The 143,166-nt window shown below is 37.6% G+C and overlaps 10 protein-coding genes, 1 non-coding gene and 4 pseudogenes across 14 annotated transcripts; 10 read left to right on the forward strand and 5 right to left on the reverse strand.

Moving 5' to 3' along the window:
- Positions 1-1,620: 1,620 nt before the first annotated feature.
- On the forward strand, positions 1,621-4,550 carry LOC103326432 (GDSL esterase/lipase At5g55050-like). Its single transcript, XM_008228651.2, has 5 exons — positions 1,621-1,948; positions 2,845-2,981; positions 3,061-3,291; positions 3,381-3,630; positions 4,208-4,550. The coding sequence occupies exons 1-5, from the start codon at positions 1,690-1,692 to the stop codon at positions 4,426-4,428; spliced, it is 1,098 nt and encodes a 365-aa protein (XP_008226873.2). The 5' UTR covers positions 1,621-1,689; the 3' UTR covers positions 4,429-4,550.
- An 8,918-nt stretch (positions 4,551-13,468) lies between these two features.
- On the forward strand, positions 13,469-16,129 carry LOC103326431 (GDSL esterase/lipase At5g55050-like). The gene is made up of 5 exons (XM_008228650.3): positions 13,469-13,815; positions 14,001-14,140; positions 14,955-15,188; positions 15,300-15,543; positions 15,699-16,129. Exons 1-5 carry the CDS (start codon positions 13,557-13,559, stop codon positions 15,917-15,919), a joined length of 1,098 nt encoding a protein of 365 aa, XP_008226872.2. The 5' UTR covers positions 13,469-13,556; the 3' UTR covers positions 15,920-16,129.
- A 522-nt stretch (positions 16,130-16,651) lies between these two features.
- LOC107880691 (GDSL esterase/lipase At5g55050-like) lies at positions 16,652-31,809 on the forward strand (annotated as a pseudogene).
- Positions 31,810-31,970: 161 nt separating this feature from the next.
- On the reverse strand, positions 31,971-43,614 carry MSH5 (MUTS-homolog 5). 3 transcript variants are annotated; one of them, XM_089049164.1, is made up of 35 exons: positions 42,600-43,613; positions 42,009-42,040; positions 41,747-41,841; positions 41,465-41,545; positions 41,320-41,392; positions 40,552-40,615; positions 40,155-40,309; positions 39,940-40,041; positions 39,847-39,874; positions 39,737-39,768; positions 39,585-39,639; positions 39,251-39,337; positions 38,833-38,889; positions 37,884-37,985; positions 37,734-37,778; positions 37,164-37,241; positions 36,828-36,878; positions 36,654-36,735; positions 36,396-36,469; positions 36,223-36,322; positions 35,954-36,050; positions 35,721-35,810; positions 35,558-35,622; positions 35,382-35,440; positions 35,117-35,193; positions 34,929-35,015; positions 34,319-34,380; positions 34,137-34,198; positions 33,925-33,978; positions 33,748-33,830; positions 33,286-33,317; positions 33,013-33,036; positions 32,655-32,770; positions 32,394-32,493; positions 31,971-32,286 (listed from the first exon to the last, which is right to left on the reverse strand). In XM_089049164.1, the coding sequence occupies exons 1-34, from the start codon at positions 42,768-42,770 to the stop codon at positions 32,407-32,409; spliced, it is 2,559 nt and encodes an 852-aa protein (XP_088905290.1). In that variant the 5' UTR covers positions 42,771-43,613; the 3' UTR covers positions 31,971-32,286; positions 32,394-32,406. The 3 variants fall into 3 exon arrangements, with proteins under 3 accessions (XP_088905290.1, XP_088905289.1, XP_088905291.1); XM_089049163.1 differs by having other exon boundaries at positions 39,585-39,642; XM_089049165.1 differs by lacking the exon at positions 37,164-37,241 and having other exon boundaries at positions 39,585-39,642; positions 42,600-43,614.
- On the forward strand, positions 43,198-43,323 carry LOC148918913 (small nucleolar RNA snoR86). The gene has a single exon (XR_016125719.1). It is a non-coding gene; the product is annotated as a small nucleolar RNA snoR86 (small nucleolar RNA).
- A 5,862-nt stretch (positions 43,615-49,476) lies between the features above and the next one.
- LOC103326430 (Rab3 GTPase-activating protein catalytic subunit) lies at positions 49,477-55,339 on the forward strand. Of its 2 annotated transcripts, XM_089048201.1 has the most exons (14): positions 49,477-49,700; positions 49,899-49,975; positions 50,379-50,576; positions 51,135-51,229; positions 51,576-51,766; positions 51,888-52,066; positions 52,505-52,846; positions 52,936-53,000; positions 53,157-53,205; positions 53,293-53,443; positions 54,065-54,149; positions 54,247-54,316; positions 54,427-54,567; positions 54,823-55,339. In XM_089048201.1, the coding sequence occupies exons 1-14, from the start codon at positions 49,604-49,606 to the stop codon at positions 55,180-55,182; spliced, it is 2,100 nt and encodes a 699-aa protein (XP_088904327.1). In that variant the 5' UTR covers positions 49,477-49,603; the 3' UTR covers positions 55,183-55,339. The 2 variants fall into 2 exon arrangements, with proteins under 2 accessions (XP_088904327.1, XP_088904328.1); XM_089048202.1 differs by lacking the exons at positions 49,477-49,700; positions 49,899-49,975 and having other exon boundaries at positions 50,438-50,576; positions 51,142-51,229.
- A 171-nt stretch (positions 55,340-55,510) lies between these two features.
- LOC103326429 (uncharacterized) lies at positions 55,511-56,242 on the reverse strand. Its single transcript, XM_008228646.3, has 2 exons — positions 55,882-56,242; positions 55,511-55,795 (listed from the first exon to the last, which is right to left on the reverse strand). Exons 1-2 carry the CDS (start codon positions 56,130-56,132, stop codon positions 55,678-55,680), a joined length of 369 nt encoding a protein of 122 aa, XP_008226868.2. The 5' UTR covers positions 56,133-56,242; the 3' UTR covers positions 55,511-55,677.
- Positions 56,243-58,856: 2,614 nt separating this feature from the next.
- Positions 58,857-59,721, forward strand: GRP5 (glycine-rich protein 5). Its single transcript, XM_008228645.3, is given in 2 exon segments — positions 58,857-59,241; positions 59,244-59,721. Coding segments are annotated over 2 exon segments (471 nt in total). The 5' UTR covers positions 58,857-58,943; the 3' UTR covers positions 59,417-59,721.
- A 10,192-nt stretch (positions 59,722-69,913) lies between these two features.
- On the forward strand, positions 69,914-75,033 carry LOC103326427 (dihydrolipoyllysine-residue succinyltransferase component of 2-oxoglutarate dehydrogenase complex 1, mitochondrial-like). Its single transcript, XM_008228643.3, has 14 exons — positions 69,914-70,098; positions 70,226-70,273; positions 70,534-70,597; positions 70,686-70,713; positions 71,316-71,386; positions 71,937-72,011; positions 72,103-72,158; positions 72,287-72,331; positions 72,469-72,741; positions 72,862-72,956; positions 73,116-73,206; positions 73,306-73,416; positions 73,948-74,142; positions 74,481-75,033. The coding sequence occupies exons 1-14, from the start codon at positions 70,048-70,050 to the stop codon at positions 74,670-74,672; spliced, it is 1,395 nt and encodes a 464-aa protein (XP_008226865.2). The 5' UTR covers positions 69,914-70,047; the 3' UTR covers positions 74,673-75,033.
- Positions 75,034-75,914: 881 nt separating this feature from the next.
- LOC148918914 (uncharacterized) lies at positions 75,915-77,298 on the forward strand (annotated as a pseudogene).
- A 121-nt stretch (positions 77,299-77,419) lies between these two features.
- Positions 77,420-78,184, reverse strand: LOC103326495 (non-specific lipid-transfer protein AP10-like). The gene is made up of 2 exons (XM_008228728.3): positions 77,722-78,184; positions 77,420-77,586 (listed from the first exon to the last, which is right to left on the reverse strand). Exons 1-2 carry the CDS (start codon positions 78,072-78,074, stop codon positions 77,571-77,573), a joined length of 369 nt encoding a protein of 122 aa, XP_008226950.3. The 5' UTR covers positions 78,075-78,184; the 3' UTR covers positions 77,420-77,570.
- A 20,853-nt stretch (positions 78,185-99,037) lies between these two features.
- Positions 99,038-100,618, forward strand: LOC103326426 (putative F-box protein At4g22030 pseudogene; annotated as a pseudogene).
- A 513-nt stretch (positions 100,619-101,131) lies between these two features.
- AT-HF (HIS HF) lies at positions 101,132-108,329 on the reverse strand. Its single transcript, XM_008228641.2, has 19 exons — positions 108,071-108,329; positions 107,903-107,985; positions 107,392-107,486; positions 106,983-107,086; positions 106,261-106,430; positions 106,022-106,136; positions 105,482-105,537; positions 105,354-105,392; positions 105,068-105,166; positions 104,518-104,580; positions 104,363-104,425; positions 104,110-104,192; positions 103,825-103,933; positions 103,677-103,730; positions 102,883-102,970; positions 102,728-102,765; positions 102,033-102,138; positions 101,588-101,754; positions 101,132-101,494 (listed from the first exon to the last, which is right to left on the reverse strand). Exons 1-19 carry the CDS (start codon positions 108,216-108,218, stop codon positions 101,435-101,437), a joined length of 1,740 nt encoding a protein of 579 aa, XP_008226863.2. The 5' UTR covers positions 108,219-108,329; the 3' UTR covers positions 101,132-101,434.
- A 21,985-nt stretch (positions 108,330-130,314) lies between these two features.
- Positions 130,315-131,366, forward strand: LOC103326424 (uncharacterized). The gene is given in 3 exon segments (XM_008228640.2): positions 130,315-130,719; positions 130,721-130,886; positions 131,050-131,366. Coding segments are annotated over 3 exon segments (462 nt in total). The 5' UTR covers positions 130,315-130,602; the 3' UTR covers positions 131,229-131,366.
- An 8,829-nt stretch (positions 131,367-140,195) lies between these two features.
- LOC103326494 (mitogen-activated protein kinase kinase kinase 18 pseudogene) lies at positions 140,196-141,791 on the reverse strand (annotated as a pseudogene).
- Between the last annotated feature and the right edge of the window lie 1,375 nt (positions 141,792-143,166).

The raw sequence follows: 143,166 nt of genomic DNA on the forward strand, positions 1-143,166 counted from the left end.
GTTTGCATACACGCTTCTACAAGAAGATGCATCTTTTAAAATTTTAAGTTTTGCAAATTTGCAGACCAAATATGCTATGGTTTAGAAATCAAAGAATTGTGTCAAAAGCCAAACCCGATTTCCAAGTCAACAAAATGAGCTCTAGAGCTATACATCAAAAGGCTTCGGTTTGGTTCGCAAATTTCCATAATTTAGATTTTTTTTTAAAGGCTCATTTTATGCGACAGCTTTTATAAACTGTTGGGATGATCGCATTATTGCACCACCTCTTTAATAGAGATAGAATCGACATCTATTAGAGAGGAGGTAGTACACAATATAATACGTAAATTTGATCTCTCTCTAATATATTTCCCTACCCTTGTGCATACTATCCTACCCTTACATGGTTCATGGTTCTTCACAATACACATTTCCAATCAATGTGAAGAACCTGCTTCAAGTTTAATTACAAAATTAAAAATTATTTGTGGATATTTTTTCTGGGAGTTTTCAGTCAAATATGTCCTCCTGAAAATAATTGTCAAACAAATGTGCTTTGGGTTGCCCTAACCTGCCAACCATCCAGATGGCAATGCATTGTTCGTATAGTTTGGATAAGTATGGTTAGCTCCAATTATGCAGTTGGGATTGATAATGAAAGTAATTAAGTGTTGATTGCTTATACATCTATCATTATCTGAGATCGAATCATGTCGAAGCCTGATTGAAGTGCTAAATCTCTATGGCTGAAATGCTTCTTTTACCTAACAAAAAGAATATACTCTCTTGCCTCCAAAAAGAGGAAAAAAATTAACGTATTTTCTAAAATAACAAAGTACAATTAAAATTACGTTCCTTTCCGGATCAGAACTATATAGTTTAAAAACAATCGAGGAAGGAAAATTACAAAACCAAATACAAGAGTGGTCATAAGTTATGTACTAAATGTGCTAAATTATCTGATATCATATTAGCTTCTCGATAAATATGATATAAAGTGTAACAGATAATTGAGAAAGAAAATGTCAAATATCTCTTACATATGATAGAAATCATCTTCCAAGGAATACCGTTTTTCTTCTCTATCATTTGGATGAGTTGCTTATATAATCTCCTTCAATCTCCATATATGAGAAAGTTGAAGTCGAATACCCATTAAATAGCTTATCATAAATCAAATGCTTTACCAATACAGAAGGTATCATCAAGAATACCATAGGAATTAAATTACAATCGTCTAGTAGATATTTGGTAGTGATCTTATGTTCGAATTTCCATGGCACGTCGGTAGTGTGGGTGTGAGAAATCTCTCTCCCCTTGTAGTTTAGTCTAAATCGCTTGTATTATTCTTAAAAAAACCAACTTAAAAATGTTTTTAACCTAATAAAATTATATAAAGCAAAGCAATAACATCACAAATGGAAATATGGGATGCCATTTGATGAGTTGTTTAGACTCTAATTGAAAGAGACTTCAAAATCCCAACAACTTCATATGCAAGACTATTATGATGGAGTGCCTATATTTATCTCAGAGGACCCCATATGACAAGTCTAACATTAATGACATTGACTTTCCGTACACAAAACTTTACACCTCACTAACTCGTGCTCTTTAATTGTGTAAACCATCCTCACCGCCTCACTCATTTAAGTCTGTAAACTACACGGGAGTGGGAGCAGATAGCTCCTTCAAGTTGTAGCTACAATGGCTTGCAATTTCTTTCTTCATCTTCTGCGTTTGTTCTTCTTTTTCTCCACATTTAGAGGCTTGACACTGAGAGTTGCAGAGGCTCGGGTGGTTCCAGCCATGTATATTTTTGGAGACTCCTTAGTAGATGTGGGCAACAACAACTACCTCCAGTTTTCATTTGCCAAAGCAAATTTTCCTCACAATGGGATCGATTTTCCTACCAAAACACCAACTGGGAGATTTTGTAACGGCAAGAATGCTGCAGATCTTCTTGGTAAGTAACCATCTTTGTTGTGACTTGTGACTAGGTCTATCTGCCCTAATTAAATTTTGGTAAGTTTGTAGTAGGAAAATATAAGTTTTTATTGCCTTTTTACCTTGCCAAATCCCAAATATTCCAGCTTAACCAACCCTTTTTATACCTAACGGTTATTTGTTATCATACTATAAATTTGCATCATATACGCTTCATTTGATTCCGAGTCTGACAAAACATAACATGCTATATATATTTCTATATATCTTCCTTAATTATTGATGTTGTTGTGAGTTAGGTTACAAAGACATACCCCAAGTTTTAACCTCTCGCAATTTGAGACTTACTACTAGTCCATAGGAAGTTCAAAGACATACCCCAAGTTTTTTTTTTCTTCTTCTTTTTTGTCTTTTTGTCTTTCAATAGAAGAAACAGGAGGTCTTTCAAGTGCCAAAAACATAATGTGGTCCAACTAGTTAGTGATTCAATGAAAACTGGGGCCCAATATCCCAATCATATTTTGATCACAGCTCCTCCTCCCGTTCCTGATTGTGTGGACTCTTTAAGACCAGGTCACTGACTAATAAAATGGCACCCAAAAGTCCAGGAGGCCCTTCAAATTGGCAGTTGGGTCATAAATAAATGCTTCTGTGCACTCTTTCCTTGCTTAGGTGCAGCAGAAACAATTAGTCATTGATTGCTAATTAAGGTACAGTACAGAAGTTGGTGCAGAACTAATTAGCCTTCTAATTAGTTCTATAAAACCTTGTTATGAGTCATAACAAGATATTAAACATTTGCAGGATTTGGCTTATAAATTATGATCATCTAGTTAGTAATAAATTATTAAGTATGCTTGATTATCATAACATAACTAATTTTTTCTTTTCTTTTTCCTTTTGAGTTTTGGGCAGCTGAGAAAATGGGCTTACCAACCATACCACCATATCTCTCCATCGCATCTAAGTCCAACAACATTACCCTTTTCCTAAATGGTGTTAACTTTGCCTCTGGAGCTGCCAAAATCTTCAAGGACACAAATCAACAATATGTAAGTGAAACCTTTCATATCCACACCACATCTAGCTACATTAATGTTGATTTTTTCTCTGTTTATTTCTTTGTCTCAGCCCCAGTCAATATCTTTTGGAGAACAAGTAGACTACTATTTGGCAGTGCAGAAAGAGCTTGTGCAAAAGCTAGGAGCCTCAAAAGCACAAAATCATCTGTCAAAATCTCTCTTCCCCATTATCATTGGAAGCAATGACGTCTACACTTACTTTGGCTCCTCCATTAATAACAGGACCTCACCCCAGCAGTATGTCAACTCCATGGCTGCCACACTAAAACAACAAGTGAAGGTAACAAAATACAAAGTATTAATTAAATTTTTTTTTTGTCAACATTAAAATTTTAATTATATTTCTGAAAATTAATTATGTTTTGGCAGCGCTTATATGATTATGGCGGTCGAAAATTTGTGATTGTTGGTGTTGCGCTTGTGGGATGCACCCCATATGAAAGGAGTGAGCAAACAGATAAAGAATGCAATGCAGATGTGAATCAAATGGCTGCTAAGTACAATGGAGTTCTTGTGTCAATGTTGAAGAATTTGAAATCAGAGCTCAAAGGCATAAACTACTCCTACTTTGATGGCTACAGCGTCATGCACAACTTCATACAGAAACCAGCAGCTTATGGTAATACCATGCACAACTTCTTGCTAGACATGTAATATCTTTTTCTTTGCATACGATTAATTTGAATAATTTATATAGTCAAATAAGAATTCATCATACGATTAATGATTCAAATTGAAACTATGGATCTCAATTGAGGTAGCATAAATTTGTTTAGGTCAATTCAAAACTTCATTTATTTCTAACCAGTAAGATACTGTCACGTCACATGTCATGCACTAGCATAAGTTTGTCTCTCTTCTCAACTTTCTTGGAATCAATTTAGTAATGTACGTTTTTTCTTTTGGACAGATTTTATTCATGTTGGTGAATTCTTAAAATATATAGCACTATATTGATGCAACTTGATTAGAACTTTTGAAAATGCACCTGGTAGAATTTGCACTGTCTATAGCAATGTATATTGCTAAGTGGGTTTTTCTCATCTTTTTTTCTTTTTTGGATTTTGAAAGTTCTTTATGCTTTCCACATAGAATCTCCCTTTCAGTTTACTTTATTTAGTTTCCTTTTCCTTTAACACTTACTTCTCTTTTCAAAAAGAAATTATCTTAATGCAATCAATAATATTATAATTCAGGATTTGCTGAGGTTAAAGCTGCTTGCTGTGGCCTTGGGAAGCTCAATGCGGATGCTCCTTGCCTGCCATTTGCAACTTATTGCTCAAACAGAAGCGACCATCTCTTCTGGGATAGAACTCATCCTACTGAGGCAGCTCATCGCATCTTTGTGGATCATATTCTTTATGGTCCCTTACAATACACCTTCCCAATAAACGTGCAAAAGCTAGTTGCCGTTTAATCTCATTGACATGTATTAAGCATGACACTTATACATGCGACGTAATTATTTCGTATCACTCGTTGTTGTACGTATATTACAAATATGTGTCTATCTCTCTAATTATTTATTTGGTTCAGGGATGGATGGATGTATTTACTTTATCAACTAAATAGCAGTCAGAACTTAAAGAAATATATATACATTCCACCATCTAGCTAGAAGTTTCAAATCGATCAGGACTTATGTTAAAGACTTCCATTGTTCATATATGCAGTTGATATACTAAGTTCTCAACTTGAGTGCTAAACTTAGGACGAGTTGAATATAGAATCTCTATAGATAGGAGCCATTGTGGCTTTTATGAACATCATAGTTGAAAGGACTCCCTAATTCTTCTCGATGATGTGACCTACCTCTTATTGGTTGAACGTCGTCATCAACAAATTTAGATTTTCTGACTTCTTTTTTTCTTAATGTTGGAAGAGGTACCATGCAAGTTTGGATCCCCTCTCATCTTTAAAACAAAAGAAAAGAAAGATGAGAGAATGCCGACTTGATTAAAAGGGTCGTTTAACTTAAATTATTCCAAGAATTGATCATAGCTGGTGGAAATTAAATTCTATATTTGTTTTGATATTGTTTCTGACGCAGCGTGTGACAGAAATAATGATGAAAATTACAAAAGAAAACAATAAACCTTCAATCCTTATTGATTCTCTAGATGAGAATAACCAAGAACAAAGGGGTTCTCTGCCTTGTTGATTCCAAAGGATACCAAGTTGATAGGAAAATAGAGAGAATTCTCTAAGTTGAATATTTAACATAAAAAAACTCTCTTCTAATTAGCTATAAGATAGCTTTTATACTTAAGGAAAACAATCCAAACTAAAAACCCTAACTGAAATAGGAAAACAAACTTACTTCCTAAACCTAACTCCAAATTCTAATTGAAATAGGAAAACAAAAATATTTTCCTAAAACAAATTCCTAGAACATTAATTATGCATCTTTTCCTATCAAATTGAAACAGAAAATTATGAGCAATGTGTGCTTCATCATCCTCCCTGGGTTGAGAAGAATTCATCCTCGAATTCAAATCTTCCTCGTCAGAACTATCACCATGGTAAGGAAAGAGATGTTTGACATTGAACACATCGGCAGTACGCAAGCTTGACGTGTTAAGCATTTGGATTAATCTTAGCCACAATCTCCATTGGACCAATCTTTCTTGCAACCAACTTATTGTATTCCCCAGTCGGAAAACGATCTTTAGTCAAGATAGTCCAAACAAAGTCACCTACCTCAAATTCGACATGTCGGTGCCTCACATCAGCCACTTGCTTGTATTTAGCATTGGCATCCTCAAGCCATTGCTTTGTTATTGAGTGAATTTGCTGAAGTGTAGCCACAGATTCTTAACTCGCTTCAAATCTGAGAAATTATTTACTTTCCTTTTGCTTTAACAATTACTTCTTAATCTAACAAAAGTTAATACCAATTAATCTAACCAAAATCAATGCCAATTAATCTAACCAAAAGCACATGTGATTTGGAGGTCACGAGATAAAAGTACACGTGATTAAAAGTTTGGGGTAATTTTCGGTGAATTTTTCGGAACACATATGAGTTTTTAATGAATTTTTTAAGTTAGGCCAATTAGAAATAGACATATTTCAGCTTGCTATTGGACCATTTAAAATAAAAATAAAAATAGAGAAGCGCTGACGCGGAGTCTTCTTCTTCCTCGAACTGTGGCTCTGCAACTTAACTTCACATATTCTATAAAAACTTAGAAAATTCATAACCTTGGTTGTGAAGCTCCGATTGATGAACCGTTTTCTCCTACATGCTCGTGAGATCGAGCCCAACAATCTAAGGTAAATATTTAGGGTCTCACTTAGCAGCAAACAAAACAACGTCTTTGAGGCATTTAGTCGAACAATTGGTGGTCACTGGCAAAGGGGCAAATTCCGGCATCCCAAAGGAAGCTTTCGGCGAGGGGAGGTGCAGCTGCACCTCCTTGCGCCTCTGTGGATCCGCCAGTGCCGGCACGGTCCAAATATATAGACCGTGTCATGCTAGGCCTTACTTAAACGAATCATGTTCGTACTGTGTCAAACTGGCCCAGTCCATTTAACACCTCTAAATTTAAGTGATAGCCGATGGATGTAGTTACTTATGTTGTAGCCTAATTAAAATTGCCACTTTTCCAATTAAATAGCAGTCAGGACTTAAAAGAAATATATTTACATTCCACCCTCTAGCTAGAAGTTTCAAATCGATCAGGCCTTATGTTAAAGACTTCCATTGTTCATATATGCAGTTGATATACTAAGTTTACATTCCACCACTAGAAGTTTCAAATCGATGAGGCTATGTTAAAGACTTCCATTGTTCATATATGCAGTTGATATACTAAGTTCTCAACTTGAGTGCTAAACTTATTAGGACGAGTTGAGTCTAGAATCTCTATCGATAGGAGCCATTGTGGCTTTTACGAACATCATAGTTGAAAGGACTCCCTAATTCGTCTCGATGATGTGACCTACTCTTACTGGTTGAAAGTGGTCGTCAACAAATTTAGATTTTCCGACTTCTTTTTTTCTTAAAAAGAAAAAAATTATATGAAATGGACTTCAGGAACACACCCAAAGTTTATTTACAACATAGCAAAAAAGTTTTTAACTTCTTTTAAATTGCAAAACTGTCATTAATTTCTTAAAACAAACTCAATACCAAAACCTCATAAAAAAACCCAAAACACTAAATATGACATCAAAATAATTTAATAGTCAAAATTAAATTCAATAGGGCTAGCTCTCATTTTTTGGGTTAGTTTATAGAAATTATTAGTGCTATAAATAAATATATGATTAAATATCTCAAATAAAAAACGCAGTTGTAAACATAAGTACAGAATCATCGACGTCGAAAAGATCAACGGAAAATCTGAACACCTGCTTTCCCTTACGAGTGTAAGTTTTTGTAAGCATTGTAACTATTGCTGCTCTTCCAAAATGGGTTAGTGACCACTCTCCATCTCGTGCCTTTTTCTTCTTGTGCAGTCCAAAATTGTTGGACAGACGTGTCGACAAGACTTTAGTCCAATTTACGTAAGGGTATAATTGAACTTTAGAGCAGTTTTTTATTATTTTATTTTATTTTATAATAAAGATAATATTATTGTTTCTTTATAGAGATCTGGTTAGTATTCACTGTTGGATTAAATCTAACGGGAGGTGACCACGCTCTTTCTTAACATTTGGTGACCAGGTGAACGGGTTACGGGATTAGCTGTCATAATATTTGTCTCCATATAGTGTGTGTATGTTAAATACAACTACTCTTTGAGCTCAAAATTTACAAATATAGGAAATCTCAAGATATTATTGGAGATATTATGAGATAATCTTGATGTGGCCAAAATACGGCTAATATTAGCTTATTTGAAAGGAATTCTTGAAGATATTTTCTTGAGATACAAGATAGCATATTTTTTGGAAGAAAATTGATCTTCATACAATATCGCAATTCATGCAATATTGCGGGCCTTGAATAAATGCACAAGAGAGGAATTGAAGAGATAATTGATTCAAATACAAGGGGACTGCTGCAAGATGAAGTACATACCATGTGATCTCAATTTTAGCCAAATATATGGCTTATTCTTTAAGAAACAAAAGCTGGTTCAAATCAATTAAAATATTGACTTGGCCGACGTAGGCATGAAATTTTGCAACCTCGTGAGGATTTTTGTGTAGGTCAATTAGCCAAATTTATGGCTTATATCATTTAGCAATTAAAGGTGGCGCAAGACTCTCAAGAGATAATCGATATATTTTCAAGTAAAGTTAGCCGCCAAGGAAGCCAATCTCTATATAAAGAAGAACTCTACAAGCCAATGACAACTTTTCAACAAAATCTACACTAAAATCAAAGCTTTCAGTCAAAGACACTTGTCTCTTTACTATTTGCTTTGTCAAGTCTCCTTGGTATCGATTGTCAACTGACTTCTTCAGTTGAAGGCCATTCTCGTTGCACTCACACAGTTCTGATCCTTACTCGATTGTCACCCATTACTTAGTTCTGTTTTGAACTAAAATTGATACAAGGTGGTGGCAACTTGTAGTTCTGATTAGGGCTGGGCTCGGTTTGGATTGGTTCAGTCTTGGGCTCAACCCGAAATCGAACCGTAGGCTTCGATTTGGCTATTTTGAAAACCGCCTACTTCGGTTAACTAGACTTGGTGGTTTGGTTTTGTTCGGTTTTTTGGCTTTCTTAGAGAGAGAGAGAGAGAGAGAGAGAGAGAGAGAGAGAGAGAGAGAGAGAGAGAGAGAGAGAGGAAATAAAAGCAATGGAGAGGAGAAGAAGAAAAAAAGAGAGGGAGAGATGGAGAAGAAGAAGAAGAAGAAGAGGAGAAAAAGAAAGGAGAGAGAAGAAGAAGAGGGAGACGGGGAGAGGGCGTGAAGAAGACATATATAAGAAGAATGAGAAAATAAAAATAGAGAGAGAGGGACTGATGAAGATAAGACAAACAGAGAGATTGAGAGAGAATAAAAAGAAAAGATTGAAACTATGTATTATATATATATATATATTTCTTATAATAATATTATATATAATATTTTTTAATATTTTCGGTTTGGTTTGATTAAACCGTGGTTATAAATATTGCAAACCGACCATATATTTCGGTTTGGTTTGTGTTCAAACCGATAACCAAAAAAAAATTGAAAAAAAACCAAACCAACCCAACCCATCGGTTTGGTTTGGGTGGGTTGGCCGGGTTTCGGGTCCAAATGCCCAACCCTAGTTCTGATATAGCTGTTTTATCTACTTTCACTTGTTTTTTCATTATTTTATTTATCTTTATCGCCATTTACGTTGTATTAGAGAAATTATAAAGTTCTTATTTGTCTTAAGGCATAGAAAAGAATCTCAATTCAATAGTTTACCATTCAGTTCATAGTCTTTTGATTAGAATCGATTTACTTGGCTCATAAATTCTCTTACTTATTTATATTTCCGTCTATTAAAATTAATTCATTGCTAATAATAGTTGGTTCGCGAGTCGGACCTTCCCAATATACGCTGTATGACTTTGTTCAGGGTAAACAAAACAACTACAACAATTGTTTGAATAAATTTCGTGTGTAAATATTTTGATGTGACCTATCATTGACCATAGATATGTTCCCACAAACCAAAGATGGGTTGAAATTAAAATGGACCCAAAAAAAGGAAAACCATTTCAAACGGAACAAAGAGTTTGACACCGATACGGGACTAGTCCACATTTCACTCATTATTTTGTGAAGGTTGAATTGAACAACTCATTTTGTAGTGCAACCCATTTTGATTGGTAGGCAGCCCTCCACTACCATTCTAAAGCTTTGCGGTGGCGTCGCATTCCCATCTGAGAATTCTTTCTTGGGGGTTTTTCTTCTTCCATCTGGATCGATTCATAGAATTAGTAATGATATACCCTATTTACCTACCATACCTATAAATAATATGATAAAGAAAACTTGTCAACTGACGTATTCATTAATTCTTTTGTAGTCATATGACGAGAGAGATAAAGATAAATAGTGCGTACACTATGTCTTTAAGATTTAGTACTTTGGCATTACTTATTTAGGGTGATAAGTGATTTTTTAAAAAAATTGGGAAGCCTAGCCCGTTTGATAAACTATGAGAAAATCACTTATTGTTAAAAATTGCTGTGAAATAAAGCTTTAAGGGAAAGCAGCTAATGAGGTGCTTGCATTTTCTGATTATGCAGGAATCAATTTCGAAAAAGGGTTGGGTTTAATGATTATGCGGCAATCATTTTCTAATTATGCGGGAATCAGTACCAACAACATTTATAACAAAAAGTTAACCAAACACCAAATCGTCATTACAAATGATTTACACAAAGAAATCTGATAGGGATTATTTTCACAGCACAGTAATGCCAAACTGGCCCTTATTTTATATTATAGCATTGTTCATGTATATTAAGGATCTTATCCATATTTAAAAAGTTCATTCTTCATTAATATATGGTATGTAATTTTGTTAATAGAGGAGAAACATAAGTTGCAATAGGATAGGATGTATTGATGGTGGTGGAAGTAGAAATCAATTGTTGTTTTTCCTAATACAAGCTTTTAAAAGGGAGAATGAAAACATGACATTTAATGCATGGATAAATGCCCTAATGTAGGTAGTTGAAAATCTCTACGACAAATTAAAGGAAAAAGAACTACTTCCATTAATTACATGTTAACTCATACCTTCTTTGCAAACTCTGACAAATCTTAGCCCTCTTTTCAGAAAAACAAAAAAAACCTCTATAGTTGCACATACTTTGAGGGGGAGGAGATCACTATTCCTCCTTCTTCCCTCTCCTCTCTATTTTGACGCACAAATCCCTCTCTCTTTCCCTACTTTTCTCTTTTATGTCCTCTCATCAACTTCCTACCCAACCTCATAGAGGTGACATTTTAGACCGAAAAACTGAAAAACCGCAAAAACCAACCGACATTATACCGCATTGGAACCGCAATAGCTAAAAACCAACCGAAAATTGTTGTTTTAGAAACCTAACCGCAATTGCGGTATGTGATTTTGGCAACTCACGGTTACCGCAAACCGCAAATATATATATATATATTTTTTAAATTGCATTTTAGTAGTTAGATGTTGTGTTTGAATTTGGTTGAGTTTAAACTATTATTAATATGCTTTTATGTTGTTGCTTTTGTGTTGTGTTGTGTTATAGATGGAGTCTAGCCACTCTAACACACCTAATACCTCTAATCCCCCAAACACAAACCAATACACCCGAAACACAACCTCCACTCCAACTCATAAAGAATGGCTTCTTTTTTTAATAAAATCCACTCACCACCACCTACACTTGAGTTCTCCTTTTGATTTGTAACTTTAATTAAATTTGAATTGAATTTTTCTTTAGGTTGTGAATGCTTGAGAAGTTGAGGTTGTGAATTTACATTTTTTGGTTAAAGTATGCTTGAAATCAAAAAGCTTCAAAAGAAGCACCAAACCTAGGCTTAAAAGTGTGGAAGATTGAATTTTTACGACACAAAAAGACCATACTTAAAAATCTAAAATTGTCTAATTTAGGCCCAAAATATTCAAATCGGTTTAAACCGTTAATTCACAGTAACCGACCGATTTTTGCGGTTTACAATGCAGAAACCACAAAAAGCAATCTTGCTATTTCAAAATCATCTTACTGCAAATAGTCGGTCGGTTTGCAGCCACCCATCCCCTCACCTTCCATCTCCTTTCCCCCTTTTTTTTTGTTTTGTTTTGTTTTGTTTTTTTTTTAGTTTTTCCTTGCATATCTAGGGTTTGAGCTTTTGATATTCTTGAGGACCACGTGGTTGCCTTTGTAGGTTTTATTGGGTCGTTTTGTAAATTTCGGGTTCCAGCTTTTGATTTACTTGTGAAAGTTTAAACATTGTAGTTTGCAGTTGTAATTTTGTACGTTGTGGTTTTATATCGGAATTTCTTTTGGCCTTTAAGGCTATGTGTGGAGGTACACTTGTGCGTCCAATATCGACGATGGAGACCTCCGTATTTGTATAACTTTTGTAGTTACTGCGCTTCCGTATTTATAATAACATTGTGTGGTTAAATGAAATATATCGTCTTTATCACATATATATATATATATATATATATATGACATGAGACAAAAGTGAAAGGACTTAAAATCATCAACAACAAATAAGTAAATTGCAGCAAACTTATATTTTTAATTTTGAACTTATCCTAAATTTTCTATATTTTTTTTGTATGTACACATGTTTTATTGTAATATTTAATCAGGTGCACAGTCTCTATCTATCATAAAAGTCAACGGAAAACATAGAAAATTGCAGCATATAAAAATTGGGCAGCGTAGTCTTTTGGGTAATCAGACGGATAGAAAATACAAACAAACGTTCCAATAAGGGCGGCCGGAATGATGAAGAAGCAAAGCTTGGTGCGTGGAGTGTTGGGCGGTGATCAGACTGCTGCCAGCTGTAGAAAATCTTGTGGGGGCAGCTGCTTCTGTCACTTGATGTGGTGCCAATTAGTTCAACATTTCAATTAACTTGTATTAAAATCTACTAATAATAATTTGTATTTTCAAACTTATCTTAAACATTTTTTTTAACTAAATTATCTCCTAAGTTAACATTGGCACATGTGTCACTGACCTTCCGCAAACTTTTCAATGTTTAGATCATTGGCCTACTTTACTAACAGAAGAAGAATGGAAGGAACTCCACTTCAACTCGGCATGTCATTCTTCTATTCTCCTATTTATTTTTCAATTTTTTTCATATTATATTTTTCTTTTCCTTTTTGTGGGTTTCATACTGAAAGGGTTTTTTTTTTCTCCAGTACAAGTGATATAGTCTATAAATTATAAAGGAGAGAGTTTTTCACACACGCATATAATCACAGTATCATGAAAGTTCGAACTGAAACCACTAGTTTACAACTCAAGGCCTTTTTCCCAATACCCCGTTGATCCCAGAAAAGCATTTAAATTTAGAATTCGTGTACAAATTATTGGATATCATTAAGTCCCTTTTGGATGAAAAGGGTCTACTTATAGGCAAGTAATTCGGATTTGAGTTTTTAATGTAAATTTAAATTATATTTATTGAATCTTAGAAAATGTTCGATTCAATATATAAGCCATTCGCAATGCTATAATTAACATTAAAAAAAATTAGTTATCCAAAAATACTTTTGGTATGGGCAAAAGTTTATTTTGGGAATATATATATATATATATATAAAATATGTGATGACAAATAAGAGTTCAAAAACAAATTAATATATGTGATGACAATGACACAATGTAATATATGTGATGACAAATAAGAGTTCAAAAATAAATTAATATATGTGATGACAATAATACAATAAGAGCTTTCAGATGAGTGTTAGACTAGAGCTAGAGCCCACGCGGCTAAAATGTCTCCTTTTCATACACGAAAAAAACAATGTAGCCTTCCCTCATCAACTTATCTCTTCTTTATAAGAAGAGGACATCCTTGTTTCACTTCCCCTCAAACTATCACAGAACAAATCTATCACTCACCAAACTTAGAAGGAGCTTACACCATATAACCATGGCTCCTTCCAAGGTTTTTCCAATCACCTTCTTCTTCGTCTTCTTCTTCACCTTCTTCTCTGTCTTCATCACTCTCTCAAAAGCTCAGATGGTTCCGGCCATTTACGTGTTTGGTGACTCCTTAGCCGATGTGGGTAACAACAATTACCTAAAGATCTCTCTTCTCAAGGCTAATTTCCCTCACAATGGTGTTGATTTTCCCAACAAGAAAGCAACCGGCAGGTTTGGAAATGGCAAGAATTCTGCCGATTTTCTTGGTAAGTTCATTTCAATTACTTACATCATCACTCGTGGCTACAGACTGTCTATGCATGTTTTGAGAATGAGAGAGTACCTCCTGTGTATATATATATATAAGTGAGATAGATTTACGCTTCTTGTAGTAAGTGATATCTCTCATATATATTTTACAATGTGTATGCATCTCCTTTTCGTTTGGCAGCGGAGAAAGTTGGGTTGCCAACATCACCACCCTATCTCTCACTTGTATCCAAGTCCAACAAGCAAGATTTGTCCTTTGTCGCCGGAGTTAGCTTCGCCTCCGGAGGGGCTGGAATCTTCAATGGCTCAGACGAAAAATATGTAAGCACTAAGAATATATATATTGAAACAAATAAAGATACATAACGCACTCTTTCAACAAAATAAAAAAATAAAAAATTGAACAAATATCTCTTTTGCACGTGTAAAATATTCCACCAAATTGCTTTACAACCCAATTCATTCTTTTTACATGAGGTGGAATCGATACAGGATCCACTTATGAAAGTTGGTGAAAGATGTTATTAGAAAAGTTGGTTCCAATCCCAACTCAACTAAGTTATGCCTAATGTCTAAGAGTGATGTTATTTGTATCATATTTAATAATTATTTTGTTTATCATGATTTTAATATATACGGATCTCATATATATTTGTGATGTTCGTCTCTATTATAGAGATAAGCAAAATGATCAATAAATATGATACAAGTAATATTATTAAATTACATGAAAAATAGAAAGTATTATTGAATTTGTAATATCTAATGCAATGTCTATTTTACTTTTGATGTCACAGCGTCAGTCAATTCCTTTGTCATATCAAGTAAACTACTATTCTCAAGTGTATGAAGTCATCGCGCTAGAATTATTAGAAAAGTTGGTTCCAATCCCAACTAAGCTAAGTTGTGCGTAATGTCTAAAGAGTGATGTTATTTGTACCATATTTATTAATTATTTTATTTATCACGATTCACAATTCTAATATATACGGGTCCACATATATTTGTGAAGCCCACTTTTATTATAGGAATTAACAAAGTAATCAATAAATATGATAGAAATCACTTAAGAAAAGAAAGTATTATTGAATGGGTAATATCTAATGCATTGTCTATTTTACTTTTGTTTTCACAGCGGCAGTCAATTCCTTTGTCATATCAAGTAAACTACTATTCACAAGTGTATGAAGACATCGGGCTAGAATTGGGATCCAACGGTGCCCAGGACCATCTGTCAAAATCTCTGTTTGTCATTGTGATCGGAAGCAACGACATCTTCGCCTACTTCGACTCATCCAAGCTCCGCGAGGAATCAACACCCAACCAGTACGTAGATTCCATGGTCTCAAGTCTGAAACAGCAATTAGAGGTAACAAAACAGGCTTTAGCTTAGCTCCGTATTTGATTGATGTTATATTGAAATTTCAATTGCATTTCAATGCTCAACATTTTCCCTTTGGTTTTTGTTTTGTTTTGGCAGAGAATAAATTCTATGGGCGCTCGAAAATTTGTAGTTGTCGGGACTGCGCCAGTTGGATGCTGCCCAGCTCAAAGGGTTTCGAATGACGGAGAGTGCAACGATGATGCAAACTCCATGTCTATCCGCTACAACAACGGCCTTAAGTCGATGTTACAGCAGTCGGAAGCGGCATTGCACATTAAATTCACCTTCTTTGAGACGTACGGTGTCTTCTCGGACATCATTCAGAACGGAGCTTCTTACGGTACTCACATCTTACTTACCTACTCTATCAGTTTTTCTCGCATGTTATGTTATCAGACTGAAAAGCATGGCCGCGCATTCTTATTCGCCAACTTCCCCATACAACTTCTTTAGTTAACTTGACCGAGAAATTCCAAATTGTGTATGCTATTCCAGGATTTACAGAGACCGAAGCGGCATGCTGTGGTTTTGGAAAGCTTAACGCCGACTCTTTTTGCCTGCCGATTTCATCTTTGTGCCCCAACAGAACGGATCATGTCTTCTGGGACAAATTCCATCCTACAGAGGCAACTCATCGTATCTTGGTGGACAAACTTTTCGATGGTCCTTCACAATACACATTTCCAACGAATGTGAAGGAGTTAATTGCTCAATAACAGCTCAAGGAAAATTCATATGCAATAGAAAATTCCACATGTAACTTTAGCATGTTCATAGAATACATACAGATGTAGTTCTTAGGCTAAATGCATGTGCAGAAAAAGAACAGAGAATGAATGATGTTTTTCATTCAAACGAAACAATTATATGCCAGAATCAGAGGTTTCACTTCACATGATATAATTGAAAGGAAATTTAGGATTGAATTGTTTGTTCTCTGCGTTCTTCTTTCTTTGGAGGTGAATAGGGAGCGGATCCACTCTCGCTTCTATGTACAAGATGACTCACGCCAACGCATATAAGCCATTAGCAATGTTATAATAAAAATTTATTTTTAAAAAAAATAGTTATCCAAAAACACTTTTTGTATGGCCAAAAGTAAATCCAAGAAGTTACATTTGGGAACAGACAAGCAAGAGTTCAAAAACTGAAAAAATATACATTATTGCAGAGGACAATGACACAACAAGAGCTTTGAGATGAGTGCTAAAGCTTGGAGCCCGCACGGCTAAAATGTCTTTTTATCATACTCGAAAAAAAAATGTACCCCTTCCTCATCAACTTTTTTACTTTTATTTTTACTAACAAAAATATATCCCTCCTCTATAACATCCACTTGTTTCACTGCCCTCAAACTACAACATACCAAATTTAGGAGGAGCTTACACCACTTACTTCTCTATATACACCTTATTAGTCCCCCTACTGCTCTACCATATGATATGACCATGGCTCATTCCAATGTTTTTCTAGTCACTCTCTTCTTCTCTTATGTCTTCATCAGTCTCTCAAAAGCTCAGATAGTTCCAACCATTTACATGTTCGGCGACTTTAGCCGATGTTGGTAACAACAATTACCTAAAGATCTCCTTTGCCAAGGCTAATTTCCTTCACAATGGTGTTGATTTTCCCAACAAGAAGCAACGGGAAAGTTTGGGAATGGCAAGAATGCTACGGATTTTCTTGGTAAGTTAAATAATTCAATTACTTACATCATCACTCGTGGCTATAGACTGTCTATGCATGTTGTGAGAATGAGAGGGTATATCATGTTATATATATAGTCCCCTTCTATTGAGGAATTAGGGACGCCCTTTAGGATATCATACAATTTTTTTTTTCATGATCCAAACCATCTATTTTTTAGGTCTTCATTCATAGATCATTCTTACAAAAAATTAGACAAATCAGAAACCGTTTCAACATCCAATTGTGTCTTACAAAATCAATGAACATGGTGTTTCAAAAAAGTACTAAAATTTCAATAACTCAATTAAGTGGTCAAATGATATCGGATTCAAGTGATTTTTTGTAGAGATGATCTTTGAATGAGTATCTACAAAATAAACGGTTTGGATTAGTGAAATAAAATCCGGAGTAGGGCTTACAAGGGGTGTCCCTCAAATAAGCTTATTTGAGGGATCCTTAAACTGGGGCCGGTCTTGAGATTTGGAAGGCCCTGTGTGAACCTTAAACTGGGGCCTCACATAAGTTAACACAAATTTACACCATTACGTAATGCCATATAATAAAGTTTTTTTTTCTTCTTAAAGTGACCAAAATACCCCTACTCCCAAGGGCAAAATTGAAATTTCACAAAAGAATTAAATTGGATTAAATCGATTAAATTGAGTCAGGGATGTTACACATTTTGAATAATCACCATGATTGTGACGATGAGTCTTTGTCATCATAGATCATATTCAAATATTAAATATTTTTTAACACCTAATTTATTTTGTATCAATATTCCAAGAACATCATTAATTGGATGCAGTTTTTTTGGTTGAGTTAGTTGGATGCATTATTTTTGCAAAATTGAATATATGAGCATATATAAAAACAATCGTGTACCACTTTACTAACCACATTTTTAATTGAGGTGATCACTGTAATTGTGACGATGAGTCTTTGTCATCATTGATCATATTCAGATATTAAATATTTTTTAACACCTAATTTATTTTGTATCAATATTCCAAGAACATCATTAATTGGATGCAATTTTTTTGGTTGAGTTAGTTGGATGCATTATTTTTGCAAAATTGAATATCTGAGCATATGTAAAAACAATCGTGTACCACTTTACAAATCACATTTTTAATTGAGGTGATCACCATGATTGTGACGATGAGTCTTTGTCATCATAGATCATATTCAGATATTAAATATTTTTTAACACCTAATTTATTTTGTATCAATATTCCAATAACATCATTAATTGGATGCAATTTTTTTGGTTGAGTTAGTTGAATGCATTATTTTTGCAAAATTGAATATCTGAACATATATAAAAACAATCGTGTACCACTTTACTAACCACTTTTTTTTTTTTTTTTTTGTAACAAGTAGGGCTAAAAGCCCAGAACAAACAGACTAAGCACAAACAACACGGGACCTAGACACCCAAATAGCATCCTCGGCCAAACAAGTCAAAAGAAAAGCAGGCACCTCACTAAAATACTGCACCCGAGGGCCAAACTCAGAACTCTTAGAAGCCAAGACATCATCCGCTAATAAACCCAGAATCACTATTACGACTTCCAACTGTGTTAATCTTACAAACTCCATAGGTAGGGGCTATCCAATGAAGTTGAACAACAGATGGCATATAAGAAGGGGAAGTAGGTTTGGTAGCATTAAACCATTCTAAAGCATACTAAAGAATTAATTGTTGTGGTTCACCAGGCATAACAAACATTGATCAAAAATTCTTTTACATCTCTATTTCCAGATAAACCACAAATAAAGAGAAAAAACCAAAGGCCAAGGCAACCCATTATAAACCTTTCTTTTAGATTGAAGATTCCTTAATAGCCACTCTTTAAAATCCATCATATCAAGGCTAGAATTATCTCCAATTTGAAGACAATTCCAAATAGCCAAAGAGAAAAGACAATCCTTAAACAAGTGAGCAATAGTTTCCATAGGATAATCACATCTAGGACAAGTAGGAACCTGAGTGAGGCCTCTCTTCTGCCTTTGCACATTAGTAAGCAACTTTTGATGACAAACAATCCAAAGAAAAGTTTTAACCTTAGGAGGGAGCCGCAACCTCCAAAGAAACTCCCAGTCCCATTTAACTGAAGCCTCAGCAGGTAAAAAAGAACTATAAGCTGATTTACCGAGAAAGAACCATTAGGTGTGAACTGCCAAATGTATCTATCAGCCCCACTACCATTAAAACCAGCATGCACACTTAAAATTAACTGAATAATATGACGAGGAAGACATTCCCTTAAATAGTTAAAGTCCCAGACCCCCTCTTCCAAAAAATCACCAACATTCAACTAAAGCAGTTCCTCAGAGAGATCAATGAGAGCATATTTATACAAAGGACCACAACTCAACCACCTATTAGTCCAAAATAAAACATTATCCCCAGAACCTACTCTCCACTTAACACCTTTGGAAAGGGCAGAATTACCATATAAAACACCCCTCCAGACACTCGAGCTACAAGGAAAATAAGAGTCCTTCAAAGCTAAAATGTTCTGTTGTTTTAGATATTTAGCATAGAAGACCTAAGACCACAAACCTTGCTCATGTTGAAGAAGTCTCCATCCAGTCTTAGCCAAAAGAGCTTGGTTCATCCAAGCAAACCTTTTAATGCCTAATCCACCAGCTACCTTAGGTTTACACACTTACTCTCAATTGACAAGATGGATTTTAGATGTGTTACTGGTATGCCCGCAAAGAAAATTTCTGTTGAGCTTGTCCAATTTATCACAGGCAGACATAAGCAACTTGGCAATTTGCATAGTATAGATAAGAATTGCAACAGTAACAAATTGAAGCAAAGTAATTCTACCAGCCATAGATAACGTATGGCTCTTCCAAGAAGCTAATCTCTTCTGAACTTTAGAAATAACCTCTTGATACGTTTGTTTAGTAACTCTAGTATGAATAAGAGGGACACCAAGGTATTTACCAAGGCTAGTAGTGAGAGGAGAACCACTAATCACAGCAATTGAATTAGCCAACTTAGAGCATGTATTTGGGGAGACACATATCATAGACTTTTCAAAGCTAACTCGCTAACCGAACAACTGATAGAAATCATCCAAACATTGTTTCATCAACCAAGCTTGATTAGTAGTAGCTTCCCCAAAAAGAATTAAATCATTAGCAAAAAATAAATGGGAAATATGAGGACCTCCTTGACAAATCTGAACAGATTTCCATGCTCTATTCTAAATTTTTTGCTGAAGGAGATGAGAGAGTTTTTCCATACACAACACAAAGATATAAGGGGAGAGAGGGTCCCCCTGCCGAATACCATACTGAGGAGAGAACGAGTCAGTTAGCTCCCCATTAAGAATGGCCTTGAACTGCACAGATGTGATACACTGCATAAGCAACTCCAAAATGCTTCCTTTAATGCCTACTTCCCAAAGCACCTCCCAAATAAAATGCCATTGCATACGATCATAAGCTTTGGATAAATCAATTTTCCAAGTTATAAAAGCCTTCTTCCCTTTGGCAGATTTAAATTTGTGGAGCACTTCTTGAGCAACAATAATGTTATCTGTAATTTGTCTCCCTGGGTCAAAACTAACTTGACTAAGGCTAACAAGCTTAGTCATATATGGCCTAAGCCTAGCCACAAGGATTTTAGAGACCACTTTATAAAGAGTGTTGCAAAGACTAATAGGCCTAAGCTAATTCATAAACATATGCCTTTCCATTTTAGGCACCAAAGCAATCAGAGTCTCATTTAAATTGTCAGGAAGGGAGGCAGTATTAAAGCAATCCTGTACAAGGGAAATGATATCATCAGAGCAAACCCCCTAATAATCCTAGAAGAACAAAGCTGGGAAACCATCAGGTCCTGGGGTCTTTAATCTGCCAATAGCAAACACACTATTCTTGATCTCTTCAATAGAAACATGACAACTTAGACCTTCAAGATCAGCCTCTTCAAGGCTAGGAAACAACTTAGGAAGCAAAGCATAGTCACCAACCATATCAGAAGCACAAAATAACCCTTGAAAATAATTAACAATAATATGTTTCATGCTCTGTTTCTCAGTCATCCAATCCCCAAAATCATTATGTAACCCTTCCAACTTATTCCTTCTTCGTCTAACAATTGTAGACAGATGGAAGAACCTAGTATTCATGTCCCCTTATTTAAGCCAGGTATTCCTGGACTTTTGCAGCCAAAAAGTCTATTCTTGATCCAGCAATAAATTGTAATCTTTAGTAAGCTCAACCTCAAGCTCACTAAGGAAAGGATTATGCTCATGACAAAGCTTCTTTTGAATTCTTGCAAGTCTAGCTAACAGTCGCCTTTTCTTTGTAAGTAAACACCCAAAAACCTGTTGATTCTAAATACCAAGTTGAGCCACAAGACTAGCTGTTCTGTGCATAGCATGACCATCACCAGAGCTCCAAAGGTTCATAACAAATTCCTTAAAATCAAGAGGAGACATCCACATGGCTTGAAAACGAAAAGGCACATTTGCTCTATTAGAATAATGTTTGGAGTCAAGGCACACCAAAATAGGACAGTGATCCGAGTTCACCTTAGGAAGATGCAGGAGGTGAGCCTCAGGGAACAATAGACGCCAATCAATACTACAAAGACACCTATCAAGCCTCTTCAAAATAATTCCTTTAGCATTCCATTTATTACACCAAGTAAACTTTGCCCCAAAGAAACCCAGGTCAACCAAATGGTTACGATCAATCCACTCAACAAACCTTTTACCACCTTGATCTAAATTACCCCCACATTTCTCATCCACACTCACAATATCATTAAAATCACCTAGAACAAGCCAAGGTAGATTGGAAGCTTCAATAAGACCATTAAAGTACTTCCACAAAGCTTCTCGAATCCCAGGGCAAGGGTTTGCATAAACAACAATGAGGAGCCACCAATGATTCCTCAAGGTTACTATAGCAATGATAGATTGGCTAGAGTGCACAACAACTTGGAGAGAAATTGAATTCCCATTTTACAACAACCAAACACCCCCAGAAAAACCAGAAGCATCAACAATATGGTAATAAGAAAAACCCAAATTCTGGGCAATATTGAGAGCCCTAGGGCCACTTATTCGAGGCTCGAGAACAGCAAACACATCAATGGCATAAGGCTTTTTTCAATCCTTAATAGTACTAGCACACCTATCTTTACCAGTACCTCTAACATTCCAAGCAATAATATTCATCATAAAAAGATAATAATGAGGGATAATATTAGGCACAAACCTAAATCTGCACATGCTCAGCCTCAACAGCTTCAAAACCATCATGCTCAAAAGAGCTGTCAGCTTCCAATCCAATATCATACTCACAATTTTCAGCGAAATTACCCTGATAATCCATATCACTCGCATCAGAAGGCTCAGCCTCATTAATTCCCATCTCATTGATATCAGGAGGTTCATGACCAAAAAATAAGCCTCATTTACCCAAAGGCAACTTTGGAAAAAGAGAGCCACCCAAATTAAAAGAAAACTTCCCTCGAACATCATAGCCATTGACTTGTAGCCTAACAGGTTCAATATCATGACAAGAGAAAGGTTTAGCCCCAGCTCTGTTCTTCCAAGGCCTTCTTAAAACATAATCATTTTTAACACCACCACCACTAGAAGTAGCTGCCACGGAATTGGTAATGTCCTTAAAAGGTTTTTTAAACACCCATGTGCCAGAGTCACGAGAGGAAGAAGATTTCGCCCTAGCACTTTTTGCCTTAGCAGAATAACCTTGTCTTTTAGAAGTAGAACCACTATTCTTAACAGAGGTAGATCCCTTCATATCCTCTTCTCTGCCAACCTTCTCAGTCAACACATTAAAACGAGAGCCAAAGACATGACTAACAGCTTTAGTACCAGAATAATTTGTATTCCTCTTGCTAAGCACAACACCCTTCCCTATATCATTCATGCTCTTCTTCCTAAAATTCCTTGGCTTCAACAACATCCATTCCCCGTGCATTTTTGCTGGAACCTCAACCTCATTTACAGTAGTATCAGAATTCACATCAACTTGGACATCAGAAACATCCTTCATACAATCAACATTATCTGACTCTGGAACTTGTTGTTTGGCTTGCAAAATAATTGGGCAAGTATCTCGACCATGCCCATAACACCCACATTCAAAGCAAACCAAATTAATTCCCTCGTACACAACCCCATAAGTACGGCTTCAATCTCAATGAATGGGGTAAGAGGCTTAGCTAAATCAAGTTCTACACAAATTCGAGCAAACTTACCACGGGCTTGATTAAGAGTATGAGCATTCACCTTGACCATAGCACCAATAAGATTTCCAATTTTTTCCATAATATCATCACGAAAATATTCAACGTTCAGCTCATTAATTCGAACCCAAGCAGTCATAAGGGTGATCTTCTCCTCCTTCGCATTAAACCCAGGCTTCCATTTCTGTGTCACAATGTATTGGTCAATAATTTTCCAGGGACCACCAGTGAGCACGTATCTCATCTCTTCCTCATAAAGGAACTTCACAATGAAATAGTTATTCTCTAGATCAATTAAGCTCATCGGACCTTAAGTGCCCATCTCTGAAGAAGACGAGATCTGAGAAAGGTGTAAGCCAGAGGACGACCCATGAGCTTAATAATTACAATAGAACGCCAAGGCTAATGCATCGAGCTCTTTACTTTGTCTGAGAATTCGATTGAAGGAATTGCCCCTTGCTTAATTACAACATCATCATCACTAAGCACCATCTGATCCTCCGCCATACCAAAATCCCTAGAAACTTTATCCTTAAAACTCATCGGGATTGGAGGAAGAGGGGGAGACGGCTCGTCCGATTCTAGTCCATCAACATCCACCATCCCCTCGGTATGAGCTCTTTTCTCACCAGCAATAGGGCCATCTTTAAGGGAACCACCCACCCCAGCAATGAAAACAAACTCAGGCATCACAGCAACCGTCGTCGACAGCCGCTATAGTCACAACCCTTAGCACACGCAAAACTAGTGATGAAACATAGAAAAACTTCAAAGCGCGTGAAACACGTTCATTTTTCCTTTTTCTACTTTATATCATTTACTAACCACATTTTTAATCGAGGTGAACTGTCACACCCTAGATCGGCTCCGTTGTAGCACGATATTGTCTACTTTGGGTGACAGGACCCGTCCCAATTTCCCGGAACCCGAGATTTAACCTGCGGAGACCCCGGCATCACACCCACGCCGGGTTTACTCCTTAAATCTACGTCCTCGTTTACCTATAGAGGATTAAGGGCACGAGACTTTCACAAATTTCGCAGTAGTCTCCCTATAAATTGAACATTTCCCCAAAATTTCCACCTGCAAAGAACGCATTTTATAACCCAACCGGCAGCATGCACAATATAATCTCATGCAATTTACACAAATGGCCTCCGGCCTTCAAATGATTCTAGCAAAACTGCCTACAGAGTTTTTAAAATAACTTAATGCATCAAACATGCATATAACAAATTCAAAATCTAATTACGCACACCTTCACTTACTTAGTCCCCAGGACAAGCCTCAATTCAACCAAGTTTTAGGACCAACAGCAAGGTCCGAACCAATCTCAATAAGACCACCTAAGTGGGGTCTAATATGTGGCTGCACCTAGTAACTTCAGCGCCTACGCACTTCATCGAGGATCAAGCCACACGTAGCTCTTTCGTATCTATCCTGGCTCCTAATATCAAATAAACCATTACAGCCATACCAATACATACATTCTAATATTTATTCATCACAACTCACCCAACACAATCACAATATCACCCTTCATACGACGGGACGCACCCGGCCTCAGATGGGGCCCGTCAACACGCCGCTAATCCAAAGACGCGTGCGACTCACCATTGGGCCTGGCTACATTCTCACCAGCCCTCACACAATCACATCTCCTCATACGCCGGGACGCACCCGCCACGATGGGTCCGCAACACGCCGGCTAATCCAAAGACGCGGCGACTCACCATTGGGCCCGCTACATTCTCACCACCACACAATCACATCTCCTCATACGCCGGGACGCACCCGCCACGTATGGGGTCTAACACGCCGCTAATCCAAAGACGCGTGCGACTCACCATTGGGCCCGCTACATTCTCACCACCTCACACAATCACATCTCCTCATATGTCGGACGCACCCGCCACGATGGGTCTGTCAACACGCCGGCTAATCCAAAGACGCGTGCGACCTACCATTGGGCCTGGCTACATTCTTACCAGCCCTCACACAATCACATCTCCTCATATGTCGGGACGCACCCGCCACGATGGGGTCCGCCAATCACGCCGGCTAATCCAAAGACGCGTGCGACTCACCATTGGGCCCGACTACATTCTCACCACTCACACAATCACATCTCCTCATACGCCGGACGCACCCGCCATGTATGGGTCCGCCAACACGCCGCTAATCGAAGACGCGCGGCGACTCACCATTGGGCCTGGCTACATTCTCACCACCCTCACACAATCACATTTCCTCATATGTTGGGACGCACCCGCCACGATGGGTCCGCAACACGCCGGCTAATCCAAAGACGCGCGGCGACTCACCACCGGGCCTCGCTACATTCTCACCACCTCACACAATCACATCTCCTCATACATCGGGACGCCGCCACGATGGGGTCCGCCAACACGCCGGCTAATTCAAAGACGCGTGTGCGACTCACCACCGGGCTCGCTACATTCTCACCACTCACACAATCACATCTCCTCATATGTCGGGACGCACCCGCCACGTATGGGTCCGCCAACACGCCGCTAATCCAAAGACGCTGCGGCGACCTCACCATTGGGCCCGCTACATTCTCACCACCTCACACAATCACATCTCCTCATATGTCGGGACGCACCCGCCACGATGGGTCCGCCAACACTGGCTAATCCAAAGACGCGCGCGACTCACCATTGGGCCGCTACATTCTCACCACCTCACACAATCACATCTCCTCATACGCCGGACGCACCCGCCACGATGAGGTCCGCCAACACGCCGGCTAATCCAAAGACGCGCGGCGACTCACCACTAGGCCTCGCTACATTCTCACCACTCACATAATCACATCTCCTCATACGCCGGACGCACCCGCCACGATGGTCTCAACACGCCGGCTAATCCAAAGACGCGCGGCGACCTCACCACTAGGCTCGCTACATTCTCACCACCCTCACACAATCATATTATGGGGTATGTGGGGTAGTGCGTATAGCACTGTAAGCTAACATTCGATCGCTTTATTTACTTTTATACATCCACACAATTAAATATATAAAATATAATTTCTAATCTTATATAAACCTCAACAAATAAAGCATTCCATAAACTCCCCCATTTATTCACCAATTTATATCCTCTACCCACAATATCCATTTAACTCAACAACGCTCAAGACCTGTCACTAAGGTCATTCTAACCCTCCTGGGATGATAGAACTACAACAAAAGTCTAAAGGTCAACCCGGGGTAAACTACCCAAACTTGGTCCAACAGGCCCGCGGGGCCCACGACCTCCAAATTATGATCCGAAAGTTCCTATAGGTTCTACAAAGTCTAGGACACACATCCTGTAAGTTTGGTCCAGATCGGACGGTCGGATCGCTCACGATCGCACGATCGGACGGTCACTAAAATCCTAACCCTAGGGTTGGCATTTCTGGAGTATCCGGGACTCCATTTTACGATCCGTCAAATCCTACATGATCCTGGTAATACCTAGATCAACATATTATAACTTCAGGACCATCTAATGGTCCAAACCTAACGAACACGGAAAATACGCGATATGCGATATCCGTTCGGAACTCTAACGGTATCCAAAATGAGATCCGAGCACACCTACGCGCTCGTGACATCGAGAGGATCGCAATGGGACAAAAATGCCCCTCAGCTACAGTGCCCACGCGCCGCCACACGCGCCGGCAGCGCGTGGGTGTCTAAAGCGATATCGCATCGCCGGAAAACTTCCAAATCGTGAGCCAAGACTCCTACCCTAGGTAATACACCTAATTTGGAGTCACTTTTGTTCTTGGGCATACCCCAAAAATTGACCGGAAGTGGCCGGAATCGGAGGCCGAAAACCGGCCAAACTTCCCTCTCTTAATCGATCTCCAAAACGCATAAATCTCCCGAATCTAACCCAACAGGCAGTAAGAACAGCTCGAGAGGTTCAAGATCCATACTTGGATCGTCGGAAATGGTGGCCGGATGACGACGAACGGAGCCGGCGGTTTCTGTCAAAACCGCGCGATTCCGAAGCTTTTTCCGCGAATTTCAGCGTTGCCGCCGCCGGGATGGTCGGAAAGGTTGTCGGGTGACGGCGTTCGAACCCGACCGGTCTGGTGGCCGGTGGTGCATGGCGGCGGTGGCCAAAACAAGCCGTAGGTGAACAGTGCCGGGGTGTCGCGCAAGGAGAAGACCGAGAGAGAGAGAGAGAGAGAGACAGACGGGGGCGTTCCGTCTTTTAACCAAAAACCCACTTCAAAATATTTATGATTATGCCACTGAGCTTCATTTGATCATATCTCTCTCGTTACAACTCCGATTCGACCCCACTACGTGTCTACGGACTCATCTCACCGTGCTCTACGCAACGGTACAACTGGAATTCCCAAAGTCCTTCCGGATAAGAAAATGACTAAAATACCCCTATCCCACGGGTAATTTCTCAATTCCACTTAAATAAATTAAAACATGAGATAAATTTGGGGTCGGGGTGTTACATTGGGCCCCCTTTGCCCTCACGATTTTGTTTCTAGGAACTCACGAGCAGCTTTCCAGTAAGTCACCCATCTTATTGCTCTAGCCCAAACTTGCTTAACTTCGAAGTTCCCTTGACTCCGAAGCCAATGAGCTCCTAAAAAGCATTGTGCTAGATGAAGGTGGACATGCACATATAAGGCACATCATACATTTTTCTTTGGTCGATGTGAGATGTTACAATCCACCTCCCTTAAGGGCCCGACATCCTCGTTGCCACACTCGCACCATACAATAGAGTGGCTCTGATACCATTATGTCACATCCTGCAGATCGGCTCTGCCAGTAGCACGATATTGTCTGTTTTGGGCTCCCCTTTGGCCTTACAGTTTTATTTATGGGAACTCAAGAGCAACTTCCCAGTGGGTCACCCATTCTAGAATTGCTGTAGCCTAAACTCGCTTAACTTCGGAGTTCCCCTGACTTCGACGCCAGTGAGCTCCCAAAATAGTCTCGTGCTAGATGGAGGTGGGCATGCACATATAAGGCACATCACCCCCTTTCCCTTGGTCAATGTGGGATGTTACATGAGCCCTATATATGGAAGTCTTATCTCTATGGGCACTTGAAAAAAAAAATCTGCATGAGTAATTGAAGAGCTAGCGTCAAGTCTATGGTGGGGACGTACGCACATGACAAGCAGTGTTTGCACATAGGAACATATATATTATTGGGGCAATTAGAATATTCTTGCTGAAGTATAGATATATATATAGTGACATGCATGCAATTGAGAGATTCAGTGTCATCATTTGAGGAATGAGGTGCTCAGTCGTTGGATCTATTTCAATGAAATCATGTGGTTGAGATTGATTTAAGTGTTTAAACTTGTTTCTGTCTAATGACTTGCCAAAAACCCACATGCACGTACGCTTTACTGCATCCACGTGTTATAACATGGATGAGCGATATGGTTAATATTCCCACTTTTATGATATAATATCAATAAATATCCACTTATGTATTCTAACAAACGAGTTATACCATGTGACATACTCTCATACTATGTACAATATAATTACTAGCACTTAAAGCATCCACAGTGGGGTCCCTAAACCACCTCCTTAGACAAATTTTAGGGAGGAATTGAAAAAATACAACTTCAACCATGCTACCTATTCACCTCCTTAAATAAAAAGACCTCTAGGAACTCCTAAATCTAAGGAGAGAGAAATGACTCCTAATGGCTCATTATAATTTAATGTTGTTTCGTTTTATGCATCGTTTAAACTTTTAATTAATACAAACTATTTTTTTTCATAGAGATGATAACCAATCATATTGAATAAAAAATAACTATAGTATTTATGACTTTCTAACTTAGGGAGTATGATTGGAGTTCAAATTTTATAGGGTTCCTAAAATAACTTTTGTGTGTTTTTAGCTAAATTTTAACTATAGAATAGGGAGCATGACCTTTGCCTACATAGTTATTGACTAATTCCTTGTGATCGGATATTTATTATTTCAGGATGTGGTTGTGAAAGTAGCTGGGATATTGAATGTTGGTGTTGATATCGGACAAGCTGCTTTAAACAGTGGTTGCAACATTATGTGATGGACAGATAGTAGAGCAGTTTTCATCTTTCAACGAAAACAACTAGTTTCAAAAAAGCAAACCAAAATTTTAATTTGACCTTATTGTCATTATGGTGGTTTTGCTGCTAGCTAGGTCACATTTGCATATGACTATGTTCTTTAAAGAAATTTTACTGGTCATATACGTTTTCAACTATAATTTTTATACTACTTTTTGCAATTTGATCCTTTTTATTTTATAATTCGATAGGGAGTGAAATGAGGGAGTATTATATTGGGTTGCCTCTATATTGTCTTTTACGTGAATCGAACTAGGGTGCACTGTGCAAAAATCCTCAAGATTGCCTCAAGATTTTCTTAAAGTAAAAATCATCATCAATTAGCATACAAATTACAAATTAAATCATCTTTCATTATATAACCAATCAACATGATAATGAAGTAAGTCATTTAGTATATATAAATTAAAATTTAGATACATACTTGATTTGAATTTAGATTTAAATATGACTATTTGCTTTTGAGTGACATTTATGAAATTTTTTGGTCGATTTTTTGTGTTGAAATTCTTGAAATTGAAAAAAAAAATTATCAAAGGATTAAAAAGGAGAGCCAAAGAAAGATGATTATTACTTACAGAAAATAACGTGTTTGCCTTTTTTATTATTATTATGATTATTAATTGTTGTTAAAAAAAACCAAAAAAGAACTAAAACTATGATCTACACAAGCAGGTTTTGAAGTCGCGCCCTGAATAGAAGTTGAGGCCCTACAAACCAACACAACTAGAAATGTCTTTGTGTCAAAAATTTGCTCGCTCGGTATATATATATATAAATAACATTTGTTAATATATACATATATTATACACATAAAAAAAAATCGGGGGGCCTTCAAAAATTAGGAACCCTATGCGGTGGCACCACTTGCACACCCTCAAGGCCGCCTCTATATAATACATTAGTGAGAGATGGGCATAGGCTTCCTTGTAAGTGAGAGATCATATGTTGATGTATTTGTATCTCTTTTTCGTTTGGCAGCCGAGAAAGTTGGGTTACCAACATCACCACCCTATCTCTCACTTGTATCCAAGTCCAACAAGCAAAAACCGTCCTTCGTCACCGAGTTAGCTTCGCCTCCCGGGGGGTGGGGGCTGGAATCTTCAATGGCTCAGATGAACAATGCGTAAGCACTGAAACAAAAGATATTCTCAATAAGCAGTACTCATTCAAAAAATTTAAAAAAAAATTCTATGGCACGTGTAATATTATCCAACAAATTGCTTTACAACCCAATTCATTCTTTTTACATGAGGTGCGATCGATGTAAGACCCACTTATGCAGGTTGGTGAAAAATGTCAAGAGTGATGTTATTTGTACTATATTTATCTATTATATTAGTGATCATTTCTTTAATACATATTGGTTCTATATATATCAGTGAGACCCACATTTACTGATTATATTGTTTCTAATACCGATAGATCTCACGTATATGAGAGGTCAGCAAAATATCAATAAATATGGTACAAATAATATTATTGAATCGCATAAAAAAATAAAGTATTATTGAATGCGTAAAGTCTAATGGCTTGTCTATTTTACTTTCGTTGTCACAGCGTCAGTCGATTCCTTTGTCATATCAAGTAAACTACTATTCAAAGTGTATAAAACATCGGGCTAGAATTGGGATCCAACGGTGCCCAGGACCATCCACCATAATCTCTGTTTGTCATTGTGATTGGAAGCAATGACATCTTCAGCTACTTTACACCCAGGCTCCACAAGGAAATAACACCCGACCAGTACGTAGATTCCATGGTCTCAAATCTAAAACAACAATTTGAGGTAACAAAACAGACTTTAGCTTAGCTACATGTTATTTGATGTTATATGAAATTTCAATTGATTTTCCCTTTGGTTTTTGTTTTGTTTTGGCAGAGAATGCATTATTTTGGCGCTCGAAAATTTGTAGTTGTTGGGACTTGGCTAATTGGATGCTGCCCAGCTCAAAGGGCTTCAAATGACAGAGAGTGCAACGAAGATGCAAACTCACATGTCTGTCCACTACAATGACGGCCTTAAGTCGATGTCACAGGAATTGAAAGCGGCATTGCACGCAAACTACACCTTCTTCGAGACTTACAATGTCATCACTAACATCATTCAAAACACCTCTTCTTATGGTATTGATCTTATTTTCCTATTCTATTAGTCTCACCCGCATGTTATGTTATCAAACTGAAAAGTAAGCGCGTGCATTCTTATTCGCCAATTTCCCTAGATGCTAAGTGCGTGCATTCTTATACCCCAATTTCCCTATAAACTAATTTTTTTAGTTAACTTGACTTAGAAATTCCAAATTCCGTATGCCATTCCAGGATTTACAGAGACCGAAGCTGCATGCTGTGGTATTGGGAAGCTTAACACCATCGCTGCTTGCCTGCCGGTTTCATCTTTGTGCTCCAACAGAAGGGACTATTTCTTCTGGGACCGATTCCATCCTACAGAGGCAACTCATGGTAGCTTGGTGGACAAACTTTTCAGTGGTCCTTCAGAATACACATTCCCAACGAATGTGAAGGAGTTAATTGCTCTATAAAAGCTCAAAGAAGCAGACTCCTAATGAGAGACCCCCGCCCACCTTACCTTCTCAATGGGCCAATCGATTTTTCAGATGCGATAGAAAATTCAACGTGTAACTTTAGTTTGCTTATAGAATACAGATACGGTTCTTAGGAAGTTACTTAGGCTAAGTGCATGTGCAACAAAAACAGAGAATGAACGATGTGGTATATGTACCATCACAAAAGAGGGTACGGCCAGCTATATACACTTCTAACGTGCCACATTGTGCAAAACAAACGAAACAATTATATACCAGCATCGTGCTTCACACGATTGGGAAAAAAAAAAAAAAAACCCTTCAATTTTAATAATCTACTTAAGAGGAACAAATGATAGAAAAACTATCTGGCCTAATGAATCAACCTTTCTATTGAATGGAGAAGGGAAAGTATTGCTGGCCTGCCAGACGCAACTTTCAACCCTTCTGCATTCACAATGTTGGCGAAATTTTCTGCAAAGCAAAGTATAAAATTTCCTAAGATTAGAAGCAGCTGTAATTTAAATACTTAATTTCAGATTCATATTCTTACTTACAAGACGGGGCTTAAAAAAAGTTACCTTTAGTGCTTGTTTAGGACTCAGTTGAAAATAAGCCCTGAAAAAACAGACCTATATCACCTTTGTGAAAATCAAATGCCAACATCTTGTCCACCACATTCTGCATTTAAATTAAGAAAAAAGAAACAAATTAAAGAAAAATTCTACAATTATAGCTGAAGGATATCAACGGAAAATTTAATTCTGGCTTCTCATGAAGTTGTTACTCTATAAATGTCATGTTTCATATCTCAATCTGAGATTTCATTTTGGGATTGAAACCTGGTATTGCTGATCCTGAGCTGATACATTCTCATTGCACAATCGCTCAACGTGTTCATTGTTTCCAAGAGCTTCCAATATAAATGCTGCTCTCTTAATAACTTCCTCTGGGACACCTATGTAAACAATACAAACAGTTCAACTAGAAAACTGAAGCTGCCACCAAGATTCCTTAAGATTTTAGTCCAGGGAAGGAAATACATGTATGTGAACCCAAAGACTCATTTCATTCATCTCTGTGTGTGCATGCACGTTTCTGTGTGTGTGTGCATGCTTGTGTGTGTGACAAGAACTCAAAAAATCTTTTTCTCCCAATTCTGGAAATCAGGAACATGAGTTTTAAGCTCCAAAGAGGTACCAGCAAGTAGCGCACAATGCAGACCTGCAGGATGTAAACAGACTGTGATTCCAAGGCATCCCAAACTTACATAGATGCATATACATACGTTTATATACATATATACAAATGCTAAGACATTTTCCAGTTAGTAATTTAATAAGGCACTTATCATGTTTTAAGCCATTGAATCAAGCATGCGCTTTATTAAAAAGGCTGACCGGTGAGAACCTTAGTATCCCCATCCCCATCCCCATCCCCCCTCTTTCCATATATATGCACGTATTCACTCACCATAGCTTAGAAGGGCATGCCCAGGAACTAGCCTGCAAGAAATAAAAAGTAAAATTTTAATATCAAAGTTTCATCAACAGCAGTGAGAAAATTGAACATATGCATGAGGCTGGAAACAGAGAGGTTCCTACTGACTGTAACACTTCATAAAGCCATATCTGATTATTTGAGGCTAAGACATGGTTAAACTTTTTTGACCAAAAAATTATAATTGCCTACTGGGCCTGTAATTGAAGCAACTAGAATCATCCACTGATGCACATTATCTCACACAAGGAAACAAGTTGTCAAGATTTTGATCTATGCCTAGGGGTAAGAGGACACGGAAGTTCACAGTTATGTAGAGTAAATGTGCTAACAGATAAGGCATAAACCTGCCACAGAATGGCATCTTATTCATTCCTGACAAAGTGGCACATTTCCTTTGCAGGACTACAATGTATAAAGGCAATGAAAGTTTACCTATACAGAAATACAATATCCTCGATATCTGTAGAATTGTCAGGTCTCAGCACACTCATGGTGTAAAATTCGATCTTCTTGGACTATAATAAGAACAAAAGAATAATACCCATCAGTCACACAATTCAAGCATGGAAGTAGGGATTACTTGTATAGCAAGTCCACAAGATTGCTTACTTTAGGTAAACAACTCTCACTGAATAGCTCAGTCAAATGAGTGCACACCAGAACCTACAGAAGAATATTGCAAAACACATAGAAAATAACCTTCAATTGTCATAGGGACCGGGTGCCCACTTAATGTAAGAAATGTGTTGAAAAAACTAATTTGGAAGAACTAAATAGTACTGATAATGAAATTCTCATGGCGGGAAGAGAGAGCCTGAAACCTTTGGAGGGTCGTCATGTGAGACCAAGTAGTTTATGGTTCCACCAAGCAGACCGACGCCATCTGAAAGAATATCGAGAACATTTAGGTGATACAGCAACTGCTAAACTCATATCAATATTATAGATTTTGTTTTGTTTTGTTTTGTTTTGTTTTGTTTGAGAGGAAGCATGAAAAACTAACCTTCTGTAAGAGTGCCTTTACCAAATTCATCCAATAGGCACAAAGACCTTGAAGTTGCCTGCCTGTTAATTTATGAACACATACAAGTCAAATGGAATATATTTTTTTAATACAGTGATTGGTGCAGCATCATTAGTTCTGAGAAATAATAAATACTTTGAAGCCATATAATCATTAAGCAGGTTCAGAGACTGGATATTACCAGAAAGTAGACAACTAATAATTACTAGTTATCATAGCTAAATAATTGTCTGAGTCACTTGGTATTGAACAATATAAACTCATGTCCTTATTAATACAATCTACTGAAATCGTATGATTCATATTAGTTACGAACTAAGTAGTATTCTCAAACAGAGCAATTGATTTTCCCATGTTCTCTTGCAGTAATGTTTAGTATGCATTAAAGAAATGCTTTTACACATGCCAATAAGATAATCTTATTCTGGAGCACTATGAATTATGCCTCAAGTACTAAAAAGAAGCAAATTTAGGCTTATCACATACATAAAAAGAGTTAAAAACAACATGCTTCCAGAGAAATAAATGCTAAAAACTAAATCGGTAAAATTAGCACAGTGAGAATTTGAAGAGTGTAGTTTGAATATACCTTAGCATCATCCCTACTTGATGCAGATCAATCATAAATGTTGACTTTTCGGCATTCATGAGCTTGCTTCCCATTGCGCAGAATATTCTGTAAACATTAATAAAAATTATGGTCGTTATAATTACAACCAATTTCATACAAGCATAACATTGAATGTGAGAAAGATGTTGGTAATATTTAGATCAAACCTATCCGTCAAACCAATAGTTGCAGCATCTGCTGGTACAAAACTTCCAATGTGGGACAGGAAAACAATTAAAGCTACCTGGAAAACAAATTTTTCAATATGTATAGATCCACAATGAATTTCTACAGTAGAGGCATAATTAATGGCCAGCTATGTGAAAGAGACACCAAACAAAATCAGCAAAACGGTGACCTTAGAATAACTTTAAGTTCAATACAAACATCAATAACCCTCCCTTCCCTAGAACCAATAGAACAATTACTGACCTGCTTTATGTAGATGCTTTTCCCTGAATAGTTAGGACCAGTGATTATATTAATTCTTCCTGAAACGAAAGAACCATTAGAAATTATATTCAGTATGCAAAGACGGGATTTTTCATTTTCCTGAACTGAGTCAACTATAATTTAGTATTTCCACAATTAAATGTACAATCCATTACCCTCATTTTGAATCATTGTATCATTGGGAACAAAGGTGTCTACAGTCATTTCCTGCAAAACATGTCTGATAATTCAAAGAACTCTTGTTACTACCCCTAAGTAAATAATAACCTCTAGAAGTATTGCCAATAAATTAATGCAAATAAACTATACGTTTATCACCTTCCATTTTGTATATCCATCAAGCAATCCATAGTCAAAGTAGGCCTTACATAATTGTTTTGACGAGAAACCAGTGCCAATGACAAAAAGCTAAATGTCCACATGAAGATATATATTGCTTAGTAAGAATAATATACTTACAGGAAAGAAAATATATAGAGACTTATCAAAGAATGAGATGAGGGAAGGAAGGGAGCCAGGGCCAAAGCACTGATATTAAAAATGACTCTCACCAATCAAGTTCAGCAGCAAAATTTACAGCCTTAAGTAGGTGTTCTGAAAATAGAAGTATATGTGACACCAAATCTCGAGTAATCACCCTCTCCATATCTGTATCAATAAATTTTATTAATGAAAACATTTGTAGAAAAAGAAAACTTAAAGTTAGATCGGAATGAAACTCTGAATGTCTCATTTATTAAAAATTATTCACTTAAGTTTTTGGGCTTAGCTCTCACTAGGCTGCCACGACACACTAGTCATGGTTAAATTATATGCATACCTAGTATTTTATGATAGATATCTCCCAGTAAATTGTCCAACTCTCGTGTCTTTGCTGTATGATAAAAGAACCTTTTCATTTCTCCTTCTGCATCAGAGAACTAAGTTTGATAGCTATATTTTCTTATGCAAATGCATACCAGTTACAAGATACTCAACTGAATTTCAACTTACAGCAAATTCAAAATCTTGAACTTTCTCCAGAGTTGCTTCATCAAGTTTTTCTTCAAAAATGCACATCAAGTATCCTACAACTCAACAGTAAAGAAAAGGCATGGTGGAGATGTATCTAGATTAAAACAATAAGGTCCTTTAAATTTCAGCATGTACTGATTATCTGATAAATAAGAGGGATCTTTCTGAGGAACATCTAAATACAATTCATATCACCCAACAAAATTTCATTTAAGATCCTAGAGGATTAAAACCAACCTATCTGATGTATATAAACAATACAAGGAACAAAATTTTCTTTGTACAGCTGAGGCAGTCTTCCAAGTTCCATCTGTGACACCTGCGAGGCAATTTTACAATCAAAAGAAACTTGGTAAATCAGACTTCAATCTACTTTCTAATTAGACGTATAATGAATTGTATAACAGTTACCTCTTCCAGAAATTCAGGCAATTCCTCATATATTTGCCTTAGCTCATCTAACTATACAAGAAGATGAGGGAACCATTTGTCAATTTAACATTAGAAATAACTTAAATTCAGACAACAGGCAGCTGTACAGATCTATCAAGACGCATAAAAGTCACAAAATAAATTATACCATCTCAATATTGAACTAACAGAAACACCACACCACACTAGCCTCATAAACAAAATGTATAAAAGAAAATTATAAACAACAAGAACAACAATGATGAGATGATGTACAAGGCAAATATGCATTCTGATTCGACAATTAAGAATGGGAATTTGGGACTTATGCCAAACCTCATCACAGAAATCATCTTTTACAATCGTCTCATATCCCTTCTCCTTACTTCTACTTACATCTAGAACACCAATTACCTGCAGAAGACACTGGCGATATTATGATAGGAACGCATTGAAGGGAAACAATTTAGAAGATTGACAAAAGAAGAAATAAACACTGGTTATATTGACTTGATGCATATCTAAACAAAGAAAAAATTCTTCATTCTCCAATCATAAAGATCTCAATGCAGATAAACCCAGGCATAAGAGGAGATTAAAATCAATTCCATAACACCCATAGGCTACACCAGAAATTATACACATCCTCACCAACCCATGATGCAAAAGATTGGTGGAGAACTGAATAAAACGCTCAGAGACCAGTCCCAATTTATAAGGGAAGAGTCAAATGAATTTATCTCTGGAGTTGTTTTACCATGTTAGTGTGGACTGTAGAGTTTATTGACATGGTTTCATTCTATTAAACAGCAATCTCTTCCTCTTATGGGATTAACACTTAACAAATTTCTGTTTGTTATTGCAAGCACAGGCTGTAAAAAGTTGAAGGCTACTTCATAAACTAACCAATTCATATACATAAGCCAGTTCAGTTGTAATGCATGAAGCAGCCTGCATAAATTCAGACAACAGACCAAGAAACACATTAGTATATAAGAATAACAGAAGGAGAAGGTACAACTAACAGAAAATGCATCAAAAGAAGTGTTTTCATACCTTCTCAACAATGTCCAAATTCAAGTACTTTGCGTGCTCCTGAAGACTCTCAGAAACACCTACTTCAAATATCTTGTTCACATGCAAGAGTGAACAAACACTCTAAAAGAAAACAATATAAAAAATAATGAATCAAACGAGGAAAGCTTTCACTGACAATTGTGTAAAGTCAACGAAAAATGACAATAGTATCATCACTCTTTATGAAGATTCTGCTGGGACTCAACTAAAATTTTTTATATAAGAGACAAATTTATACAAGTAGGTGGGACAAGCACCCTAAAGCAAACAAAACAAATTACATTGAATTTACCCCAATCTTCCCCACCCACCGCCAAACAAAAATTGAGATACAAAGACACAGAAAAAGACACCTAAAGATTAGCTGCGAATCTAATTCTAAAAGTAATGTACGAGATTTATCTTCCTACAAAGGCAATGCAGGTTGTACTGTAGCTGTTAATTTGAAAAAAATCATCCCAGCAAAGGCAAAACAAGGATTTCTGCTCTATCACCTTACAAGTCCGTTAATAATGGAGAAGGAGCTTATGATTCTACACATGGTCTCAGAATCCAGGTAATATGATAGTTAAAGTTGACATGATATTATGGCAAGTTCCCTGAACAAAAATGCGTAACTCATTTTATTCTTCATAAAGATCTTCGTACTTGTCCAGCTAGGAGTCAGACATGATTGGTTGCAGCTGTTGCACACACAAGTGCCAAGAAGGAAACTAATCAACAAAGAGAATTATGGTATATAAAAGTGACCATGACATTAATGTTTGTACATATTTTAAGTTTTAACTAGGTTCTACGTACAATCACACATCCAGAGGTAAAAATGAATCAAAGTAACATCAATAAAGGACACCATCCACTAAATGAATGACAGACATTTAGTAATCAGGAAACAGGGTTAAAGCATAGCACATAGAAAAGAACCTACCTTCAAAAAAGCTGTCCAATCGCCACTGGTGCATATTGAGCTCGGGGAGTTAAATTTCTTCAACAAACAAAAGAAAAGATTCAAAATCTTAAAAAATGAATACAATAAGTGCAAAACAGATCGCCGTGATCTACAGTCACTCTTAGTAGAAGGATAACAAAGAGAGCAGATCAAATTATCATTAAGCTGTCAATATTTGTATAAAGCCCAAATACTATGTTTAGAAACAAGTCAGTAATAAACTAATTGAGCGAAAAAAGAACAACTAATATACTTTAGTTGTCCATGAAAAAGCTCTAATTTCAACAACAGACTCCAGTTGTAGCTACAGAATCTACAGACCATAAACTTTACTTTTGGAAAAGAAAGCCCTACAGAATGAGACAGAAGGAAAAGAAGGAAGAATAGAGAATGCTACCTTGAGTATGTGAGGAATGTCCTTCACAGATTTCAGGGTTCCACGTAAAGAATTTATCAGTTCTTCAGAAGAAAGAAAGAATGATATCTTAATTGTCAAAGAAAATAGCTTTGACAATGACCAAGTAGATCTAAAATCTCATGATTTTAAGAAGTCAATTCTATATTTTCAAATAAGTTCATTCAAACGCTGTGAGGTAATATTTATTCTTAATGTATTGATCTCAGTTTGCAAAACGGTAACTAAGACAATTCAAGATAGCATAAATCTTCTTTGGATAACTGATACAAGTCATATTTTAGTAGTACATATGTAGTTTAACAAGCAAGGATACGGCATTGAGACGACTGTTCAAAGTTTCAAGGTCAAGTATTGGCCTTAAGAACCAGCTTCTAGTATGAGAAAAATACCATTCGTCAAAGAGCCTATTGGTTAGAGTTAAAATCCAAAGCAGTGGCATCACAAAGTTATCTACCAGAATATTACCTCAAGAGACGTCTCCCCATGGGCGTTACACACTGAATTTAAGTACGAGTAAATTAGCTTGATATAAAGCTGAGCAAACCAAAAGAGCAAGATTTGAAAAATCTACTGACCTTATTCATCATGCCAAATACAGAGAACCTGCCATTAAAACATATCAGAACACTTTTCAAGGAAAATTATTTGGCAAAAAATTAAGAATTTACCCTTCTTTTGCTCTACCAATGCCCATATGGCTTGGATGCTTATCTGTTTGGAATATCTGCAATGCCTCATGAGCTGCTGCATCAAGTTTAAGGAAATTGTTTCTATTTTGGTTGTGAAGGGAGTACATTTTGTCTTGATAACCTTCCTGAATTATTAACCCCCATCCCCCACCCCCCAAAAAAATCTAAATGTTGAAGACAGCACAAAAAGATACAGTGAAACTTCTATAACAGAATCGATTGCAATTGATGCATTCCCGCTTTCCATTTGTTCAAGTGTATCTACCACCCTTTCATTCTCTAATATGGCAAGAAGACCTCCACTGGTACGAACTTGGATATCACTTCCCATGTCCATCATAGAACTCAACTACAGTTGACATACAAAAAAGGAAAGTTATTGGCAATAACAGGATAAAGACATTCATTGTTCTTCAAAAAACAAAAGGAAGAGGGATATTCACAGAACACAAAAAATTCATGTCATTAATCACATAATGAGATCAGTTTGAAGACAGAAATGCAACACACACAGAGCATATCCATGATTTATGAGGCATGAATAAACAAGTTGTAATATCCAGGGTTAATAATACCAATTGGGCGACTTACATAACAAATTCTCTCCTTGATGTTTAACCCATCATCCATTCCTGTGACTCGAAGGTATATCAGTCTGTAAATTTCAGAAACAGAAATAACAATAATGGTGATGATGACGAATAGTGACAATGGTAATAACTAATAAGAATGAAAATACTGCCTTACAATAATAATAATAATAACAATAATAACAACAACAATAGAGAGAGAGAGAGAGAGAGAGAGAGAGAGAGAGAGAGAGAGAGAATCAAATCAAAGAATAATAAGAGGCAATCTATCAAATTGATCACATACAATACTTTGCATGACACCACCAATAAGACTTATGATTGTAGCTTTATCAAAAACTTTCCCTAACAGGGAGAAAAGAGATGATGATATATGTCGGATACATGAGAGAACGGAGATGATGATCTACAATTTGATGGGAAGACATAAACAGAATGGCAAAGAGGGTTTCCCATCCAACAGTTGAGCACGTATTAAGTTTTAAATTTAGAATTTTGCAAGTGCAAACGTGTGAAGAAATTGCAACAACCTACTTACGAAACAATTGTTTCTTATCTGAACCTATCTGCAAAGCCTAAGCATCAGAGTGTAAATTTAAGGAGGCTCATCAAACATAACCTAAGAATAACAGGTACATAGAATACCGTAGTTAATTAACGATCTTTGAAACCTTCATTATACACTCATGAAAAATAATTCATTCAACCCACTATATTCAGCCAAGTTTACAAAAATCCAATTATTTTAACAAAATCATCAGAGTTATACCTGTGCCATGCTTGCTCATAGCTAAATATGGAACTTTTCACAAGCTTCACTGTAAAGGCCTCAGTCATTCCATCTGCAATACTTTAAAAAGTAAACAACTGCTCCCATGCTGAAATTCAGAACCTACCATTTGATAGCAACATACCACTTCGTTGTAAAGCAGACAAGAAGGATTCTTCACTTTTAGTGCTTGTGTAAATGATCAGGGGCCTAGCTTGATATTTTACTGCATACAGAAACAGATAAGCAAATTAAGATCTGCTCACTAAACAGTAACAGAAATATAATTGATGGTATCAGACACAAGGAGAGTGCAAGAGATAACTTGAGTGAGAAGAAAACGAATTATATATCAGCATCGGGAAGTACTGTACCAAAACAACAGAGTACAGGAAATAGGCTCCCTAAAGAGACATGAAACTCATACCCAAATCAATTAGGGGGAAGTCCGTGCTGCCATCTTCCCAAACTTCCAGCACGTGAAGTTGGCGAATACTGGAGTCGTAATAAGAAACTCCAACTCTGGAATGAAAGAGTTGCAAAGTCATCAATTTCGGATGCATTCTACTGTTTGATTAAGAATAAAGGTAAAGACTAATGCACTTTATACTATATACCATGACTAACGACATTAGCAATAGCAACGATGTGCTGTATATATGGATTGATAAATAACTAAGATTACTCACCTATGACCGTGTTGAATGCATGCCATGTACACCTGCATTTAAATGCCAAAACAACAAGAAAAACAAAAATCAATTCACTGGATGAACAACAAAAGTATAAATTTCTTCAATTACAAAAATGGAATTAGAAGTAATAAACATTGGTATATTTCTTTTTTTATGTTGATCAACACTGCTGGTCAAGCTTGCATAGCTATTACTAGATAGACAGTAATCAATGCAAAAACCGGTACGCTACAATTTCTCCATGCAACACCGCTTAGTTTATTTTGCAAATGAAAACTAGATAAGTATCTGTAACAAATTATTTTAAAAAAATTCAAAAATAGGTAAATAATTCGGATTTTCTCAATTTTCTCGGTAGCCAAACAAATGGAGCTCAAATGTTTGAGCCTTACAATCATAACTCAAATTAAACCTAACAGAACAAATTCTTTCGGTTTGCTTCAACTGAATAGCGTTTCCAGTAATATTCTTCTTTTCTTGAATACGAAATCAACAGAAATGCAAAATCAATCAAATAGCATTTTCTCGGCAACCAAACGGAAGGTGAGAAAAGAAATATGCGAGGAACAGTAATCGAAAATGGACCTGAGGTAGAGCTTCGGTTTCGTCCATTTCCTCCATGTCTTCCATTTTCGAATCGAACGGCGTACACAGTCCACAGAATGACAGAGAGAGCGAGTACGAGCTAGTGAGCGATCTCAGTCGGACTCGGACAGTCACCAAACAGTTAAGAGCGGGAGAAGTAGCGTGACTCATTTATTTACGCATCCATGGATGGGGAATCACTGAGCGACACGTGTCAGCTGTGTGACAGCATGCGGCCCAGCAAAACAGTCCCGTGGGCCCCACAAATATATCCGAAGAAAGTAGGAGTTCTACTTGGACCTAACCCAAACCAATTTCGAAGCCCACAAGCCCAAACATCCGATGGGCATATTCGTCATTTCCACGTCCTTACGAATGAAGGGGGCTAGGGTTTCACCTTCCAGGCCTATAAATACATCTCTAAACGCCCAATTCGAAAACAGTCCCACACGCTTCCTCCTCGTCTTTTCTTTTCGTAGGCTATGGTTCTATTTTTCTCATGGAAGATGTTTTTGTAGGGTTTTGGTTTCTTTTTAGATCTTCTTCTTCTTTTGAAGCTTTTTCTTTTTCGTTTGTGAAATTCAGAAGCCAATTTGCAGAGCAAAGGCGCTAAAACTTGAAAGAATAGCGCAATTTGCATTGAAGGTTGGCGATAACGAAAAGCGATTCTCCGTGCCTGTCAAATATTTGATATTGACTTTGGCCTCGAACAAGTCGCTACATTCGATTCACCCTCTTTCCTTTTATTTTCTGAAATTATTATGCACCTGCTTTTTTTTTTAAATTGCAATCGCGCGGGTTTTCAATCTGGTTTTTTTTTCTGATTATAAAAAAAACTGTTATTAGTTTTTTTTAATGAGCAATTTTAAATGACTCTCCGGTTGTGCAAATTTACCAAACAATAGTTAGGCCCGGAATCTCTGCGTGGATTTTCTCTGACGGGATATGCTTGAATTTTATTTTCACATGTCACCTAATTTATAAACCTTCTAGTCCTTGGATGTGATGTCAACTGTGTTTTCAAAATCAGGTGGAGTGCTGACAATGGAAGGAAGACATTTGACAATAACAAAGCAAAACCTAGAAATTTGAAAATCAACGTCATTTGATTTTGACGCTGTTTGAATTTAAGTATGTATAATGTGATAAAGTTAGGGCATTTTGGTTTGGCAAACAATTCGTGAATTGATTGACGAAAAATAACGAGATTTACTATTATACCTAATATGGGAGTTCAAATTTTTAAAAAAAAATCCATTTCAAAAATATATTTGAAGCTTATTTAAGACATAACAAAAAGGTTTTTAATTTTTTTTAAATTACAACATTGTCATTGATACCTTAAATAGGTATATGACTAAATATCTCAAGTAGTAATAATAATAATTCATCAATTATACCTGAAGTTAGACCCAAAAGGAGGAAACAGAATTTCATACCTTGATTAATGGCAGCAATTTTTGGAGAAAAAAGGGGAAGACACAAAAAGGGGTATTGGAATCATTCTAATTAATAAAAAATTATAAGAGTTTCATGCTAAAATAATCTGTAATTAAACACTCTCAAAGTTAGGAATCGGATGAACGAACGAAGAGAATAATTGATTTGATTCCAATTTCATACTTCCAAATTCTTATGTTCCTGATTAATGACTCATTCCATTGCTAATTCTGAAGTTCTAGTCTATATGATCAGAAGAAGCACTTGGGCAGTTTGGCTTGAAACTTTTTTCCTGCTATTTGAATCATGTTGGAACAGACATTACTGAATTTTTGCAAACTACCCAACATAACCTTACTTCCTTCTACAATTTCCACAAAATGCCCTCTTTTCTATTTTCTATTCCACCAGCTGTAATTCTTTCATTTATTTTCACCGTCCAATAGCTTGGCAATGTTAGATTGATTGCGTAAAGGTCCAATATTTGTTTTTAGAGGAAAAAAAAGTCCAATATTTGTTCTATTAAAAATTTAAAATTATGGAAATTTTCAAGTGCAGTCAAAATAGTTTTTCACACAATATTTATTTTATGATTAAAATAATTTTTAGGGTGTGATGGTTATTTAACACAAGAATTACATAAGTGAAAGTAAAATTGCTTTTTTTTTTTATACCAAACAATTGAATAGAAAAGTCATTTCAATATAATGTCCCTTTTAGTCATTATATACAACTCACAACACTTTTACACAAACATTTACTAAACAATGAGAAACTGATTATTATACCAAAATCACTTTTAACAAAAGGATTACTAAACGCCAAACTGCTTTTTATAACAGCTGATTTTTATCATAGCAAATCTTACAGTAATTATTTTCACAACACGGTAATGCCAAATTAGGCCGCCTCTTTGAATTTTGTGTGTTTCTTCTTTGGGATACAAGTGATATCGGGGGAGGGGAAAATAAAACATATAACTTTGGGTGCACTACATGGATAAACGCTTTTAACCACTTAGCTATGCCTTAATTATGAAATAAAATGTATTTGGTTTTTTTCATTAGGTTATATTCTTTTTTTTCTTTGACAAACATAAAATACCATGTATTTGAAATTACTAAATGCACTTTAATACTGTGCATGGTCGGTCTTGAGATTTTAAGGGCCTTGTACGAAACTTAAACTCGGGTCTCACATAAACTAACACAAACTTACACAATTAAGAAATGTCATACAACAAAATTTTTTTTTTTTTTAAAGGAAAAATCATCATCAATTATCATGAAAATCACAAATAAAATCATCTTTCATTATATAACTAATCAACATGATAATGAAGTAAATCATTTAGTATATATAGATTGAAATTTAGATACATACTTGAATTTGATTTGAGATTTAAATTTGACTATTTGATTTTGAGTGACATTTTTTTTAAAAAAATATTTACTATTGAAATGCTTTAAATTTAAAAAAAATTATCAAAGGATGGAAAAAGAGAGCCAAAGAGATATTGTTGATGATGATTACTTACAAAAAATAACATGTTTGGCTTTATTATTATTATTATTATTAATTGTTGGTTAAAAAAAAAAACTAAAACTACGATGTAACACAAGCAAATTTTGAAGCCACACCCTGAGAAGAAGTTGAAGCCCCGCAAAACCAACACAACTAGAAACGTTTTTGTGTCAACAATTTGCGCATTCATTATGTATACAACAATTAAAATATTAATATATATATATATACACACATTAAAAAAAAAAAATCGGAGGCCTTCAAAAATTTGTGGTCCTGTGCAGTGGCACCACTTACACACCTACATGGCCGCCCTTGCTAATGTGTCATGGGGGTTCGAACTTGAGACTACAAGTACATAAGTAAATGTCTTTTTCCACTAGACTAGACTCCATTGGCAATCTCATTTTTAAATAAGGGCATTTGTAACTAAAGTGGTGCACATCACTCACTCTTCACGCCTATGATTTCATGTCACATCCTGGATCGGCTTCGTCGTAGCACGATATTGTCCTCTTTGAGCCCCCTATCTACCATCATGGTTTTGTTTCTTGGAACTCAAGAGCAACTTTCTAGTGGGTCACCCATTCTGGGATTGCTCTAGCCCCAACTCGCTTAACTTCGAAATTCCCATAACTTTGAAGCCAGTGAGCTCCCAAATGGCCTCATGCTAGATGGAGGTAGACATGTACATATAAGACACATCACCCCATCTTTGTTGGTTGATGTGGAATGTTACAATTCACCCCCTTAAAGGCCCGACATCCTCATCGGCACACTCCCACCACACGGCAGAGTAACTGTGATACCAAATTCGAAGAAAATGGTTTCCGAAATCACCCGAACGAGCTTCGTGAAGTTATGGGTAAAATCGGTCGATTTTTCGTAATTTCTGTTGAATAATGGCGGTTCCAGCATTGGTGAAAGGTCTAGAAAGGAATAGGAAAGTGAGCTTGACGTTTTGGTACTAATATAATAGAATTTGGTGGCCGGTGGAGGAGATGGCGAAGGAAAGATGATGCGGATGAATAGTAACCATGGGGGGGCTGTGTTTGCTTGCAGGGAGAGAGAGAGAGAGATTCTGATTTTTTTTTTTTTAAACTGACTTCACAAAAATTATGATTGTGACACTGAACTTCTTTTGATAGTAACTTCTTCGTTATAACTCCGATTTGAGCCCACTACATGTCTACGGACTCATCTCGACGTGCTCTACACAACGATATAATTAAAATTCCCAAATTTATTCTCGAACAAAAATTCAACTTTTAACCGAATAAAATTTTTACAAATTTATAAATAAACCCAATCCTAGACATGTATTTATAAAAAAACCCAAGCACTATTTAAACATAGAAACACACCCAAAATCAACCCCAAAGTCAACTTTTTGGGTGTGTTTATACATGGGTTTTGAGTGTGTATAATGATGAGTTTTGGGTGTGTTTATATGTTTAAATAGTGCTTGGGTTTTTTTATAATTTCAACCCCCATTTTGGGTGTTTTAGTGAAACTCCCTAAAATTTTTCCGGGGTAAAATTGTCTTTTACTTGAATAAATTAATAATTAAATATTAATTTAAGATCGGGTTGTTACAATCTACCCCCTATAAAAATTTCGTCCTCGAAATTTCATAACTGCCTTGATACTTTCTGAATTGCTCTTCGACCCCTTAACCTTCGTAAAATTACATGACAACCCTACCTCTTTGAATTCCTCTGCCATTGCTCAGTTTCTTCCTATTAATTTTTACCAAATTGGACTAGCATGGAATCAAGGTTCACAACGATTCGAGGGCTTAGGTCCATCATTCGCAAATCTAGAGAAAGAACTTGAGCAAGATTCTATTCACTCTCTGTAGCCTATAATAAAAAATGGGGAACCTCTCTAGATCCATCATATGCGTATCTATATGTATAAATATTAAATATAGACATGTACTTAAGATATTTAACTAATTTATTATTCACGTCAAAATCCGATTACATAGTAACTCATAAACATTAAATCATCCAATAACACTTAGTCAGATACTTTTATAATAATCATAATATTAATAATAATATGTAAATAAATAAATAAGTCAATAACTCCTAAGATCCCATCACTTCCAATAATGCATGATTTTCAAATATAAAAAATAACATCCGGGAATATCATAAAATATTATAATAACTCAAAATCCATCCATAATCAAACAATCCATATTTAATGCATATATATACTCAGTGGTTTGAAAATGATAAATTATGGACACCAGTTCTCAACAGTATGGAGTATAAATTCAAAGGTAGTTAAGAACTAATTTTTGGAAAGTTGAGAAAAGATTTGAAATATGGATTTGCGGAGTATGAGAATTTTATGAAAAGTTTCGGTATATGGTTTTGAAACCCACCCTAGGGTACCCCCCCAGTTTCCTTGAAACAATTTCGTTATTTTTGTTAATGCCCTACGAGTTTCGGGGACGCCTGAACCGTGTGGTGCGAGGATTGCGACTCGGTCAACTTTGTGTTTTCGAGTCCTGTAAGGATTGCTGCTCTGTTGACATTGTGTCTTCGAGGCCTGCGAGGATTGCGGCTCGGGTGGATTTTGTGTTTTCGAAGCCTACGAGGATGTGTCACATTAGGTGACACAAGGAATTGACGGTACATTATTGGAATTGACTGAAAATTCATGGAATTGACGGAATATTATTAGAATTGATGGGAAACTGTTGGAATTGACGGTATATCAAAGGAATTGACGGGATATGAAAAGGGGGTACGCTTAGGTGTAGAATATTTGGATTTTTAAGAGGTTTAAACAAAAATTAAGGATTTTATCTTGACATTTTTGAGTAAAAGTTTTAATACCTATTTTTCTAATGTTATGAGGCAAGTAATGAATGATTTTGTTCTTCATTTGTGTACATGAGCTTTATGTGAGTTCTGAATGACGAATTAAAAGTGTTTTATGAGTTTGTTTGTTTTTACATATGATTTACGCAAGTAAATTATAAATTGATTCATGGATTTGAGGAAATTCTTTGAGTGGCCTATTTATGTGTAAATATATTAAGTGGAAGAACTACGTATGACTTAATCCCTTTGAAAGGATACGTAGGCAACCTAGAGCTACTAGGTGCAGCCACAAAATCAAGTGTCTTAAATTTTGTTCAGTTGAGTTTTATTGGAAATTGATTAACTATTCTCGTTATTCCAAAGGTTGATTTCATATTCAGTGTGTGGAATGTTTTATTTGATTTATGGAAGCTTGAGGCTATTCAAGGTTATTCGTCTAATGCATGCTGAACGATTGAGAATTGTTTTTCAATGTTAATGATACATTTACAGGTGGAAAGTTATTGGGAAACGAGCAATTTACAGGGGAAACTCCGCCGAATTTTCGGCAGAAGTCAAACTAGAAAAAGAACTTTTAGTTTTAATTAGAATGGCAGTTTGGTCAAATATGCTCAGCACCTGCCAGATGTCGAACACGCATGGGGTTCGGCTCGGATTCCAAAGTGGAATTTGGGTCGGGTCCTGTCATTTCATGTTATCAATACAAATATGGAATTTAAATTTGAGACATATCCTAAACATTAATGGGAGAAATATCACTAAATAAAGAGTTAGTTGGTGATCTTGAGGTTTTATATTCCACTTATAGAGCTTGTATAGAGAAAAATTAATAATCTTTAAGTGGGAGAAAAAAATTTAGTATGCAAGAAAAAAATAGTTAGATCAATGAGTATTAATATTATTATGTTTTTTTGGCTAACGTACTCTACAAAAAATACTGACCCCGTAGAAAACAGACGGTAATACCAATATCAATATCCATTATTTTTCTCTTTTGGGTCATATATCCTTAAATAGAAAAATTATAAATAAATTACCAAAAAAAAAAAAAAATTTAAAAGCTGTCCGACTGAATGACATGTCCCCAGCCTAAGTGCTCCCCAACAAATCTCTCTCTACAACTGCAAACATGGACTCCATTTTGGGCTATGGCGCAGTCATCTCACTGAGAGCTTAACGTGCGCAACCCCGGCGCAGGATATGGAGTCGCCCTCCTTTGTATCCAAAGCGAGGACCGCCTTCCATTCTGCGGCGGCTAAAGCGGAGCGAGTTTTCTCTGACTTAAAGCCCGATCGAGGTGCAGAAATTCTCTTTTTTATATCTTCAATTTTTAATCTCATTCACTAAATCCTGATTTTCGGTTTACATTTTTTTACTGCCCCAGACTTCAATTTGACTTTTCCTAATGCTATTTTTATTTTCCGGGATTTTAATTTCTTGTTCATGATTATAAATGTTGTTGATTTTTTGACAACTTGATGTTAAATCGGTGAAGATTCTGATAAGCAATCGCCCAAGAATTTGATTAATCAAGCAGATGATGAACCGCCAAGTAACGAGGGCGAGTCAAAGGTAGTAAGCTTTGTTTGTTTATTTGTTTATTGTCTATATATATATATATAATTCAATGGGGTTTGATTGAATGGTTGTTTGTTTTCTTCTGGGTGGAAATGCAGGATCAATCAGTTCAAGTTTTGCACGATTTTGATTTTTGTTGCTTGGTTTAGGAAGTGATCATTTTATTTGGTTCCCAAGCAGGGAAAAAAATGAATCCTAGTAGTTTTAAAATGAAATTAGCATGACTTCAATTAATCTAGATTGTTAAGTTAGGCTTAGTTGACTAAACGTTTTGGGTTGGTCTTTTACCCAACAGATCGTAGATGTTGGGTAACAGAATGCTTGCAATTTCAGATTCTGGTTATTCACAATTTGCTGAGTTGTTTCATTTCAATTTCTCGGAAATCAAATAATACAGGGTTCCAATGAATCAAAGCATTTGAGGTGGAGACCTCCAAACATAGGGACAAAGCAAGAATGGCAGGATAGACTTAGGAACATTGGAAAAGGAAAAAAAGGAGTTGAAGACGAGAAGGCCGAATATTCAACCATGGCGGTTCCGTTCTATGATGAGAATTTGTACCTGCTGAACATGAAAAATGATATTGAAGCAAAGGTAAGTTTCTTTTTTATATCTTTTACTTCTGTGTATGCACATTTAATGGTTTGTTTTCTAAGCTTTCCATTTTATGTTTAGATCTTCAATACATAATTACATTGTATTCTTTTTTGGTCAAAGAATTACATCATATTCATGAATGAAAAGGTAAATGTTTCAACCTTTCCCTGGGGTCCGCAGGCTGGTCTTGTTCTTGTCTTAGGAAGACAACTGAAGTTTAAATCAGGGGTTTATTCCTGTCCGTATTAATAAATTTAGTCACATACTCAGTTAAAAAAAAATGGTGATTCACATTCTTTGTGCCTTTTCCTTTTCAGTTAGAAGATATAGTTGTGATTGTGAATGAGAAAAAAGTAACCGGTAATGGTGGCCAAACACTTTGACTTGTGCTATGCTTTTAGATTAATCAGAAAAACAAACATGAGGTTATCCAATTTATGCCCTGCCTAACGTCCTGGAAGTTTGTGATTAATAACTAATTTTGCTGATTTATCTGTTATTTTGCTTCAATTAATTGTTTTCTTTGATGATAAATTGGGATTTGATATTTGCAAGGGGGCAGAGATGATTCCCTCAGTTGAAAGCTTTGTTGCAGACAACGTTGTGATTCCTCCATTGTCTGTTATGAGGCAATTGGCTACAGCTGTTGAGTAAGTCTTTGCATTCTGGAAATTCATTGCCTAATAGGTCTTCTTTCTCTGTTTCTCTTGCAATGAACTTATGAAATCTTTCCGACTTTTGGAGTCCAATTGGTCAATTGCAGTCTTTGAACATTTTGAATATGTATATATGTTAAACGAATATCAATAGTTTTGGATTGTTATCTTTGGAAGCGAATGTGTTTTCTATTGGAAAGCCTATTGCAGTGCAATGCAATTAATGTGGCACTAGATGTGTTCTAAGTTTTTCAAAATGGTTCTACATATCAATATGAGTTTTCAGTTTGTACATGATTTCCTAACTTTCTTCATTAAATATTTTGGAACCTTTATCCAGGGCTGGAAAGAAGTTAAAATCATTGAAAGATTTTTTGGCAACATCAGGAAGTTCCTCGCCTGTCAGGGAGAGAGCAAGCCTGAGTCTCTATGCAGTGAGGTCCTTAGTGCTTCGTGAAAAGGATGAAAGGCCATCGGATTTTGGTAATAATGAGAAGGTTCGAGCATTGATCCGCTCGCTGTTTGATGCAGGTATACGTTAGGTGACCTCATGACAGTTACTCTCTGTGTTGGTTTTCTTATTCCTAAATTTTTATTCACTATCCTGTTATGATCTTTCACTTCCGTTGTAATATTTGCAAGATATTCGCAGAGGGAAATTTTCTAAGACGGAAGATCGATTCTGGTTCAGAGGCAATTACAACAGCATCTTTGCCAAGAGATATTCACGGTGCTCCTCCTGAAAGCCTGGTTGTTAAGCTAGCTGAAGTTGCTGGGAGCTTCAGAACCCTCAAGAAAATGACACTGTTTTGGTGCAGAGTTGTTGAAGAGGTAAGTTTTGTATAAAATATGAGTTACTTGAGCTTTTGGCAATGGCTTGCAATGAAAAGAAAAAAGAGAAAATGTTCCAACACTTCTAACTGCTTGTTTTACAACCGTAGCACATTATATATTTTCTGGAAGTTACCCTTCTTTGAATAAGTGTTTGTGTCTAGGTTTGAATATTTTTGTGATCTCGAGTTGAAACTTATTATCTTAAACTGGAAAAGTAAATTTTAGGTTTAGTTTCAGGTATAGACAACTTTAATGTCATATTTTAGTGCAATATTATCCTTCCAAAGACAGTTGTACTCAGAAAATATCTCATCCTCTTAAAATTTTAGAGTTCTTTTATGTTTATTACTTTGCTCCACTTGAATTGAATGCATACTACGCTGGTTATCATTAATTATGTTGACAAAGTATGTTTTGAATGTACTTCACATGCAGCTGAGAAGACTTTGGTCTGAAGAAGAACATGTACCTAGCATCCCCATAGATGAGATTCCAGATCTGAATTCCTGTCTTTTGTATCAGCGGCTGCAAGTTATCAACTGTTGTATTTCCAGGAAAAGGCGGCGTGCTATTGCCACTGAAACATTAGACTTTGTAATAACGGAAGCCAGTCCAAAGGCAGAAGAATCTGCCATCTCCAACGACAATCCTGCAGGCCCTATGCTGTATGCTACACTAAGCACTGGGGAACTTGTCCTCCGACTAGGTGCTGATCGACCATTTGGTAATGTGACAATGTTGGAAACTGGGGAACCTGTGTACTGCCCTGTGACCCAGGTATGTTTAATAGCTTGTCCTAAAAGGATAACTATTTTACCTTGGTCCTGTAAATGAGATATATCATATATGTGCATTGTTACATGTAGGAAGGACCTTTGCTAACTGAAGATCTTATCAAAGAAACAGAGGAGTTTGTGCTTCGAACAGGAAGGTTTTTATTTGACTTAATTCTTAGTCCTTTTCGCATTTTTTATATATTTTCTAAGTTCTCTGAATATATACGTATACTTACGCACTCAAACCTGCATACTTTTTATTCTTATTTTTCCATACATTCTCTGACAAATTGCCTATCTTTTGTGGGCAGCGTTGGTGCTGGATGTTCTCAACTCCTGTCTGACATGCAGGCTTTCAAGGTTTCCACTAATGAAAGTTTATCTTACAGATGAATTCTATTTGTCGACTGTTCAAGTTGACTAAGTTCTGCTGATTATGATATGCAGGCTGCAAATCCTGGTTGTATTTTGGAAGATTTTGTGAGATGGCACTCCCCTCCTGACTGGTCGGAGACTGAACCAGAGGATAGAGACTCTTTTGATGGTAGTGATGCATTGTCCACAAGAGGATATCTAAGCAGTCGAATGCAAAAAGAAGGTGCCACGACATCCTGTCTTTCAATTTTTGTCTAAATTGTGACGAATGGCAGTTTGTATATCCAAGGTTAACAGTTATAGGAGAATGTCAAATACAGACTGAAAATTGGTTTGCTTTATAAGATAATAGTCGCAATATATAATATGTGATAGTAGAAATTAGATGTATTATTCGACAATGAGCTTGGGCATGTATGCTGTGCTATTAGTGTGCTTTGTTCCTGAGGTGCTCTGGCAATTGTATTAGACGTTTTTATACATGCATCTATTTGATAACCTAATCTAGTGAACATGTAAGTAACCATGAACAGGCAGGTAATCTGACTGTCATAAGCCTATCTCTTCTGATATTTAAGATCATTCTGGTCTTAATTTCTAATGGGTGTTCTTTCTTTCTCTGATCTTTCTAAGGCCAACCGTTGGGATAAAATAGTTGATGTCTTAACTATGGCAATATTGTATAGCATTTGTCTTGTCATATGGTGCTTAGCTAAGGGAAGCCAGCTATTTTATTTATTTATTAAAACAAACTTCATGATGCGTACAGGCATCCAGAAGTTGCAAATGCTGACGTGTATTTAAGTCTCATATGTAGTTTCCTATGGTTATGCTTTGATGTTAGGCAATTTGTGGCGTGAGTTTTGGGATACATCCAAGCCAGTTCCAGCAGTTAAACAAGTACCCCTCTTTGATGAGGATTTAGCAGTGTAAGTTGCAAAAATTTATGCTAATTTCTTATATCCGTTTTTGGTTTTAGTAAAAATTTCTGTCTGAAAAGAGTAGCATTGTGCATTGATCCTGTAGAGAAGGTATCCTGGATGGTTTTGATGACATATCACCTTCCGAGCTTTTTGAGCAGCTGTTTGTTTCTTTGGTAAGTTAATTTTCTATGTTGTTGTGTTTGCTTATTTTTAATATTTGTTTAGCATGTACTTTGCCCGTGCTCTGATCTTGTGCTAATGATGCCGGTTCTGCAATATTCAGCTTGGTTTAGGCTTTGTAATTGCTGAGGCTAAACTGTCCAGTAGTAGTGATTTTTCGAAGCTGTTCTATGAATGCAAGGAATATGTGGTTTCCACTTGTCAAAGCAGCACCCGGACTGAGAAGATTGATGAGCTTTGCCAGGTAGGATGGATCCATGATTAAACTTAAGGTTATAATATGACCAAGGTTGATAGTTATAATGTAAGTCAATTGGACTAGGATGATAAAGCCTTTGCAGGCCATTTAAAGTAAACTTTGACAAACTTTTTGTTTTACAAGCAGCTAGAAGGGTCGGATTTGGGTTCACGGCTGGGACATGGAGACTGTACATAAATTAGGGATATAAACTACCAAACTGATAATCTGCTGAAAATCTTTGTCAATTCTTTGGTACAGGTATATGAAACAGTGGAGACTATGTTCCAGAATCCAGAGGAAGTCCTAAAAATGATGAAGCAACCAGAAGAATCAACGACCCCTTCCGGTGAACCAAAACGGCGTTTTAAGAGGCTTGTCCTCAACTTCGGTGGCAAAGATAGACAGTTAAAAAAATCAGCTTCAAAGGATCAGAAGAACTCAACGAGCCCTAGTAGCCAACCATTTTCAAGTTTCTTTGACAACAAGTCATCACTATTTTCAAAAAAGCCTCCTAAGCCTGAAAATGCCTCCCCTGTTGAAACACCTCCAAAGCCTGAAAATACATCCCCTGCTGAAAAACCTTCGATTACAGACGAAAATGATTGGACGGTTGTTTAGTCGTAACTTCTTTTTTCTTTTTCCTTTCTTGCCCTTATTTTTTGGTTAAAAACAGGCTTGATTTTGCTGGTAATTGTAAATTGTTTTGAGCAAAACGAGCTAATGGGGGGTTACCATTAGCCACAATTTAAATGAACTTATTGCCTTGAATTATAAAGGATGGGTTTATTGTCTAATTACACCTGGAATGAAAAAAAAAAAAAAAAAAGACTTTTGGTCAACATGTCCAAACATCACGTTCTATGCTTTAAAATCACCAGGTCTTTGGCCAAGATTAGTATTAAGATTAAACTTACAAATTTTGGGTGTCAAAACTGGAACCAAGAACAACATAAAAAGGGATCCCATTTACCGTTTTAAATTAGCTCATCAAGAATCACATTTGTAAACTGTCACACTTTCCATTCCACCTCAAAACTAACTTTAAAAGTAAGAACCTCTTTTCTTCTAACATGTTCATCTTGTTTCCAGACTCAGTGCTCATGAAACCCCTTTTCACATCTTAAATAGGTCATCTTCATCTTCTTCACCCACCTTATCGAATCCGAAATATTTCGTAATGAGAATTGGCACAACGAAATTTGAGAACAAGTAAGCAGCAAAAAGTACCCCACTGCAACATAAAACAAACAAATAATTCCAACAACAACAAAAAAAAAGAAGAAGAAGAAAATTTAGGTGATTAGAAAAAAGAAATACCCAGTTTGAAGGAGGACTGAAATGTCTCCAGACTTGGCAGGGGAAGTGACAGCAAGAGCAATATCATTGTGCATGGCCTTGGTCCTCAGAGAAGGAAAGTGCTGCTGCCTCTGTGCAGCAAGTTTATAATTAGTAGCTTCAATGGTGGAAATCAAAAGCACTTTACAACTACTCCCCAGCAGCTGCTGTCTGTGCTTGAGCTGTGTTTGCATGGGAAGCAATGCAGCAGGGTGAAGTTGGATGCACCTCATTCTGAAATCACAAGTGCTTTGCAGAAACGCTGGTTTATCTTCGCAACTTTTTTGTTGTTCTTACTTCTTTTGCCTAATGGGAGGATGGAATTTGGATAAAGTTTTTGATTAATTATCTTCACCTCCTTTCAAGGAGAGTGGTTTTTCATGCGCCAGATGTGTGGACTCTGGATGCACCAGCTTAAGCTCTTGGGCTATACATTTGTAAATCTCCTATTTAGCCCAATGGAAGGCCTGGTTAAATGTATGTAGCCCAAACTTCTGCCCAGCGAAATTGTACCTCTTTCTATTAATTAAGAGTAATTCTATGGCCACCTATTCTTTAATTTTTGTTAAAAGATAATTAAATACCTTTTTGTAAAATTAACAAGATGGAAAGACAGTTATTTTTTAAATGCCTCTTTGTTTGATATATGAAGGTGGCTTGAAGATATTTACGGGTCTGCTTCGTAATCGTTTCCTTTTTAATTTTCAGTTTTCTACCATATATTTCGTCTCTATCTCTAACCGAAAATAAAAAAGGCTAAAACCAAAGAGTAACCACTACAAATAGTTCAAATTACTCACCACACTACAAATAGTGGTTTGGTTTAATTTTACAACTGGTAATAATTTTTTTGTGGGTTTTTGTCAATGGGCTCATCCTTGTTGGTGAATTCTTGATCTATATTTATGTTACCAACCAAATGAGCCAATCCAGTCCCCGGAACCAAATAAGTTTCTCAATTATCAACTTTAAAAATATTAATTGTTGAAACTCTACAATAAATCAAGCTAACATAGCATTCTCTTTTACTTTTCCCCCTTTTTCATTTATATGGAAACTTTGCTTAACAACCTTGCATATCTGTGCAAAGGCCTATTGGCTTGGTTGGCTTTCTAACTTTTATAGTTTGATTGTCTTCAAAACAACTCTAATTAGCGCCAACGGGGTCTAATCTAGTAGAAAATGACTTTGACTTGCATACTAGAGGTCTCAGGTTCGAACTCTCATAGCATCTTAGTTGTGTGTAAGTAAGAAACCCTCTACCCTATCCTGTCGTTTAAATTATTGCTTATACTAAAAAAAAAAAACTCTAAATTAGCTTAGGTTTGTCAAGCATTATTTGAACTTGATAGGACCTAGCATGCATAATGTAAGCCTATATACGCTAATAGGATTGAGATGATTACCACCAATTTATTCAATTATTAGTAGCCTTTTTCTAATTATTTATCCCTGCCTTTAATTTTACAGACAATAATGCAAATTAAAAAAATACATTTATTTTTGTGGGCTGAGTAGCTAGATAGCACGCTATCCCCTCTGTTCTGATTCTGAACATGGACCCAAAGGTTAAGGTAAATATTAGATGCATATTCTCTTTTTACGTACAACCGCCTAAATTTATTGTAATTTTCTTTGTTCGTTTAAGGTATGCCGTGATCTTTAGTGAATCCATAGATCTGCAAGATATCCATATTCAATCCTCCAATTACAGCCATAATCCATATTCCCAATTCAATGAATTCATCATGGAGTAATTTTTGTATGTTTCGGTACACTAATCAGTTGGTGTGCTCGAAACGTAAAAAAATTTCTTTTCTTCATCATGACCCAATTTTTCAGCAAGGCTATGGTTGCGATGAATTTATTTAAAACAAATAAATTCTGAAACCCAATAAAATATTTTGTTGTTGATGTTTATTTTACAGAAAAATACAATTTTAATCTTATATATATTTACGTGACTCTTGAGGTGATTCATGAGGGGCGCTTCTTGAGCGAATGGGAGGATATGTGGCTTATGGGACACCTATTTCTTATGTTCCACACAAATTTGCTCAAGTAAATAAGAATATTAATTCATTTTCTGACAGTTTCTTTAATGTTTTATAATTTCAAATCATTATCGATCTTTCTGATCTGGGGGGCGTTGAAATTGAAGGTGTGAAAATGAAGGGCAATGCTGTCTTCTAACTTGTCAGGCATTTATTATATACCTGCTTTAAAATGATAAAATATTATTTAGAGTGGAGAATGACAAATCGAATGTGCCCAGAAGAATTGGCCAAAACAAATATTGAAAAAGTATATTTTTTAACCCACGATAAGTGGAAGGGGGTTTACACAAATATTTATTGGATGTCTAGGAGTTTTGACCCTCTACCTGCATGGGTGGAGGTGAAAGTGTTCAGTGTAATAACATATAATTTTTTCGGTGAAGTTTTAACATATTTTTTCAACTTTGATACTACATATACATTAGTCCATGAGAAAATTTTTGTTGTTGTTGAAATTCACCCAATAAATGTTCTTGGTATATCTAGGTCAAATAATTTCGGGAATGATATTAAGGGGCACCAAATTTGGTACTGAAATGAGACACATGTGGTCATCATCAGAAACCCATGAGAGAGAGAGAGAGAGAGAGAGAGATCCAGATCCAGATGTGGCAGCTGAAAGCTCATGAAAATTGAAAAGAAGTTCCGCTGAAAATGAAGCTGGAAATTAATGGAATGGAATGGAAGTGATAATAAGAAGAGCTAAAGTGAGGATATCCACTAGGATTGGTCAGGGGTGGGGCATGCATGTTGAAAATAGTTGAGGCAGAGAGCTTCTTTTTTCAAAGGCAGTTGGTGTTCGCATTAACTCTCCCAACACGGTTTTGCAGATGAGAAGATGAGCAAAATTTAAGGCCAATTCTACCATCTCCCCATCTTAGCCCTTCACGTCCATGTCTATATATACTCCCCTCTCTCTATCCCCCGCTTCACAAACTAAGCTTTCATCTATAGTTCAGTACTTCCATCTCTATCCAACTATAAGAGATGACTTCTTCTTCTAGGCTTCTTCTTCTTGTGCTCTTTGGTGCTTTCGTTTTCACCACTGGTGCAAGGAAGCTTGGCAGTGAGAAGGCTTCCTTTGAGGATCAGAAAAACTTCTTTCACCACGGCGGTGGCGGGCTAGGGGGTGGAGGTGGTGGTGGTCTTGGAGGCGGTGGAGGGTTAGGCGGCGGTGCTGGTGCTGGAGGAGGAGCTGGTTTTGGTGGTGGTGCTGGAGCTGGAGCTGGTGGCGGACTTGGAGGAGGCGGCGGTGGAGGCTTTGGTGGTGGTGGCGGTGGAGGACTTGGGGTGGATCAGGTTTTGGCGGGGGAGCTGGTGGAGGGTTTGGGGCTGGCGGTGGTGCTGGTGGTGGAGGAGGGTTCGGAGGTGGTGGTGGTGGAGGACTTGGGGGTGGAGCAGGCGGAGGTTTCGGTGGTGGAGCAGGCGCTGGTGGCGGGCTTGGAGGTGGATTCCCTTGAAGACGTGCATGCATGAAGCTACATGCACTTCCAAAACAACCATTCATCTTAAGTAATTAATTAAGTAGTATTGTCTCCCTCTGTAAGCTTAAGCTCTTTATGAGTTTATGTTAGGGAGTGTTTGTTGTCGTTTGTTTTCATCCTGAATTAATTTGTTTAATTCTTGCGTCGAACAGTGATTGAAGACACAAAGCTGATCTTCAAATGAATGTTAGCCGAATGTGCTTTAATATGTCCATGCATGCTCGCTCTACTATATTATCTTGCCACCTTAATTAATTTAACATGCTTTTAGTTACTGCAAATAGTTCCTAAGGGCTTCATACTTTGGATCTGACTGGTGACAATTGCTCATATTTCTTGAGAAAATACTTCCCGCCTTGTCTAAGTAAATAGAAACTTATACATTTGTGTCGGTGGTAATATGAAATGCGTGTAGAAGTTTTTCTCTTTATATTTTGAATAAATTATTTTTTCACATATGTCAAACGTGATCCGCTAAAATGAGAGAAACAGTATCCTATTTATTGTAGTGGATATCTATGGCTAAGCTCTCTCTCAACCACGATGAATTTAGTGCCCATTTAACTATACTTTTGAATCAAACTTTTACCCTCTCGGTACGTAATAAGAATGACTTTTACTAGGCTACTCTCATTTTTGGTTCGAAGTCAAGTCTGCTTGGAAAAAATATAAAATTTTAACTAAAATGACAATACAAGTGTGATTGGAGAAAGGGTATATATATTATTTGTACGAATTAAGATCACAGACTTTAATCCAAAGGACATACATACAGAGTGTAATTCAAAGAGTAAGTGGCTGGTTGATCAATTCCTCTGTTATAAATTTTTAATGTTTTTATCATTTGAATGTGAAATGATGTTTGATCTGTTGGGCAGCCGCTATGCAAGCATGAATCAGGTTGTGATGGTTCAAATAAAAAAAATAAAATGTTGTGACTTTTGCATTTTAATTTGAAGATATGCAACTGTTGTCTCTTTAATAAAGAGTGCTGTTATTTCCAGTCCTGTTCTATTTCTGTACTCACATGATCTTCAAAATTTTAAAGACAAATTTACCTCTTTGTCTCTTTAAGGACTTAAGGAAAAAACCTCAACTCACGTAACTCACCTATTCTATTGTCATAACTAGAGAAACATTAGCATTTGATGATGATTGAACTTGGTCTTTTAAAGTTTTAGTTTGTTTAGGCTGAAGAAGAAGGCTTTCTTACTTTTTCTTATCTTTTTGGGTTTTTGGTGTTGGGGTGGGGGGGTTTCAAAGTAAAAAAAAAAAAAAGGCACCTCAAAGTAGGCTTCTTTTGATAACTTGGTTTTTTAAAGTCTTAATTTGTTTAGCCTGAAGCAGAAAGTAGGCTATAGCCTCCTCAATGAACCAAATTTTCTTGTTATGTACTTGTTGATCAACATGTTCCTGATGGAAACTAAGTTTTGATTATTACTGCTCTAGATTTTCTAAACTATACTATTTTATTTTTATTTTTCATTTCAGCCCTTTGAGATTCATTCTAACTGCTTAGGTTTGTATTGCAAGAAAAGTTCTAACTGTTTAGTTTGACTATGGAAATGTTGAGAAATATATTTTGAAAGATTTGGATATGTTTACCCAGTGGTTCTATATATGTGCTTCATTTGTCTGTCCATTGTTTGATTTTATTTCATGTTTAGCAGTTCAATTATTTTCCTTTTTTGTTTTTTTGGGTTTGCAAGGTGTTGTTTATATTCCTTTCACTTTTCTCTTTGAGTGTTGCTAAACGAATTCTAAAATTAACTAAGTACACCTTATGATCTAAGTATACCCTAATATTTTAATCAAAATATAAAATTAAATAAGTACACCATATTTAACCACAAAAAATGCTCATGGTACACCCTTACACACTCTATCACATACCTTAATACCAATCCTAAACAAGGTTTCTCTTTTTACATGAATTTGTGCCATCTTTTCAGATTTTGGGTTTGCATTAAAATCTTTAATTTTGTAAGTTGTTGTGGGAGTAGATTTGCTAGCTCCTTCAATTCAAAGCTTGATTCTTGTAAATTCTTATTATTATTTTTTTATTTATTTCTTATTTTTGGATTGAACTTGTCGCCCTCCAAATATGTTCAATCATCTTATGAAAGTTTTATGGGTCATTTCTTTTTTATGGGTAATGGATAATTATGACCTTCATAGAAGGGATTTGAAGTACAAAGGAAGGAACGTTGTTTGGTCACTTGCAATGGATAAGTGTTTAATTGATGCCCTTCTTGTTCAAGCTAGAAAAGGAAACAAAATTAACAAGTGCTTTAATGAAAATGCCTACACTGTTGCTTGTATGCTGTGAACTTTCCCTGCGTCTTCGCAAGTGCTTGATGCATTGTTCGCCGTGGGCACCAAGCAATACAAAAACTTCTCTACATTTGATTAAGGTTGAATATGGTGAGTAGGGTGTACTTATTAAAATTATATTTGTTTCATAATTCAATATATCATTTTTGGTCATTTTATATTAGGATAAATTAGTAATTCAATAAAAACTAAAAGAGTCATAAAATTAAAATATTAGACTAAAACATTTATCCAGTCTGTCAAACACAACTTGATCATCTCCATATCTCAACTACTGATGATTAGCAAAGAGAATTTGCTTGAATTAATAATTAAATGGTATTTTATGAATAATGGTGGGTGAAAAGATAGAATTGTGTTGTTTCAAATTTATATAGTGGGTGGGGAAATATGGGGTGGAATAGCAGCACTTTTAATCTTTCTTAATAGTTACTTCCTAATAATCTCCAATGAAAAACACAAACTTCTTATAATTGAAAATGGAGAAATTTTGAGGAAGAAATGACGTGATAGTTAGATTTAAATTTTTTTATTATTAATGTTAAATGACTGATATCAACTTCTGGATCCAACATATTAATAAAGGATAATGCTTCCCTCCTTGCCCATATGGAGGAACTCCTCCTTACCTACTAATGTGGCTCAACACCAAACTAACATTTGTCCTTTTTTATTTATTCTCAAAAGTGTATTTATTTTACTTTAATTATTCTTAACCAGAGAGATACGTGTCATATTGTGGGTAAGCCACATCAGTAGGCAAGGAAGGAAGCATTATCCATTATAACCAAATAAGATATTAAGTGTAAACAAATAATATACTATATATACACATAAAAGTTTTAGTCTCTGCCTCCTTTAGCAGAAAATCTTGTATGAAACAGGGATAACATTGTTTTACTATCCTCAGCCAATCACATCCTGTCACGTGAAAAAGTTATCACACATGACATATTGTAATTAGCTATTATCCCTGTTTCATGTAATTAGCTACTATCCTTGTCACCTACATCCTTTTCCTCCTCTCCTTTCTCTCTCCTCCTTACCTCCTAGACCTCATCCCCTCCATTTATGCTCACCCATCCTATGCAACACTTCAGTTTTGGTTGAGTTTGGTGGCTGCTTGGCTGTCTAAATGATGATGTGGAGGCAAAATGGCTATTATTTTCTTGTTTCGTGTTGTAGTTTTTTGAGTTGTATCACGTGGATCAACTTATTTGAGTTTGTTGCGTGTTTGTAGTATCTACTTTATTTTTTACATGTGAGAGTTAAAAAGTTGTAGTTTGGTGTACTAAGGTATATGCAAGGAAAAAAACCATGAATTTTTCAACGGGTGGGGTAGTAAAGTTATTGGCTTACATCTAATGATAATTTTTCTAGAAATAAAATATATATTAAAGCATATAAACCACACTAGTTCATAGCTCCATTGACTAATTTCCAATAAGCTTTTACATAAAATAAATATATGTGAAATGCACTAAAAAACACACAATATCACAAATGAAAATATGTTCAACAGATTGAAATTTTACATATTGAAGTTGTCCCCTATGATCCTTGAGAGAATTGAAATCTTTTGTTAGTGTTTATGAATCGATATTGTCAGCAAATTATTTTTCAATGTAGACAATTGTTGAGGCCCAAAAAATCCACGGATGGGCCCAAATAAATTCCTGGCCCAAAATGACGCATTATTCAGAAAAAGGCCCAATTTAGAGCACGCAAAGATTCACCATGCACGAATCACACTTCGCATGTCATGCCAAATAAATAATCTATCGTGCTAGGAATCGAGATTAAGATTGTAAAACGCGTTAGATCTACAAATCTGTGCTAATTATCCCGTCAAGCATCATAATTAAAAAACATGCCAAGCAACATCCCACGCCAAACGGAAAATTGTTATGTCGCATCCAACTACGCTACAAGCCTAAGTGGGCCCAAGCCACAAAATTACTTGGGGCTTGCTGAGAAGGTTGTGGTATGGATGGGAACAAGCGATTGCGGGGCCCATTGAGGGCTCGTTCCTAGAGCCCAAATACATGGGTTAGCATGAGAGAAAAAGGAAAAAATAGTCCAATGCCTTAGGAGGACACCTAGTAGCCTGCCATAACACTTAGACCAGCCCACATCAATAGAATGCCCAAAATTAATAAAGCCATTTCCAATAGCTTGACGAAAACCTATCAAACGCTGAAAATAATAGGACAATAACCGAATACCGTGCATACAAGCTCAGCCCAACAACTTATAAAAATCTAGCACCAAGTTCCACCCCTGTTAGAACTCCAAGGACTGTCAACAAAGGAGCAATGACAGAGACCGAAGGAAATCTATGAAGGTAGGAAGAATACCCATCGGACAAAAAGCTCTACCCATTTTCTTTTCCATTACAAGCTTAATTTGGAAAACCAAGAAGGAAAGCAAGTAGCACCTCACCGGGGAGGTCCAACTGCATCAAACCCTTGGAACCACAAAGGGCTCTTTACTCATACGCCTTGGATAGGAAAATTCACCAAATAGGATTGAATGGGAAGGGGCAAAGAAAAAGGGAAGAAGAAGGCTAGATAAAATTAGGGTTCTTTGTGCCTATAAAAGGGAGCTTCCTCTACCCAGCAAAGCCATCATCCAGAGCCTGACCAAGCTTTGTCAAGCAACCTGGAATTTACTCAAGCCACCCAATCCTCTTCCTCCGTTATTTTCCTCTTTTCCTCAGATAAAAATCTTCATAATTTTCCTCTGCCCCAGTTTAAATTTATATCATATGTAAGAAACTCATGCTTTTCTCTCTCTCAAATTGCTAAACTTGTGAAAGCTTAGCTCCCATGCCACAAGCTCCTCAAGCCAAGTCATTTATCGATTTGTTGTGTCTTTTGGCTATTAGTGAAGATGACCTGAAAGAGTTTTTCTAAAGTTTCATTAGACTCTTCAAAAACTCTTTTGGGAGCTTGGTTCTTGAACTCAGGCACTTGGGGAATTTTTGTTCGTTTCCTTCTTACGGCAGCCCAATCCCATTCGTAAGTCTGCTGGAACAAAAAGACCCCTAAATAAATTGGCGAATCTGCTGGGGACCAGGCTGCCATTTTCACTAATGCCTCCAAGGAAGAAGACCAGAAGCAACAACATGACTTCCCAAGATGAGCTGGACCACGATGACTCGGAGTCAAGGCAAAATACCTCACATAGAAAAGAAGAACATGCAAATGAGGGAGCTTTCACCCTCACAGACCTTGTTACAGCCAACCATGTTATGGGGGAAACCCAGAGGGAGATGGTGGACACAATCAAAGAGCTAAAAAGTTTAGTCTCCAAGCCAAGCGAAGAAAACGAAAGACCACCCCAAGAGGAATCTGCTGCTGCCGGAAAGGGTTCTGAATAAAGGGGACCATCTTTTGTCACTCACGAAGATGTCATTGTCATGCTAGAGAATAAACTAAGCCGAAGCCAGGAGGATTGGAAGTATGTCCTTCAGCCACCATATCCATCAAACCTACTCCAACAGCCATACCCCAATGACTATGAAGCACCAAGCTTTGTCCTTTTCGATGGAAGGAAAGGGAGCCTGAAGGAGCATGTCAACCGCTTCATCGATGCTTTGGGACCACATGCTGGTGATTATAATCTCCGACTTAGAGAATTTTCGAAGAGCCTTACCGATCGTGCTTACACATGGTATACGACATTGGCGCAGACTCTGTTCGCTATTGGGAGGATTTGGCAAGCAGGTTATGTAAGAAGTATTTCCAGTATAAAGAAAGAGTTACGACCACTCAACTCAACAACACTTGCCAAAAACATGGTGAGGATCCCGTGGACTTTGTCCACAGGTTCCAGGACCTAGCGTTAAATTGCTACGATGAGAAAGATGAGGAGGCGCTTGTCGAAATTTGCATCAGCAATATTGTGGCAGATTATAGAGTTTATTAACTTGGAAGAGTGAAGAGGAAGAGCGCCACTTAGGGGCTTCATTTGGTCAACAAGATTATTGAGAAACAGCTGTTGTAACCTCTTATAAGAGCCGCAAATCACTCTCTGATTAATTTGGTTATGAGCCATATGAGAGTAAAGCGGCAGCTGAGGCTCTGTTAAATATCTCTGCAGAGCATGGCAGCCTTATATAACACATGCCAAATACATGCCAACCTAAAGTAATATTTAACAAAATTGAAATCTTACCTTAAAGTAATCTTGCCATACTTCTTCAATAGTTGTGAATTTCTTTGAGACGGAGTCCCACCCAAATCCAGAACTATGACGCATAAGCTGAGTAAAATTGTGATATCTTGTCTTAAACCACTTCGGACAACTTTGATATTGATGATAAGTTTTTTGGCATCCAAGTTTTGCATTAAGAACAGGAAGTATCTTGCTTTCTACTATTTGCTTGCTTAGCAAACCATTAGAATCAAGCCATCCACGGTTGGCAGCATCAACCATTAGTTCTAACAGCATATTGCTTTCTTTCGATGTCCATGGGTTATAAGGTGTTTTTCCTTTTCCTTGTTGTGAATATCCCATTTATAATGTTACTAGATAATACATGCAATCTTTAATTAGTTCATAAGAAAAAATATTATATATGAAGATTATTTTTTCCTTTCTGTTTTGGCATGGACTAGATATTGTACCCAAAAAAAAAAAAAAAGAGATGACTATATAACGATGAAGAAGGCTATCATCTATATATGATATGATGCATAGAAACAAAAAAAACAATACAAATTTATAAATAAACCCAATCCTAGACATGTATTTATAAAAAAATCCGAGCACTATTTAAACATAGAAACATATCCAAAATCAACCCCAACGTCAACTTTTTGGGTGTGTTTATAAATGAGTTTTGAGTATGTGTAATGATGGGTTTTGAGTGTGTTTATATGTTTCAATAGTGCTTGGGTTTTTTTATAATTTCAACCCCCATTTTGGGTGTTTTAGTGAAACTCCCAAAAAACAAAAAAAACAAAAAAAATAACAGCAACTAAAAAAATAATAATAATAACAGCAACCAATAATAATAATAATAACAGCCCTTGACAAGCACACACTTTATATGATATATATGCTACTGTTCGATGACTATAGAATATGCTACTGTTCATATATGAAAGAGGAGATTTGTTCATATATGCTATGTTATATGATCCATCCATATATGAAAACGTGAAAAGAGGAGATTTTTTACCTTCACTTGACAAGCACACACGTTCGAGGATTGGAAAGCGTAGAGCACCTTCAAAGTTTTTAGGGTTGACATAAGATTTGTTAGGGCCTTTGTATTTATACTTACCACTTTAATTTCTAACGAAATCGGACAACTTATTAATTCCTTCAAAATAAATTACTTTTTGAATACACCTAAATTTTATTTGACTTTTAAAAAGTCATAATTGAATACACCTAGATTTCTACGTATTTTTTTTAATATCAATTGAAATCTGAATTGAATACACCCAAATTTTTACAAACTCTTTTAAAATCTAAATTGAATACACCCAAACTTTTAAACTCTTTTAAACTCTTTTAAAATCTTAATTGAATACACCCCCCTTAGTTCCGCTAGTGGGTATATGTCTGGCTTTTTCCAAGCTTGTAACTTTTTTGTCTGAATTTCTTAGGGCTTGTATGGCTATGAATAAATGTACACTTTTTATAATTGTTGTTGCTAGTGGACTTCTCCATATTTGAATTAATCCCTTCTAGTTATTGTGCTTATGTATTTGTATGAACTCTGTGATGATTTGTATTAACTCCATGTGATTATTTGTATTCACTTTGATTATTGTGACAGACCAACCTTCGCCTTTCTCTCAATAAAACAATATACGTTATTTGATTTGGTTTAGGCAGTTTTTATATAAGTCCCAAATTAAATTAAGAATGCTACTATTTCCACCCACATGTTCTATGAGGACAACTCTTTGATTTGGTAAAGATAAATTTACTTCTTTGTAAAATGAATTATGAGGACAACTCTCTCAATCTATCTCACATGCACCCACACCCATATTTTATTTTTATTTTTATTTTTTGTTCAAAATCCACACCCATCTTCATACCCAACCCACCAAACAAAACGAAATCAACATCTTTCTCTCCATACGTTCTTCAAAATTAGGAACCAGAAGAAAACCTAAACTTGCAAACTCATAACCCCAATTTTATTTTCAGTCACACATAATCCAATTGTTTTTCTTTCTTCTCTAACTCTAAAGCTTAAGTAGTCCCATAATTACATCGACTTTGAGCTTTTGGGCAACTCTAAAACTGACAAAAACACATGGCCATTTCCTTTTCTTCCTTTGTCTATTTCTTTCCTTTTAATTTCAAACTCAAATAACACCTCTATTGCAGTCTTTGAAATTAAAAATAAAATAAAGCAAATGTATTTTTATTTTCAGGAACAAATAGAGTAATCAATGTGAATTTTTTTTTTTTTTTGGTGGGTGATAAGAAGGTGAGTGTTTTTTTTTCATTGGCAGGAGAAGGAGAGTTTTTCTTTGGTTGAAGGAGAGTTAAATGTTTGTAAGGTCATGGTGTTGTTGACTATTGGGTTTTCGCCAGAGGAGAAGGTTGGGGTGGGGGACTGTGATTAAGGTGGGGATAGGCTAATTGAAGAATTTTTTTAATAGATTTTTTTTTTTATTGTAATAGCAAATATGGAAATACAATTAAAGGGTATTTTAGGAATAATGGTGGGTGAAAAGATAGGTTTGTGTTTATTCAAGTTTATAGGGTAGGTGAGAAAATAAGGTGGGTGGAGAAATAGGACAAGGGGGTGGAAAGAGTGCTGTTATTTCCACCCACCCTGTACTATTTCCTCACTCACTTTATCTTCCCATCCACCATGTAAATTTGAAAAAAATAAAATCCTATCTTTCCACCCATCATTATTCCTAAAATACCATTTAATTATTAATTCAAGAAAATTCTCTTTGCTAATCTATTAGGGATCCAGATCCTTTGCTTTGGTTTTTCTCATAATTAAAACATACAATATATTTTCCTTAAAACATAAATTAATTCCTTCTCTCATTCATTATTTGGCGTCTTTTTTTTTAATTTAGGAGTTTTTTTCCTTTTTAATTCTTATGAAATTGAGTTTTTATTTTAGGGTTGAGGTTTTTTCCTTAAGTCCTTAAAAGTCATTTTGCAAATGGGTAAATTTATATATAAAATTTTGAAGATAAGGTGGGTGAGAAAATAAGACAGGTGAATGGAAATAGCAGCACTCTTAAATTAATTGTGATTTGGTTCAATTTAATCCAAAAGTGCATGTGTGGGTTTTAGTGTAAAAATGGAACTAAACTTGTCAAATTTATTTAATTTAGGCGGTTTTAACGGTCAGGACGGTTGTTTGCCATCGTTGTCTCCTCCCTTAAAAAGCACCTTCCAGAAAGAATCCACATATTAATGTTACATAGAATAGAAATAAATATAGCAGGAGTAAAGAGCGAGACTAATAAATAAAGGGTAATGCTAGCAACCTTCTCTCTAAACTTCTCTTTTGGACCTTCTTCATTCTTCTCAAGACAAATGTCAATTTCCTTACACTTAAAACAATGTCATTAATGCATCATACAAACTAGTTTTTGTTTTCCAAATTTACTCTTATTGAATGTATTAATTTTTTTTTTAATAACAAGCTACTTTTTTTTTACAACTTTCTTACCACCTTGTTAACAAAATTAAATAAGAAAATAAAAACTAAAGTTTTTTTTCCCAAAGAGAATGTGTGTTTTGTTAAAATCAAAATAAAGATGATAACAACATCTTGAAACAAACTTTATTTTAAATATATATATATATGACGTTTTTCTTTTTTTATTTACTATTATTTAATTTTTAATAATGTGCTAAAGAAGTTGTAACAAAATTTGGATAAATTGAAGGAAATATAAAAGCCAATACATTTTAAAGTGGTAAACTTGGAAAACCAAAACTAACTTGTGTGATACATTAATGACATTGTTTTAAGTGTAAGGAAAATGACACTTGTCATGAGGAGAAGGGAGAAGGTTCAAAGAAGGTTAGAGAGAAGGTTCTAGCATACCTCGTAAATAAAAGAGGAAGTTTGAAAAAAATAAAAAAAAAGTGAGAACCAACCATGACGTGTTACTTAAACATCTTGGCGCCGTCTGTGTCTCCCTTGTGATAGTGATAGTTGTCGTGAAACCCTACGACGTTCTGAAAATCTTCACTTGCATTATTTATTAGTTAGCTTAAACCCTAAACCCACACAGAGATTCACAGAGTGATCCGAAACGACGATGTTGGGCGTTATAAGGCGAAGAGTCGTTTCTGGAGCCTCCTCTGCTTCGGTAATAAAATCCCATTACACATATTCCTATTTTTCTTTCTTCTTCTTCCTTTCTTGTTCTTTTTAAAATTTGAAAAATATTTCGTCAAAATATATTCTGCAAGCTTTATTTGTGAGATTTGTTTCAGATTCTGGGGCAGTCATTGCACTCAATCCGACCCATTGCAAGCTCTGAGGTCCCTTCTAAACTATTTTGGATTTCCCCCCTTTCATTATAATATAAAAATTATATATATATATATATATAAATAAAATATATTGTGTCCTTTTGTGATGTTACACGGTGTGCATGGCTCTGTTTATTATAAAATGAATTGGGTTTTGCTTGCTAGCTTATATCATCAATGTGGAATTTGGAAATATGGGTCTTGTTTTTTTAGTGTGCATTATGTCATATGTTTGTTGCAATTTTTGATTTCCATGTACATGGGAACAGATTCCTCTTCAACCCAGAGGAGGATTGGGTCGGGTCCGGAGCTTTTCTCACCTCATTTTTGCAGGTAAGTTTAATTAGCTCAATAATTGATCTTATGTACGTATGGTTTTGTTCGTTTAGTTCAATCAGTGTATCGGATTTTTGTATTTCAGGTTCCTCGCCTTGTATCAAGAAAACCAGGTTAGTGACGCCATTTTGTTGCTTCTCTTTATTCTGTTTTACTGGATAATTACCAACTAGTGTTTTGAGAATTGAGGGTAATGTTATACTGTTTACTACAGAATTACATTATGCTCTGCTTCAAATGAGACGGATTTCTTCTCAGTGCCAATCTGGTTCGATGTAGTGCGTAAATCAGCATGATTAGGAATTTGTATTTGTTTGCTGATATAGTCAAGTCAAATGTGTTGTGTGTTGATGTGCATAAATGATTGATAATGGTATGAAGCTAGTGAGCGCTCTTCAGGCAAGAACCTATAGTATGGGCTGCACCTATTTGAATTTACAGTTAGGGCAGGACCATTTGGGTGCCTATTGGCTTCTCCCATCTCTATATATATCTACAATCTCTGTTTGTCACCTTGGCCTGAATTGTAGACCAACATGTCAATTTCAATTCATTAACATGACACAATTTTAGTGAAGGAGTGAGCTAAAGTCATTTTCCTCTTTTTATTTGAGTTTTATTGTAAATTGATGTTTCCTTTACTCCAATTAACTTTTCTTTGTAAGGAAAAAAAAAAAAAAAGAATGATAATTCTCATGGCTTTACTGTTGTACAGGAATGTTGGCGTTGTTATTCAACCAGAGCCCATCAGGCAAATGTGGAGCAGGCCCTTTTCTTCAGAGACTGGTGTGATATCTTCTTCTCGCCCATCAATTTAACTGAATTATATTATAACCGTCTGTATGCCGTTTATTGTTGAAGTATACATGCCCTGTTCCTTAAGCACATTTTTGGAGCTTTCTTCATGTTTAAAGCAGTCTGTGTATTTAATAGTTTATCTTTGTCGAACACAAGCTCCCGCACATACACACTTTCACAAGCAAACAAGTTTAGAGCATTGATGAGCCTGAGGTTGAGATTTGTCTCAGGGTAGTTGTAGTTTTTTCACCATTTCACTAGTAGAAGTAGGGGTGGTTTCATTTGTAAGATTCATAATGGGGGAATAGTACAGAATCCTGGAGTGATTTATCTGAAACTGGTTATCTTCTAAATTTGTACAATTTATGGTACCTTGGAAAGTATTATGATTGATAATTTGTATTGGTGTCTTCCCGGTATATGTGTTGTGTTCTCAGAATATTTGAGTTCATATGGGGAAATTAATGTTTTTGGTGTCTGGTTTCTTTCTTTCACTCTCTCTGCTGACATTTAACTTTTGGTTGCTTGTGTGATGAAGGGGATTTCATTGATGCGGTTGTCCCTCATATGGGTGAATCTATTACTGATGGCACTTTGGCGAAATTTTTGAAGAGTAAGCTCTGGCAGATATTCTGTCAAATATTCATAATGTTCAATTGTTTATTTGGTCTGATTCTGACTGATTGTATCATATTTTTCTGCAGACCCTGGCGATCGTGTTGAAGTTGATGAACCAATTGCTCAAATTGAAACAGATAAGGTTCTAGCATAAAGCTCTATTTGATTTTTTTTTTTATGGAAGCTTTATGCAGTTGCAAACAGGATTGTTAACCCCCATTTGTCAGGAATCAGGAGTTGGATTTTAATTCTGTGTTAATTTTTCATCAGGTGACAATTGATGTTGCTAGTCCTCATTCCGGTGTGATCCAAAAGGTAATAGGTTTTGCAGTCCCCCCCTCTCCCATCCCCTTATAGATTAATGTGCCCCAGTAACTTTGGGGCTCTTTTCTAGTTATGGACTGGTTTCTGAATGTTTTAGTCTGCCTGCATGTTTACTTCAATTGTGGCAGTTTGTGGCCAATGAAGGGGATACTGTTGAACCAGGTACCAAGATTGCTGTTATCTCAAAATCTGTTGATGGTGTAGACCATGTTGGTCCATCTGAGAAGACATCTGACAGAGCTGCTGCTCAATCATCTCCCCGGGTTGAAAATATTGACAAGAAGAAAGAACCTAAAGTTGAAACTACACCTGTTACTGAGAAGCCTAAACCTCACTCTCCACCACCTTCTAAACCCTCTGCTAGAGAACCACAGCTTTCCCCCAAGGAAAGAGAAAGAAGAGTAAGTCTTCTATGATGTTTTAATACCTTTTTGGCCTTAATAATAAAAAATCTTTATAAGCAATTTGTATTGTAGTCTTTTATTATATTTTTTTAATAATTTGGAACCTCATGCTTGCAGATTCCTATGACAAGGCTCCGGAAACGGGTTGCTACGAGATTGAAAGATTCACAAAACACATTTGCAATGCTGACGACATTCAATGAAGTTGATATGTAAGTTCAAACCAATTATCCTTCAGCCTATGTCATGTTTCTGTTTTCACGTTTTTGGGATTAATTCATTTAGGTAACTCAAATTGTTCTTTTTAGTGTTATCCTATATATATATATATGAGATCTTTTCTTCCCTCACTGATTTGCTGCTTGTGATAGGACAAATTTGATGAAGCTTCGTTCTGACTACAAGGATGCATTTGTTGAGAAGCATGGAGTCAAGTTGGGGCTTATGTCTGGATTTATAAAAGTATGCAATACATAATACATGTAGAATGCTAATATGAAACAGACTAAAATGTTGCATGCATGTGTGTACTTATAAATCTTTATTTGTTTCTGTTAACAGGCTGCTGTCAGTGGACTCCAAAATCAGCCTATTATTAATGCAGTCATTGATGGGGATGATATCATATATAGAGATTACATAGATATAAGCATAGCCGTTGGTACTCCAAAGGTTTGGCCATGATTCTTTTGATTTATTTACCTAGTATGTTCATCTAGACGAATTGCAGACTTAGATGTCAAAAGCGCCGTTTGTATGTAAAAGGTTTTTTAATGTTTTGTTTTTTCCCTCTTTGATAATCGATATTTGCATTTGGAACATTGGTTTAACATTATTCTAATCTGTAAAGATCCCATCGAGAAATATAGTTTTGGATTTTTAAGAAAGAGTGAAAAATGCCATACTGTTGCTTTTAATATTCATATGAGCTCAATATGCTTGACCAGGATCTAGTTGTTTGTTTCATCCATTTGACCTTATACCTTAGTTGGCAGGGCCACATCATTATTGTTGAGGACCCATTTTAGTTTTTAGTTTTTAGTTTTTTATACCTCAGGAGTTGATAACTTTTTGCAAAGTACATATTTTTCATGGTTATTAAGTTCTGATATGAGTATTAACATAGTAGACTGAATAGTGATTGTAAAATAAAATGCATTTTCATTGCTACTGTAAATTTCCCTCAATTTAATTTCCTTGCAGGGCCTTGTTGTGCCAGTTATTCGCAATGCCGATAAGATGAATTTTGCTGAGATAGAGAAGGAGATGAACACCCTTGCAAAGAAGGCAAACAATGGATCTATATCAATTGATGAGATGGCTGGAGGTTCATTCACTATATCAAATGGTGGAGTTTATGGAAGCCTTATAAGTACCCCCATCATCAACCCCCCTCAGGTCTGGTGCTTTTCTGACACAATTAACTTGAACTTTTATCATCTTATTTCAACAAATGGAACTTCATTTTTTAGGTAGACAACAATATTGAAAACTCAATGTTTTAGAATGCTGGTTCATCCATTTTATTAGTCTGGGAAGCCGGAAATAGATACCTAAGATATTTGAAAGAGATTCATACATGACTATAGGCATTTAGGCCAAATGGCATCTCATTAGTAGGGCGTCGATGTTGAGGTTCAGGTTCAATACCTGCTCTGGGTTTGTGAGTTATTTTCTGAAACTACAAAATGTAAAAATGAAAAGAAATCTCACGCAAGTGATTTATTTTTTGGCAGTCGGCAATCTTGGGTATGCACTCAATAGTTACCCGTCCAATGGTTGTGGGAGGTGACATCGTTCCGCGGCCAATGATGTACATTGCTCTTACCTATGACCATAGGTTGATTGATGGAAGAGAGGCAGTTTTCTTCTTGCGTCGTATTAAAGATGTTGTTGAGGATCCTCGGAGGCTTCTCCTCGACATATGAAGCACCTCATCGGCAGTGGTACATGATTTCATTCGGGGGTTTTTCGAGAATCAAATATACTTAAGGAAAATAAATACGTAATAGGTCAATTTTGTAGGATCTGATTTGTTAGTTGAGACCCTATTGGCGGGGTTCTTCAATTGCGGCTGGTTGAGAGAGAGCTTGTCAGGTTGAGTCTTCCGATTTTTGTAGTTGATCGGCCTAGTTCTTGTTTTGTGCTACTGTGAATCATAGGGAATTGTTCCCGAGTGAAATACCTTCCAACTTTCACATCTTTGCGTGGAAAACATCTTATTCAAAAGTATCTGATGACATTAGATCATAATAAATTCTTAAATCTTATTTTGGCCGGCGATTCAAATCGGTTGTTTTGTTGGTCATGTCCATCTACTCATACTACTGCAATGCCGTAGCATATTGTAATTTATTGAATTGGGTTTGAGCTCTTTCCGAATGGCCGTAAGGTAAAACACAAGACTGCAGAAAAAGGGCAGGCTGGCCTAAGAGTATTCAGCTTCTTTTTAATATCGTGTGTGCAGTTTCTTTCTGAAATGGAAATTTTAATGCACCAATCGAATTGAGGCTAAAATATGAAAAGCCAACACCTTTTTTTAATTTTTTTTTATTGAAGAAAAATAGTTAAGCAATGTCATTATTTAATAACTGTTTAAAGAATAGTTCTGTTAATTTGTGCACCAAAATGTTAGGAACGATTTTTTGGATCAAAATTCCCGTTTTAGTTTAGAAGCTGATGTACAAATTTAAGGGCCACCTGCACGGGGAGGGGGTTTTTTCACATACGCACTATTAAAGTGTCATGGGGATTTGAACTTAAGTTCATTGGTTTGTAAGTCAATACTATTTTTCACTGAGCTAGATCCTATTGGCGACAAACTCATAATTGTATGCATGACAAGTGATGATTGCAAGTTTTCTCCAGCGGTAGACAGCAAACAATCCGAGCCACGAAGTTATTTTGCTTGCAATATATGCTTACCGACCAAAGAACAAGAAGCATGTGATACTGTATACATGTCACTGTAATTGCTGAGACTGCAGCTTCTTGCTGATTTTCTTTTTCCTTATTAAATTACACTTCACAACGCAAGGTTGAAGTTTGGTTACCTTGATGGATATCCTGTTATCCTTGTTCGGGAGGTGAGATTGGACTGAGCTGGATACTAGTTCGAAGTTCATGTTCGGTACCCTAAAACTAGTGTGATATGTAACAACTAAGTTGGAATGACAGCAACTGCTGCAATCATGGCTGGACTTGCAGCTGTGAGTGGATCTGGAGCACCCATTTTGGCTCTCAATCTCTCTTATAGTCTCCTATATATGGCTGTCACTTGGATTTTGTTGGTGATGAATAAGATCCAACCTTCTCAGCTAGCAGAGGAGTAGAGAAATGCTTCAAGGCATTTTAAGAGGCTTCATGAAGAGATCAAAACCACTCTGGCTTTAAATACCCCAACATTAAAGATTGTTTTTTCAGCATATAAAGTGGTAGCAAATAAACATACCTGGAAATCGATGGATGAGCAGAAATGGGATTGTAAGGAAGACGATTCTAAGAAAAAAAGGAGGAAGAAGCTGAATTCTTGAAGTTCCTTGCCTTGAGAGACGAAGAAGAGCAGACTGTTAAGATTGCAAACACCGTGGAAGACAATTGGTTTTTTCAGAGAACGAAATAAAATTCAAAGCCTGAAAATTTAAATCAAATTGGAATTGGTGTCAGTCGGTGTAAGGGAAAGTGTCAACTTTCGTCATGGATATAAACAGCAGTTTCAGGTATATATAAAATTTGTTCATTCAAAACAAAATCTTAGATAAAAATCTTGGAACTTTGAGCTTTTAATCTTTATGCTGATACGTATTCCAGAATTCAATGAAGCTCCTCCTCATGATCGTCTTCCCCTGTTTTGCAGCAGAGTGTCTCTACAAGATATGGTGGTATGTCTTGGGAGCAACCGAATTACCATAATATGGGAACATATATTTGAGCAACACCCTTTAGTGCACTTTGGAGCTGTGTTCATGGCAGTATCTCATTCAAATTAATATATTGTCATTTTTGTTTCCTGGTCATGGTGCAGTTATGTTCCATTAGCCTAGTTACTAGTCTCTTCATCCGCCTGCGAAGTGCAACCAAAAAAACACACGAAGCACAGTCAATAACGGGGCTTGTTGTAAAGTGGCATGTCTGCGCCACAATACAGTCTTTTGATTACACAGAAAGTGAGACTCCAATGGCTCTGATTTCTTCAGCTCAAGTGTTTCCTTTTGGTGCTGATATGGAATCAGAAGACGAAGAAGGGGTAGAAGATGACGATTAGGACAACACCAAGCTGGATCTACACTCACACAATCTCATTCCAGAAAAGACAAGCTCTAGGTTGTACTAGAAAGAGATCATCGTCTTCATTTTTGGACTTCTTTTTTTGGTACTGATAGTGTGTGGTCGCTGTTGCAGTGAAGAATCGGGAGAATAATAGAGCAGGGATCACATTGTTACAGTGGTTAGAATGTGGCTTCACTCTATTTTTGAAATTCAACTGGCCCTTCTGCTCTGGCTACGTAAGTCCTAATTTTTCCTTTTTTCTTTTAATTTTTCATTACAGGATAGTTATAATATCAAGCAATGTAGATTTTGGTGAGTGAAACTTGTAAGGAAAATGGATACGGCTTAACTGCTTCTTAGTTGGGAGCAGAGACTAAATCAAGTTTAAGAAAAAAAAAAAGGAAAATAAGGAGAAATGATAGCATTCTTTTACTATATAAATTTTGGATGCACAAAAGGAATCAAACACTAACTAATTTTCTGCACATCACAAAACATCTGTCTTGCAGCTAATCCTTCTCCCAAGTTTTATTTCATACCATCATCATGCACACCCTTCAGAACAGAGGAACTCTGCACATCACAATAGTAAAAAGAACACATTAGTCTAACTAAATCATAAATATCATATGAACCAAAATCTACATGATATTCTTACATACATAAAAAGAACACAGGGAGAGAGAGAGAGAGAGAGAGAGAAATTACTTGCTGCAGTCGACGCTGGGGTCAAGAGGTACAGGAACGGAGACCTTGCAGTATTCGGGGATGGCCTTTAGTCTGGCTGGGTCAATCTTCATGCCAGCTGCAGCTGTTTTCAAGCATTCACAGAGGCTCCTGCGGATTTCAGTGGAGGTAGCCTCAGAAGCAAGGGTTTGGACACCAGCACAACAAGGAACGGCAGGGCTGCCTGGGCCAGAACCCACCAAGTATGGCTCACAGGGCATCAAAGTCATCAGGGCCTCTTGGCATGTGATCCCATTTGCCGGAAATGCATTGTTCAAAACCATAACCACCAACCCAAAAACTATCAGAGACCAACCCATCAGCTTCATCTCCATACTCTCTCTTTCTCAACAAAGGGAAGAGAAAAACACAAAATTAAGCAATATAAAAACTGCTTGCTTGTAGGATATTGTAAAACCTCAACTCACTGTGGCTTATAGCATAAGATGCATGCCTCTCTTTATAGGGCAGGCACCACCACTTTTTTGGTAACTCATTAATTGTGCGGTCGAGATTTTTTTGATTCTTCCTAAGGGCCCCAACCTTCCTTAAACTAATATTTTTTATGCTTAATTACACAATTGCCCAAAAAAATTTCGGTCAAAACCATAGTATAAAATATCGATAATATCGACAAAATATCGAGGATATTATTGTTTTTTTGGATCACAGATATTTCAGAACGTATCCATACACATATTGTATAAATATCGATAATATCGACAATAATATCGAAAAATATTGATGTCGATAATTTCGCTCACACTTCAACAATATTTTGTCAAATATCGCCATAATATCGTTATAATATCGAAAATATCGATGTAATGAAAAAAAGGGAAAAAAAAATAAATATACAAGCAAAAGGGATTCAAACCCTTGCCATTTCACTCCTCCAGCACCTTAACCACCATGTTGTTTACGTTTTTGTGATAATGTGCTAATATGTATATTTATGTTGTTTTGTTTTTAACTGTTTTTGCAAGAATCATATTTTCACATAAGAATGTGAGTCTTTGACCTTTCCTTTTGGGATGGAATCGAGCGGCTCATGGAAAGAATCCGAGATCCAATCTTCAAATGATTTTGCTTATGTACAACGTCAATTAATCTCGGATCCATATAAACATCCTCCAAAGTTTCAATAAAAATTTCCAAGTTTTTCTTACAATTTCCGTGGTTTTTATTCAATTTTTATTGATATCGATAATATCCCGATTTTCCATCGAAATTTTCGTATTTTTAGACTACCGATATTTCCGATACTATCGATATTTTAGACCTTGGTCAAAACCCACTTTGCCCCCAGAAGCCAAATCTCAAAAAAGTAGGATACGTGGACACGACAATTAAAAAAATATTAATTTATAATAATACTTATAAATATATTTTAAAAAATAAAATATTGATGTTCATACTACAATTTCACAATACCCATATATTGTGAAATTCAAGCTTTACAATCCTTTCAACTGTAGTGTATTAATTTTATATCAATTATAATTGAATTAACACATTAGTTGACTCATATCCAGAGATTGTTGATCGTGTATAGGGAGTGTCTTGACGGTGGACACGACGTTGACCATTGGACACGGGTGTCCAATTAGTGTTCGACACTTGGGCTTAGTGGAGTGTCCGTGCAACTTAGCTTTCATCCATTGATTGAGGTTTGGTGACCCACTTTGCCTCCTGCCATCAACTCCATCCACAATTTTGTTAAATTTGATGACGTGGCATGGGCTTTATGGTAATTTTATCCATGTTGCCAAATAGGACCCACTGTTTTGTTGAAGTGGATGCCACATAAAAATCAATAAAATATTTTATTTTAAGAAAAATTAACAAATAGAAAATATATATATATATAATTACTTCTCTCTCCCTCTTTTTTTCTCTGTACCCAACGATCCCTTCCCTTACCAACCCTTGGGGTAGTGATTGTTGCTCCAACCCCACCTACCAACTACTCCCCTTCCTCTAAGAGCATCGCCAGCGCCATACCCAAATGGGGAAAGGCTCTGGCGAGCCTAAGACACCTCAGCAGATCCTGGTTTCATGGTGGGTGGCAAATTCAGCCCAATCCGTCATAATGACGCAACCCAAAAAATAATAATAAAATAATAATAAAAGAAAAAAATACCAAAAATTTGAATTTTTAAATAAATACAGGCATATTCTTTACTTCCTACACAAAAAACTATATACAAATTCATCTCCTCATATCTCATATGAATAGTATTTGCCTTAGACTTGCCCTAGACTTAGCTCTCATGGGTGGAACCATAAATGCAAAGGCTGACACTATTCACGTGAATAGTGACAGCCTTTGCTTGCCCTTGCCTTAGACTTAGCCCTTGTGGGTGGAAGTGCTCTAAACGACCCCTTCTTCATCAACAAATAGGTCCAAGCCAACATCTCCCACTACCACTCCCAAACCAAATTGAAGCCATCGCCGTCGGTAATGAAGTTGTTGTTGACCCAAACAACACCACCCAATTCCTCCTTGAACCTCCACGAAAGTGAAATCCAATGCAACTATATAGCCATCTCAACATCTCAACAAGACTCAATATAAATTTAGTGGAAAAGCCGAGTTGCTCGAGGTGCACTTGTAGGGAATGAGGTACACCTGTAGGGAATGAGGTACACCTGATCGATGACATTGTGCGAAACATCGTTGTTGGAGAGGTCATTGTTGTCTTAGAGGCAAAGATGCTGGGAATGGAAGTTGGGGCAGAAATCAAGGTTCAAGTAAGGGTCGTTTATGGCGAAGGAGGAGGAGGAGAAGAAGGCCCATTAAGGGTTTTTAAGTCTAGAGTCATTCTATAGTGAGGGCCTTATATATGGCCCTTAGGTGAGATCCTATCTCTTAACTTTTGAATCAGGCTAACCAATTTGATCCAATGACTAACTAATTTGATCAAACAATTAAGAGATAGGGCCACACCTAAGGCCCTCACTATAGAATTCTTGTTTAAGTCTAAATGGGTTTTGGGCTATTCATTTCATAAAATTAAAAACCCAAAGGATGAGGGCCTAAGGTCAAGCAGGCCCAATATTTCATACTTTCCAAAATAAAGCGTTGTTTGTATTTCAAAATTGCTTTTACCCGGTTAATGGCACGATTATCAAGGTTAGCACTTAGAGTTGGTTGTGATAGTTGGGGAAAGTTAAATGGCAAAGAGAAAGGCCAAGCAATCGCATTTGATGCTATTGGGACAAACTTGCCGAAGAAAAGCCATGTTGGGACAAGTGACCATCGACGTTGCAAAAATCAATGTACTAGTTCATCAGTTTCAATCGCAAAGAAAGGACTAACACAGACTCCACCATCTCGTCACCAAGTGTGCAAATTCAAGAACCAAGGAGTCTATAATTAGAGCCATAACCTAAAGCGTAGGGGACTGACAATTGGCACAACTTTTTTCTCAGAAAAAGACTTCAAACTCGATCAGTCCTTGATCTCGTTGAACTTAACAAACCTCTCTTGAACCAAGATATCTAGTTGACAACTCCTGAGTTATCTTTTTCGTTTATTGCTTTGTAAACACTTGGTATCAATTCCTAGTTACTAGGCTTTGGTCATTTTCAACACCAATACTTCAATTTATCACACTTAGTTATTGATTACATTTAAAGTTTATGAGTGCAATGAACTGAATCGAGAAATCTTCAGTTCTAAGTATTTTTCTGTCATTTTATAAAGCCAAGTTATTTGGGACTTAAATATGGAATTAGAAGATTAAGAAGGGGGAAAAGATGATGATTTAGACAACACCAAGCTGGTGCCAATTTACACTAACACAATCTCATTCCAAAAAAAAACAAAATATTGATGTTTATACTCCAATTTCACAATACCCATATATAGTGACATTCAAGCTTTCCAAGCCTTTCAAATGTAGTTTATTAATTTTATATGAATTATAATTGAATTAACACATTATTTGACCGTGAGTATGAGTTGACCCGTGTCCAGAAAGTGTTTTGACCGTGTTTGGGGAGTGTCTTGACCGTAAACACGACGTTGATTGTAGGACACGGGTGTTCGAGTGTCCCACACTCCGACAGTTGGTCTTAGTGGAGTGTGCGTGCAATATAGCTTTCATCTCTTGATTGAGGTTTGGTGATCCATTTTTCCCCATTTCGTCAACTCCATTCAAAATTCTGTTAAATCTGATGACGTGGCATGGGCTTTATGGTAATTTCATCCACGTGGCCAAATAAGACCCACTGTTTTGTTAGATTGGATGCCACGTCAGTGCCATGTAAAAATCAATAAAATATTTATTTTAAGAAAAATTAACAAATAGAAAAAATAATAATAACTTCTCTCTCTCCCTCATTTTTTTTCTTGATTTTTTCTATTTAAACCTCGCACTTCTCTTTGTTCACCCCCTATTCTAAGTTTACCCCAACTTCTAATTCACATTTTCACAATTTCTAAGAACACCCCACTATCTTCCCAAACTACCCCTAAATACACACCCGGCAGAAAAAATAAATAAATAAATAAAAACTCATCAAGCTCACACCCCACACCCCACTATATTGCCCATCATTGCTCTAAGTTCACGTCAACCTCACATTACTTAAAAGAGATCAAAACACTTTTGTCAAATGTGTAGCATCATTAATTTTTTTAATTTTTTTAATTTTCTTGTTGAACAAAGCAAACCTATGTGGCAATTTTCATATTGGGATTTTAGGTCTAATGGTCCCCGAATTTTGACCCGATTCGCATTTTGGTCTCTCAACTTCCAAAATCGTTCTCATGGTCCTTCAACTTCAGTTTTGTTAAGACAAATGGTTTTGCCGTTAATTTTGTTAACTTTTTATGTTAAATGCAGGGTCAAAATGATATTTTTGTATTTTAAAAAAAAACCAAATAAATAAAATTAAATCTCTCTCTCTCTCTCTCTCTCTCTCATCTTTCCTCTCCCTCTATCTCAATTTCTTCCACCACCCAGCGCCCCTCTTCAATTTTTGTACAAAGGTCAAGGAAGAATAGTAGAATTCAGGTTCTGAAATCCACAATGGGTTAAAGGAGAACTTCTACAACTCAATGCCAAGGTGAATAAAACTGGTTCAGGATGTCTACTTGCTTTACTTCTTTATAAAAGCCTGATTAACTAGCAAGCTCTCAAGAAGACTGTCTTGTATTTGTAACCTTTTCCTTTGTTTGGTTGATGTTTGTGTATACGGCATTGGACCATATGTCAAGGGTGCAGATATTGTACTGTTCACTCGCCTAAAACTACCAGAATGAGCCAATGGTATCACAATTTGTTTGAGCTCTTACATCCTTGTTATGGCAAGATATCACACGCTTTGATGCCAGAGAAGGGCCCTCAAAACAACAAAGGAAATTGAGGATGGGGGAGAAGGAGGGGTTTTGGGTTCGTTGGGGGTTTGAGGCTGGTGGTCATGAAGGAAAAGAAAATCGAAGGGGAGGGGGCACTAGGTGAAGGGTGGCTGTGGGTTGCCATTTTTGCTCTCTCTTCCTCTCATCCTGAATCTTGACACTACTACGTTTCACCATTTGCGCGACGAAAGATTGCGCGACGAAGACCAATTCGTCGCGCAAGCGATATCTGTGCGACGAAAGAAATTATTCGTCGCGCAATCCACTGAAAATTTACGCCACCAAAACTTTTCGTCGCACAAAATGTATATGCGCGACAAAACAATTTTTCGTCGTGCAAACAGAGTAAAAAGCGGGAATTTTTTGCGCTGAAACATTTGCGCGACGAGAAACATCGTCGCTAAAGGCAACATTGCGCGACGGAAAATTGGTTCGTCGCGCAAAAAGGACATACCAGTGGGTCCACTTATTTAGCGTGACGGGAAGATGTTTCGTCGCGTAAGAGAACGAGGATATTTTATTTTTGGCGCCAAAATGACCTGGTTGGGATATTTTTTTGCGCGATGTAAGTACTCTTCGTCGCGTAAAGTTCCACGTTTGCGCAACAAATATTTTTTTGCGCGACGGAATTTTGTTTTTGAGCGACAATTGTTGCGCGACGAAAGGTTGCGCGACGGAAAGTACCGATGTCGCGCAAAGTTAGATGTCGGCAGGTGTTTGCGACGAAAAAAACAGTTTGCGCGACGGACGATTTGGTTTTTTGCGACGGAAGTTTGCGCGACGAATGTGTGTGTTCGTCGCGCAAAGTCCTTCTTCTTCATATTAGAATTCTGCCATTGCAGAGGCGAATGCAAAAAAGCATTCGCCTCTGCCTCTCTCTCAACCTCTCTGCCGCTGCTGGGATTTCAATACATTGATTGGGTAAGTATTTTTCGTCATTAGTTTAAAAGTATTAATTTAAGTTCGTACTAAGGTTTTTTAATTTGTTTTCGTTACGGATATTTGTAATTAGCGATTGGTGGAGAACGATTGAGAAGGTATTTTATTCGTTTTATATATTAATAATGTTAATTTGTTATGTTTAAAATGTTCTTGTGAAGTTATATTTATATTATGTTGTTAAATTGTGTGTAACGTAGTACAATCTGTTGTGATGTACGAAGTTAATTGAAATTAACTTCGTGCTTTTATTTTTATGTTTAGTAACACTTAGTTTCCCGTTCGAGATTAGTTGGATTTCGTGCATGGATGCGTAATGCATGACTGCGGTCCAATTAATTCTTGAATTGTCCCATTATTTGGACAGTTTGGTAATGCATAGTATTGTCACGTAATCTATGGCTACAGGATTAGGTTTCGATTGTGGATATTTCGTTGTCATCTCGGTACGTTCTTCGGGTGGTACGTAGGTATTTATACCTATGGCCACCTCAAGAACTGTAGCGAGATCTTGTAAATTCATCCACGTTGAAATCTAATCGATGTAGTCGTAGGTTACGTGGCAGGAGTATGCATTCCCGAATGGGATAGGACCCTTACCGGAGGCATAAGGTGACATTATAACTTCGTATGAAGTTGTTGTGATTGTTGTGTTGTGATTCTGGTTTCAGGAATTATGGACAGAAGGTGGATACAGAACCCGAAGCAGATGCGCAGACGAATACTTGGATGGAATCGAGGATTTTATTGAGTTTGCACGTAGACACAACCCGGGTGCAACTAGAATCCGTTGTCCTTGTAGGAGGTGCAACAACACGTTATGGGAGACAATTGAAAATGTTGGATTTCATTTAGTAAGGAATGGAATGATTGAGACATATAGCATTTGGAACCTTCACGGGGAACAATTAGAGCATGCTTCGTCTTCAAATGCCACAAGAGTGGACAATGTTCAACCTATTGTGGATGCTAATGATCAAGTCATGGATATTATACAGGATGTTTTTCCATTTGCATCGACCAACATGAATCAAGAAGAGCAAGATGATGTGCCTACACCAATAGACAGTGCGGAGTTTGAACAATATGAGAAATTGTTAAAAAATGCCAACCAAGAGTTATACCCGGGGTGCGAGAGCTTTTCCGTTCTCACGGCCATTGTGGAGCTAATGCACGGAAAAATAAAGTATCGTATGTCGAACCTGTGTTTCGATTACTTTTTGGGGGTTTTCAAGAGAATACTTCCGACGGACAATTGTTTGCCGAAGGACCATAAACAGGCGCAGAAGGTGTTGAATGGTCTTGGATTGGGTTATGAAAAAATCCATGCTTGCAAAAACAATTGCATGTTATTCTACAAATAGCATGAATCGTTGGATACATGTCCTATATGCAATGAGTCGAGGTTCAAGATGACATCTCAGAATAGGACGACTAAGATCCCACAAAAAGTCATGCGTTATTTGCCCCTGAAACCTAGGTTGCAGCGATTGTATATGTCGACGAATACGCCACAGACATGAGATGGCATAAGGAAAAACGGGTAGACGATGATGTGATGCGGCATCCTGCAGATGGGGAGGCATGGAAAGAGTTCGATCGGATGTTCCCGAGTTTGCTGCTGATCCCCGAAATGTTAGATTGAGACTTGCCACTAACGGATTCAATCCGTATGGGGTTCTAAACCAACACCACAGCACTTGGCCGATTTTCGTATTCCCATATAATTTGCCGCTTGGAAATGCATGAAAAAAGAATACATGATGATGACTGTTTTAATAACTGAGGATCCTGGGAGGTCAATCGATGTTTACTTAAGGCCGCTGGTTGATGAGCTGAAGGATTTATGAACAAACGGTGTTCGCACGTACGATAAATCAACTGGGAAGATGTTTACTTTGCGGGCAGCAGTTATGTGGACTGTGAATGATTTCCCAGCATATGCAATGGTTTCTAGGTGGAGCACAAAAGGTTATATGGCATGTCCTGTATGCAAGGAAGATGTAACTTCTGGTTGGCATGCTGGAAAAGTTTGTTACCTTGGTCATCGGAGATGGTTGCCATGGGACCATGAGTGGAGGGAAAAAGATAAAGAGTTCGACGGGAACACAGAGCGTCGCCTTAGACCCAGAGAATGGTCCGGTGATGAGATATTGGACCAGCTTAACCGGTTGGATTTTGCTCCCTTCAGAAAACAGTTAGTCGTATCAGACCTTCTACACATATGAACTGGACGCACAAGCCTATGTTTTTTGAGCTCCCATATTGGTCGAAACTAAAATTGAGGCACAATCTAGATGTGATGCATGTTGAGAAAAATGTATTCGACACATTGGTGGGCACGATTCTAGATATCGAGGGGAAGACAAAGGACACGATCAAAGCTCGTCTTGATTTGGAAAGAATGGGCATACGAAGGGGTTTATGGATGAATAGGGACAATGATAAAGCTAGAAGGGATCTTGCATTCTTTTCTATGAAACCGAATGACAAGAAAGAGTTTCTAAAGTTTGTATCGTCAGTAAAGTTTCCCGATGGGTATGCTTCTAATATCGCACGTTGTGTGAATGTTGACGGGGGTAAATTTACTGGACTTAAAAGCCATGACTGCCATGTGTTTATGCAACGCCTACTTCCTGTTGGTATTCGACACCTATTGCCGGAAGATGTAGTGAAGCCAATCATTTTGTTGTCCAGATTTTTTTCCCAACTGACGGCAAAAACTTTGCGAAAAACGGACATGTTTCAGTTGCGCCATGACATTGTCCAAGTCCTATGCAAGTTTGAGATGATATTTCCTCCAGCTTTCTTCACAAGTATGATGCACGTGATGGTTCACTTGCCAGAAGAGGCATTACTTGCTGGTCCTGTCAACTATCGCTAGATGTATCCAATAGAAAGGTATATAATCCTTATCGTTTGTGTATGCATCATTATCACATGCTTGCTAATTTCAATCATATCGTTTTATTTTGGCAGGCTTCTCGGAGAGCTGAAAAAAAGTGTACGCAGTGAAGCCCGAAGGATCAATCGTAGAGGCTTGGGTTCAATATGAGTCGCTTACTTTCTGCGGAATGTATTTAAAAGATGTGGAGACGGTTTTCAATCGTCCTCAGCGCAATCATGATGGAGGTATGAGAAATGAAAAACTTTCTGTTTTTGCCCAAAGCGCACGACCCTTTGGAGATCCTGGACGCGGAGAGTCGTTTTCTAGAAATGACATGGAGGTAGCGCATTGGTTCGTACTGAACAATTGTGATGAGATCATGGGATACTTATATGAGCATGAAGAGATGATGAAGCGAGAACATCCATCACATTTGGTTGCCCAGAAACACCGTGAATTGTTTCCACAATGGTTTTTGGATTCTGTAAGTTATCAGTGTTTGTTATTTGAGAAATATAAATTGTAGTTTTTAATTTTGTCAGACTAACATATGAATGGTTTTGTATAATATTAGGTGAATAAGTTGAAATCATCGAATTCCCCAACTTACAGTAGATGAGTTATATAACTTGGCGTTCGGCCCGATTCGCGCTGAATTGTTCTCGGGTTGTAATGTCAACGGCGTCAAATTTTTGGCCGAAGCACGAGATGACAAGTTGTGTACGCAAAACAGCGGTGTCCATGTCCTAGGTGGTGGCGAAAGTACTGACATTGATTTCTATGGCAAACTCACAACTGTCGTGCAATTGCTTTACAAAGATCGATACCAAGTGATCATGTTTAAGTGTCGATGGTTTGACACCAACCCAAATAGGCCGGGAAGTATTAAAATCGATCATGACGACCCTTATATTTTGGCAAACATGGCAACACAAATTGTGTATCTAGATGACCCTAAAGCCGAAAGCGGTTGGAACGTTGTTCAAAAGATGGATCACAGGAACGTGTATGCTATACCAGAACTAGATCCAACTGACAACGACGTCAACAATGTGGCTGACTAACGTTTGGAATCTTCAATGGAAAATGATGCTGAAACACTTCGAGATACTAATGTTATACAAGAGCCATTTCAAATACAAGGAGTGTCTTCAATCGAAATACCGATTCAGTCAATTACAATTGACCTCGGTGATCTTCCGCGATATGATGTTGCAGTTGGCCCGAGCAACGACGATGATGTAGTTATAGAGGACGCGGAGGAGGAGGAGGAGGAAGAGGATTGGGAGACCGAAAGTGATGATAGCAACGATAACGAAAGTTATTATAGTTCAGATGATGAATGATTAATTTTTTTTGTAATTTTATTATGTTAGTGGACATATTTTGTGTAATGCAAATGTTTTCATATATGTACTTGTTATATCCAAACATTATATATGTGCAGAAATGAAACATTATTAAAATAAATGTAGTTATAAACCATTGGTAAATAAATATATCCAAGTAATTTGTATCATAAAGTTTAAATTTATTTTGACAAAAAACTTTTAACAAATGAAAACCATATAACCGAAAAAATGAATACAAAGAAAATAAGATTATCAACAATCCTTCCATTCTCAAATCAAAAGAAAATAAAATAAATCATACTTTCATACAATTAATTATATGTAATGATGAATAATTCAGATTAATAATATGTGAATGAAAATAACCTTGCGCGACGAATGCATAATTGTCGCGCAGATTTTGCGCGACGGAAAACGTACACGTCGCGCATAATCTATTATTTGCGACAAATATTTTCGTCGCGCAAGTGCCTTTTGCGCGACGACCAAGACCCCGTCGCGCAAACATATACACATATATATATTTCTGATATATACACACGTATATAGTTGACATTGACGATCGAAGTAGTTCACTGTATTCACATAGGGTTAAACAGTATAGCTGTAAAAAATCATCAAAATCAGAGTCAAAATAACCGTTAAATCATGACTTTTCGTTTATAACCGTCGAAACGTTTTATCCCGTTACTTGATCTCTGAATGTTTTTTTTTTCTCATTTTCGACGTATACGATCTCGAAGTATAAACAAACATATTTGACGGCTAGATTACTGAAACTAGTTTCCTAGAATGCGTATTCCATAAAAACACAATATTAAAAAAATGAATAATTTCTTTATACATTCATTCAGTCTAACATAAGATTATGTGATGTCCTGTACTGTAAATATCTGAAACTGAAGATCGAATTACATTTCTGTATTCATATAGGGTCAAGAACCGCAGCGGTAAAAATTTTCAAGATCAAAGTTAAAATCACCGTTGAATCGGGAAAATTTGTTTAGAACCGTCGAAAAGTTTTGTCCCGTTACTCAATCTCTGAATGTTCATTCATTATGATTTTTGACGTATACGATCTTGAACTATGAAAAAAGAAGATTGCCGGTTGGATCATTGAAACTAGTTCAGGAGTTCGGGTTTAGGGCTTAGGGTACAGGTTTTAGGGTTTAGGGTACAAGGGTATGGTTTTGCGCGACGAAATATCAACTTATACGTCGCGCAAAACCCTGAACAAAATTCGCTGCCCTTCTCCGCTCCAACACTTAGTGAAATTTTGTTTGGCAAAAGACAGATTGCGCGACGAACATGAGTACCTTCGTCGCGCAAAATCATTTAAAAAATTCGCTGCTCTACTCCGCTCCAACACTTGGTGAAATTTGTTTGGCAAAAGCCAGATTGCGCGACGAACATGCGTTCCTTCGTCGCGCAAAATCATTTACAAAATTCACTGCTCTTCTCCGCTCCAACACTTAGTGAAATTTGTTTGGCAAAAGCCAGATTGTGCGACGAACATGAGTCCCTTCGTCGCGCAAACTTAACAATTGCAGCCCTTTTCTATCCAACGCTTGGCGAAATTTTGTTTGGCAAAAGCTAGAATGCGCGACGAACTACGTTTATTCGTCGCGCAATATCATTGAATTTATCTTCCCCGCCTAAAATCAAATCCCAAAATTTTGGGCGGCTGGACAACTTTGTGCGACGACACAAGGTTTTTCGTCGCGCAAAGTTATATTTTCAGAACTTTGCGCGACGAAATCATTTTTTCATCGCGCAAAGGTCATATTTTTATAATATTGCGCGACAAAATTGCATTTTTTCGTCGCGCAAAAGTTATTTTAATGAATTTTGCGCGACGGATTTATGTATTCGTCGCGCAAAGTCGAATAAGTTTTTGAAAATCGCGATCTTCTCCTTCTTCCCCAGTTTTTCAAACGGAACCCTAAACCTCCATTTCTCTCCGCCGTGACCTCAGCCCCTACTCCGCCCCATTCATTCGGACCACTGCGCCACCACCGTCGAACCCTGGAGCTTCTCCGCCGTCGCCTTCCATCCTGCCGCCGTGATTTCCTCCGTTTAGGCCGAATCTTCGCCGCCGTTGTTCTCTCTCCTCCGGGCACCAACTCCGGCAATTGAGGTATGCTTTCTGGGCTATTTTTCATGCTCTAACTGATGGTTGTGTATGATTTGATTGATTGTGTGCATAGGGTAGTGAATTTGAAACCCTAGGTTTCGGCCGGTTTTGAAATTGAAATTCCGGCCACTTCCGTCCGTTTTTCGGGGTAGGTCCGAGAACAAAAGTGCCTCCAATTGATGTTTTCAACCTAGGGTAGGAACATTGGCCCTTAATTTTTAGGATTTCCCGGTGATTGTTATCGCTTAGGGCACCCACGTCTTGCCGCGTGTGGTGGCGCGTGGGGTATCTGTGGCATAGGGAATTTTGTCCCAGTGCAAACATTTCGTTGTCACGAGCGCGTAGGTGTGCTCGGATTGGAATTTGGTTATCGTTTGAGTCTCGAACGGTTCGAACCTATTGTGCGATTTTAGGGTTTGATATGTTCGGACCGTTGGATCGAGCTGAAACTCACGTATGTGGTACCATGTATTTATAGGATCGTTTAGGATTCGACGGATCGTGGATCGGAGTCCCGGATACTCCGAAATCGCAAACCCTAGGTCAAACTATGATTTTAATTAGTTAGTTCAATTTTTTAATGACATTGTATGTGCTACATTGGATTAATGAAATTGTGCAGATGTCAGACTTGATTAGACGTCGTAGGGCGGTGACGGCTACACCGAGTTCGAGCCCCGGCTCACCGGCATCACCGCCACTGCTCCAAAGCGATGGAGTAGGACCACGTGCTAGCTGGTCCTGGGGATCCCAGGCGGCTGCATCATCATCTTCTTCGGTGGTGCAGCCTCTTAGCGCTAGGTGGCGACACCGGCCCGCTACCACCACCGACACCACATCGATCGATCGTATCGGTGCCTCGGGGCACCTACAGGTAATATCCTTCCACTTGCATGTTTTTGTTTTTAACATTTTCTTAATTGAGAATTTTATGGTTCAATTTAATTGTATATGTAACAATATTGTTATATCCCTTTGCAGCCAAGAGGAACACCCGAGGGCCGTGTCGGCGGTGAAGACGCGAAGGTCACCGGGTGACGAACATCGTATCAGCATCGGATATGACGAGCGCCATCGGGCTGCACCGACGGCGGACTTGCATAGCTCCTTGGCCCACGACATTGGCACCGTTATTCGGACCCATTGCCCGATGCAATGGAAGTCTTGGAAGGTCATCCCTGACGAGATCAAGATGCAAGTTCGCGGCCAGTTGTCGGTATGTTTCCTATCTTTTGATTATTTTTCTTTCAAACTTTATATATTTCTATTACTTAATGTATGTAATCAATTTATTGCAGACGAACTACGACTTAGAGGACATCAACGAGGAGACCTTGGCGTACGTCAACAGACTCTTCGGTGAGAGGTACAAGCGATGGAAGAGCGACTTGCACCACCATTTTCAGGCGTTTGATGATCCGCAAGTCGCTCTTCGGAAGGTTGCCCGAAGGAGCTTGAGGGGCGGGAGGATAGTTGGGCGTGGCTCTGCGCTCATTTTCAGGCGCCCGATTATGTGGTATTTTTTTAATAATATTTGTTTAATGTTTATTTTATTTTTTATATCTCATTATTATTTTATTTATTTATAGTTCAATTATTACGTTTTATTTTTTGTATACAGAATAAAGCCCAAGTGAATAAGGGCAATAGGAAGAAGCTCTTCTTCACCATTCCGGCTCCAGGCCCTTCTCATATAGGATGGATGCACGGCGTCGGGTAAGAATAATATAATTTATATTTAATTTTTAATACGTCATTATTATTAATTTCTTTTGTTCATACTAATATTTTCCTTCTCTTGTTTAATTAAGGGGGGTCGAAATTCCCAGAGATCGACGTCTTTGGTGACGTTTATGTTCGACCTGGGAATGAGTTGGCCGAGTCCCTTCATGTAAGTATTATGTATTTTTAATTCTTATGTTACACTTTCAATTTATATGCATTTTTGAATTTATATTTTATGTAATGTTAAACAGACGACGATGGTGGAGAGGAGCCAGTTGGTTCTTCAAGAGTCCGCCTCTCTAACTTCCTCCCGAGACTCCGATCAGTCTGTGGATCCTCCGCATGATGCTGGATTTCAGATTTTGACGCAGACGTTGGATCGGACTCTCGGGAGGAGGCCGGGAACGTATTGTAGGGGATGGGAATGCCCGGAGGAAACCTCGACCCGGTCATCGCCGCGAGCAAGCGGTCGGTGACGGTTTTGACATCGCGGGTTGCCGAGCTTGAGGGTCGGATGTCGGTGATTCTGCAGCCTCACGCGGTCCGGATTCCAATCCCGAATTTTGTGCGTCGACCTTCGAGCCCGTCCACCCCAAGCATCCTCAAGACACCACGGCCCTGCAGACGCCCATACCTCCGAGCCGCATACTTCGAGCCTCATGTGGCAGATGACCAAGTAGATTTTGGAACATTATTTGATTAGTTTTTTATTTTTATAATTACTTTTACAATTTGTATACATTTCTTTTATTTTATATAATAGATGTTTTCTTTACGATTAATCTTTTTATTGTAATTTCATTTTAATTAAAAAAACAAACCAAATTTATTTTTTTACAAAATTAAAAATCAAATAATAATAATTTTTTTAAATAATATATATTGCTTTTGCGCGACGAAACGTAAATCGTCGCGCAAAAAATTTAAATAACACGTCGACAAATATATTTTAATCATGCGCGACGAATATGATTTCGCCGCGCAAAGTTCATGCAGCTCGTGACGGAAGAGTCCGTCACGCAGTTTTTTTGCGACGACCCTGTTTCGTCGCGCAAATATTTGTGCGACGGACAATGAGGTCGTCCCAAAATGTTTTTAAACGGTTGTTATACGTAGCGCAAACTGCGCGATGAATTGTCTTTATTAGTAGCGCAAATCCTTTCTTCACGAACTTTGCGCGACGAAACTTCGTCGCGCATAATTATGTGCGACTAAAATCATTTTTGAGCGACGAAGACCGCTTCGTCGCGCAAAGACTAAAATGTAGTAGTGTGAGTATGCAGATAAGCTTCCTTGTTCTTAATAGAAGGAGAGGAGAAATTTAGGTTGGGAGGTAAAAGAAATCTGGGGAAGAAATTGGGACAGAGGGAAATGAGAGAAAGATATATTTATTTTTAATACAAAAATACCATTTTGCCCCTGCATTTAACAAAAAATATAACAAAATTGACTACAAGACCATTTGTCCCAAATGAAACTGAAGTTGAAGGACCGGAACGATTTTGGAAAATGAGGGGCCAAAATGTGAATCAGTTCAAAGTTCGGGAACCATTAGACCTAAAAACTATACATCAATCACAGGCTTAGGCTGACATTATTTCTTTGCTTCGCAATCAAGTCTAGTTTTTTTTTTTTTTTTCCCTCCAGTTTTGTTTCTTTGATTATGATGATGATGATGATTATTTATTTTTTTGATTTGTTTGTTTGATTATAATTTGTCGTATTTAAGGTTTGTGAATAGAAGATGAGAGTGTAGTAGGTATTTTGGATTAAAAGAGAAGAGTAATATGGCACGTGGCATAGGATATCCAAAGTTAATCCAATGATTTTTGGACAATAAAATTTTGAAATTTTTTTTAAAAAAATACTAAAAAATCCTAAAAAATTCTGATTTTTTTTCCTATAAATACCTATAAATACCCTTCACTTTCAACACCAATTCTCATACATTTTATTCTACTTCTACAATTACTCAACATATTTTTCACTTTCACTCTAAATTTTTTCACTATTCACTCAACATTTTCATCTCTTTCACCTTGTAATTTTAGTTTTTATTTTTATGGCTTCTTCTATTGAAACCGGAGGGGCGTGGAGCACCATGAAGAGTGAGGCTTGGCTCCGAGTTTGGTGAAATTTTTCCATATGTGGAAAAAATTCATGTGGAAATGGCATTGTCGAGTAGGTGTGCATATGTGGCAAAAGCGATGCATGGGGAAAATCGTACTAGGGTTAAGTATTAATGTATATATATGTTGTTAATATTTATTGCATTTCAAATTTTGTCTTTTTTATTTTGTGCATTTGAAATATTTTGTTAATTTTTCTTGCATTTTCTTGCATTTCAAATATAATAACTTAATGATCTTAATGTATTTTAAGGTTAATTGGTTACTTGAAAAGATAAAGACGAGGTTTAGAAAAATTTAGCAAGATAAAGAACGTGGCTATTTTTGTGAAAATCTTATGAAATTTGAAATTCATCCGAAATTTGACAACCTCTCCGAAATTTGAATTTTGAAATTCTATTAACCCACTTGGGGCAGCAATCACTGCCCCCACCCCTGCTCACAAGCTCCTCCCATCCCTCTAAATGACCCCTCCTTCACCGACAAATAGGTCGAAGCCAACATCGCCCCTACCACCCCCAAACCAAAATCGAAGCAATTGTCGTTGGCAACAAAGTCTTCGCCGACCCAAACAACAACACCCAGTTCCTCCATGAACCTCCACGAAAATGAAATCCAATGCAATAATAGAGCCATCTCAACAAGACTCGAGAGCAATTCAGTTGAAAAGATGAGGAGCACCTGTAGGGAACGAGGTAAACCTTATCGAAGGCATTGTGAGAAACATCGTCATTGGAGTGGTCATATTGTCGTACTCGTTTTGGAGGAAAGGGCCTAGGATTGGAAATTGGGGCCAAAATCGGGGTCTAAGTAGGGGTCATCTATGGTGAAGGAGGAGGATAGGAAGAAGGCTAGGGTTTGAGGCAACCATCTTGTTTGAACTGAAAATGGAAAAAGGCCCATTGAGGGGTTTTTAAGTCTAAATGGGTTTTGGGGTGTTCATTTCATAAAAATAAAACCCAAAAGGATGAGACTAAGGTCAAGCATGCCCGATTAATGGTGCGATTATCCAGATTAGAACTTATAGTTGACTTCGACAGCTGGGGAAAGTCAGACGCCGAAGGGAAAGGCTGAGCTGCCGCATCAAATGTGATTGGAACCATGAAGCTATTCTACACCAACTTGCAGAAGAAAAGCCATGCTGGGACAAGCCACTATCGACTGTGCAGAAATCAATGTATTGGTTCACCAGTTTCAATCGCAAAGAAAGAACTTACACAGACTCATCCATCTCTTCACCAATTGTGCAAATTCAAAAACCAAAGAATCTATAAATAAAGCCAGAGCCCAAAGCTCAAGGGACTGACAATTGACACAACTTTTTTTCTCAGAAAAAGACTTCAAACTCGATCAGTCCTTGATCTCGTTGAACTCAACAAACCTCTCTTGAACCAAGATATCTAGTTGACAACTCCTAAGTTATCTTTTTAGTTTATTGCTCTGTTAACACTTGGTATCGATTCCTAGTTACTAGGCTCTGTTCATTTTTAACATCAATACTTAAATTTATCAGACTTACTTGTTGGTTACATTTAAAGTTTATGAGTGCAATGAACTGAATCGAGAAATCTTTAGTATATCTAGTTGACAACTCCTAAGTTATCTTTTGAGTTTATTGCTCTGTTAACACTTGGTATCGATTCCTAGTTACTAGGCTCTGTTCATTTTTAACATCAATACTTCAATTTATCAGACTTACTTGTTGGTTACATTTAAAGTTTATGAGTGCAATGAACTGGATCGAGAAATCTTTAGTTCTAAATTGTTTTCTGTCATTTTATAAAGCCAAGTTTTTGGGGACTTGAATATGGAATCAGAAGATGAAGAAGGGGGAGAAGATGACGATTTGGACAACACCATGCTGGTGCCAATTTACACTCACAGAATCTCATTCCAGAGAGAAAAAAAAAAATCTCTATAGGTTGTAGTAGGAACAGAGAGAATCAGGGATTGAGTTTTGTATTGACGCTAATCTTCTTTCCTTTTTCTTTTAATTTTTCATTACAGGGTAGTTATAATACCAAGCAATGTAGATTTTGGTGAGTGAAACTTGTAAGGAAAATGGATACGGCTTAACTGCTTCTTAGTTGGGAGCAGGGACTAAACCCAGTTAAGGAAAAGCCAAAAAGAAAAAAAAGGAGTAATGATAGCATTCTTTCACTAATATAATCTTTTTAATACATAAATTTTGGATGCACAAAGGGAATCAAACACTAATTAATTTTCTGCACATCACAAAACACATCTGTCTTGCATCTAATCCTCTCCAAGTTTTATTTCATACCATTATCATGCACACCCTTCAGAACAGAGGAACTCTGCAAATCACAATAGTAAAAAGAACACATTAGTCTAACTCAATCATAAATATCATAGGGAAATTTGCATAAATACCACCTATACTTTTAGGCATGTGCACTATTACCACATGAACTTTTAATTTTTATTTTTAACCACTTGAAATTTGTAAAGTATTGCAATTCACCATCTATGTCTAACTCCGTTAAAATTTCTGTTAAATTAAAGGGTATTTTCGTCTGTTCCTTATAACTTAAAATAAATGTAAAAAACAGATTTTTATATATATAAAGTTCACCTAATTATCACCTTCCCCAACCCCTACCCTACCGTACTCTATATTTCTTTGTCTCTTGGAATCTTGAGGTGGGTTGTTGAAATTGAATTGCAAATACAATTATAGACCAACCACACTCTAGCTTGCTAATGTGGAATCACGACCATTTCTTCTGTGACAACCCACACAACAAGGAAATTTAGGCTTAAGTCTCCAGCTAAGACAACAAAGATTTATAGATCATAAAGGGCTTAACTGCTTGGTGATTTTTATTTTTTATTTTAATTAACTTGCAATTTATTATAGGCATGTCCATTATAAGGAGTGCACTTGTTTTAGAACTTGTTTGCCAATGGCAGATGTTTATGAACTTTTTGGGATATTTAGAAGAACTAGTATGTAATAGGAAGAAAACTGATTCCTTCCCAAAACTGTGATGAAGTTATAAAATTCAAGTTCTAGTCTTTGATGTTAAATTTTGTGAATTCGCTAGATGTAGGGGAAGAGAGAGCAATTGCAATTTGATTTTTTTTTTTTTTTTTCAAAATGAAAACTTTCATACAATTGAACGACAAACCAAGAAATGCAAGGCAAAAGATTTAATGATAGGACCGTGGCAATTTGATATTAAGTGGAAGAGAAGTGTTTAAATTTTCTATCTTATAAATTCTTCATCATCATACATTGTTTAAGTATATTCCTATTATTTTGTGTAAAAAAAAAACATAGAAGAAGGTAGCGGCGGAGTCAGAAACTTTGTATGGGACACCTCAAATATTGAAATGAAATTTGAATTTTTTTACTTAATACAAAATCCCTAAATTTGAGTATTATACTCTATTATTTTACATATTACATTAACTATCGACTCATAATTAATACTAGCAAAATATATTGATTCAACTTTATTTTCCAATTTTAGTTTATTACTACAAAATTTAGAGTCAAAATAAGACAAAAAGAGATATAAAAAGGATAGTAATAAATAATAGTGAAAAGAGAGATAAGAAAAACATAAAAAGGGCCTCAATAAAATTTGATAAAAGATTGGTCATTGTGTTTAAAAAACAAAGGCCTCAATAAAATTGCGAGGGGGCATAGGAGCCCCTGGGCCTTAGCTCCCTCCGCCCCTGGAAGAAGGTATATTCCAATTATTATGCAAATAATAAAGGAGAATCATACATTATGGAATGGGAGGGGGTGGCTGCTGGTGATGTGTTCCAAAATAAATTTGCTTGAACACTGATGCATAGGGTGGATTAGCGGTAATGACATATGAACCAAAATCTACATGATATTCGTAGATACATAAATAAGAGAGAGAGAACCAAAATCTACATGATATTCGTAGATGCATATATAATAGAGAGAGAGAGAGAGAGAGAGAGAGAGTAGATTCCCAATTTTAGTTTAGAAGCTGATGTACATATTAGATTCAAAGGTCAACTGCAACCATCGTAAGTGATTACGTGAGCTTCTTGGTCCACTAGTCTGTTTCTCAGCATGCTGATTGCGAAAAGGTTATATACCACATTTTCAATAGAGGTGGAAAAAGTTATATACCACATTTTCAATAGAGGTGGAGTCCATCTCTATTAGAGAGGTTATACATAATGTGGTATAAAAATATGGTAAATCTAGCATTTTCTTTGCTAAAAATGCTCATGGCTGATGTGTACTAAATTCTATTGGTTGGTGATGACGTCAAAAAATTTCAAGTGTAACCGATTGGATCTAATTAATCTTAGGATAAATTCCTTATGATATATAATCACGTAACAGAAAAAAAAAAACTCGTAATCTTACACACACATACTACCAAAATGTCATAAAGGTAAATCCCGTTCGCGATAAACTCGTAAGTGTATAGACGAGGAGTGATGATTGCCAGTTTTCTCCAGCGGTAGACAACAGACAATCCGAGCCACGAAGTTATTTTGCTTGCAATGTATTATATGCTTACCTACCAAAGCGCCAAACGCATGTGATACTAACTAATGGAGTTCAAAATTGACTCTCTCCAACTTAATGGGTCAAAAGTACAATTTTTCTCTTCCGGTGTAAATGGTCAAAGGTATAATATTAAACAAAGACCTAGATGAATTACTCTACGTAAAACGTTGAAATAAAAAAACCAAGTCTCTCACACACGCCTATTTCGTGTCTCTCTCCTCCTATAGCTCCTTCTATATAAATCTGAATCAAATTCTCATTCATCTCACTCACTAAAACACCTTCAATCTGAAGTTTGAAACAATTTTGCAGCAGTTGTTCATGAACCATGGCTACTCTTCAAGCTTCATTTTGCTCTTCTTCTTTTTCTTCAGCTTCATTTAAAAAAACCAAAACCACTCTCCACACCCCAAAATTCCAAAAATCATCCCATCTTTCAGTTCCTAGGCTCCTTGTGGATGAACTGAGTCAACCCAATGGGTTACTAAATCTGACAGCAACTTCAACTCATATAGAAAGGAACCCAAATTTTAAAAACACTAGGAGATCAAAGGGTAGTGAAGCAATTTCAGATTCAAAGTTGGTGCAAGAGCTATATGCAATAATGGAAATTGTCTCTGACAGAGTAGAAATGCACAAGAACATTTGTGCCCAGAGGGACAATTGGAATGGCCTGCTTCTCAACTCTCTGAATGGAATGACAGCCACTGCTGCAATCATGGCTGGACTTGCAGCTGTGAGTGGATCTGGAGGAGCACCCATTTTGGCTCTCAAGCTCTCTTCCAGTCTCCTATACATGGCTGTCACTGGGATTTTGCTGGTGATGAATAAGATCCAGCCTTCTCAGCTAGCAGAGGAGCAGAGAAATGCTTCAAGGCTTTTTAAGAGGCTTCATGAAGAGATCAAAACCACTCTGGTTTTAAAAACCCCAACTTCAAATGATGTGAAGGTTGCAATGGAAAAGGTTTTGGCTTTAGATAAGGCCTACCCACTGCCCTTGCTTGGGACCATGATTGAGAAATTTCCTTCCCTTGTGAAGCCTGCTGTGTGGTGGCCAGAAGAATCCAAGCCTCAACATGAAAAGACGAGCGAGAAGGTTGAGAGGAATGGGTGGGATGAGAAGCTGGAAGAGGAAATGAAGGAGATTTTGGGTGTGGTGAGAGGAAAAGATGCTGCAGAATATGTGAGGCTAAGCAATGTGGTCTTGAAGGTTAACAAAATACTAGCATTCTGTGGCCCTTTGCTCACTGGTTTTGCTGCAGCTGGGGCAGGACTTGTTGGGTTGACTGGTTTTGGTTCATGGGGTGCAGTTTTGGCTGTGGTGTTTGGGGCTTTGGCCAGTGTGGTCAACACTTTGGAGCATGGTGGGCAAGTGGGAATGGTGTTTGAGATGTATAGGAGTTCTGCAGGGTTTTTTAAGCTCATGGAGGAGACCATAGAATCAACTCTCAAGGAAGGAGAGGTTGGGGAGAGAGAGAATGGGGAGCTGTTTGAAGTGAAAGTGGCTCTTCAGCTTGGCAGAAGCCTTGGAGAACTCAGAGACCTTGCAAGTTCTTCATCTTTGTCTTCAAGACTTAAACAGGCTAAAGAAGAATTTGCAAGCAAGCTTTTTTGATTTATTTCCCTTCGGTCTCGTGACTTTGTTAGATACATTCTTCTTCTTCTTCTTTTCTTTTTATTTTTTATTTTTTATTTTTTTAATTATTTTTTGTATATTTAAGTAGAAGAAATCTGGACAAGACACAAGTCTTTAGTCACTGAACCATTATTGGTAATCAAGCTGTGGTTGATTCTAAATCAAAACTGTGTTTACTTGACCTACTTTTTAATGACATCATCAATTTTTTGATGGAAAAGTAAATGAAGGGTTTGAAGTGATTAAAAAGGGGTAGTTTTCAAAATTTCCCTAATTCTGAAGCATGCATGATATGGATTTGCTTTCTTTACCAGTATTTCTACCACTTGTGCTGCAATAAATCACGAGTTACCTTACTTTTGAGTGTTCTGAACCTTAAATACGATGTAAGCAACAAGCCCAAACAGTACGACCGGTTGGCGCTAGAAAATGCTCAACCGAGGGCTACGGTTCGGTGTGCGGTTTAGGGTCAAACCCAAACCAAACGATACCAGGCCCACCCCTACCTCTAGGTATTTGTTAAGCATGGGAATATTTGCTACCAACTCCTTCCCAATATAGGCTCAAATGATTTGACACTAAGCAGCTTGATCATGATTCATTACAGATCTTAAAATGCTCAAAAGATAATCAATTACACAGGAAAGCTTTTGCCATCGGATATAATGGTATACGATGGAAAATTGGCAAGAAATTATTATCAAGGTTGAACCAACTAAATGTGAAAATCTCAGTTGCCAAGCAATATGTTACATCATACAGTCAAATACAGGAAAGCAAACAACTGCAATCTATAAGCTCTGCCTAGGGCCATAAATTTAAGGTTATCCTGTTTAAATAACTTGAAAGAATTTTAGAATCATTTTTTGCCACAAAATTCAATGCGATTCAGCAGTACTGAACTGATGAATTTAACGGCTCTCGCAACCTTTTCTTTTCGATATAAAAAAGTCTCTCTTGGCTACATGTTGGAAAGCTTTTGGAGCAACTGATGTGTTCAGATTCTGACTTCTATGCCTTCATTTAACAAATGCTCCTTTACAGATTGAATAGGCACCTGCAACCGTTATAATCAGAGTATTAATTAATATGATAGTGATAATCAGCACTGAGATGCTCACAAGTTATATAAAAGGTTCTCAAGTTGTACCTCCTTCCGATGGAAAATGCCCGCAGCAAGGGCAGCAGATGCATTTGTTTTCCTGAACACCTCTGAGAAGTGTTCAGCAGAACCAGCACCACTACTAGCAATCACGGGAATGCTCACAGCATCTGAGATCAGCTTTATTAAATCTATATCAAATCCCTTCTTTTGACCTGAAAAGCATCAAGGAGTCGGCATCAGCATGAGAAGCCAACAGAAACAACAAACTAGTTTGAGAATGAATTTTAAAAAAATGCAAATAGATAACTCCAAACATTCTTGCGTTTTTCTCACAATGCCATGTTAGTTTGAGAAACTAACACTTACAGGGGGAATAACTTAGCATTCATTGTAAATATCATTAACTTTATGTATTCTTTTCCCGAAAAAGAGTTATGCTCAAAAGAGAAATTGACTTGTAATGGGTGAGGAACACCAAAGTATTCTTTACCATCACAATCAATGCAGTTTAGCAGTATTTCTCCAGCTCCTAGCTCCTCAACTGCTTTTGCAAGCTCGTAAGCTCCAATTGGTCGGCCTTCTCGGCCACCGCTAACCTTCAGAACAAACAACAGACAGTTTCAAGATACAATAAAGGAAAATCTTCTTTCCTAAAAGAATGGGGGAAAATCTTCTAATGATGTAACTGATCAAAGAAAGGATCTCTAGTTGGTGCATCTGACAAACAAGTCGATCCCCTCGTCCTACAAATTATTTATTTCAACATACAATTGAAGCACAGAAATATCTTACAGGAGTATGATAAATTGATAATGAGTTAAATTTGAAAAATGAACGAATTCACAAACAAACACAGATATAGCTCTCTTTGTATGTGTGTGGGGTAAGATGACATAAGTCTCTCTAAGCTCCTTTCTCTCTTATGAAAAAATTGAAACTCTACCCACATGAATTGTTATCTTAAATAAACAATATATAATCCTAATTATGTCTTTAGATCTGATAGTTAATGCCAGGCTAACTACCCAGACATGGAGGTTCAGGGAATTCTTATTACTATTTTGTTTTCTGGGGGCAAATTAAATGAAGCAAATCCATGTCATATGCATACTTCAGAATATATATCATGTTTTAACTTTGAATGGTAGTGCACAGGTAAAGAAAGCAAAATAAAAGAATGCTTACTGTACACTGATACCACGCAAATTCCTCTCCGTTTGGACCTGAATTCAATAATAAACATTTTTTGACTTTTCTACATAATTTTAACATGAAATATGAAGATGAACGGATTATCCAAGCAAGAAAAAGAAGCAAAAACTGAAGTTATGCCCCCTTACCTGGGTTTGTTACCCTAATAGTCTTGAACCCTACATCCTCTGGATTTTTAAGGTACACTCTGCGAGGATCAATGCTTACAACCACAGCCTGCAACATATATATTAAATAAACTAAATAAGGAACTTGAAAAACTGAGACACAATGGCAGACTGGATTACAGCCGTCCAGGACTCCAGGCAGAAAAAGACCATGATCAATTAATCAGTCAAGACAATAGTCCTAAACCCTCAACAAATTCAGAACACGTAAAAGCAAAAACAACAGTTGTTTGCAAATTCAAACCCACAGTTAAGCAGGAGAAAAGCCTCTTTATTTAATTCTAGTTTCCAACTTTATGCTACTACAAGAACTATAATGAATTCTCGACAGTCAAACAAATTTATAAATAAACCCAATCCTAGACATGTATTTATAAAAAAACCTAAGCACTATTTAAACATAGAAACACACCCAAAATCAACCCCAAAGTCAACTTTTTGGGTGTGTTTATAAATGGGTTTTGAGTGTGTGTAATGATGGGTTTTGGGTGTGTTTATATGTTTCAATAGTGCTTGGGTTTTTTTATAATTTCAACCCCCATTTTGGGTGTTTTAGTGAAACTCCCAAATAAATACTACAGAAACTAGAAGCTGGGACAATAAAAAAAAAAAAAAAAAAAAAAGCACAAAAATGCAATGTCAACGATTAATTAGAACCACAAGAATGTATACTAAGACTTTGTATAATACGTCTTGAAATTGTGCAAATCAACTCAAAAGAATGTAATGGATGCACCTACTGGACAAGATATTACCTGATTTCCATAAACTCTAGATATCTGCTCTAAGCTACTATTTCCACTTTTTACCTAAAAGATCAGTAGAAGAACCATTAGAGAGGCATACACAAAGTCATGTGCTTTGCACAGATCTGAATTTGAAACATTGAAAATTATTGCATACTCCAGTTCTTAAATATTCTTCTGCAGCACAAACTGCATCACTCCCAATGGAAATCTTATCAGCCCCACATCTGAAATATTCTGAAGCAACTTCCAAACTAGAATACTTCCTGAAAAACAAAATGAACTTAAATCCATGTCCATACTCCTACATTTAACCGGCATGTATAATATGAGTGGAAGCTATTGAATTTAATTTCTATAGAGAAAAATATAAGAAGGAAAGTTGAAACATGTAAAGAAAAGACAATATTGGCTCATCAAAATAGAACACCCAGGAGTATACCTGCCATTAGCATCTGTAAAATCTCTAATGCCACCTCCAACTGTTAATGGTACAAAAACATTTTCTGATGTGTATCTCAGTACCTACAAAGCATGGAAAGTAAACAAGAATTAAGAAATTAGTTAAAAAATAACAACGCAAGTATTTTTTATTTTTTTTGGTCGAAACAACACAAATTCAAAATAGGAAAACTCACTATTTTGTCAAAATTGACAGATTTAAGTGTAACAGTTAAAAATTCTCTATCACAAACCTGTAACATGGGCAAGTCGCCCAAAGGGAAGTCGCGGAAACCGGTAATATTTAAAAAACTGACCTGAAAATTCAAGATCAAGACTTTAAGCAGATTATCACAGTTCTTTGATGATGCATAAGCAGTGAAATTTGTTCAAACTTAAGGAGGCATACCTCATCTGCCCCATCTTTGTAATACTGTCGAGCCAGCTCCACAGGCTTGCCAAGTTCTCTCACCTACCAAAGTTTCTGATTAGCAGACATAGAAGCAATTTTATGCCATAATTAAAAGAATTTGAACCATCATCAAGACTACAAAAATATGTCACACATTATTTAGAATAGGAATGATACATAGATACCACAATAAATAGCAAAAAGTAAACCTTTTCATTAAGTGACAACATTAATCCACCGAGGCAAAGATACACTTTCTCCTGGTGCTCTTATCCTTTTACAAGAAGGTCGCGTACTCAAATAGGGAAAAAAAGAGGGTATGAAACTAGATGTGCTTGAAACAAGCAAAGAATGCAAAGTAAGATCCATGAGTGGGGCTTATTGAACTAGATCTTACTAATTTTGACTATGATAAATTATGATGCACCAATGGCTGATGATGCCTAATATGATATATCGTTGGTAAGCATGAAAATTTGCATCAAGAAATTAGGTTGAAAAAATCACCAAAATCAGGAAAGGTAGGAGTCAAGAATTATTGAAATACCTCATTCTCTTTTGTATGCTCTCTTACATCGTATTGGTCGCCTTTGGTTACAACAAGATCTCCTTTGTCATTCGTCCTCACATCAAGACAAGCAATCACCTAAGTAATAGAAATTATGGTGAACCTTCGCAGTCAGCATATGAAAGACAATGAGATAAGTACTGATCAGACCTACGATATTGTAAGTTGGACTAATGTGTGTAGGCAGGTTAAAATTCAATCCCTCCCCTTCCACCCAAAAACACAAAAAAGAAGGTAAATATAAAAATAAGTGAATAGGAATTACCCTCTTTGCAAGTTTCAAAGCCTTCCTTTCAGTGGGCTTCTGTCTTCACAAGAACATCTCAGATTGTTAGATGGTTGAACAGAGTAGTCAACATATGAGAAGCACATTTCTCAGAGGTCAGAGGTTACCTTTGTCAACTGTGCCTTTGGATACAAAAATCTTCTCAATATTGAAAGACCAACATCTAAACATTCATTTTCAGATAATATTTTGTCAGTAATAGGGCTTTAATATAGAAAATAATAGAAAACGGAGAGCCAAAAATTACACACAAAAGCAGGTCAGAAAAGATCCACCACATAAACCTTAAACAAAATTTTTACCCTCTTCACTCTAGTAAATAATGGGGGAAAGGAGAGAAGAACTTTTAAAATGCTACAGAAAGGAAGCTCATTTCTGAAAATTTCAACAGTTAAATTTCATTCCTCCTTACTTTAGAGAGTTAAGTGATTTTGCATTTAATATTTGGTTTGCTGCTTCAGTTCCTTGCTATAGGGGTTTACAAATTCAAAATGTCAGAAGGAACTCCAAGGTCAAGTCATGTGAGATAAAATCTGCTTCCTTCTTACCAAAAGAAACAAGACATGGAAGTTTACTGCAATTCCTGTACACTTTCAGCTACCATTAAAAATCTACAAACAGACAGGAGAGAGCAAATGGTATCTTACCTCCACTCTTTTCCGGGTGAAATTGAACTGCATGAACATTTCCCCTTCTAACAGACGCAATAAAATTGTCACCATAGTTGCAAGTAGATGAAACCCATTCTTTGTTTTCATCTGACTGAAAATTGGATAGAAATATGTCAACCCCAAGAAACATACAGAATCACCATATTTTAGTGAAAGTAAACAGCAGATACAAGAACTTCAAATTACTTTCTGTAATAGAGGATAATAAGACATACGGGCATGGCTCTGTAAGAATGAACAAAATAGACATGATTGCTTCCAACATCATCCAAAATTAATGAGTCCTTTCTAATCTGCAAAGCATTCCATCCAATGTGTGGAACTCTGAAACCATTTGATGAATCAAAACGCCCAACCACTCCCGGTATCAAGCCAAGACCTTTCACTGAGACATAGATAACGTCAGAAATAACATAAATTTGTTTAAGCACACCGATACTATCTCCTTGAACCAGCTCTCTCGCTCTCTCTCTCTCTCATAATAATTATAATAACAACAACTTCACAAATGGATTGCTGCATCCTCAGTAGTTGCTAAAAGAAATACTATCATATGGGAAGAGTGATTTCTATTCTAGGGATTTTAGTTACTATTATATAATTAAATTTCTTAAACGTACTATTACAATACATAATACTTATATTTGCATGGGAAGAAAGAATAAACAAATGGATGTCAAATGAATCATTGTATATAGTCATTGCAAATCCATCTCAAATATATTGTATAAGTTATTTCAAATCCTTTTCAAAACGTGATATTTAGTAATTTTATGCTAATCTAGCCTTACTGTCAAATCCAATTCCTTTCTTTTCAATCATTCAATCCAAATTGTTACAGGTGAATACTCCATGACTGAGATCCATGCAGTTTACGATGAGTTACCAAATCTGAGAAAAAAATAACTAATGACAAAATGAGGCATCAAGCACTGACCCGGTCCTTTCTCTTCACTGGATTCAAAAAGGAGCTGAAGACCCAGACAAATGCCTAGAAATGGTCGGTCCTTCTCAATATATGAACAGAGTGCTTCAGCCATCCTGAAAAACATTAAAGGGCTGAAAATTCTCCACAATATAAAAAAGAAAATAATTGGAATTACATTGGTAATATTATAAGATTAGTTAACAAAAGAGAAATATTCAAAGCCATCTTATATTCGAATTTGATATTCAAGCCCGCTACCAATCATTGTTGCGATTAACTTTACTTAACCACATTTCGGCATTCTCTGAATAGGCACTCCTTATCACCAATATCCCTTCTTTGTCACTAATCCATTTTAATGGAACAAACAAGCAATTGATCCTTATAGAATCTGATATAAAAGAAAAGAGACACATACCCATTCTTATTCAGCACATCCATGGCCGCAGCAAAAGCCCCCACTCCAGGAAAAACTAGGCGGTTGGCGTTGAGAATGTCTTCTGGAGTTTGAACCTACATTTTGAATTTTTGTTAAAACTTTATTCATTGACTTACCTAATTTTATATGAATCGATTTTCTACATCTTTCTTTTCTTTTTTTCATAAAATCTGTAACATATAAAAATTAACATTAAACATTAAAAAAATTTAAATTAAATTTAAATTAAAAATAAAAACAAAAGACAAAATTTCCCCATCATTACAAAGAAACCACTTAGAAGTATAAAACTTTGGAACAAAGCACAAATGAGGCATAGCAGAATGGAAACAATTCAAAATATATTTGGAATTGTTCGTGAAGGAATTGAATGGTTAAGTATGAGAAGCTCAATGTAAGGAATTATGAGAATGCATTCAAATAAAAAGAAAGCAAAGCAAAGCAAAGATAGATAGATATTGAGAAAAGAAAAGAAAAGAAAAAGAATTACATCTTTAACGTCGAAGCCGAGGTGGCGAATGGCATTCCTCACACTACGAACATTGCCGGCACCGTAGTCAAGCAGAGTCACCACTGATTGAATATCAAAAACAAAATCATTTGAAATTTATCATTAAAAAAATAAATTTAACAGGAAAATAGAGAGAGAGAGAGATACCGGAGTCACCGGCAGAGGAGGCACGGACGCAGAAGTTTCTGGAAGGTCTGAAACTGAGGCGATTTTTGCGAAGAAAAAGAAGAGACGAGGGGGACGATGATCGAAACGACAGCGTTTTGGTAGAAGAAGCAAATGGCGGCGCCTCCATTGCAGGCTCTGGGAAGTGAGAAAAACAGCTTTCCCCGCCTCAGCCTCAGTGACTCCAAAGTCCAAACTGCAGCTGAGAGAGAGAGAGTCTTTTCAGTGTATACTTTACCTAGATGCTGAATTTACAGTCTTGCTCGTGGTTTGTGCCGAGTGTCTTAAAAGAGACAAAACGCACCGCTTTGGGGAATTCATTATTTATTTTATTTTATTACTTGTCAGAAATTGGTATTGAAACGATTCTAAGGCCATCCTCCAATATTAAAGCTTTCTTCAACTCATGTGGGGCTAAATCCAAATTTTCCCCCTCTAGAAAGTAACTATTTAGGTTTTGCCCGAACTCAAATATTTTTTTTCCTCACAAGCCTTCGGACTCAAATTTTAAGTTCGCAACTTTATTAAATTGTTTAAGAATGGTTTAAGTCTAATTTTTTTTTTTATGGATAACTTTTCTTCATTTAATCTTTTTAAATAACTTCATAATTTAATTTTTTGAACAATTTGACCTTGAAAAATTGAAATTCTACAAATATAATGTTTTTGGTAGATTATTTGAGAAATAAGTGGATATTTATAGAGTTTGGGGTGAGTTTTGATGTTGGATCGGATTTAGATTAAGTTAAAATATTATTTTGATCTTTGGATTTAAATTTCAAACGTTGGATTTTTTTTTTACTGTTAAAATAGCTTAGATTTAATATATATCGTTGATTTAAGTTAATATTAGAATATATAAAAATAAACAAATAACATATATATATCGTTGATTTAAGTTAATATTAGAATATATAAAAATAAACAAATAACATCACTACAAGCCAAAGGCAGGATCTTCCACATGGGTTGTTGGCAGGCCCCAGTGAAGGAAAGCTTGCACATGGGATACTGACGCAGCAAGTGGGCTCCACTAATTGTTTTTTAGGTCCAAGCAATACTTGGACTACTATTTGGATCCAAATTTGAGTTTTCCCAAATTTTGGCGCCTTCATTTTCTTGGGTTATGAGAGGTTTTGGACAATAATTTGAGAATTTTTGGGTTTGGCCTCATGAGTTGGAGATGGCCTAAGAGGGCTAACCAAAATTTCACCATTCAAAATACAACCATTCATATATTGACTAGACTCAAATAGTTTTTGCCCCTAACCTTCTAGACTCAAATTTTGCACATCGGGGCAGTGGATGTGTGAGTGGGCTCCACCAAATTTCAGTCCATCCAAGATATTGACTAGATTGATATTTTGCCTGGCCCTATACATGTGTTGGGTGCTCCATCGAGGCTATATTTTCAAATTTTAACATTTGGCCCTCTCCATTAGAGATGGCCTAATTACTTATGTGGATTACATGTTAAAATTTGTAATCAAATACCTCAAAATTAGGAATGGAATCAACTAGGGGGTAGTTGATCCAATTACAATTCCTTAATTTCCCTATCTAAGTTCCTCGATTTATGGCTTCACCTATTCTTAATAAGTATACATTTTAGTTGGGTCAGAAATTCTTTGTGCATGATGTCTGGTCTTATTAAAGATTGGATTGTTTATCGATGTTGATGAAAATATATTGATAACATATCAGTACGTTTTGTTAGCAACAATAATATTGACAAATATACTCACTGGAAAATATGGTACATACATTTCAGTTATTTCTTACCATTTTATCATCATGATATTAATTAACAATGTAATTTTTTTTTTGTCAAGAATTAACATTGTAATTAATTAAAGAGTAATTTTAGGGTTTTCAATGTTTCACCATTTGAGATCTCTGTTTTATATGTTGAGTATAGATATGGTTCTTCCTAAGTTGGAGGAAGTACCAAATTTGATTGAAAACAATATTTAAAAAATGGAGAATAAATTTAGTACAATGCTTTTGGATGGGGGAAATAAACTTAGGATTTGGATAAAAGTTAGAATTTCAAAATTTACATATACCAATTCCAGTGATTGGATTTAAAAAAACATAGAAATTTAGAAATTCCACGTGGAAAAACACATGGAATTTGGAGGTCATTTCTAAAATTCCAAGAGTGTGGAAGTTTTAAAATGTTAAATTTCATGTTTAAATCCATTAGCCAAACAATAAACGTTAAATATTCTAGAACATTAATTGTCATCATTTTAAATTCCATCGTTTATGAATTCCTTAGAGCATCTCCAAGGGAGATGTCAAATATCACACACTAAATTTGAATTTGATGGGTGTTGAGGCCCAAAAATCCAAGGGGCTAAGCCCAAATTAATCCTTAGCCCAATATGGGTAATTGGATGCAAAATAAGCTCAATTGGGATAAAAGGAAATTTATAAGAGCCGCCAACACAAGCTACAAGCCACGAACAAGCACATGCAGAAGAAGCCAAGGACATACCGATATTACTAAATCATGCTCACATGCCCATTCGGTGCTACTTGGCCCAACTCTAGCCTATCATGGCATAATAAAACCCCAAGCACGAGCATAGAAATTATGCGCATTCTAATACCAAGCTACGTCACGAGCTTAAGTGGGCCCAAGCCACGAAATCAACCGGGGCTTACTGAGAAGGTTGTGGTATGGAAGGTGACAAGCAATCACGGGGCCCATTGAGGGTTCAAGGAACGTAGGTTTCAAAGCCACTTGGGGACTTTGGAACTCAAGCCCGTTCCTAGAACCCAAGCATATGGGTTAGCATGAGAGAGAGGAAAAAATTGACCCATGCTCTAGGAAGACACCAAAGAACCCACCAAAATATTTAGCCCAGCCCACATCAATAGAATTAAAGGGAAAGCCTTTCCAGCAGCTTGACAAAAGCCGCCAAGCGTTAGAAGCAGCAAAACCAGAGGACCCAATACCATATGTACAAGCCCAAACCCAACAACTTACAAAAATCTGGCGTCAAGTCCTATTCCCGTTTGAATTCCAAACAATGGAGCCATGGCAAGACCAGAGGAAATCCATGGGGGTGAGGGAAGTGTCCGTCGGACAAAAGGCTCCATCTCTCCCCTTTTCCTCTGTAAGCTCTGCCTTGGAGAGAACATAAGTAAAGCAGGTGGCGCCTTCCCCTCTATGGGAAAGCCCAGCTGCGTCAAACCATTGGAACCATAAAGGGTTCCTTACCCATGCTCCTTGGGTGGGGAAATTCATCAAAATAGAGCTAGGTAGGAGCTGCCAAGGAAAAAGAAGAAGAAAACCAGACGAAATTGGAGCTCCTAACGCCTATAAAAGGAGACTTTTTGCTATCCAGAAAAGCCATCCACAACTCAACGATCCAGACCTTGACCAAGCTTTGTCAAGCAAATCTGGAATTTTCTCAAGCCACCCAAGCCTTTCTTCTGTTCATCTTTCTTCTTCTTAGGATAGGGCTCGCACTGATATTTCCTCCGTAAGAAACCCACGCTGTCTTCTCTCTCTCAAATTGCTAAACTTGTGAAAGCTTAGCTCCCATGCCACATGCTCCTCAAGCTAAGCCATTAATGAAATCCTCATGCTTATTTGGGTGTTAGTGAAGTGATCCTGAGAGTGTTCTTTTAAAATCTCATTAGATTTTCTAAAAACTCTCTTGGGAGCTTGTTTTTCGAACTCAGGCATTTGGGGGATTTTTGCTCGTTGCCTTCTTCCAGAGCCCAGGCCCATTCGTCAGTCTGGAACAAAAACCCCTACATAAATTGGCGACTCTGTGGGAACAAGCTGCCATTTTGCTGATGCCTCCAAGAAAGAAAACCCGAAGCAACACCATGGCCTCCCAAGATGGACCTGACCATGGTGATTCTGAATCAAGGCAAAATGCTTCCTCTAGAGGACAAGAGCGTGCAAGTGAGGAAGCCTTCACCCTCACTGATCTCATCACGGCTATGCAGGCCATGGGGGAAACCCAGAAGGAGATGATGGACACTATCAAAGAATTAAAAAATGCTGCTTCCAAGCCAAACGAAGAGGATAGACGTCCGCAAGAAGAATCTGCCGCATTCTTTGGAAAAGGGTCCGAACAAAGGGGACCGTCTTTTGTCACTCAGGAGGATGTCGTTGCCATGCTGGAAAAGGAGCTTAGTCGAAGTCAGGAGGATTGGAAGTACATTCCTCAGCCACCGTACCCAGCAAGTTTACTCCAGCAGCCCTATCCCAAAGGTTACGAAACACCAACCTTTGTTCTCTTCGATGGGAGGAAAGGAAGCCCGAAGGAACATGTCAACCGATTCCTTGATGCTTTGGGGCCGCACGCTGGTGATTATAATTTGCGACTCCGAGAATTCTCAAAGAGCCTCACCGATCGGGCTTATACATGGTACACCACGTTGGCACCAGGCTCTATGCGTTCCTGGGACGATTTGGCGAGCAGGTTTTGTAAAAAATATTTTCAGCACGAGGAGAGGGTCACCACCACGCAGCTCAACAACACTCGCCAAAAGCAAGGGGAGGATCCCGTGGACTTCGTGAGAAGATTCCGGGACTTGGCTCTCGATTGCTATGACGAAAAAGATGAGGAGGCACTTGTTGAGATTTGCATCAGCAACATTGTGGCGGACTATAGAGTATACTTGGAAAATATTGGCATCAGCCAATTTTCCCGGCTGCTGGAAGCGGTAAGAAAGACAAGCATGTCTGTCAAACCGACTGGACAAAGGGGCTGGAGGAGTGAGGAGAAGAAATCACATCAGGTGTTAGCCACGGATGAGAAGCCATCTAACGACTACAGCTCACGCAAACGAAAAGATAGGGAGACGTACCCGCCATTGCCTTGCAAGGATGAAGAGTTTCATGCCATCCTCGACACAATGATTGCTGACGGCGCAATCAAACCTCTCAGGCCCTACAAGGTCCCCACTAGGGAAGAAAAAAGTGATCCCAGATACTGTCGCTATCACCAGTTTGTAGGACATCGGACCATCGCTTGTCAGAGTTTAAGAAGGATCTTACATGGCAAAATACACGAGGGAGTTCTTGAGCTTCCCTCTAGGAAGCAGGCTATTGATGAGGACCCTTTGCCAAAACGAAGGGGAAAGAAACATTGCTGTTATTACGTGTTCAGATGATTTGCTCGACGATGACGAATTATGCCACCCATGGAGGAATGATCCAAAGCCACCGGAGGCTATTTGGGAGCCTTGTGGAAACATGGATAAAGCTTACTGGTGCAAATACTCGAAACCGTCAAGCTATGACACGCCATGGCCACTCGCTGATGGTGGGATGACTGTGCAGACAATGGGGTGTTCATGTTGGACATGCCGGAAGAACAATGCCGAAAGCCTCGTCCGGACAGAAACGTCTGTGTGACATTTCACTCCCTTACGAGGCGATCGTAATGGAGCGATATCTGGGTTCAAGCAAGGACCCACACTTCACAGCCCTCCGGAGGAATCCTAGAGTTAAGTCACTCTTTGACCAACTTGGTTTGGGCCTCAGCGGAAGCATTCTGTAGCCCTTATGAATATTTCTGCAGAGCCAACCCCATTGCTTCATTGCTCAACCTCAAAGGTCATTCTTGGAAAATGACAACGCTATCGTTTTCACAGACGAGGACATGGAAGTTCCATACCCGGATCATAGGAGGCCGCTTTACCTGGAGGGACAAATCAATGATGTGTTCATACGGAGGGCTCTAGTAGACACGGGTTCTTCATTAACATCTTGCCTGTCTGTACTTACAGCAGCTGGTATTCCACTATCCAAGATCGTGCAATCCCAAACGAGCATTAGCGGTTTTGGGAATCAAAGTGAGGTTACGGTTGGATATATGCAAGTAAATTTGAAGGTAGGGCCCATCCGGTCACTCACCAAGTTCTATGTGGTGGACGTAGATGTGGCTTATCATGCTTTGTTGGGAAGGCCATGGCTCAACAAACATAAACTTGTGGTCTCTACGTACCATCAATGTGTAAAGGGAAGAATTGGGCTAAGACCACTCCGTATACCAGGGAATCAAGCACCGTTCAATCAAAGCGAAGCTCACTACTCCGAGGCAGAATTCTACACTGAGTGCACAGGCGCCGGAAGCAACCCATCCAAGAATTCTGGGACTTACCTGCCATCGTGGACCGAGATTCGTGATCTGAGCAACGAGGAGCTCATAACCATCGTTGATCGAGAAAGAAAAAGGCACTCGGAGGCCAACAACCATGCCTACGATCACCCTCAATGCTCAAAGGTCACGCTGCCAGATGGGCGCACTGTATATCGCTTATGACGGGATTGGGGATTGACGTATCCTACGGAAAGCCCCGAGTATGGTGGAGAAACTATGCAAGCAGATAGCCGCGAGAGTCTAGATGGCAAGGCACCCTTGCCTTGTCCTTTCCAAGAACCAATGACAGCACCCAAGCACATGCAAGATGGCTCACGGCAGAGTGAGCGGCTGGAAACAATTGATTTAAGTGATGACCCCTCTGTCCCAAGACCCATCTCGGTCAGTGTTCATTTAACGCGGGAATAAAGGGAAGCTTTGGTGTCGTTATTGAAAGAATTTCGAGATGTGTTTGCTTGGAGTTATGAAGAGATGCCCGGCCTTAATCCAAACTTGGTAAGTCATACGCTGAATATTGAGCTCGGTGCAAGACCTGTTGTACAACCACGAAGGAATTTTCATCCAGAAGTTGAGAAACAAATCAAGGTGGAAGTCGAAAAGCTGCTAGCCGCTGGATTCATCAAGCCAATCAAACACCCGACATGGCTAGCAAATATCGTACCCGTAAAGAAGAAAACTGGGGTAATCAGAATATGCACAGACTATCGTGATCTCAATCGGGCCTGCCCAAAAGATGAGTTCCCGCTGCCCAACATGGATATCTTGATTGATTCAACCTCGGGTCAAGGCATGCTATCCTTTATGGACGGATTTAGTGGCTATAATCAAATCAAGATGTCTCCCAAGGATGCCGAGAAAACAGCCTTTCGAACACCTTATGGAAATTTCTACTACACGGTCATGCCATTTGGTCTCAAGAATGCCGGTGCTACCTACCAACGGGCCATGACGGCAGTGTTTCATGATATGATGGGAAAGGAGGTGGAAGACTATGTGGATGACCTCGTAGTAAAATCCAAAACCAGAGAAAGTCATCAGGGAGTTCTGAGGCGGGTCTTTGGAAAGGTGCAGCTGTATGGGTTAAAAATGAACCCAAAGAAATACGCATTCGAGTCTCATCCGCAAGTTCTGGGCTTTCAGGTACACCAGCGTGGTATAGATGTGGATTCTGAGAAAACCAGAGCCATATGCTCTCTTGCACCACCTCAGAATCCAAAGGAATTGAAAAGTTTTATGGGAAGATTGTCATACATTCGGCGTTTTATTCCAGGCCTTGCTGCAATGATGAGTGTTTTCACTCCTCTCCTTAAAAAGGGAAGCCATATATATGGAGCCAGGGATGCCAAGAAGCTTACCAGCGGGTACAACAACTGATCACAAAGCTGCCCACGATGAGGGCACCTATTCTTGGGCTTCCACTCAAGCTTTACTTGGCTGCGACGAATGCTGCGGTTGGAGCTTTGCTTGCGCAGGACGGCCATAACGGGAGGAAAGCCCGTTTATTATGTAAGCCGACAACTGAGAGGAGCTGAGGCAAGGTACCCAAAAACGGAACTCTTATGCCTTGCTCTTGTCTATGCTGCACAGCGCTTGCGACACTACTTCCTTGCTCACAAGTTACAACTCATAGTAAAGTCCGATCCCGTAAGATATCTGCTCACAAGGCCAGTATTATCCGGACGTCTCGCACGTTGGTTGTTGCAGCTTTCCGAATTTGATATCATATGCACAACTCCTAAGGCCATCAAGGGACAAGCTGTGATTGACATGCTAGCTCTATTCCCCGAAATAGAAGGATCAACCCTTTCCAAGGAAGTCCTCGGAGAGCTGCCGGAAATGGTTGCTACTGTTACAGAGGAGGAACCATGGACCCTCTACTTTGATGGGTCTTCCACATCAAAAGGTGGAGGGGCAGGTGTTGTGCTCATTAATCCCTATGGGCAAGCTACGGCTCTCTCATTCAAGCTAGACTTTCCATGCACGAATAACGTGGCAGAATACGAAGCTTTTATTGCGGGATTGTCCACAGCAAGAGAAATGGGCGCAGAAAAGGTGAAGATCATTGGCGATTCGAACCTGGTACTAAGTCAATTGCAAGGAAGCTTTGCGGTGAAGGAAGCAACCTTGGCACCATATCGGACAGCTGCTGAAAGGCTCATTAATTCCTTCAAGCAAATCATGATGGAGCACATTCCAGGAGCCACCAATAGGTACGCTGATGCTCTGGCCACGTTGGGATCGAAGCTCTCATTTGTGCAAGAGCAGCCCAACATCACCGTGATAAGGAGAAGCACACCAGTGGTCGAAGCAATGGCCCAGGGGGACCTGCTGGAAGAGGATGATTGGAGAAAGCCACTAAAGAAAAAGTTAGGTGAGAGAGCAGCATTAAAGACTTGAAAGACTATGTGACTATCTTTGGGGAACTCTACAGACGTCTTCCGGGAGGTGTTCTGACCCGGTGTGTTGGGATGGCAGAAGCAAGAAGGAGGTTGCAAGAGGTACACAATGCCACTTGCGGCTTGGAACCAGAATCAGCCTGCACCGGCGCCACAACGCAAAGGTTATTATTGGCCAGAGATGAAGAAGCAAGCAGCTGAACTACAATTCGATTGTCCCACCTGTTCTACGATACCCTCTACGGAGGAGTCATTCACTGTTTCATTTGCAGAAGATTGGCGGGCTCCATACTTGGCATTCCTTGTTGGAGGAACTCTGCCGACTAACCCCAAGCTTGCCTATAAGCTCAAAAAGACCGTAAAGAGGTATTTTGTTGATGGGTCAACTCTCTATCGGAAGGGGTTTAATGGTGAGCCATTAAAGTGCTTGGGAGAATCAGAAGCACAGCAAGTCATGCAAGAGATTCATGCTGGAGAATGTGATGAAAACCAAGGAATGAAGAAGCTTTACCAGCAGCTGCTGAGTATTGGGTATTATTGGCCCACCATGAAGAAGGATGCACATGACTTTGTTAAGAAATGCCACACCTGCCAAATCCATGCTAACCTAAGCCACAAACCTCCTACATTGCTGCAAGACATGCGCACTCCCTGGCCTTTCCATACTTGGGGGCTTGATTTGATCGGGACTATCCATCCACCGTCCGACGACTACATATGGATCCTCACAGCCACCGAATATTTCACAAAGTGGGTTGAGGCAGTTCCTCTTCGGAAGGCCACGGGAGCTGCCGTTGCCAATTTCATCCGTGAGAATATTGTATGTAGGTTTGGGATCCCATACAAGATTGTCACCGACAATGGCACCCCGTTTGTCAATAAGCAAGTAAGCTCGACACTTAGTGGTTATGGTATCAAGCATCGTCGCTCCACGCCTTATTATCCACAAGGAAATGGTCAAGCGGAAGCCACAAACAAGACTTTATTGAGGATCCTAAGCAAAATGGTTTATGAATACGAGGGAGGTTGGAGTGTTCACCTGCCGGATGCTTTATGGGCCTACCGCACCTCTTCAAGAAGTGCCACAGGTTTCTCGCCCTATTCGCTTGTGTATGGGTCCGATGCCATTTCGCCGGTAGAGATCACCATCCCCACTGCCAAAGAAATTGTTAACGACCTTGAATGGGATACAAAGTCATGCTCGAAATGGCGCCCGGATCTTGAAGCTTTGATGAAAAAGAGCGAAGCCGAAAAGAGGACAGCGTTGTACCACGTAATCGTAGCTCAAGCCTATAACAGACAGTCAAGCCTCGCGCCTTCAAGCAAGGAGACTCGTGCTAAAAGTTGCGGAGCATGTAAGAAGACAGTGTCGGGACCTTCCAAGTTTGCGCCGCAATGGGAAGGCCCGCTTGCAATCAAGGAGGTTCACAGCAGGCTATTATCGCTGGTCTCTATCAAGGAAGGCACGCTGACCGACCCGTCAATGGGAAGTGGCTCAAGCTCTATTATCGCTAAGTTAACTTTATGCATAGTACTTTTGTATTTTCTCTCTCAAAAAAATAGACTCCTTCTGTCTTATTTTCATGTTTTGAAAAAAAAGGACACTTTTGTATGATGCACCATTATGGTAGCAAGGGGCTTTTGCAATGAAGATGAAGGAATATTTTGAAAAAAAAATATATACTGAGTCTCCAAAACTTTACTATTATTAACCCTTTATCAAATTTTTCATATCTATATATGTATATATAAACATGCTACTTAGCAGTAAAACATGCTCGGGCAAAGTCACTTAGATGGGATCCCCAAGCATCACGCTTAAGCAAAAAAATAATAATAATGGCATAAGCCATGTTGCAAAGAAACATGCAATTTTGAGATGCTGGGACGGATTGGCAATGCAAGGTAAACAAAGTAGTCATTTGACAAGGCTGGCCTTTTAGGTCTCTCGTGATCTCTCGAATCAGAACTGGAGCCGCTCGCTGATCTGTCAGATTTCTTCCAGCTCGCTGATCGGAGCCGGCTGATCGGAGCCGCCTCGCCGATTCGCTTATCTCGAGCTCGGCCGATCTTCTTCCAAGGCATCAAAAGATTGGATGATGCTGGAACAACACGATACAACGCCTGGAAGCTTTATAAAGCCCGAGTAGAAATCATGCACATATTGGTTCGACCCTTTGGGGAAGGTGGGAAGCTATTTTGTCAAGCCTAGAATCTAGATAAGTTATGCAAAAGAAGCTCTTGAAGATTTCGCTTCTAAAAAAAAAAATTTCAAGCAGCTCATAAAGACATTCGCCAACAAAGCAAGACATATACATATCTACACAGAAAATATGCAACATGCCTCAAGCATTCGGAAATTCATACAAGCTTCGGTAGTTTATTATCAAAATTACAAAGGCATAACGACGCAATGTGTCGTGAGTCTCAAAAAAAAAAAACAACACTACAAACAAAGCAAAATAAAATTGCATGTCTGAAGGTTCACGCGCCCTTGAGTCACAAAGAAAAGCAGGATCATGTGCCAAGCTAAACGGTCTCCAAGCTAAGGATGGGCAATCTGCAAAAGATAAAAGAAAATGTGTGTCAAAAAAATGGCTGCTCTGGAATATGTAATAAAAAAAGGAATATAATGGATGAGCTGAGTACCACCAAGGATGGCTAGAAGGGAACGGAGGAGGCCCCGTGAGAAGATCTTGTCACTGCCTCCATCACACACCAAGATCGCTATCGGAAGAGATACCTTGAGCAGAAAGGAGGCCATGCAATTCCGCTGGTTTTCCATTCGCTGCTTGAAGACCAAAGCCTCTGCTGCTGCCCTTATTTCATCAGTGGCCGGATTTGACTTCATAAAGTTATGAACTGCCCGTGCCCCAAATACGGCACGTGCCAAACCCTTCACGAGTTCAAGAGACTCGCTCAAAGCCAGAGTCATAGCCTCGCGAATCGCATCCCGCCAAGCAGAGGAGCTGTGATCGCGAATGTCCAAAGAACTGCACGGTATCCATCCCATGGAGCACCAGGCCGAGGGCCCGAAGCAAGACATCGCGAGAATGAAGAAGTAATACAGCCATGTCCATGAAATCCCGTACTTGTCCGTAAATTTCTTCAAGCCGCAATCTGTCTCGGGATAAACAAGAATTCCCGGAAGAATGCGTAACCATTAAACCGATGGTAGAGCGGCAGGAGTTCATCTGCGGATCGAAGGACTGAGCACCGCACAAAGAAAGCCATGAAGGTAGTAAATGATTCCTCCCACTCCAGCCAAGACATGTCGCGAGGGTGTTCTGCAGATAGCATTCCCGCAATGAATGATAGCTCGGGCGTTTTCAGCTGCTCGCATTCTCACGCTGAACCGCTGGAAAAAGTGCTAGAGGACTAGGCCATGTCGCCCGGAGAAGTGGTTGAACGTGAGATGGAACGGACAGGGTTGCATGGACGGCAAGGGTGTTACTCGAATGGCTGGAAGGTGGCGAAATGGCAGGATCAAGGTCTCTCTGGAGAAAATGTTGGAAGATAGGTGGTAAAGGGCTTGTAACTTGGAGCGTAGGCATTTCATCCCGAGAATCCGTTGGTGTCGTGGTTGGAGAGGATCCTGTGAGGGCTGCCTCGACCAGTGTATCGAATGTGTTGAAGGAAGAAGGTACTACGGGCACAATTTCCAAATTCGAAGCATGATGCTCAGCCTGCAAAAAAAGAAAGGGGTGCATGCAAGGGTTAGTATGTGATAATTGACAGGTAATGGGCATTGGCAGATGAGTAGGAGAAGAAGGTAAATAGAATATTATCGGTACGGATACCTCAAGGGGGGTCCGGCAGGATTAGCAATGGCCGCAGCAGGTTTGGGTCCTCAGCAATGTCAATAACCTGCAGGATGAGCACGCGTCGAGTGTACAGATTATGGTGTGAGGAAGAAGAGGGGGACAAAACTTAAAACGCGTCGCCACCGCCGCCGCTAAACGGCGTGCACCGCTATCGTGGACTCAAGAAAACATCCGAACCACCTTGTCCTCCCTGGATAGTCACCTGGAATAAGCAAATGCATCCTCACCGCAACCTCATTGAAGTCCCCGCGAATCTTCACTAGCATCGCAGTGCGTTCCCTTGCTCGGGAACATTAGTCTCGGATTCGTGGTGTCACTATCATCACATCATCATCACACTACATTGGGGTTCCGCAGCCTCAACAGATCGTGTTCCGAAAATCTCGCATGTAGAATGCGCACGCCGGCGTTTAGGGTCACCGAGGAGATACGAGGTGTGTCACTTCTCTTTCGCTTTGGGGTGGCACCCATTTTCCCTATAAGGAAATATATATGTAAATAAGTATCTACCCACATATCATACGCACAAAGCAAAAGGAGGGACATGAAGAAGTATCTTGAAGTCAAGAACACTTACGGCGGAGAGGGTAGTTTCAGCACCTTGCGAGCGACCGGCCCCGGATGCAAATGGACTTCAAGATGTGGCTGCCTGGGGGAGTTGCTCCTTTGGTTCGAGGAGGGCCACTTGGGGCTACCTTGGAATGAACCTTTGGGTTTACTGCAGTCCACTTCTCACTCACATTTCGCTCCTCCTCTCGCTTCCTTTTGCTGGCGTTACACTTTTCTGGAGCCGCTAGGACTCAGACTTCGGCTTCGTCTTAGGAAATTCCCCAACAATGTCACCGCTCTTGAAATGAAGGGCAAGTTGCGTTTTTGGTGAGAGGGATGGCTTCTCTTCCGAAACCAAGCTGCGAGACGGGCCGTTGTAGGAGGCGATCTGTCCCGGAAAGGATTGGAACTCACGAAAGGAAGAGAGACAGCGGTTCCAGTAGGCTTGGTAGCCTCTAGAGAAGCCACCGACCCTCGCCTTGCTTGCTAGAACGATGGGCCTGCAAATGGCTGGTATGTGGTAATTACTCCAGAAGATCCTGTGTAAAGCAAAAGGGTCATCATGGTTAGGGCTGCTGGGTACCCCTTGGTCAAGCCTAAACTGCCTCCTGACTCGGTGTGGAGAATAGGTCACGGAAACCTCTGCACGGTGGTCTCCAAGAATAGGTAAGGGGATGGGAGCAATATTCAACAAAGCATGCTTCCGAAACTGGTCACTATGCGACACACTTTGGAACCTCAACCGTATCATTGACGTCAAGCATAGAAGGGCACGAAAGTGAAGGACTCTGTTGAGGTGCCGTAAGGACGAAAGACAAAATTCTCGACATTGTCTAGCAGCTTTAAGAAACTCTGGCCTTTCCTCTGCATTCTCTTGAACCACCTGCAAACTAATGGAAGATTGTTTGGCATAAAGGAACCATTGCCCCAGTCAGCCAACTTTAAAGCATGCGAATGAGGGAGTGAATGCACATCCAACCCTTTGAGACGCTCCCACAAGAACACCTGCAAGAAACCAGAATTTAGAAGGGTCTCTACGCCCATGGTTCCTGATGCACTCTTTTCCAGAAGCTGGGTTCGATTAAGAAGATGGTATAGATGTCCCAGGAACATGGGGGCTAAGGGGATGGTATCGCCTCGGGCTATGGCCAAAGCCAAGGGAAATACACGCTCATGAAGGCAGTCCTGAGAAAGGTCACAGAGCACGAACCGCCCAAGCCACAGAGCTATAAAGGCAGCCAAACGGCAGGGACTCTGTCTGTTTGCATCCCCAAAATATTGTATCCAGTTGCTAAATCGGAGTGAAGTCTGGGAGAGGTGGGAGCGCCTCTTCGCAAGACTGCAAGGTTATCTATTTCTCCTGCAGAGTGAGGGCGATGCCGAAAGGACTACGGTCGCCACAGACAGGAAGGCGAGAGATATTCGCCACATCTTCAAGGGTAGGGGTAAATTCCCCCCATGAGCACACAAAGGTGTGAGTAGCGGTGCTCCACCTCCGGACCACGTGACGAAGCATCTTCGCTTCGATATGGATGTCCCACAATTTGGAAAGGAAGATGGCATCAAGGACTTGTGCTCTGCGCAGGATGTTGCATGTGGATGGATCCCGCAGTTCACGGTCGACCCATTCTGACCAACCTTTACTGATGCCGCAAGGATATTGGAAGAATAGGGGAACGGCTGGAAAGAGGCCCTTTTCAATGCAGCATCTGGATATGGAGGCAGGATTAATTACAGGAGCAGTCTCGGGGGATGGCTCATCACCAACAACGGGATTTTTACGGGCATCTTTAAGCAACAGGAGCGGCCCTTCTGTTTTAAGATCGTCATCCATGGAGTAGAGGTGGTCTAGCATGATCGGCGGGAGGTTAGTGGACGCCATGGCAGGCCTACTAAGTCACGGACACCTGCAAGAAAGGAAGAAAGAACAAAATGCATAAGTTCCAGCACCCTCACGAATTGTTGAATGCACGCACATCTCTGTAATATCATGCCAGGACCATATCAAGGAAGAAAAGAAGACCAATTCAACATCATCATGCAAATCTTTCCTATGAGAGGGGAAAAGATTATCGGGTGCTAAAAGAAAAAAAGGAGAAAATGAATCACAGGGATAAAATATGCGAAGGAAGCCATGGAGTGGCTGTTCCTGTTCCTTCCACCATGCTTCGACACCATCTAGAGGTTTTGCAGTTAATCAAGGTAAGGTATCGCCTCAAGTACGCTTAAAATCCCAAATCAGTGGTCTATGCTCGAAATTCGAGCCTAGGGTTTGGGAAATTAGATGAAATTCAGACCGAGAAAGGTGCCCTGTTCATGAGGAATTCTCGAAAAATATAAATGGTGCCTCCACATGCACATATATGCGTATGTATGTGTGCATGTGTGTAGATGCATGTGCCCAGAGTAACAAGAAGTAGAAAAAAAAAAATGGGGGAACGATGCTTACCACTACTATCGATGGAATTCTTCCAGACTTACCGAAGTCGAAAGAGGAGGGAACTGCCTTGCGATTCCACCGCAGAAAATTGCTCCACACTTTGCCAAGTGACTCTGCTAAGCTTGGTTTTGGACGGATTGAAGAGCGAATTGAAGAAATTTAAGGGATTTTAAAGAAGAATTGTGGCTTTTTCCCAATCGTTGCGAGCGGTTTCCTGAACGTAACCAACCACGGTTGTGGATGGGGCCTCACCGAGATTTCGTTTCCCAAGGATTCCCTAGACACTGTATGAGAAGAAACCAGCAAAAGCGAAAAGGGGCAACTTTTAGGGCTCGCGTGCACGAAGAGGGGAGAAAGAAGAGAAAAAAGGAAAGAAGAATAAAATAAAATAAAACAGGATTGATGGAAGCGTACTGGAGAATGCAAGGGACTGCTGGAAAATAATCATGGCAGCACACACGCTGGGAAACGGGAAGGTCACGTTAGCAGCCTGGATTTGACTTTTCTTTTGGGCCAGGTTTGATTATTTGACCCATCTCAAAGTTACTCATGGCCCCAATAATCAATGGGGCTAATGTTGAGGCCCAAAAATCCAAGGGGCTAAGCCCAAATTAATCCTTAGCCCAATATGGGTAATTGGATGCAAAATAAGCTCAATTGGGATAAAAGGAAGTTTATAAGAGCCGCCAACACAAGCTACAAGCCACGAACAAGCACATGCAGAAGAAGCCAAGGACATACCGATATTACTAAATCATGCTCACATGCCCATTCGGTGCTACTTGGCCTAACTCTAGCCTATCATGGCATAATAAAACCCCAAGCACGAGCATAGAAATTATGCGCATTCTAATACCAAGCTACGTCACGAGCTTAAGTGGGCCCAAGCCACGAAATCAACCGGGGCTTACTGAGAAGGTTGTGGTATGGAAGGTGACAAGCAATCACGGGGCCCATTGAGGGTTCAAGGAACGTAGGTTTCAAAGCCACTTGGGGACTTTGGAACTCAAGCCCGTTCCTAGAACCCAAGCATATGGGTTAGCATGAGAGAGAGGAGAAAAAATTGACCCATGCTCTAGGAAGACACCAAAGAACCCACCAAAATATTTAGCCCAGCCCACATCAATAGAATTAAAGGGAAAGCCTTTCCAGCAGCTTGACAAAAGCCTGCCAAGCGTTAGAAGCAGCAAAACCAGATGACCCAATACCATATGTACAAGCCCAAACCCAACAACTTACAAAAATCTGGCGTCAAGTCCTATTCCCGTTTGAATTCCAAACAATGGAGCCATGGCAAGACCAGAGGAAATCCATGGGGGTGAGGGAAGTGTCCGTCGGATAAAAGGCTCCATCTCTCCCCTTTTCCTCTGTAAGCTCTGCCTTGGAGAGAACATAAGTAAAGCAGGTGGCGCCTTCCCTTCTATGGGAAAGCCCAGCTGCGTCAAACCATTGGAACCATAAAGGGTTCCTTACCCATGCTCCTTGGGTGGGGAAATTCATCAAAATAGAGCTAGGTAGGGGCTGCCAAGGAAAAAAAAGAAGAAAACTAGACGAAATTGGAGCTCCTAACGCCTATAAAAGGAGACTTTTTGCTATCCAAAAAAGCCATCCACAACTCAACGATCCAGACCTTGACTAAGCTTTGTCAAGCAAATCTGGAATTTTCTCAAGCCACCCAAGCCTTTCTTCTGTTCATCTTTCTTCTTCTTAGGATAGGGCTCGCACTGATATTTCCTCCGTAAGAAACCCACGCTGTCTTCTCTCTCTCAAATTGCTAAACTTGTGAAAGCTTAGCTCCCATGCCACATGCTCCTCAAGCTAAGCCATTAATGAAATCCTCATGCTTATTTGGGTGTTAGTGAAGTGATCCTGAGAGTGTTCTTTTAAAATCTCATTAGATTTTCTAAAAACTCTCTTGGGAGCTTGTTTTTCGAACTCAGGCATTTGGGGGATTTTTGCTCGTTGCCTTCTTCCAGCAGCCCAGGCCCATTCGTCAGTCTGGAACAAACCCTACAATGGGATTGCCGAAATTTTTGGGTCGCTCTCTCGTTCACGAGAGGAGAGCCTTGACGGCTAGGGATAGGGTTTCTCCAGTTTTCTTTACTCATTCTCTGCGCCGTCTCTCTCAGTCTTCTCTGATTGTCTATTTGGGTTCTTCTTGGTGAATTGGGTATGACATTTTTTTTTGCTCTTTTGTTCTTCGTAGGGTGGCTGCATTGGCTTCCTTTCTGGGTTCCCAAGGAGCCAGTGGCTGGTGATGGGTCTCCATCTTAACCTATGGAGATGGCCACCACCTCTTCTGCTTAAAGGGATGACAAGTATGCGGCATCAAGTGGGAATCAGCTGCCTGCGAAAACTAGTGTTGGGGATTTGATTGTTAGTGGCATGGATTTTTCTAGTAAGCAGTTTTTGTATCAAGGATTTTGTTGACAAGACGAAGGAGACCAGCCTTGAGGGGTCTCCAAGATCTCCCTAATAATTCTCCTATGGAACGTCCGTGGGCTTGGCAACTGATGAACGTTACTACTATGAAGATCTTTCTTCGGAATTTTCTTCCAGCTAAGAGGCCAATCTTGGTCTCACTTGCTTGTCAGCTGGGGTTCTTGATCAAGAAAATTGGAGGTGGCAGTTGGTGTTTAGTTGGATCTGTTATAATGCTCACAATACATTTTTGCCTCTGTACGAAGAACTATGATGCTCTCTTTAGATCATAGAAGGCTTTCTTTGATAGTATCTGCCTAGTGATGAGATGTGTTTCAATGGTTTTGCAGTTAGGTGATTGGCTGAATCTATTTTGATACCCATAGTACGTTTTTGACTATGTACGAAGAACTACGATACTTTTTCTAGATCATAGGAGGACTTCTTTGACAGTACCTATGTAGTGATGGGATGTTGTTTTAAGGGTTTTGTGGTTTAGGTTGGTTTGTTTCATATAAGTTGTTTGACTCTTTTGTTTAGTCAATATTATGGGTGGTACTCTTTCCTACCCCAAGATTTTGTGTCTTTGGGAAAGTTTTAACGAGGTCGCCGTTAACATGCTAGTTCTTACCATGTAATGTTCTTTTCGGTTTAATGAAGTACCATCTTTTCCCAACATATCAAATTAAAGTTTATTTTATTACATAGCGTTTATTGGTTTATTACTTTCTAGGCACATTAATTGAAAATAAATAATGAAATAACATCACAAAGTTAAACAGCCAAAAATAACACAAGAGAATTATTCCACATAGAATTTAACATTTCGATTTGAGTGAGTCTCAATTATTTTTTTCTACATGCTTTCATGTTGGATTTAACGTTTCCCCATCTCCCTTCTTGGAGACGTTCTTAATAGTTTTAAATTGAGTACTGCTATTTCTACCTTCTTGTCATATTTCCCCACATATATGCCCTTCCTTGACCTACATCTGTGTCACTCTTGCTCAATGCATTCAAGCAAAAGCTTATACAGAGAGAAAAGAGAGATCCGTCTTTAGTGTCTTACACCAAATGTATATTGGAATCACTCCAATAGAAATTTGAAAAGTTCAAGCAGATCCGACTTTGGTTCACACCAAATGCATTTAAGAATAATCATTCCCAGTCACCCTTCCTTCACACATGACCATGAAATCACAAGAACTTTCATTATTAACGATTTTTATAGTAAAATTAATATTAAAAGAGGTGAAGACACCGTTCAAAGAAGGGTTCCATATTCCTGCTTGTCTCCTCAATGGTGTATCCTATTAAAGAAGAATTTGGAAACAGTTGATCATAAGGCCATCTCCAGTTATAAGGCTAAATGTAGTCCATGGCTAAAAATTTAGCCCTCCAAAATATTAATTTTTTAAAAAATAGTGCAGGGCTAAATTTTTCCATCTCCAGGCATGCAGAGCTATATTTTACAATCCTTCTTATTTTATTATTTTGAGAAAAACTATGGTACAACACTCATACATTCCACAACTATGTATTGTTTAATTTAATTAAACTACTATTTAGAGACAATATTCCATATATCACAAGATTTCTAAACATTTTGTGTCCACGTGACACGTCTTATCCTAAAGGAATCTTAATAATTTTTCGGGCTATGATTTTTGAGTGACACGTGTTGAATCTTTTTATAATTTTTCTTAAATAACACGAGTTCAAACATTTAAAACATTTAAAAAGTATGTGTGAAAACATGAATTGAAAACATTTTAAAACATTGAAAACATTTAAACATTTTAAAACATTTAAAAATTGAAAACATAATTTTTTGGGCTCCAACAGTCATGACCAGTAATTTTTTATAATTTTTTTTCTTAAATAACACGAATTGAAAACATTTAAAAAGGTGACCACACTTTTATAAAAATATATATATATATATATATATTAAAAAAAGAAAGAAAAAAGGATAGGTTTCAATGGTCTAACCTCCAACGGTCATGAACATTAATCTTTTTTTTTTTAATTATTATTTATATAATTTTTTGTTAAACAACATGAATGGAAAACATTTAAAAAGGCTTATATATATATATATATATATATATATATCTAGCTGACGTTATCAATGACGTTAGCACTTTTAATGTTGGCTATTGGATATGTATTTACACGAGATGATTCGTGCTCTTACCCACACTTAATAATTTATCTTCTTCAAAAGCACGTGCATGGGGCTCACAAAAAATTTGGTCTAGGCTAAAGTTGGGCTACATATGGCCCGGTTGGAGAATTTTGTTTAGCCCGTGACTGAAGATGAATTTTGTATTATTTTTGGGCTATATTTGGGATATAGCCCATGGCTGGAGATGACCTAAGTTCATTGCCCGGTGACCTTGGGTCTATAGTTGAATTTGTGCAGGGAGGTGGGCATTAGCTAGGTAATTCCAAGGGACTGCTTTTCTCTTCTTAGGCAAACGCATGAATTGTTATGGACGGGTAAGAAGGCCAAAAGTTATGTGGGGCTACATGATCATGGCTGTGTTATGGGTGGTATCAATGGAGAGAAACATAAGGATTCTGAAGATTATGCAGGGGCACGCTTTGAGGAGTTATGAGGCAGAATTCATTTGGGTTTCTGTTTTCTCTAAATTGGATATTTTAGAAATAATGGTGGGTTAAAAAATAGGATTGTGCTTTTCAAATTTAAATGGTGGGTATTTGAGATCCGCTTCGGTAATTGTAGCACCAATGTCATTGATATCAATTATCTCATGCTAATTTTCTATTCTCACTCGAAGTGGATCTGCTGTCCCCATTTTGTGTGTCCCTCAGTTTCCCTTCTCTGTATTGTTGACACATGTCTTTTGATTTAATACATTATTTATTCAGATTTCATCATTCCGATTTTACCCTTCTCGTTGGCTTTATTTTTTATAATAACAAAAATTGAATAAGTAAAACAATTACTGGTCTACCATCTCCAAATACATTTGTCGTGTTTCCAACTCATTTTACACCATGAAAGATCTCAAATCTCTCATTTACCCCTCACCTCACCTACAAGTGGCTGCCATTCCTATTACCCAACATAAAAAATAAATAAAAATTAAACTCATCAACCTCACAACCCACAGCATTGCCTCTCACCACTCTAAATTCACCATCAACCTCACATCACTTAAAGAAGATAAAAACAATATTGTCAAATGTGTAGTCAGCATTATTGTATTATTATTATTATTATTATTTTATTTAGGAGTTTGTGAAAAGAAGATGATAGTGTAGTAAGTTTTTTGGATTAAAAGATAATAGTAATCTGGCAATATGGTGTAGGAGTTTGTGTTTATCTATATGAAGAGTAGTAGGGTGTGTGTACTTTTCTTTTTTGGACGAAGTGATAGGGTGTGTATAGATGTACATGTTAAGTGTTAATTTAAGGGAGAAGAGGTTCAGGAAATGGTTGAGTTTAGTGTTTAAGACAATAGCTTAACTTGGAATGAAAAACTTTTGAAAGAGTAACAAAGTAGTTTTATTTATTGATTGAAGTAGGAAGGTACAAGGCTTTGGATACCTGAGTTGGCTGATTACTTGAGTTAGACAGCTGTAATTTTCAGCTTTTAGCTTACAGTTTTGTCAAGGAAACAAGCCTATATATAGGAGAACTAACTGACATAAGCTTAGTCGGTGAGTGTAGTACTTTGAATATTTTATATTAAAGCACACCTTGATCTCAGATTTTTTTGTATTCACCGACTTTGCTAAGTCGGTTTGCACGTTCATCAATATTCCAGGCCTTTTTTATATTATTCAAGGTACAAGTATGTAATATTTTTCAACATTAAATATTTAATTGGATAATTTTTTTAAATTTGTCTTTTTACACAATAATAAAAACTTAAGAGCTTAATAAGTATTGAAGTGAACAAAAAAAAGTGTAAAATTTAAATAGAAAAACTCTAAATTAAACTTTTTAAAAAAATCAAAGAAGCCCCATTTGACCATTCAAAAGTAGCATCCTTCTGATAAACCATATGAACCCGCATTTGTTGTAGAAGTATATGTCGAAGTGGTGGCATGAAAGGAACTCACAATTATCGTTAGGGCACACAATCTTAGCAAACTCTGGTCCAAGATGAAACACATGTGAAGAAAAGGGAGAGCGGAGAGACATGGCGGATCTGCCATGGGTGAGGATCAAAACGGCAGAATTGGGGATGGGCCCTTTTCTTTAATTATTTTTGTAATAATTGTTTTAAGATGAGAAGGGTAAAATCGAGATGATAAAATGTGAATAACATGATGTGTTAAATCCAGGTGTCAACACGAAAGAGAAGGGACACAAAGAGACACACAAAATGGAGACACCAAATCCACGCACCCTACCGATTCAGAAATAGAATTATATGCTAGAAAAATAAGAAATTAGCATAACCCCAAATGGAACTCCAAAATAAAAAGGTAAAAAGAATATGAAGAAGAAAAAAAAACACACATTTCCTAACCAACAAGGTGCCTAAGGGGCATGGTGAAGCTATTCCATCCCTGCATCACCAGGTCATGGAAAGTATGATTCTTTGGTTAAACTATAAGTCTAGAATAATAAGCAAGCAAGCCTTTGAACCATAAAATCTTAGAAGACAAAAAAACTACAAAATTGAACCATTGGTTTACATTTTCAACACATCGCTCAAGTCATTTCGGGGAAAAAAAAAAAGAAAAAAACCTTTCTTGCCAGCTTGAAACAATGATTCAAATTTTGTTTGCACTTGTGTTGGCCGAAATGGCATTGATTCTGAGTCTTCTGTTCAGAACCCCTCTAAGGACGTTGGTGATCGTAGGGTTAGATCGATCGAAGCAAGGAACGGGGGCCATTGGTGGCAAAGAGCGTGGGAGGAACTGTCCTCGTCTTCTTTAGCTCTACCCTATATGGTGTGTTCAGTGTTCAGAGACGTTTAACAGAGGCAGGCTTTGTCAATCCAACTGATGAGGTTTTAATGGCACATCGACTCTTAGAAGCATCTCTTATAGGTAACTACATTCATAATTTAGCCTTTTCTGCAAAGTTTATTGAAAGGAAAAATGAACTATATATTTGAGTTAACCTTGACAGGGTAGGCTGTAGGCTTACTGGTTTTGAGAGCTATAAGAATCTTATACTTTATGTGCTTTTTCTTTTTCAATCACGACGCAGGGTTTTCTTTATTCCTTGTACTGATTATAGATAGACTACACTATTATATCAAAGAGCTCAATCTGCTCAGAAAATTCAATGAAGAAATTAAGAATCTGAAAAATGATTTTGAGCAAAGGAAGAATGCTGATGCAGAAATGAAGAAAACAGAGATTAAGCAACCGAAACTCCAAAGCTGAAATCGGAAGAATAGGTTGGTGTGTGCATACATCATTTACATGGACTTGCAAAGTTTATATTATTTCATAGAAGAAAATAATGGGATCTCTTGTAAATAACATTCACACACATATGTATACATACAAAGGTTAATTGGATGTGTTGGGTTTTTACTCCTTTTTCCTTGAATTTAAATCCATAAAGAGAATCTTCGTTCAAGTAAATATATATATATATATAAATATATATATAGTTTACTTCTATTAAGGGATCCGTTCAAATAATTTTATTTGAGGAATACCCATTAGGGTCCCCTATGAAATTTTTTTTAACGATTCAAACCATTTATTTTTCACATCTTTATTCAGAGATCATCCTTGCAAAAAATCATGCAAATTTAAAATCATTAAGGCATCTAATTGAGACCAAGAACATCAATAAATACTGTGCTTCAAGAAAGTACTTAAATTTCAATAATTTAATTGAGTGGTCAAATGATATCGGATTCAAGTGATTTTTTGTAGAGAGATCTTTGATGAAATCTCCAAAATAGACTTTTGGGTTTTGAATGAAACAAGTAAGTTTTCTTGAGGGATCCCTCAATATAAGCAAATAAGTTTTTTTTAGGGATCCCTCAATAGAAGCTATTTGAAGAGTATAGCCACACTTTTATACTTTTTAAATATTTTTTTTTATAAAAAAAATCCACGTATAGCCGGGTTGCTATACTCTTTAAATACCATTTTTTCTTTATAAAAAAATTTCCCGTAATTTCCCCAGGGATAGCCTTATGGCTATCTTTTTTGGTAATGTAATATCAAGATAGTATAGCCGCTCGGCTATACTATTTATTCAAAATATAAAATTACGCGTATAGCCGTTCGGCTATACTGTCGGAAAATATTACATTAACACGTACAGCCGCGCGGCTATATGATTTATTAAAAACAAATTTTAAATCCCCCCGTATCGTCGCTCAGCTATATTGTCGGAAAATATTATATTTAATGAGTATAGCCGGTCGGCTATACGGTTTATTTAAAAAAATAAGAAAACTCGAGTATAGCCGACCGGCTATACTCTTAAATACCCCTTTTCCCTATTAATTCCTTGATTTTCGCTTATCAATAAAGTGAGTTGTTCAGGTGATGTGGTAGTGTTGAGTAATACATTTCTGTATAAATAGTATAGTCGCACAGCTATACTCCCTTTTTTGATTTTTTGGTAAAAATAGTATAGCCGTGCGGCTATATGTATTTTGACACATGGGCACCTCATCAAAAGGGGTCCCTTTTTATTTTTAGTAATTCAAAATTATATTTGGCTTATTTTAAAATAATAATTAAAATAAGCCAAAAAGGGTACAGCCGTGTGGGTATACTATACACGTAAAAAGGGGACCCTTTTGACTTGGTGCACGTGTCAAAATAGGTATAGCCGATCGGCTATATTATTTTTAAAATATTTTAGAAAGAGTGTATAGCCGACCGGCTATAATATTTATAGGAAAAAACAATACAAACCAAGTACAGATTATACTAGTTTCACCTAAAAAGTCAAAAAAGCAGTATAACCATGCAGCTATCCTATTTATACATGAAAAAGAGGACCCTCAAGATTATGAGCCCACATATAAAAATAAGTATAGCTGCCTGGCGATACTATTTATTTTTAAAAATTAGAGTACATTGCCAGGCTATCGTAATTTTTCTTTTCTTTTCAAAGAGTACCTTTTTACAACTTAAAAGTTAGGTTACTATATAATATTTTAATATATATTATTTTTATTTAGTAATATGTGAGAATTATTTGTACAATACGTTAATTTTGTGTGTCTTATTGAAACTTTTGTTAAAAATTCGTGTATTAAATGTGAAAGTGCAAAATTCTTTGTTCGGGTAATTACTCTGGGTGTCTTAATTAAATTTCCCTAGATCCCAAGAGCCCCAAGGCCCAAGGCCCTAGGCCCTAGTCTTTGATTAATATAATTATTATTAATCAAAGTCGAGCCTATAGCCAAGCCTATTAGCCTAACTCTCCAATGTTAACCACACTTACTAGACCGTCATAGTGCTTTGTTTATAAACACTTTTATTGGAGTGTGAATTTTCGATGTGAGATTTTCACCCCTCAAAAGATAAGCCTACAGAGAAATTCATATTTTCATTGTTGATGAAGTGTGTAAATATATTTAAAGAGTATAGTAGCGCGACTATATTGTATAAATAAAAAATTTGAATTACTATTTATTGAGTAATATAATTCATGAAGTTAATTAAAATATTCAATACAAATTATGCACAAAAGAAATAATAATTAAAATAAGCCAAAGATAATATTTAATTACTAAAAATAAATTTTTTAAAAATTAATTAACCTAAATATACTGAATTTATAATTTTTTTAAAAAAATCTGTTCCGACAAAATTAAGTCGACATATGTCTATCCTGGCGAAATTTGCCGGATAAGACCATTCCCAACGACATTTTGTTTGCAATGGTGACTTTCTTCGAGAGATTTCAAATCCGGCAAAGTTTCTTGCATAGACTTTTGCCGACCCTATTTCATCAGGAGAGGTTTCTCTTTATTTAAAAAAAAAAAAAGATTACATCGTTTGGCTATACTATTTATACAAGTAAAAAGGGACCCTTTTGATTTGGTGCCCCCTTGTCAAAATAAGTATGCACGTGGTTATACTATTTTAATTTTTTTTTTAAGAAAAGAGTGTATAGCCGACCGGCTATACTATTTATAGGAAAAAAACAATAAAAACCGAGTACCGCAGCCTGGCTATACTATTTTTCCAAAAAAATAAAAAACGGAGTATAGCCGTGCGGCTACACTATTTATACATGTAAAAAAGAGGGACCCCTTGTGATTATGCGCCCACCTGTCAAAATAAGTATATCCGCCGGGCTATACTAATATTTTTAATTTTTAATTTTTTTAAACAGCGGACCTTTTAACAACTTAAAAGTTAGGTCACTATATAATATTTTTATTTAGTAATATGTGATAATTATTTGTATAATACATTAATTTTGTGTGTCTTATTGAAACTTTTGTTGAAAATACTTATTAAACAGGAAAGTGCAAAATCCTTTGTACTCCCAAGGCCCAAGGCCCTCGTCTTTGATTAATATAATTATTATTAATCAAAACCGAGCCTATAGCCAAGCCCATTAGCCCAACTCTCCAACATTAACCACATTTACCAAAACCGTCATAGTGCTTTCAATGTGGGATTTTCACCCCTCAAAAGATAAGCCTACAGAGAAATCCATATTTTTATTGTTGGTGCAGTGTGGAAATATATTTAAAGAGTATAGCCATGCGACTGTATTGTATAAATAGAAAATTTGAATTACTATTTATTGAGTAATATAATTCATGAAGTTAATTAAAATATTCACAAAAAATTATTCACAAAAGAAATAATAATTAAAATAAGCCAAAGATAATATTTAATTAATAACAATAAAATTTTAAAAAAATTAATTAACCTAAGCATACTAAATTTATAAATAAATATAAAAAAATGTGTTCTGAAATTTTGTCGAGATGTCTATCCCGTAAATTTGCCGAATAAGACCTTTCCCGACGACATTTCGTCTACAACGGTGACTTTTCTTGGGAGATTTCTAATCCGACAAAGTTTCGCCTGCATATACTTTTGCCGACACTATTTTGTCGGAGAGTTTTCTCGCTATACTATTTATACAAGTAAAAGGACCCTTTTGATTTGGTGCCCACGTGTCAAAATTGGTATAGCCGATCCTATTTGTCTATACTATTTTTACCCAAAAAAAATTAGAAAAAGTATAGGCGCTATACTATTTATACATGTAAAAACAAGGACCCCTTGCGATTATGCGCCCACTTCGAATGTCTTTAAAGCTGAGTAAATTTCTTCTCGATCTCTAAGAGTACAAAGCATTATCAATGGAGAATTGAGTCCCACTCGGTAACAAAATTTCAGCTCTTCTAGAGTCGTCAATTTGGTTTACAGAACCTAGTATGGTAGTTACCTTTGCTTTTGATAAATGTAAAATATCAAAATATATTTATCTCAAAGACAAATCTATTGGTCATTTCTCCCAAAACGAGAGCATCCATGATTGTTTTCCATGCCAAGAGCTTTCGTGCTGATAACGTGTTGTGAAACTAAGGAATTTGTAGGGAGAAATAAGAGGAAGAAAGCGACAGTATAATTTGCCCAAATCAACTTGTATTTTATTCATATTTGGACCCTTTATTTATCGGGGTAGAGAGGCCTAAATCATTTATCACCCATAATTGGTAGGTTACAAATATATAATTATGGGTATTATGATAGGTTAATAGTGGCTATTATTGTGGGCATCCATAACCTATAAACTCATAATGTATGGATTTATAACAAGTTTATAAATTTTTAAAAAAAAAAAAAAATATGTTCCAACGATAGTTCATCGGCACATGTCTATCCTTAAATTTGCCGAATTAAACCTTTCCCGACGAAATTTCGTTGGCAAAAGTGACTTTCGTTCGGAGATGTTTAATCAGGCAAAAGTTTGCCGACATAGACTTTGCCAACATTATTTCGTCGGGAGAGGTTTTTTTCTTATTAACAAGTTATGATCTTTCAAATCCAATGACTTTAACTAGACTGTACTGTCACGTGATAAGAAGAACCAAAATGAAGTATTTCTCAAAAGGAGAGATTCAATTCAACCTAGGGCTTGACACAATTTCGGAGTCAACCTGATCAAACCGATTGACCCAATCACAATATGGTTGGGTTTGGTTGGGTTGGCCTAATAACGAGTGGGTCTTAGGTTCAATAAATCATAAACCGCTATGTATGGGTTGGGTTGCTAATTGGTAAAAAAAAATAAAAATCTAGGGATGAACCAGACCAAACCGCCTAACCTGATCACAAAAGGGTTGAGTTTGTTTGAGTTCGCCTAATAACGAGCAAGTCTTGGATTCAAGAAATCATAAACCGGTATATTTGAGTTGAGTTGTGAGTTGAGATCAAAACTGACTCAACCCAACCTAAATTCCTTTTGAGACCCAAAATCAAAATTGACCCTAAGCCCAACCTCGGTTTAACCCGGTCCACCCTATACAAAAATTTGCCGTCAACTTCTTCTACCCCTAATTCAACTCTTATTAGTGCACGCGCCAACGTAATGCGGGTGGAAGCCAACTCCCGATTGATTCCAAATTTTAATCCAACGGCGGCGATTTTTGGACAATAAGGTCATTTTGGGCTCCGGCAACTCCAAAGCATGCCAAACCCAGACTTCCATGATACTTTTGTGCCTTTCCTATTTCGTAATCACCTTGCCATTGGGCAATTCTTCCATTGCCAATGCAATGCTACCAATCATTCCCGAAATCCTCGAGCCTTTTGTAGAAGCCGGTCCTGGGATTAGGTCTAGTAGTCCCTAGTGTGGTTTTGCATCACAAAATCTTACCAAAGCCTCCAACGAGTGGACTTCCATTCGGGTTCGCTCCATAGCATCACACTTTTGAACAAAATATGCATCATAATTGCAAATATCATGCATGATTTTATTGAACAAGTGGGTTGCATTCTAAATCGCCTTCAAAATCAACATCATTGTACAAAGCAGTTGGGTCCGACCTTGGTTCTCTTCCTCTTCCATTGCCACTGCTATGAGAACTTGTTCATCAACTTGCCTCTACAACTCATTCATTTCATCGGCTCTACGGTTTCTCTCCTTTCTTTCTCTCTCATGCCTCTCCAAGCATCTCCTATATTCTTCCATTGAGAATGAATGGAGTATGAATGCTAAACTCTAAGAAATGAAAATATTGAAAGATGTGGTGTGAGAGGTATGAGGTGAGCCTTTGGTTTTATAGAAAAATTTGGCAAGATAAAGATGCCACGTGGCTTGATTTCATTGGATGAAAATCTTATCTGAAATTTGAAATTCATCCGAAATTTGAACCCAATTTTATCTGAAATTTGAATTTTGAAATTCATCCGAAATTTGAACCCAAATGTATCTGAAATTTGATTTTTGAAATTCATCCGAAATTTGAATTTTGAAATTCATTCGAAATTTGAACCCAAAAATTTATCTGAAATTTGAATTTTGAAATTCATCCGAAATTTGAACCAAAAAATCTTATCCCGAAATTTTATCTGATTATGAATAGTCTTGACACGTAGGAACCCGTAAATCTTATCCGAAAATATTATCCACATTAATTATTAAGGTAAATAAAATTGTGAATAAAACAAAAAAATGAATAGTGCCCTTAGCTAGGGCAATGGGTGGAAACACAAAATTCTGATTTTGCAAGGGCAACCACTATTCACGTGAATCTTGCCATGGCTAAGGGCAATATGGGTGGAGTTGCTCTAAGGATATTGTTTAACAATAATAAACAATAGGAAAGAAAAGTAATAAATGTATCAAAATTGATAAAGTTTTAAATAAATAAAAATTGTTATTGTACTTCTTGGCCATGAGGGTTTTAGCCTAATCACATATGGATGCTAGTTCCAAACAAGCGAACTATCAATATTAGGTAAAGTTAGAGAGTGGAGTAATTACGGCCGGTCCATTAATTTTAGAGGCCCTATGCAAAAATAAAAGTAGCCATTTTTAACACTTAAGCTCATTTTGAATACAAATTAAAATAAAAGTTCCAAGCTTAGGTGCTAAGTTAGTTTAAGTAAAAGTTCTCAAAATAAAGAGAAAAGTCTAAAAAGCACTAGTTAGACATATAAAATTGTCTTTTTTATAACTACTATAATTCTTGGGCTAAAAGGTTTTATAGGACGCCCTGTGTTGTTGCCCAACCATCGTGCGAGCCAAGCGTGGGAGTAATCCATCATGGAGTGGTTAAACTTAAGCATTTCGCAATAGAGGGAGAAAAACTTGACAAATGAAGTGTATAATACATTCTCTCTATCTCCTCGTGTAGGAAGAAAGATAATAGAGAGAAAGAGATATACACCTCACTATAGGTAAGTTTTTCTCCTTTCAATGGTGTTCGAATAGACGGTTCTGAATTGAAGGGGTAGAAGTAGCTAAAAGCTCCAGTGGCCAAACTTTATGGGACATATACAAGAAACCTTTTGAGTACAAAATTTTTGATGATTCACAATTACGTTAGGATGATGGCATCCTTTTTGTTTGTCAAAAGTCTATAGTAACAAGTCGTTTAGGTGACCTTTCAATAACACGAAGAGAGAGAAAAAAAGAGGAAAAATGGAAAAACCCAACGTGTTGACTCTTCCAGTTACCTTTTCCAAGTCTTCTTCTGGTTTAAGATTCATTCATGCAATGGAGATGAGTTGACGTTTTCAAATTAGTTGACTTTGTTTAAAGTCTCTCTGCCCTTCCCATTTTTAAAGACGACGACCCTTCAAATCCCTTCCCTTCCCTTGCGGATCAGACCACATTCGCTTCACCGCCGCTTCTCTACATGCCAAAGAAATTAGGTCACACCAATTCAATAATATACTAAGTTGCTAAAGTAATTCTTCAATTTCAATCACCACATCCACATGACAATATGTTATCCATTAGAAGTAAATACGATTCAACAACCTGGAAAATGAATGAATGGAATATTACTAAGTTTATAAGCACACAGTTTATGATCACTTTCATTATTGTAACCTGAAATCATATATGTATTGGTTAGTTTCGATTGTTGATACTATGAAGGAAGTTTAGGTTCTATCCCAAAACTAATGGTCAATGTTGAAGAGTAGCCTAACTTCTTATAGACCCAAACTAAATCCCTTGACTTTTCAATGTGAGAAAAACACTCTCAATATTAGTACTTGTATCACGCATCACGTTTTGCTATATTTTTTTTTCGGATCTTAAGTTTGGATAAAAGACGATGGTCCTGATTGATTGTCCCCCATTCTAATTGTTGATGTTATGTTGGTTTCTTAAATGCAAGTTATCATTGTAAAAAAGAAAAAAATCCCTAACATTGCTCGATTTGAATATAATTAGGGAGATTCACTATTATAGCACATATAGGGGCCGAGATCACAAGTACACATCAATTATTAAACTGATGATCATAGTAACTGATATGAAAAGTACACATCAATTAACCTGAACAGAAGTTTTCACATCTACCAGTTGTGCATGCACCTACCCAAGATTTGACTTCGCAGACAGGCAACAAAGTTGATGACCCCCCAAGTTGCCTAACAAAAGTCTCTCTTGTTCACAAAGGAAGCTTCATCAGAGGGCAAAGAAAGATTAAAAACCTCTCAATTATCTAAATTGACTTTGGTGTCAAGTCAATATACAGGACTTGAATAATCTCCCCTAGCCAGCGGTCCAAGTAGGCCATTGCCCCTACTGGATAAAGGGAAAGGAACAAAGTTGAAAAAGCTCCTAAAAGAAAATGAGAACACAGAGCACAATATTTCAGAGACTGTAAATGGATGGGGGCCAATGCATTTAACCCTTCATTCACATGCATGTCAGTGAAACCCTAATCCCCACATGATATTGTCGTCATGAGCAGAAAATATTGGGAAGAAGAAAAAATATGCAAGCACACGATTTATTTAATTGAAGCACATATGTTGGCAATGATATGCAAACAAAAAGGCTGGCCTAGCTTGCAAAACTTTGGGGCAAATAAAATAATGCAAAGCTCTCTAAGATAAATGATTGGGGTTATAAACAAAAACAAAAAATCAAAACCAAAGCCAAGTAAAAAGCTTGCAGCATACGAAGTATATATGCACAAGACTTGAGAGACAGCTGGTTTTCTTTCTCCTTTTGGCTAACTCAAGAGACAGCTCCTCTCGGTTTGCGTAAAGAGACAGCATAAGAGGCCAAAAGGGGTGAATATAAACATGCAGATCCAGATTATGTGTATGGTTAATTAACCTAGGATGTATAGTTAAAGTAGCAATTAACCACAATTTTGGTGTCAACGGGAAAAGGACCCTGACTTGCAAATTAGTGATCTTAAGTTTGAACCTTTATGACATATTGACAGTGTGAGTAAAAAAACCCTCATCGTTCTTAACTTCGGCAAAGAAACAAAAGAACCACAGTTTTGGTGCCCGATAGAGAGATTGATATGTCATATAACCTTGTTTAATTAATTCAAAAGTTGCAGCCCTTGGTACAAAAACAAACACAAAATAGAAAACAAATGACAGAAACTTAACCTCCACTGGTTCCACTTGGCCGGAAAAATTAAAACATGAATGACAACAATGGGAGTGAATAAAAGGAAAATTCTGATTATCTAATTCAATTTCAAGATTGTTTGGTACAAAAGAATCTTCTGTCAAACTAAATGCCATAAAAAAGCTTCTCTCATCATCCTCATCACACAATGAACTGTCAAGCTCTTCATGATAAGTTAAAGCCACATTTGGTGAATTCGCAGCCACAGGTTCATCAACTGAGATGACATTGTTGCTTGTCCCTGAGTTTTGGCTTTCCTCAATCCCATTGCTTCTAACAGTGGACCAATTTTCTTCAAATTCCCAATTGGGTGCATTTGAAAATGCAGAACAAGTGCCTCCAATCAACCTCTTGATCCTTTCCAGTGGAGAATTCAAACAAACACTTTCAACAACAGATTGTTCCTTTGGACTTTCAAAGGCTTCATGTGAATCCCAAAGGCCTTGATCCAACACGCTAATAGGAGACCTCATAGTGAAGTTGAATTCCTTTACTTGTTCTGTTTTAGACCCCAAGCACTCTTCAAGAAATGGATGTTCAAGAAGTTGCTTAGCTGTCCACCTCTCTCTTGGGTCTCTTCTCAAACACTTGTTCAAGAAATCCTTACCCTTGTTCGAAAGCCGGGTTGGAATCTCCGGCAAGTCACTGGAGAATCCAATCCGATAAAGAGCTGAAACTGGGTCTTTAAGCTCCGGCCAAGGGCCATCACCAGTGGCCATTTCAATGATTGTGCATCCAAGAGCCCATATGTCTGCTTCAAACCCCTGCTCTTCTCCACGTGCAACCTCTGGCGCCATGAACACTGGTGTGCCTGAAATTATAGTACTTGAGGTGGCAGAGTCTTCATCCCCTGCAACTCTCTGTACCGATTTAGCACAACCCAGATCAGCAATTTTGGCACACTCTTCATCTACCAAAATGTTTTGGCTCTTAATGTCACAATGTACCAATCCATTCACATGAAGATACTCCAAGCCTTGCACAATCTGATGCGTGTATAATTGAATTGCGGGATCCTCTAGCCGCCCTCCATGCCTTCGAATCGTATCGAAAAGCGTGCCACCGGGCACGTACTCCATGAGAAGATTGTACATAGGCCTATTGTTTTCAGTGCTAACATTGCAGCCCAAGTACTTAACTATATTTGGACAGCTCAGCTTGGACAAAAAACATTGTTCTTTCTGCAAAAAAGATGAGCAGGAGAGCTCGGTGGACTTTACAGCGAATAGTTCCCCGGAGAGGGCAGCGGTGGCAAGGGAGACGGTGGCGGTGGAGCCACGGCCAATGGTCGGTCCTCTGGTCCAGTGCTCCATGGCATAGAGCACAAAGAAGAAAAATATGAGAGAGGTTGGGGGGGTTTGGGTTTTTGGAATGGTGCTACGAAATGTACAATATTTATATGCGACTTGGGGTCCAGTTGGGTTGATTTTTAAAGGCGATCCACAAAGTAAAACCAAATTATAAAATAAGATTCTTAATTTCCTGCTCAATGTTATCTGTTAATCCTCTTTAAATCGAGCCACGTGGCAAAAGGAGAGAGCTTGACAGCTCTGGCCGTCTAGGAGCGCAGTTACTTAGGCTTCTAATAAAGCCAACCACATGGCGACACATGAAGCCACATGCCCAAGATTGTGGACTTTAAATTTAAGAGGAGATTATGGGGAATATGCCTTTGCATTTGGAGAAGTGATTTTGCAGCGCCAAAAAGCACTTTGAAATCTAGAAGATTGATCATAGATGCATTGTCCTTCAACGCGGTTTTTGAATATTTATTCATTGGTGTGAATAGAACTGTTTTTGGTACTAAACTTACTAAACAGGAAAATGAGTTCACATTTTACACGGCAAACGAAGTATAATCAATGGACTTTTCTTAGTTTTGTGATTAGTAAACTAAATCTATCAGTTTCGTCCCGTTGTTCATGTGCGCAAACAATTCTTGATCGATGTAGGTTTAAGATTTGTTTAACTCTACGATTTGATGTTAGCGTTTGTCTGAATGTGTAAAGTTTCTATAATAATTTCTACAAAGAGGTGTTGCTTTCTTGAATGGTGTTGGTTATTACCCTAATTCAACGCTAACAATGTTTTTTTGGGACCTTGTGGAAACTTGAGAGTGAAATCAGCACCATACTTGTCAATGTGAAATTGAAGATTCATGTATCACAACAGTACTAGGTTCATTTCATTCATTAATAAAAATGTGCATGATAAAAGAATTTAAGGTCAAGCCAACTAAAGTAGAAATTCTAATCTAACCAAACTATAAATTTTAAATTCAACTTAAGTTCTTTTAACCTTGTCGTTTATCCATGTTATACATTACGTGGATAAGTTATACCAAATGATTATACTCAGCACTATACAATAATTTCTCTATAAAAGGGTGATTTTACTTTGCATTTTCAACACTCTCAATCTTGAATTAATTTTTCTTGGTGGAACAAAAGTGAAGAAAGGAAATCAAAGAATTGAATATAAAATTCAAGGGTGGAGGTGATTGATCCATTGTGTCGGTGAACAGACAACTCTGGCTACAAGGTGAGGCCAAGCATTGAACACTTACTCCTTTACAGCTATGAACACACACACATACAGTCTAGAGAGACCCACATACCAAACCAAGCCTTAGCCATTTACGATTTATCTGTCTCCTTTCCCTTTTATCTAAATCAGTTTTGTTGCCCAACCCACATATTGGAGATCAGCCCCACTTTGCTCATTTGAATCTTGAATACAGGTCAATTAGGCAAAATG

The sequence above is a fragment of the Prunus mume genome, linkage group LG3 (genome assembly GCF_029339155.1).
Source record: "Prunus mume cultivar Tortuosa linkage group LG3, ASM2933915v1, whole genome shotgun sequence".
Taxonomy (NCBI): Eukaryota; Viridiplantae; Streptophyta; class Magnoliopsida; order Rosales; family Rosaceae; genus Prunus; species Prunus mume.

What these genes read in the sequence shown, in the direction of transcription:
- LOC103326427 (XM_008228643.3), top strand. Translation starts at nt 70,048, where the DNA reads ATGTTGGGCGTTATAAGGCGAAGAGTCGTTTCTGGAGCCTCCTCTGCT. An exon ending in ACATTCAATGAAGTTGATAT is followed by an intron (nt 72,957 to 73,115) that starts GTAAGTTCAAAC and finishes TGCTTGTGATAG; the next exon opens with GACAAATTTGATGAAGCTTC. An exon ending in TTATGTCTGGATTTATAAAA is followed by an intron (nt 73,207 to 73,305) that starts GTATGCAATACA and finishes TTCTGTTAACAG; the next exon opens with GCTGCTGTCAGTGGACTCCA.
- LOC103326495 (XM_008228728.3), bottom strand. Translation starts at nt 78,074, where the DNA reads ATGGAGATGAAGCTGATGGGTTGGTCTCTGATAGTTTTTGGGTTGGTG.
- LOC103326432 (XM_008228651.2), top strand. Translation starts at nt 1,690, where the DNA reads ATGGCTTGCAATTTCTTTCTTCATCTTCTGCGTTTGTTCTTCTTTTTC. An exon ending in AGGACACAAATCAACAATAT is followed by an intron (nt 2,982 to 3,060) that starts GTAAGTGAAACC and finishes TCTTTGTCTCAG; the next exon opens with CCCCAGTCAATATCTTTTGG. An exon ending in CACTAAAACAACAAGTGAAG is followed by an intron (nt 3,292 to 3,380) that starts GTAACAAAATAC and finishes ATGTTTTGGCAG; the next exon opens with CGCTTATATGATTATGGCGG.
- AT-HF (XM_008228641.2), bottom strand. Translation starts at nt 108,218, where the DNA reads ATGGAGGCGCCGCCATTTGCTTCTTCTACCAAAACGCTGTCGTTTCGA. An exon ending in ACAAAGATGGGGCAGATGAG is followed by an intron (nt 104,426 to 104,517) that starts GTATGCCTCCTT and finishes TTGAATTTTCAG; the next exon opens with GTCAGTTTTTTAAATATTAC. An exon ending in TATTAGGGTAACAAACCCAG is followed by an intron (nt 102,766 to 102,882) that starts GTAAGGGGGCAT and finishes TATTGAATTCAG; the next exon opens with GTCCAAACGGAGAGGAATTT.
- LOC103326429 (XM_008228646.3), bottom strand. Translation starts at nt 56,132, where the DNA reads ATGAGGTGCATCCAACTTCACCCTGCTGCATTGCTTCCCATGCAAACA. An exon ending in TCAGTCCTCCTTCAAACTGG is followed by an intron (nt 55,796 to 55,881) that starts GTATTTCTTTTT and finishes TTTATGTTGCAG; the next exon opens with TGGGGTACTTTTTGCTGCTT.
- LOC103326431 (XM_008228650.3), top strand. Translation starts at nt 13,557, where the DNA reads ATGGCTCCTTCCAAGGTTTTTCCAATCACCTTCTTCTTCGTCTTCTTC. An exon ending in GTCTGAAACAGCAATTAGAG is followed by an intron (nt 15,189 to 15,299) that starts GTAACAAAACAG and finishes TTGTTTTGGCAG; the next exon opens with AGAATAAATTCTATGGGCGC. An exon ending in TCAGAACGGAGCTTCTTACG is followed by an intron (nt 15,544 to 15,698) that starts GTACTCACATCT and finishes ATGCTATTCCAG; the next exon opens with GATTTACAGAGACCGAAGCG.
- MSH5 (XM_089049163.1), bottom strand. Translation starts at nt 42,770, where the DNA reads ATGAGTCACGCTACTTCTCCCGCTCTTAACTGTTTGGTGACTGTCCGA. An exon ending in ATGGGGAGACGTCTCTTGAG is followed by an intron (nt 39,643 to 39,736) that starts GTAATATTCTGG and finishes TTCTCATACTAG; the next exon opens with AAGCTGGTTCTTAAGGCCAA. An exon ending in ATTTGGACATTGTTGAGAAG is followed by an intron (nt 37,779 to 37,883) that starts GTATGAAAACAC and finishes GAATTTATGCAG; the next exon opens with GCTGCTTCATGCATTACAAC.
- LOC103326430 (XM_089048201.1), top strand. Translation starts at nt 49,604, where the DNA reads ATGGAGTCGCCCTCCTTTGTATCCAAAGCGAGGACCGCCTTCCATTCT. An exon ending in CAGTCGAATGCAAAAAGAAG is followed by an intron (nt 53,444 to 54,064) that starts GTGCCACGACAT and finishes CTTTGATGTTAG; the next exon opens with GCAATTTGTGGCGTGAGTTT. An exon ending in AGATTGATGAGCTTTGCCAG is followed by an intron (nt 54,568 to 54,822) that starts GTAGGATGGATC and finishes TCTTTGGTACAG; the next exon opens with GTATATGAAACAGTGGAGAC.